This window comes from Camelus dromedarius, chromosome 2 (genome assembly GCF_036321535.1).
Source record: "Camelus dromedarius isolate mCamDro1 chromosome 2, mCamDro1.pat, whole genome shotgun sequence".
Taxonomy (NCBI): domain Eukaryota; kingdom Metazoa; phylum Chordata; class Mammalia; order Artiodactyla; family Camelidae; genus Camelus; species Camelus dromedarius.
In genome coordinates, this window is record NC_087437.1 from 65,839,768 (window position 1) to 65,983,946 (window position 144,179).

General features: G+C 41.4%; 2 protein-coding genes and 1 pseudogene across 3 annotated transcripts; 1 reads left to right on the plus strand and 2 right to left on the minus strand.

Annotated features, from left to right (window-relative positions):
* Window positions 1–1,886: 1,886 nt before the first annotated feature.
* On the plus strand, window positions 1,887–45,442 carry HGD (homogentisate 1,2-dioxygenase). Of its 2 annotated transcripts, XM_031455075.2 has the most exons (14): window positions 1,888–2,093; window positions 7,410–7,481; window positions 8,312–8,400; window positions 11,970–12,075; window positions 26,488–26,547; window positions 28,201–28,292; window positions 29,462–29,496; window positions 30,306–30,385; window positions 30,936–31,035; window positions 33,106–33,230; window positions 35,585–35,689; window positions 38,120–38,246; window positions 42,339–42,520; window positions 45,084–45,442. In XM_031455075.2, the coding sequence occupies exons 1-14, from the start codon at window positions 2,079–2,081 to the stop codon at window positions 45,231–45,233; spliced, it is 1,338 nt and encodes a 445-aa protein (XP_031310935.1). In that variant the 5' UTR covers window positions 1,888–2,078; the 3' UTR covers window positions 45,234–45,442. The 2 variants fall into 2 exon arrangements, with proteins under 2 accessions (XP_064350869.1, XP_031310935.1); XM_064494799.1 differs by lacking the exon at window positions 35,585–35,689 and having other exon boundaries at window positions 1,887–2,093.
* Window positions 45,443–58,143: 12,701 nt separating this feature from the next.
* Window positions 58,144–63,830, minus strand: NDUFB4 (NADH:ubiquinone oxidoreductase subunit B4). Its single transcript, XM_010981564.3, has 3 exons — window positions 63,593–63,830; window positions 59,435–59,581; window positions 58,144–58,262 (listed from the first exon to the last, which is right to left on the minus strand). The coding sequence occupies exons 1-3, from the start codon at window positions 63,770–63,772 to the stop codon at window positions 58,200–58,202; spliced, it is 390 nt and encodes a 129-aa protein (XP_010979866.1). The 5' UTR covers window positions 63,773–63,830; the 3' UTR covers window positions 58,144–58,199.
* A 71,968-nt stretch (window positions 63,831–135,798) lies between these two features.
* On the minus strand, window positions 135,799–136,332 carry LOC105090316 (ADP-ribosylation factor 1-like; annotated as a pseudogene).
* Between the last annotated feature and the right edge of the window lie 7,847 nt (window positions 136,333–144,179).

A 144,179-nucleotide genomic window follows, 5' to 3' on the forward strand; every position in this document is an offset into this window, starting at 1 on the left:
GAAACCAAATGCATACACAGAGACCTAAACCAGCTGAAGCTCTTTGTATTCCTCTTTTAAAAAAATAAATCAAGAACCCTTTTCTTCCCTCCCCTTTCTTCCTCTTTCTTTCCCTTAATTAAAAAAAAAAAAAGATCTAGCCCAATTTCTTTATTTTCTCCCTTATTAAAAAATAAAATAGAAGTAACCTATCACTGATGGTTTCAGGGTCAACCTTGAAAAATTAACAGCACTCAACTTCATTTCCTCTTGCTGTCAGGCTTGACTCCTGAATTACCGTTTTCTAAGAAAAAATAATTTTTAATAACCTAAGGTAAGTTTGTTGCACTTATTAATAGCAAAATAAAGTTGTTTGCCAAAATGAATGTTATTAGCCAGAGTTCTTCATAAAGAATCTTTTGGAGCATAATTTTTCCTAAGACTTCCTGAGACCTGCTCATAAAAATTAGTTTTGGCTAATAAAAATATATCTAAAGCAGAAGGTGTCAAACTGGCAACCCATAGTCATTTCATACCTGCATGCATGTTTTTTGACATAATTGTATCAGTTATCAATTGTTGCTTAACAAATACACCCCAAAACTTAGTGGCATAAAATAGGTCATTCTATTAGCTCACAATCCTTTGGGTCAGCAATTTGGCTGGTCGTTCTCCTGCTGGTCTCACATTGGGTCGCTTGCCCGTCTGCAGTCATCTGGCAGGCAGATTGCCTCATCACACATCTGGCAGCTAGTGCTGGGCTGTTGCGTGCCTGGATGTCTCTGTCCGTGTAGCATCTCATTTTCAAGGAGGCTAGCCTGACTTCTTTACATAGTGGTCTCAAGTAGCAAGAAATGGGCAAATCATAAGGCACAAACATTTTTTCAAACCTCTACTTGTGTTTGCTATTACCCAAAGTAAGATTCAAAGGTAAGTAAAAGACTCCATCTCATATTGAGAGGAACAGCCAAGTCACATTGTAAAGGGGTATGCATACAAGGATGAAACGAATTTGTGGGCATTTTTTGCAATTCGTTCATTCATTCACTTAAGTTGCCAATGTTTAGAAATTGGCGCTTTATATAGAAGTCTTATCTTAAAAAATCACCCAGCCTACTTTACCCATTTACATTTCATGCCCAGACTGCTGCACTTGAGTTTGTGATAATAAAGCCTAGTTTACAAGATTGTTTTTGTGAAATTAAATGAGGTAATGTCTGTGGGAAAACCTGGCACAAACAGGCACTCGATATATTGTTTCTTCCTTCCTGAATGCCATTAGCCATGAAGTTGATACCTGACCATGGCTAAGGAGAGTAGCCAGGATGAAGGACAAGGGAGTCATGGAAAAGGTGGCTGGAAAGTAATCCTTGCTTGGTCTGTTTTTAGAGGGATACAGGCATTAGGAAATAAGATTCTTAAAGAATTTATAAGAGCACTAAATAAGAAAGTAAGAGAAGCACTAATAGACATCTCAGTTTGCTTTAAGTGAAGTGCTTCAGGCTCTGAATGGTTCACCCAGCTCATCTCTTGGAGCACCTGTGGAGAGCTGTCTAGACCCCATCCCTGGTTCAGGCAGCTACGTGTAAACACCTGTGTCCGAGCGCAGATCATTTTCTCACCTCCACAGATAGTGAACAGTCTGCCTGTTCCTTCCCACCTGAGCCCGAACTGAGTGGAAAAGCCTTTGCCACACACAGCAGGTACTAACTACTACAGTTCCTTTCGTAGAGAGCTTTAAATCCCCTGCCTTTAGTAATAAGCCTGCTTATTTTAACTGAAACAAGGAATTGGTCAACCTTTACCTCAGGTGAAGAGACAGGCCCATGCAAACTCTGCCAGAAACAGACTGGGTTTAATAAAAACCAAAGGCAATTGTGTAAGCAGTTTGGAAATAAGCATGCTGGACTTTCTCCCTAGTGCAGCAGTTAGGAAATGTTTGTGAGTAGTTTGCTTGACCTGTTGACCAGTGAGCACAGTGAAGCAGTGGCGTAGTAACATCCAGAAGGTGGTTTGCAGAAGAAACAGGAGCATTTTTGGCTTCCTACCCTCTCTGGGCCTGGGTTTCCTGAAATTGTCACACCTGCAGCAGAAGGAAAATGGCCGAGCTGAAGGTAAGAAACTATCTGGCAAGTTTGCTGTGGCTTCTTCAGCCAGAACTCAAGGACGCGTCTGAGAATTCCAGAATGTCAGAGTTAGAAAGGACTTAGACCCTAGTCAAAGCTACTGTATTCAGAGGCTTCACCACAGTGTGTCGGTAGGCATGGCTGGGGCTAGGGGGTGATAAAGAAAAGAGATGATGCTCTAATTGTCCATCTCTTGCCTGGTTCATTTCAATTATTATCTTGGGAATCTGTAGACATCATAAGGGCTCCCCTCCACAGACACACTTGGACACATTTCTCACTGTGTCTGCTTGCCAGCCCCTACTCTCCAACACCTTCCTGTTGCTGCAGCTTCCTGACGGACTCCAGCTGACCAGTTAAACCTATTTAATCTATTCCGTTATTGAGGCTTACAATTAGCCCTTGGCCAGTAGAAGCCCTAGTACTTCCTCTAAGAAATCATTCCTTTTTATTATTTAATGTGCAATTGAAAAATACGTGTGGGTTATGTGCTATTAATGAATTAACTCATAATCTTTAAATCTGGGTTGTAGCCACTCTTGTTTCTATTTTACAATTAAGGAAAGTAAAGTTCAGAGAGATTAAGTGACTTGCCCAAGGCCACTGCTGATAGGTGATAGAGACTGGATTAGAAATTGGGTTTGTCTGAATCCATACCTAGGCTCCAAAAGGAGCCTTAGTGGCATCTACAAGGCTAAGTGCCTTAAGGCCAAAGAAAGGGAGGATGTCCCCAGTATCTGAAACCATGACTTGTGTCCACCCCAGGCTTGCATCAGCCCAACATACGCACTGAGTGAAACTGAGAACTGCCCAGAACCTTTACTCAAATGAAGTATGCCAGATTCCAACCTTTTTCCAGGGTTTGAGCACATCCTGAATGCCCTTCAACTGATGCTGAGTTTAAAAATCAAATATCTCCCTAATTAATAGGGATCCTAAAACCACTCAACGCTGAAGTAAAAGAGTTTGCTTCTTTAAGCCTGATGGAGAGTTAGAAGGACTGAGAAAGAATTCTCATTCTTTCATTCAGCAAATATTATGTGCTAGTACACAATGCCACAGATTAACATAGAAAAGGAACTGAGTCAAGAGAAACTTCCTGAAGGAGGCTGTTCCTAAACTGGGTCTTAAGAGAGAAGTGGAAATTGACTAAGTGAAAAGAGAAAGGGGCTAGGGGAAATGGCGAGTGCAAATCCCCAGTACACACAGAAAGCCCTGAATGCCCTGGGGTACAAGAGCAGTTCAGCTAAACTTGAGTTCCTTCAGGGACAGCCAAGAAGAGAATCCCAGAATGTGATCAGATGTATGGATCAGGATCTCAGGGGAGGGAAGGGCTAGGAGAATAGATCTGGAAAGTCATATCAACAGTGGTAGTTGAAGTCTTAAGAGGGGGAGTGCATAAAAACTTCATTTCCTGATGAAAATCCTATGGGGAAGCTCAACAGGGGTTGGAAACATCCTTACCATTTATAAATAAATTATCTCTAAAATCCTATCCTGCTGAAATTTTTAAGCAACTTATTATGCACAGCGCCAGCACACCAATGTAAATTGCATGCTGGTCTTTGTTCTCAGTTTCAAAGGCATTCTTCCCAGCCTGCTATCTTATCTCCACAAGGAAAGGTTAGCTCTAGAGATCAGAAATTCAAACACAGAAAGCCAGATTGCATCATTCTAATCAATACACATCATAAGTTAAAAAAATATTTTTCCTCTGCTTTTATTTCTTCATTTTAATGCATATGTCAACACAAAGCCTCAAATGAAATCACATTTACATAAAAGCAGCACAACCGGGGGAAGAAAATTCAAAAGATGACATAACAAAATTAAATTCTACATTCTTAGGTTGCTTCACTTCTGCAAGTCTTGATTTCCTTATTTCTAAAAGAACTGTTTAACAGGCAGGCTTTGAGCCCCATCACCAAATATTTTGATTTTGATTCACTAGGTCTGGGTCTGTATTTAACAAGTTTTAGCCATGATTCTAATGATTAGCCAGAGTTGGGACCCCTGGTCTGCATAATTATTGTATTAGTTTCCTGTTTCTGTTCTAACGAATTACCACAAATTTAGTGGCTTAAAACAACCAAATGTATTCGGCTTACAGTTCTAGAGGTCAGAAGTCTGAAATCAGTTTCACTGGGCTTAAAGGCAAGGTGTTGGCTGGTTCCTTTCGAAGATGCAAGGAGAGAATCTGTTTCCCTGCCCTTCCAGTTTCTAGAAGTTGCCTGCATTTCTTGACTTGAGGCCCCTTTCTCTGTCTTCAAAGTGCATCACTCTGATCTCTCCTTCCATCCTCACATCACCTTTTCCTCTTCTGTAGTCAAATCTTCCTCTACCTCCCTCTTTTAAGGATACTTATGAATATTTAGGGTACAACCCAAATAATCCAGGACATCTTCCAATCTCAAGATCCTTCACTTAATCACATCTATGAAGTCTCTTATAAGAGCTACCTATACAAAGTGATACAAATTCCAGGGATTAAGACATAGACATCTTTGACAGTCATTATTGAGCTGACAGCAATTCAGCCCACTCGCAGTAATCTGCAAGTTCCCCTAACAGTCTATATTCTGTGATCCCAACAAGGTTCACTAGAAATCCTGGACTCCTTCCACAGGGGGCAAAAAAAAGGTAGCTATAGTTCCATCTCTACTCTGACTTGTCTCTCTTTCCCTAATGCCCAGTAAAAGGAAGTGAGGTTCACCATCTGCTCATCCCATCAGGGTGTTACCCAGAATCAGTCAGGAGAAGGCACCTCATAAAACTACTCTGACAAATAAATCATGTCCTGGGGACCAGGTGAGAATTAGAAAGCTGTATATCAGGGAGCTGCCAAAGAACTGATGGTGCTGAAGTTACATGGAACTCAGTAACTTGCTCTGTCATTTAGAAAGGAGGCCCATAATTCTCTTGGAAGGAAACAAAATAATATTTTTTTTTTATGTTGGATCAAATTATTCTGAAATCTGGATTGAAGAAAACATAGAAACACACTTGCCTAATGTTAGATTTTATTTATTTTTTGGTATATGGTATATTTGTAGAGTCACTGAACCAGCTGGAGTGGAAAGCTTGGATTATCACAGCTAATAGAAGCAGAGTTCAGATATTGTCCTTGATCCCAAAGCCTTGGGAAAGCAGTACAGAATGCGGCTTCCTTGATTCTGATCCCTCCAGCAGTAAGGCATGTGATATTTGAAAGCTCTAATAAACTCATCTGTAATTTTTCTCTCAGGGGATTAGGAAAACCAACTTGTTTTGGGAGTGACTCAGCAGTTTCCACCCTCGTCTTCAGCCAATGCATGCAGCTAAGATTGTGAAACCGATTCAGAACTCACACCTCTCTCTGAGCTGGGTGGCTCCCTTCCAAACCACCAGCTGTTCTTTCGACTTTCTTTTCTATTTTTTAAAGCAGTCTGAAGCAAATGCTCTAAAGCTACATATAGGAAGTTTCTTTTCCTTGGCTCCCAACATACAAATAAACCTGGACTCTGTTCTAAGGTCAGCAGTTGCAAAGAACAGAGAAGGTTAATGAGTAAACCCACCCAGTCCTGCTAGAAAGCTCAGCCATCTTGCTCAGCACTCAGACCTTCCTGCCTCCCTTTGCAGAGAGAAACAATGCTGCAGTTGAGCAAAGAGAAGGCACTGTGATACTCAGTAGCTTCAGTCACAGATTGGTCTAAAATTCCATTCCACAGAACTGAAGATAATTTGGGGACATTACCATTTCTCAGCAGTTCAAATTTAGTCCTCTTGATGGTGAGCATGGGGTTCATTTAGAGGGAAGAAAATTGTATTCAGTGGAGAGTCAGAATGCTGGATAGTCTCTGCCATTTCCCCAAAGAAATCATTCCAAACTGCATGTCGCGGCTGTTAACCAATCTGTGTGGAATGTGACTCGCTGTTTTTAGTGCTGATGGATTTTCAAATATAAAAAAAATACTGTGTCTGGAGGCAAAAAGAGTAATTTCACTTCCATTGCTTTCTAGGTCATAACATTTCACATTTAATATTCCTTCCAAATATGGGCAGCTGTTGCCCCTGATCAGTGCTCACACATCCAGGTGTGTTCCATCAAGCTCATCCTTCTCCAGGCTGCCAAGAATGCTGGAGGGCTTATCCTCCACCCACTTATATCCTTCTTATAGCTCTTAAAGACATGTGCTCAGATGGTGGCATTTCACTCACTGAATGAGGTGGCAATTTCATTATCGTGGGCTAAAATTAAGTACATTTATTAAGAACAACTACAGGAAGAAAATGACCTTCTTGCGGGGATGTTTAAGTTAGAGAAAAGGGAGTTCGAACCCCACTTAGAGCAACATACATCCACTCATGTTAGAACAGACTCACTATAACTCAATAAAAAAAAAGTTTAAAAAAAAAAAAAAGAACAGACTCTAAGGGAAAAACTAATTCAAACAACAGGTATCTATTGATTACCTTTTACAAACCAGGCACCAGGCAAGTAGAGGTAAACAAAGTGCCATCGTTCCAGCCTTCATGGAGTTTATAAACTAGCAGAGAAGCCAGCCAGTGAAAAAGAATTCACAGGTGTGTTGACTGTTAAGTCAGAGTAAGTTTCAGGGGCTCTGCACACTTTGCTTTGTTAAGAAATCCCTTTTTCCTGATGTAAACAGATGGCAATCAGAATGCACTCCATTGTGCCACTGAGGACAGATGCTGGTTTGGCACTTCTCCAGAAAGCTACCCATATCTTCACAATTTGTTTCCATACATCCACACAGATGCAAATATATACACAAGTGCTCCAGGGAGAAGCTTTTGCCTGCAGTGAGGCTCGTTGAAGGGCTTTCTCTCAAGGGTTTTGCTGTCAGATTGGTTCCACACACCTCCTTACAGGTGCTTGTTTCAGAGTATGGAGGGGGAATGGAGCTCCAACCTCAGGGAGGTTGCAGTCTAGGCAAGCAGGACCCTGCTAACCTGGAATTGAGGTGATGCCTGAGCCATCTCCCCTCTCAGGAACTCCCTGATGGAACCAGAATTAAAGAACCTGTCCCTGGAGTGAGATAATTAAGAACAAGCCCATAAATTGACTAAGTACAGCTAAGGGTGGAGAGTCTATGCAATATCCAGCATTCTTCTCCCACTTAACTGAGGGTCTTTAAAATTCACACAGAGAATATTATCTTTCCTAAACGGTTCACATGCCAAGACATAGCAAAGGTACTACGTATAAAATGTGATATACAAACGCATGTTCATATAGAAATTCTTACCTTTGTAGACTGTCAAATCCTGTTGATAATGGTTCTGTGTCTTTGTCATATGCAGTATCTTTCTGGATTTGGGAATGAGTGTGCCTCGGAGGACCCTCGCTGCCCAGGTGCCCTGCCAGAAGGACAGGTATGAGTGAATAGAAAATTAGCTTAGAGAGCTCTGAATTGTAGGAATGAATGACTGGCCTTCAGGCCAAGTGCCTCTACTCACCATGGTTCTTATAATTTAGCCTGTGAACTGTCTAGGAGCCTCACAAATCATTAAGACAATTGGGATGCAAAACAATGACAATATGAAGGTTAGTTGGATGGTGGTTACCTATGGCCAAGCACCCAACCCTAAATAAGTAAGACTAACTGTAGGACTTTCAAGAGGATCCCCTAGGTCCAGGGTTAAGGGGACTTCCTTGTAGTTCCCTTGACCAGCATATGATATAACAATGATGAGAAAATAATCAGTCCTTTTTAAAGAAATGTATGTACAAAGATGTTCACACTGGTGTTCATTATAATAGTAAAAATATGGCAAACAAATTTTTTTCAAATGTTTTTGAAGAATACTTCATGGCATGAAAAAAGTGCTCATGATATAGTGCTTCCTTTTTTAAAAAAGGAAGAAGCCCTAATTATTAACAGGACTACACATATTACAGAATCCCCATTTAAGAATGAAAGGAAATATATCCGTATGTCAACATTGGGTTATTTCTGCATGGTGAGATAATGGGTTATAGTTCATAAATTTTCTACAATAAGCTTGAATTACTTTTTGCATCAGAGGGAAGAGTCACCTAAAATATTATTACAAGAAGTATATATGGGTTGGAGATAGTTGTGTGCACTGAGTGGCCCAGAGCATCTCCATCCAAGGCAGAGTTCCCCAACTGAGTTGCTTGGTGGGAAGGTGGGATGCTTTTCAGATTGGACTGGTGTCATTTATTGCCTCCTTTGTCTTAGAATAATCCTCAAGTTTGCCCCTACAACCTGTATGCTGAGCAGCTCTCAGGATCAGCTTTCACCTGTCCACGGAGCACCAATAAGAGAAGGTAAAAGGATTAGGGTAATTCTGACCTGAGGTCTATGGGTACATGACTAGTATTCAATGCTGCCTCCTATACCTGGACCACAGCCTCCCAGGCTGCCCAAGATCTTGCTGCTTACAGGCTGTGCTCTGGATCATAGTCAGGGGAGGATGGGCCTCATCTCCAGCTAGAATCAAGTGACTGGTGGAAGAAGGTGAGAGAGCAGCTGCACAGAGACTTGAAAACACACATCTAATTCCATTTATAAACCATGCTTGTACACAGAAGAAAATGTTCCTCATAGTCTGGCCTTACCCTAGGGTTACCAGTTGAGTTCTGAATTTTGGGTTACTCATTTTTTGTGTTTTTTTAAAATACTGATTAACTCAAAATTAGAGAAGATTCAGTGCAATATCCCCCTCAGCTGACTAGAAGTATTATGTTCTTTAGATGAAAATGTTGGATAATCCAAGCTTGGGTAGATGAAAGGTCATGTATTGTGGCCCCTGTGGTTTGAATTAACAAGGTTTTTACTCTTTGGAATTTGCCTTTGCTGGAAACCAGCACATTCATTAGCACCATGCATCATGCTCTGTGTTTGCTGTAATCCTACAAGCCAGGGCAGTGAACTCACTCCCTTGATTAACTCCCATGGGGCAGGTTGGACGCAGTAAGTGTTGTGGTCTGGGGAGGCAGCAAGTGCTGTGACTGAAACAAGCAGCGTCTAGTTGTAGGAATTTCAGACGAGGGCGTCTCTGAAGAGGGCTGCCACTTATATTGGAGATTTGGGGAGGAGGGCAGGTGGTATTGTACTGCTTAGTGGAAGGTGACTCAGTTTATTTCCACAGAGTCCACCTGAGATGCAAATGAGATAGTGAGTACAAAAGCAGAGTGGACCAATCAAATGATAGCTTGTTCCCCTTAGTGGTTAATCAGGCTCACTCCAGAGTCAGGCCCCCTGAGTTTAAATCCTGACTCCTTCTCTCTCCAGCTTTGTGACCTTGGGCAGGTCATCTACCCTCTCAGAGCCTCTGGGTTTTCATTTGTTAAAATGATAATAATAATACTTATTTCATAGTTGTGATGAGGATTAAAGGAAAAAATGTAAAGTGCTTAGCACAATGCCGGGTCCATGGTGATTACTCAATTAACATTAATTATTATAAGCATCATCATTGCCACCATAGCAGAGTGTCTCCCTCCAGTACAGGGTATCCCTAGGAGGCCACCAGAGAACTGAGTGGCAGGTGCCATGTTATCATGCCAATATCAGTATTGCTTCTCTCTGGATAGACATGTACATGGAGGGAGGAAGAGATAGTTTCCCATACTTGTCAAATCAGGGGCTAATTCTATTGCTATTTAATCATCTCTCTCTCTCCCTCTGTGGCCCAGATAGTCAAGGTAAGGTAAGCACACAGACGATTCCTGTCCATTCTAATTTATGACAGCCTGGCCTCCATGACTATGTTCTTGACTTTATGACCCACTCACTAACGGGACACCTGGACTCCGGATTCTGCTGCCTGCCTCCATTATTCAGCAATATCTTCAGCCAGCAGGAGCAGAGCTCTGTTCCAGGAGGCTGAAAAGGAGCTGTTGGCATTTCATTAAGAAGCTGGCACCATTCCCTGAATCAGAATTAAATCTCTGTCCAGGGCAATGTAGTGCTGCCTGGGGAGTTTTATAAACTCAGCTAAAAAACAAGGGACACAGGGCATGGCTCACCCATCTGCTTAGAACTCTTCAAAGGAATCCACAAGAATTTTGTGAAAATGCTCAAAATTCCCAGTGGGAAGATGGAGCCAGCTCCATCCATAGGTGAGAAAGCCTGGAATTCTTACATTTAGTCACTATTCATTTAAGCCACAGAGTGTAGGACCCCTCCCCCACCCCTGCAAAACTATCAGAGATTATATCTATCAGGAGCTGATTTTTACCAGATTAGTTAGCTGCTCCCTTAAGTCCTGAGAAGGGAGAGCCAGGACACAAAATGTGGAAAATCTGGACCACTACAAAAACCCAGATGATCAGGGGTAGACAGATAGACAGTTCAACACACATCTAATAAGTAAGCACCAACTGTATGCCAGGCATTCTGGGTACGTAAACTCTGAGACCTCACAACAATCCTGGGAGGTAAGGATGGGGAATGTAGGATCAAGAAAGTTTTGTAACTGGCCCAAGAAGACACAGTTGGTTCTAAGATACACACACGGGTTCTCAATTCCACTACTAGAAGCTGGAGAGGCTTAGTTACTGCATGGCCTGCAGTTCAGTGTCTGAGATCACATCATCTAGAACTGGAGGAATCAAATAAAAACCAAACAAATCTAGCCCCTTTATCTCCTAAATGGCTCAGTGTGGGGCCAGGTCAACTCCACCCTTTGAAGTAAACTGTCCTGGGGCTCAAAGGGCCAGAGCCTGTTCAAGCAGCTCTGGTCTTCCATTGCCCAGGTGATGTTCTTCTTCCTGCAGTCCTCTGACAGGGTAATGGCCTCTGAAAGGACTTAGGTCCCTTCTAGTGAGTTTCAGTGTCCTTCTCAACTTCTGGATGGTTCTCATCCTAGTGTCCTTCAGGGTTCCTTCATTAGAGTTTTCTCTTCCTGAAATAAAGCCATAAATGTACTGTAAGGAAATATAGATAGGTAGTCTTATTATTTTAGAGGACAGATGTGTTAATTCCCTGAACCTCTTACAAATTAATGTCAAAAAGACAACCCAGTAAGAAAATGATAAAGGACTTGTGCAAGTAATTCATAGAAAAATTACAAGAGGCCAATAAACATATAGATCCTCAGTCTTATGCATAATAAACATAGTGCAAAATAAAAATGAGATACTACTTTTTACCTCTAAGGCCAAAATTATTACTAATACTCCATGTTTGGGTTATCAGGCACGCTCACACATTACAGATGTGAGAATAAAGTGATACAACAACTTGGTGATTTTGCTTATCATGCATTGAAAATATCTGAGAATATACAAGAAAGTTGTTCAATTCTGATGCCTCTGAGGATTGGCCCTGAAAAAACTGGAGGTGAACACCATTTACCTTCTGAGACTTTCTGAATTACTTGAATTATTATTACCACTGGCATGAATTACCTTTATAATTTTGAAGAAGATAATTGATTTATATTTCAAAAATAACAAAGAAGCCATCCAAATTCTCTCAATCTATGTAGGCTTAACGTCCTCCCTTTCCAGAGCCAGAGCAAGGATTCGTATCCAATGATGTACATAAGCTAATGTTTGTCTGTGGATTTGCCTGAACAGATATCCTTCAAGGTACTCTTCCTTCCTTTATAGTTGTCATTGGGAAAGACAATTCTTTTTTTTTTGTCAGTATGGAAATAACCAAGATCTGGAGCCTCAATGTGAAGAGTGATGGGTGAAGTGAAAGCTGAGAAGTGGCCAGGGCTATGGACAGCAGTGGCTATTCAGAAGTGATGCTATGTCATTGCTTCCCACATTAAAGCCCACAGATCGTTGTTGACTTGAGCGTCCTCCTGATGGCACTTCCTAAGCCAGTCTGTGCATCACTCATACCATCACCCTGAGGTTTATGTGTCCTTGTTTCCCCCCAGCTGGCTGTATAGGATTCTACCTTCAGTTTCTCACAAGCCTTTTGAATCCATTGACCAAGGCCACGTCACTCACAACTGGGATGAAGTTGATCCTGATCCTAACCAGGTAACCTGGTCCTGTGAATTGGAACATAGCATGTATTCAAAGCATTGAGTATAAATATTTAAATCTAGCCCAGGTCTTTGAGAAATTAGACAGATTTTTTTTTAAATGTGTCTGTTCTTTTGCTCAAACTTGCATGGGAATTTTGGAATTGACTGATTGTGCCTGTGCACGTGCGTGTGTGTATGTGTGCGTTTGTGTATATAAGCTTTTGTTCTTCTAGCCTAATGGCTTCTAGGTGGGCACAGAAGTGGTTCAGACTCAGCCAGAGTGCCCAGGTGAGTTGGATGAAAGGGAATTATATAGACTGGTGAAAATGCATCTATATGCCCTAAGGCTGGTTTGTTTGTTTTAATCTAAACTCACTTATCACAGAATACTGAAAACACATCCAACACTTACATACTGGAAAAGAGGCCTCTGGTATAGAAACGAGAGGCTTGTTGTCTGAGCTGGATTCTGTCTCTTGTCACCTAGGAACTTCCATTCCTAAGAGTTTCCTTCTTTTGATCTGGTGACAAATGGACTTTCCTTCTGGATATCACTATTATTTACGTACTCTGCTTTCAGTAATGAGACAGATCCAATGCTATAATGGACTGAGATCTATTTTTTTTTTAACCTTCTGAGAACCTTAGTGTGTTCCCTTTGCTCCTGAGTTTAGGTCCATGTCACTGATAACAAGTACAAAATGCAGGGAGGAAAACAGACCTGAATTTGCATCCCTGACCCTCTACTTACCTGCTGTGTCTTTGAGTTAGTGTTTCACCTGTAAACTGGGGTGATCACGACATCTGCCATGCAGTGTTGTTGTGAAGATTACTTGACAGAACAGGTGTGAACGTGCTTCACACAGTGCCTGGAATACTGTAGGCAAGAACCATGACTCTGATACAGCCATTTTGATCTATTCACCTAAAGGCAATGGTAGAACATATAAATCTCAGAATTCATATTCAGGTACATTTTTTTCATTTTCTACTTTTAAATTCTGAAGTCTCCATCTGCCAGACTGGCAGAAAACAATTTCGCCTCAGCCTTCCCTGGGAATGTCTGGTCCTAAACGATGCCAGAGTAGGATGGGGGTCGAGTCTTGATGGTTGGTCCTCTCTCACTGGGTAGTGTTGACATGCCCACTGTTCTGCTACCGTTGTGCCAGGTTTGGGCACAAACTCATCTGCAAGACATTTCTGGTCCTGTTGTCCTGGATATGCCTGGGACAGCCATTTCTTCCTTGTGGGAGTTGCTAGGTCACAGGTTCATGGGTCGCCTCTGTATTCACAGTCCACACAAGTTAGTCAGTCTCCCTCTCTCCCTCCTCTCCCTTTTCCTCTGCTTTTCTCCCCTCCCCCAACTCCTTTCCACAGCCCAATTCTGTTTGGGCTATACCTACTAATCCTATACCTTCCCTTAAATGCTTAGACTCTTTGGAGAACAAATGGCACAATAATTTATAGTCACTTTTGATTTCTTGCCCTGCTCCATCTTTTCCCTAATTATAGAAATCTCAGAGAACTAAGTACCTGCTTGAATGATACTAACTCCTCTCCAACAGGGACAGGAAGAGAGGCCTTGAGAGTGGAAAAATATGTGGTTAACAACTTAAAATATTATCTACCTCACAGCCATTTTGAAACCAAGACATCCTGTCTAAATAACTGACCCTTAAACTTGTGTTAAGTTTAGTACATGAAACAGACATCCTCCCTAGTCTAGTTCTGGCCTATATATAGCCTTTAAGCCCGGGGAAAAAGGCAGTCCCTGCTCCAACCTCCAACTGCAGGCGCAGTCCTGTGCTGAGACACAAGGCCAGGCTTTCAGCTCTTGCCCCTTGCCCCTTGCCCCTTGGGCAGAGCAGGGCCCTGTGCGGGACAATTTCCACAGGCAACCTGTGGACCCCATATTCACCTGCCCCTGAGTCTCACCTGGGCTCCTAATTCAATCCCTATAGACTTCTCTCTCACACTCTGGAGTTAGAAACCCATCTGGCAGACCACAGTCATTTAATCACTTACCTCATTCATTGAACTATTTATTTCCACACTCATCTCATAAAGGGCCATAAATCATTCTATCTAAAGTAACTGTTCCTTCTCTGAGAACCTGCTTGACTCCTTAATGGGTTACATCTCAAATTCTCTAACTTCAACCCCAGAATGGGCGGAAGACCTAAACAGACATTTCTCCAATGAGGAAATACAGATGGCCAATAGGCACATGAAAAGATGTTCAATATCACTAATTATCAGAGAAATACAAACCAAAACTACAATGAGGTATCACCTCACAGTGGTCAGAATGGCCATCATTCAAAAGTCCATAAAGGATAAATGCTGGAGAGGGTGTGGAAAAAAGGAAACCCTCCTACACTGTTGGTGGGAATGTAATTGGTTGCAGCCATTATGGAAAGCGGTACAGAGATGCCTTAAAAAACTAAAAATAGAGTTACAATATGATCCAGCAATCCCATTCCTGGACATATATCCAGAGAAAACTCCAGTTCAAAAAGATACATGCACTTCAGTGTTCACAGCAGCATTATTTACAATAGCCAAGACATGGAAGCAACCTAAATGTGCATCAACAGATGATTGGATAAAGAAGTTGTGTATATATACACAATGGAATACTTCTCAGCCATAAAAAAGAATGAAATAATGCCATTTGCAGCAACATGGACGGACCTAAAAATTATCATACTCTAGTGAAGTGAAATAAGTCAGAGAAAAACAAATATTACATGACACCACTTATATGCACAATCTAAAAAAATGAGACAAGTGAACTTACTTACAAAACAGAAATAGACACACAGACATAGAAAACAAACTTATGGTTACCAAAGGAGAATAGGGGAAGGGATAAATTTGGAGTATGGGATTAGCAGATACAAATTAGATAAACAACAGAATCCTATGGTATAGCACAGGGAACTATATTCAATATCTTATAATAACCTATAATAAAAAGGAATCTGAAAAAGAATATGATTGAATCACTATGCTGTACACCAGAAACTAACAGAACATTGTAAATCAACTATACTTCAATGAAAAAAAATTCTCTAATTTCTCTCTGAGAATTACAATGGTCATACTCATCTGCTTTAGATTAATAAATAGACCTGACTGCTTAATAACAGGACTCTGTCTTTCATGAGAAAAAATAAAGGATGGATACCTATACTTCTATAGGATTCTTGTTCAGGCTAAAAATTAAGCATTTATTATATACTAGTTTTGGAAGGTTGAGAAGGTATTTGACCCAAAGTAAATTTTCTAATTCTTTTCTTCAGGTGGTATAGAGAATCCCCAATTAAATTTCTAACAGTTCTCTCAAGTAGAGTCAAATCTCATATTATACAAAGGAACAGGGTGGTTGTAAAATCAGCAAGTAAGACAAAAATTAAATACAGACAAAATTATCTCTGAAAAAGCCCTTAACTCACCCATAAAGTCTAGGATACATGGTTTTGTGTGTAGCTACCCTGTATGGTAATTCTTATGTACACCAAATTTGAGAACCATTGAGCTAGACTAAAAGAAGGGTTATAGGAAAAGTCCACAGGCAGATGTTTGGGAATTCAAAGCATGGGGCCTTTAAGATAACTGTCAAATAACCAGTGGTACATGGGGTGGAGAGGGGCGGTCCAGTGGCCCTGCCTGCTCATATCGTCCACATAGTTATTTAAGCCTCTGTAACCTTAATACATCGTCATGGATTTGTTCGTGGTGGTGTGGGCAGTTGTGGGTTCTGGCCAGCAGAAGTCCCACCAAGACGGAATGAATTACTCAAGACTCTGTGGAAAAGTTAAGAGAGCAAGAGGGAGTCGGGAGCCAACTCCACGAGCGGCTCAAATCTCCCATATTTATTGAGTACAGTCAAAGGAGGAATGCAGGAATTTAGGGAAGGACAGGGTGGGATCACAGTGAGTACAAAGGCTTTGTTTATTGTTGGTGTTTGGCTCAAGGTCAGAAGACCCTTTTTGGTGAATCATGTTCAAGTTGAGCCTTTCAGCTTATCAGGGTGGAACGTATGAGAATTAGCTGCTTAACAGCTTGGACTCAGGCGGCTGTGCCTGTCTTAGGTTGCCCCCCTCAGGGGATCTTACCCGTCATTGGCTAACCAGCCTTCTCACCTCTGAGTCTGCAGCTTTTTATAAGTTGTTTACCATTCCAGCCCAAGGCTGTTTTGGGGATAGAAGACTAACAGCAGGCACGCCCAGCGTTTATAGCAGGGGGCCTGGGTCATTGCTAAAACCTCAAGGCAGTTGCTAAGCACATCTTCAAGGAGATAAGCAGCTGAGATTGTTACAATTTGTTAACCCAGTCATGGGCTTCCACAGTGGGCAACAGTGGAGCCACACATTTTATATCACATTTTGTTTGTAGAGGGTGAGGGGTGAGGTTTTAAACCTAACCTTTAAGGAAAATGTGAGTGTGATGTGTAATAAGCTCAGTAATATCCTTTTATTATATAGTATTATTATTTCTATGACTATTGATACATTTTATTTAACATGAATAAGATCATCGGGTACAGGTGGCTTGCCCATGGAAGCTAACCTCGTTCTGATAGAATTTTTCTTGTTTTGTCTTATTATACATACCTATAAAAACTTAAGTGATACAGAAATTAACAAAGTAGAAAACGGAAGTCTCCCACCAGAAATGACAGTCAAGTGCATCGGTTGTGTGTGTTAATTCATTATTCATAAGTAGTTAACGTACATTTTGACAGGGAAGTTTGGGGAAACTGCATTTAAAAGCCTGGGTTAATATAAAGTCTTCAAAACAGCTGCATCAAAAGTTTCTGCTTGCCTTCTAGTAAATTCTGAAAACACATTTGTTTCCTCCTCCTCTTCCCCCTGTTTCCTTGCTCTGCACTTCTCCTTGAACTTGTTACTTCCCTCCTGTTCTGAATTCCTTCGAGCACTTTCCACATAGTGGCCACTGAAAGCGTTTCTTCTCCAGTATTTCCCCTGCTCATTTCCAGCCTTGTGCTCACGCATGTGGGGACAGAGGGGCCCCAAAACTCCACAGTGCCTCTTTGAACACCAGCTCCATCAAGGTAGTGGTTATCCTCCCCCTGCTCTGTAACCTGTATCACCTACCATTCTGCTTCCCTTGTCTTGATATACACACCCAGGCTGTTCTTGCAAAATCTATCCTTTTGTCTTTTCATTTACACCTTCTTGACAAGTTAATCTCTCTTTCCGATTTTATGCTTCATTAATTAACCACAGCAATCTGCATTCATCACTTTCCCCCACTTGTAACCTCTTCCAAATAAGTACTCCAGACTCTCACCGAGAAAGTCTGAGGAAATTATATTTAGGGACCCATCTGACAGTCCTCCAGCTGAAACTGTATGGTAGGTGTGTCTTCACTGTCACAGACCAGATCCGATGCTTCATCAGCTTCACTGACTCCCCACGTAAGTCATCTCTGGGAATTTGAAGACATGAAAATTACTTAATGTTTCCTCCAATAGAGGATTATGGGATATGCTATCATTACCATTGTGTTTGATACCCTGGAAGACAGGAAGACTATGTCCCAAAACCTTAATTTTCTTTTAGTGTACTTCATTAATAATCTAAGAATTAATGCAAACTCTTTTTGAGTGTATGCAGAGTCAGCTGTGAACATAACAAGCTCAATCCATTAACATCTCACATAATAATATATTGAATTTTGTTCATCATGCACCTTCCTCTAACTTCTGGAATCCCAGAATTTAACAAACAAATCTGCTTCCAGTTTGACTCAGCATTCCTGAATCAGCATTCTTTTGAAGGTCAGAGTCCTTTAAAGTTTACCTTTGTTATCACTATAGCCCTAATCACTTGACTGTTGGAAAGTCCAAATTTTAACCCAATTAATCCTCAGCTGAGGAAATTATCTTTTAGTTCTCAACCAGTATTATTTGGGCCAAGTGAGAAACACCTCAAAGATAACTAAAGATCACATCATAAAATTCCCTCTGCTGCAGGACATACAAATTATCAAAAATGTTTCAAAACAATACATCCTTACAAGGTGTCTGATGTCTAATTTGTGAAACTTTAAGTTTCACTATCCCCAAAGCCCCCACCCTCCAAAAATGTCTTGGACTTCCAGCCTCTTTAAGCTTTTGCCTAAGTCTCTCCAATACATAAACACTCCTTGAGAAAGTAATCTAAACCCACTGGATCACCTCATTCACTCCATAACACTTTGTAGTTCAACCAGCCTAGGCTATTATAAGTATTTAAACTTCTTTAAACAACAATGCACCCCCTACCATTAATACATGTTTTTATTCAAAACTTAAATAAAAGTGCCAATCCCTAATAATCCCACCAATGCAGAGTTAACCACTTCTAATGTTTTGGTTTCTTTCTTTCTAGTCTTTTTCTTTGCACATGTGTGTAAATAAATAAGGTCTGGGGGTCCAATGCAGCCAGAAGTCAAAAGTAATTGAAAATAATCCCAAACTTCATTTGCTTCTCCTGAAAACATTAAAGAACATGCAGTATATGACCCACAGCAACACTTTTGAAAGTCCCCTTTCCCCAGTTTTTCCTGGACTCCAACCCTCTCTCACCTCTTCGCCATGCTCTTGTCTTCCCCAAGCTCCTTGGGCCTAGACTGCTGGTTCATGGCTTGGCCTTGCCTCCCCCTACCTTTTGCCTCTAGAAAATGACACTTAGATGTAGGTCCTCACCCTCTTTTCCCAGGAGATGCACACACACCCACACACATGCGCACATGTGTAACATTGATCTACATGGTAAGACTGGAGTTCAAAGGGCTGAGGGAGGGGAAATGAGCAAAGCAGAATTTTCCATGGGGAGCAGTGAGGGGAAGGGGAAGAGGCTGTGAATACTCTTATATTAATGCTGTTTTTTTTTCTTAAGCAGTTACAAATATACTTACTGTAAGTAAACTCAAGCTCTAATTCAGTTTTAAATTCTGGTTTTTTTTTTAATTAAACGTATTTTGTGTCTTTTTCCATGTCTTTTTAAACTCCTTGAGTACAGATAATTTTTCATGTGGCATTATAATTCACTACATGTTTATAAGATGATTGCTCTATTGTCAGATACTTAGATTGTTTCCATTTTTACTATTATAAATCATCCATGGCTAACAACCCTTTTCTCCTCAACATCCCACAGCCTGAAACAGATGACTTCCCTTTTTTCCTTCCTAGATCTCTGTCCTTTCCTGTGTTCTATGACACTGTGTAAGCCTGCAAAATAGGAGATGCTCTTACCCCTCCTTGTCTCCATCACCCTCCTGGGAAAGAGGGAAGTACTTACTCTCTCCTGCCCCTCACTTCCTCTTCCTTATTGTCTTTCTTACCTTCTTTTTTTCTTGCCTTCCTTATTACCCCTATCTGCCTCCTCCCCTGGTATTAGTTTCCTAGGGCTGCCTTTACAAAGTACCACAGACTGGGTGGCTTAAACAACAAAGATTTATTTTCTCACCATTGTGGAAGCAAGATATCTGAGATCAAAGTGTTGGTGGCATTGGTTTCTTCTGAGGCTTCTTCATTGTCTTTGGATGGCTGTCTGATGCCAGTGTCTTCGTATCGTCTTTCCTCTATACATCTGTGTTCAAACTTCCTCTTCTTATAAGGACACATCTTATTGGATCAGGGCCCACCCAAATGACCTCATTTTAACTTAATTACTCCTGAAAGCCCTTATCTCCAAATACAGCCATTCCAAGGTACTAGGGGTTAGGACTCCAACACATGAATTATGGGGAGAAAACAATTTAGCCCGTAACACTCTCCCTCCACTTCCTTCACTTTTCTTCCAATTTTCAGTTACTGATTCCCACTTTAGTTGGACTGTCTTTGTCTCAGAGGTGAAGGGTTAGTTGCTATTGATAAGAAATACCCAGCTTGGGTGAACTAAGAGGAGGAATTCCTTGAGCGGCAGGGGATTTTTCTAGCCCACTTTACTTCCCGCCTCTGCCCAAACCCCCTACATACACACGTCTCAGCAGGCAGAATTACAGAGATCTAACTTCACCCCACATAATTCCAGCCCAAAGCTTGGTCTACCCTGATAGGCCACAATGCAGGAAGTCAGTCCCCTTACTCCAGTCTGGAAGCCATTCTGGGGTTGCCATCATTGCAGAACCTCATTTATACTCTGTCATCCACTTCATCTCCCGCTCGCCATCTTCCACATCTCCTGTATTTTATTTTTTAAAAATCTAACATCATTCGTTCCCATGACATTATTTATCACCTCTCTGCAACATATCTTACAAATCTCTCCGCCAACTTCAAGCACCACATGGGACATTGCCATATATATGTCCCAGCTCAACAGGATCCATACTGAAGACATCATAGTCCTATCCAATCCTTCCAAACCTTTTTCTCTCTCTAGCTTTTCTTGGTCTGTTAATGACACAACCATTCTTTCCCACACCACCTGCTCTGACCCCTCCCCTCACTGCCCAGTCAATCTTTAGAGTTATATTTGAGAACTTCTTTCTCCATTTACATTAAATTAGGTACAGTGTCCACAGAATGGGGATTGTCATTTACATAAAGGTTACCAGGGGGCTTGTTGAAAATGTAGAATCCCCAGACTCCCCAATTAGAGATTCTAATTTAGTAGGTCTGGGACAGTACCCAGGAATCTTTCCAGACGATTTGCATGCAGATTGGCTCTAGTCCACACTTGAAGAAATACTGCTGTAGAATTTGCTTCCAAGACATCTCTGACATCTGTAGTTTCCTTCCTTTTGATAACATCACCTGATTTGGACCTTATTTCCTCTTACCTGGACTGCTATAATGGCTCCTAACTGATTCCTGTGTCTTCTCACCATATCCTACACCTTGCTGCCAGACTCAACTTACTAAATTATCATCTCAAAAATCTTTAAATTCTGCCATTACCTCTCCCTTCCACTGCCCAGCCAATCAAGTGCAGACTCCCTAGACAGGTGATCAAAAGCCCTGATTCACCATCATATCTTTCAATCCCTTCACTCTCTTCCATGCCCTCTATCGACCAGCCACATTGGGACCTTTATTATTCCAGGACAACACTCTAAAATTTCCTGCCTAGGTGCTTCATGCTCTTTCATCTACTTAGAATTTTCTCTTCTTCCCTCACAAGTATTCACCCGTCCAAATCCCACCCATTATTTAAGACTCATCTTAAATACTACTTTCTTCATTGAACTTGTTCAATTTTTCTCAGAATATTTGAGAGTAGGATCTATGTCTCCATCACCTTCATATGACCTACAATGTCCAGCACATGCCTTCTTCCAAATAGTAGAATCACAAGTATTTGGTGAAGTAACTGACTCCCTGAAAGCTCAGATCCCATCGTCCTATAAATAGACTAGATTGCATTTCTCTAAATGCATTCACTGGCTTTTGCCAACACTGCAGTGCACATTGCCCTGTTCAACACTTTTGGACAGCTTGCTGGCTCTTTTTACAGTACATCTCCATCAACTTGCATTTCACTCTTTGGGAAGAGGTTGGCGCTGTCTGCAAACCAGATTATTTTATTGTGTGTGTCTCTTATTTTTCATGTATAAGAATGTTAAATATCCCCTGTACCAGGAATTATTCCTGTGGGAAACTTCCTGTTTATATTTCTCTTCCAAAGTCATTTCCAGTTATTCATTTCCTTGTTCTATTGGAAAGTGCCCACACTTCCAGGACCTTCTGTAATAGGTTCCCTGATGGCAGAGACTGTCATGTTCACCTCCGTACCTGGCATAAAACCTAGTACTCAGACAGGTATGGTAAATCATTTGAATGAATTAACATAAGAGGATTGGACAAGAATGCTGATCTTGAAGGACCTTAGCAGGATTTGGGTCCCAGGAGTTAGACTGGGCCAAGGCAACTCAGCCTTGGAGGAGCAGTAGATAAGGGCCCAGATTAGAAGGCCCAGTGCAAAACTTAAAAGGAAGCAAAGCCTATGTTCAGGAGCCAAGGAGCCATGAATGGTTTGGGAAGCAGATAATGACAGGCTGAGATTAAAGGGCTCAGGGGTGTAGGTTACTAAGGAAGGCTGAGAGAGTGTTGACATCATTTCTTAGTCAAGATAACTTAATTACTTTAAACCATAAGTGCTGTCACTTCTAAAATAGAGATAATAAATGTAGAAGCCTCAGGGTTGTTTTAAGAATTAAATGCCATCCAACAAATGTTTATTGAGTGACTACTTCATTTCATGCTCTATGCTGAGTGCTGAGTAATGGAGGTAAAGTCCTTAGCTTTCCACTCAAGGGCAAGGTCAAATGGGAAATCCAGGTTTCTATCCAAGTCATCCAAGTCCCATGATGGTTCAACTTTTTTTTTCTGTAGTCTTGTGAAAGACTTTTGTAATAAAGTACAGTGACTTGAATCCTCCTTAGCTGTGTTCTTGCCTATTACCTTCTCAGAACCCCAATGGGTCACTCAAAGCCTGATTTCTCATCACCTAAATCATGTTCCCATTTTCCTCCGATTGATAGATTTGCTGAAGAATTTAATGAGCCACTGTTTTATTTTATCTGCTCCCCCACCACCATCATCTTCTCTAATCTGGCTTGAAACTCACTGCAACTCTCCTAGACATAGCTGCTGCTAACAATTGCTTGCCCACTGTGATCATGACTACATCTACAAGTTACTTCCAAATTCTTGGATACATGGTACTGACTTCTAATGATATGTCTACCTCAAGCCAGCCATGTTGTTGAGAGTATCCAGCTCGTCCAATCTAGCTGAGTCCTAGGCAATTTTGGAGGGAATTTCAGTAAATCAAAGAAACAGTATTGAAGGTGATACTCGGATCATCCAGTACATCTCCCAATCTTCCGACTCTGGAAATACTGAGTTCAATTCTTGGGTTTCCTTTTCTTATCTGGGTATGAGTTTCAAATCTTGACCATTAAATGTTGCCACCAATTGTCTGTCTTTCTCCTTTGATAACCTTGAAGAATTTTTAATTCTAATTTTAGACTCTTTTGAAGATTTCAAATTATTTTCGACCATCTCATTTCTAAGAGGTAAAAGGTTATTTCCCAATAGAATTTGCAGAATATAGCTGCAAAATATGTGAAGCAATAATAGATCTGAAAGGAGAGATAGATTAAATCCACAATTGTAGCTGGAAACTTCAACACCTCTCTCTCAACAGTTAATAAAACAACTGGATAGAAAATCAGAAAGGATATGAAAGAACTGAGGGCTTTCCCATATATGAAGAACTGACTTACATTCTAGAAAAAATCTTAGGACTTTTAGAAACATTTGTCAATTTACTAGCTTTTGCTTGAATGTCATTTTGACGTCCAAAAGTCTCACATATTTGTTTTATTCTTGTCCTTTGAGATAGTAGCAATGTCCTCAATGTCTTATATTTATTAATTCATTCAATCATTCAACATAAATTTATTAATAACTACTACAATCAAGACATCACATTGGGTATTACAATTGACTTCATTGTTTCTGAAATGTTTAATAATTGAATTCTGTGTGGAGGGCTATTTAGCAATAATGTATAGTACAAATAAAATAAACTGTTTAAAAGTTACAGGATAAAATGAGTTCATAAGCATCAAGTGGCTTGCCTGAAGTCACAGAGTAAATAGGCACAGAGGCAGCAGCAGAACCCAGGTCTCAGGGCCCCCCCCAATGCACAGCCCCCTTGGGCTGGCCTTGGGTCAGAGGGCTACTCCTCCACAGCATGCAATTAAGCTGAACATCTGGCTTTAGCAGATGTTTCTACCCTCTAGTCCATGTCTCTTCCTGTCTATCCTCTCCCCAAATTTCCCTCCTCACTTTCAACATGATATCACACCAAAACTCTTGACCTAAATCTCTTACCTGAAGACCCCAAGCTGACTTCTTCTTGTGGGCACCAGGTTTATCAGAACCACCTGGGGTCCTTTATTATTGTTCGTGACATGCGGAACATGGGCCTGTACAATACTCTGCCGTAAGACCCAGAGATAAATTTCTCCTCTCCCTATACCATCTCCATCATCTGAAGGGCATCACTTTTTGCATTCTAGGAGGTTCTTCAAGGCCACTGCCTCTTCCAGTCTGTGGGCCCTACTGAAGGTATATTCCCTACATCATCATGTAGGTGCCCTTCCACCTTCCACCCCAGGCTCTCTCTCCTTATAACTTGAAGGCTGAAGTGCCACAGAAGACTTTGAAAAACTGGCCAGCAAAAACCTTACCAAACCAACCCTTCAGCCTCTCTGGTTCAGCCTTTCCCACTCACAGGATATCAACCTCTTCTCTAGGGCCCAGGACTTTATTTCTACCCACAACAGGCATTTTTAGTTTCAGGAAGATCTACAAAGCTGTTTCTCAGTGCAACAAACCAGGTAGTCCTTCCCCTATAACTAGGATTCTGTCTCACTCACTTGCTCCCTTTTATTCCCTTCTTTTTTTTTTTTTTTCCTTATTCTTTCTCATTCCTTGCTCTTCTTTTTTTCTTTGGTTTGGAAAGCCTTAGACTTTATATTTATTTAAACATCCTTGCTATTGGTAACTGGCCCCAGATACAATTTAGCTGATTAACTGATGGGTTGTTTAGTTGACTGACTGGACTTCTTGACCATGAACAATAATATAAAAATCACTGAATCTCCGGATTGGGTGTGCTGATTCTTAAACCATAGCTGCACATTAAAAGACCTTTTATAAAATAGAGATTTCATTAAATTCTGGTGCCTGGGTCCCACTATCTTAAAATTCTGATTAATTTGGTCTTGGGTCTCCAAGACTTTCCAGGAGATTCTCATGGCTTGCCAGAGTTTAGAATCTCTGGGTAGATCTAAAAGGTTGCCCAAGCATCTGCTACTTAAATCCCTTCCACTGAGAAATCTAGAATGATGAATTTTCTTGGAACCAAGATTCTAGGTAGTAGCATCTTCCAGACAATCTTTCTGGGTGTACAAACTCTGCAATAGAGGGAAGCAGCAAGTACTGGTGAGTGGCAGACCAAAAACTCCCCTCAAAAAGCCAGTAGTGCTCATTTGTGGCCCTTGCTGAGGTCAAGGGAATATCCTCCTAGTTCAACAGTGCTCAACCAGGGAAATTTTGTCCCCCTTCCCCCAGTGACATATGACAATGTCTGGAGACATTTTTGGCTGTTGTAACTTGGGGGAGTGCTACCAGCAACCAGTGAGTAGAGGTCAGGGATGCTGCTAAACATCCTACAATGCACAGGACAGCTCCCACAACAAAGAGTTATCCAGCACAAAATGTCAGTAGCGCCAGAGTTGAGAAATCCTTTCCTAGATCCTTGCTCTCAGCTTCCCCTACCTCCCACAGGAAATACCAACCTTGGTGGAATTTGTCCTAAACCTTTCCCTTCTTTCTGAAGCATGATTTCTACAACGGTTTTTCAAATCAATATTTTACATTCTTTTAAAGTAGTCCCAGAACGTGATACTCCCGTTTTGCTTTTAAGAAATAAAGGCTGCTGCCTGACGAGGTGAGAGAGGCAGAATAATCCCAGCGCCACCCTTTCCACTTGCTGCTTCCTTCCCCACCACTGGAGGCCCTGCCGAGCCTGCCTTGACCAGGCACCTCAGCCAGCGAAGCCAGCCCTCAGGGTGCAGGTCACTCTGTGAGATGTCCTGAGGCCACTGAGTTTATCAGCCTCCAGCCTGGCTAGGTCAGACCTGCTGCCAAGTTGATTAAAAGTGCTGGGGCTGACACTTCTAGTAGTGCTCAGACATGCTGATTTTTCTTCCCACTTGCTTAGATCATTTCATTATTAAATTTAAGATTATTGTGATTTAAACTGAACCATCAGGCAGCCTGGGGACAGGCGTGGAGTTTGGTGAAGAAATTGAACCTGGTGCTGCATTTACCAAATCCAATCTCAGCTGGGTGCTTTTTCTTTCTCTTAAAGAAATAATTCACAATTCCAACTGCTGGAAGTAAGAAGTAGAACCTTCCCCTGCAGTGTCAGGAGCCCACACAGAGAGGCTGGCACACCAGGAGAGGGAGCTCATTATAAATAGCATAAAAAGCAGCATCAGTCAAAACGCAGTGATGTGCCTGAGCAAAACTGCTAAAAGAAACAGCTTCTGAAATAACAAGCAATTTTTTTATTTTTGTAATTTAAAATACTAAAGAACAAAGACTGTATATATATATATATATATATAGGTTACGTATTTTACATATAGGTTAAAATTCACTCACACACACGGACACACCCTACATACATACACAGAACCCAACTGAGTCCTTTTAAGGGAATGATGGATAATTATTAAATTTAAAATAACAAAATCACAAGTAGTCAGATCCTCACAGAGGGAGCAGCTGTCCTTTTTCTGTGTAATCAATGCTATTTATTTAGAAAATCTTATGGTTTCCCCTTGTGAAATAATTTTCCTGTATGTGTATTTTTTTTTCCAGCTGAGATGGAAACCATTTGAGATTCCAAAAGCCTCTCAGAGGAAAGTGGACTTTGTGAGCGTAAGTCAATACCATCCACACCTGCCCACCACTCTCCTCTCTTCCGCAGTGGGTGATCCAGAGCATTTGCAGGCTGCGTGCCACACAGAAGCAGCCTTGGATGCAGCCAGCAGACCCAGCACCACCTGCCTCTGCTCTGGGGCTGGCCAAGCAATGTCTTACTTACAGGCACCATATGGCCCCTGACACCAAAGGGCACTCGGGGGCTATTGACAACATCTTCAAATGGCCAATGGAATTTGAGCATTTACCTACCTCAGGTTTTTTTGGTTTTGGCTAGAACTGGGGTTCTTAGCCTTTTTATTGCATGGACTCCTTTGATAATCTGGAAGCCTGTGTTTTAAAATGCATAAAATAAATTACATAAAATTCCAGAGAAGTCAACTATATTGAAATACAATGATAAAAATATTAAAATGATAAATTTGGTTTGGTTTATAGTAATATGTATGCTATCTTATTAATGCACTAAATCACAAGATCTATGAAAAGATATAATAACTATGGTCATTAAAAGTATGAGCATAAATGATATTTTGGGAGAACAGATATAATGTGATATAAAAATGTCTATGATTTCTATCAGTACAAGGTTACAGGCACTTCTAACACTGCAGTTTGTTGCTTACATTCACATTAATTGAAGGAAATGATCAATTTCAGTCAGAGATTGGCAAAATACGTATATAATTTTTTTCTCCCATCCAAGTCCATAAACTACCCAAAATGGTTCCCTGGGCTAGAATAGCATCAACTCAGGGTGGCAACTCTAGTTAGTACAATGCTGATTGGAAGTTCTGCTTGGTAGTTAGAGATGCTGGGAGTATTGAACGCCTGTGCCCAGAGCAAAACATGTGTAGGGGAGAGGCTGGGGGCTACAAGGAGGTGGGGCTCAAAAAACCCAGTGGAGGGTTCTACAGACCAACCTCAGGTCCTGGCTTACTTAGGGAGAGTCCATGTGCCCAGTCATAGGCCAAATTTTTTGGTTCCTGTTGAATTATTTATCCATATTAAGTGCTCCAATCTCTGTGTGGACTCATCTAAATAGACCCAGATTTGCAAGTCGAGTTAAAATACAAAAAGATATCCCTCACCATGGGCGAATTATGGTTATCTAGAGGAGCAGAGCTCCCTCCTTTTGGGAAGGGCCACGTGTTAAGGTTTCTTGCACTGTGGGTTATTAGCAGAGAGGGTTTCAGTTGGTCAGAATACCTTCCTCTCCCCTGTTTTGGAGAGCTGGCCCTATCAATAAGCAGAGGGCTGCCCACATGATGAAGTATATTTGAGGGCCATTAATTGGTCCCTAGTGCTGCAACCTTTCTCCCCTCAAGCCTCCTAGGTGCCTGATTTTACCTCCAAAGGAAACTCTCCTTCAGGTTGATCTTAAGCACCAAAATGATAAAATGCCAAGTAGTGAATTGATGCTCTGTAGGTTAATTCTGATGGAGCCATGAAGACAATCCAGATATAGAACCATGGCTGGCAATTAAGGTGAGCCACCATCTATAAAACATAAGGCAGTAAACTCGGGGCTCCCTAGAGGCAGCCTGGTTCCAAAGGGAAGACACTAGTAGAACTTGCCTCATGACTCTCAGGGACCAGGGGGAGGTCTTGGCCTCATTCACTTTTTCCTCTCCTGTGGGTCTCTCCCAGGGTCTGCACACCTTGTGTGGAGCTGGAGACATCAGGTCTAACAATGGGCTTGCAGTCCACATTTTCCTCTGCAACACCTCCATGGGGAACAGGTAAGTGTTTCAGAGCAGGAGCAGGAAATCCCCACTCCCCGAGTTGTTGGCCAGAGGATGAAGCCTGGGTTGTTGTGTTTGTTATTGCTTTTTTTTCCTCAAAGCAATTTTGATATGCATTGATTAATGGTGATAATAAATGAGCATTTCTATCTTGACTAACTCCTGTGACATAAACAAGAATGTCACATATTAATGGAAACAGAAAAGGGATAATGGGGCACTGAAAGCAGGAGTAGTCAAAGAAGCATTTTGACTTTAACCAGGTTTGAGTCAGAATATCCTTAACTTCTAAGGCTCCTTAGGGCTGTTCTTGAGTCCAAAGTCACATTACATGAGCAGCCATTAGGGCTACCTATTGGCGGTAGGTCAAGCTGACAGACTGTGTCTTCAGCTAATAACTCTGTGTAAGCTTAAAGTTCCTAAACAGAAGGACTTACATATTAGATTTTTTAAATCAGAAAACATAATTTCTGCCTTTTCTTTGGGAAGCAGAATATCATAACAGTTTTGCATACTACCTCTGGAACCAAACTGTCGAGTCCAAAGCCCAGTCCATTCTTCCTGGCTGAGTGAACTTGGACAAGTCATTTAACTTCTCTGAGCCGTGAATCAGGGCCAAGATCACAGCCCTATGACTAGGCACTGGAGACATCCCTTGGGGTCCAACGTCATACCAGGCAGCTCTTCCCTCTCCACTTGAGCTACCCCAGCCTTCACTCAGTTCTTTCAACCTATGTGCCCTCCTGCCTCAGAGCATGTGCATGTGCTGTTCCTTCTGCCTGGAATGGCCTCCCCACCCAAACCCATCCCCAAACCCTTGCCTAGATGATTTCTTTAGATCTCAGGTCAAACGTCCCTTCTTCGGGGAAGCTCTGGCTGCCTCCTCAGACAGATCAGGTTCCTTATCTTTTCATTCCCCTGAACTTGACTTGCCCAGTGCCACTACAGTTTTCGGTGATACAGTTCTGTAACTGCTGGATTGCTGTCTGACTTCCTCCTAGACTCTAAGCTCCATGAGGGCAGAGATGGGGTCATCTTGCTCATCATATTACACCCAGCACTAAGCCTGGCACACACTGGGTACTGAGCAATAATTTGAGCAGTGACTTAATTTGCCTGGACAATGTTAAAACTGGAAATCATAGGAATTATTCTGTATGTTTCAGATGCTTTTATAATTCAGATGGGGACTTCTTGATTGGTAAGTTATGAGGATTCCAGACTCCTTAACTGTTAATTGATCCCTAGTCACAAGCTGCTTTTTTAATTGAATACATATTATTTTCCTTCCAATCTGCCTTATTTAGTGCAATCTACAGACCTAGGTGTAAAGGCAACTGGTGGTCTGGAAAAAATTCCCGTGTACCTCAAGTGCCTACTCTATTTCCTGGTCTCCCTGTCTTTGCTTATTTCTGCGGGGCCTTTCTAATCAGGGGGATCTGGACAGCTGAAAAGAAATGGAGGGTAATACCAACATGTGATTAACTTGTTAAGATAACTGTTTGCCTTCTAATTCACTGAAGAAAGGGCCATCTGTCATTGACATCTGTAATATACATACAAATTTTCATGAGACCATCTAAAATGGAAAGTCTAGTAAGGAAAGTCTCTGGTCTTTCCATTCTTTTTGATGGTTTTAATACCAATATTTTGGAGTGAACATTTTGATGTAGACATTAGACATGCAAATGCCAGCCTCCTGCTGGAAAATAGGTCCTTTTCCACCCTATTTCTGCTGCTCTTTCTGGTCAATTCACAGAATTGTGCATATACAAGTTCCTTCCTTACCTAGCAACCAAAAAAAAAAAAGTTAATTTTTTTCATTCATGTTTTTCTAGATAGTAAAATAGCTAACCTAAGTTATCAGAATACATATTTCCCCCATAAGACTCAATAAAGCTCTTTTCACTTTGGATGAAAAATCAAATGCAGCCCTTAAGCCTTTTACTCTTCATGAAGTGGTTCTCACATGAAAAGAATTACTCACTGCTGTCCTGTCTTTTTTGTCAGTTCCCCAGCAAGGGAAACTTCTCATTTACACTGAGTTTGGCAAGATGCTTGTACAGCCCAACGAGATCTGCGTCATTCAGGTTGGTGATGTGTCCCCGTCTCCTCCCTGCTTCTCCCTAATTTGGGAGCAATCAGATGTTGCAGCTGCTGCTATTTCCAACTCTAAAATTTCTGTCATGTCTGAGCAACGGGGAGGGAGTTGGAGTTACACAGAAGGCTCCCTGAGCAGAAGAGTAAGCAGGCTTGGGTGTCTGCTTTGTTTTAAAATAGCACACAATCACAAAGCAAAGAGCTTTGTCAGTTCTCTTTCCTAAATATTTATACACCCGGTGGATAAGGCCCTGGATGGGAGTGAAGGGCAGTGAAGATGGATTTCTTCAAAATCTGGCTAAATCAGAGCACTGTTATCTCTGAGCCCAGTGAGGGAGTAGACTAGAATTGGTTTGGGTCACAGATGTGACTAGAAGTTAAATTTTTCTTTCTAACTCATCTTTGAGCTGGTCACCTCTCCAACATAGTTCAACAGACTGTAGCCTTACGCATGCGAGGCCAGCTATGGCTCTTGAGCAGCTCCTTTGTAACTACAGGTATGATTTGGGAGAGCACACCAATTTTCACTTCCTATTCCAGAGAGGAATGCGGTTCAGCATAGATGTCTTTGAGGAGACCAGAGGCTACATCCTGGAGGTCTACGGTGTCCACTTTGAGTTGCCTGACCTGGGACCAATTGGTAAATCTTCACTACAAGTTTCTAAGCCTGACTTGAAATAGAGGACACAAATAATCACATGAAAGTTAAACATCTTTCTCCCCTCTTTATCACACTCAAACGTTCAACTTTCCTCTCTAGACAACTTCTTCTCTAACCAAGTGTAGCTGGGAATTTCAGAACCTACTGGAGCTCCCTGAGCAATCACAGACTTCTTTTTCTGGACCTCTAAATTCAGGGGCTCCAGGTGGTATGGCTGACCCATCTGATGAGATGACAGCTTTGTTAATTAGCTGGTCAGTGTGTCAGTCCATCAGCTTGTCTTGGCTCCCATGCTGTGCTGAGGGCAATGACAGGAACCACATCAAGGGTAATGAAGGCCTCTTGCCATCACATACATGCATAACAGAATGATCCAAGCCAACCCATTATAAGTCTCTCTCTAGAATAGCGTTCAGACCACTGGGGAGCAAGACAATATGTAATACATTTCAGGTTATACAGAGTACACCCTAAAGGATGTAGAAGTCTGGGTTACTGTGGGCCAACTCTCCAGGAACAGCTTCATAGAAGAGATGAGATGTGACTAACCCTTGATGAAAAGTTGAGAGAAAATAAAGAGGAAAGGGAACGGCTTAAGATAAAGTATTCAGGTGAGAATGGGCTTTGTGGAAAGGAGGAAGATCATTTTCTTAGGCCAGTGGGTTGTGTGTAGACAATAGAGTAAGGAAAGACATAAAAACGGCGGGGGGCTATGTTGCTTTGGAAAGGGGAAACGGATTGAGAGAGACACAGTCTACAAACCTCACACTTCTACTGAGCACACGCCACAAAATCGACACCCTTGAGAGTCAGAAAGTGTACCTCACTCAGTGCTGTGAAGCAGCTAGAAACCACAGCCTCCACGAGGCAGATTCAAACTTTCCAAAGTGAACCAGCATCCTCCACACCCGATTCTTCTGGCAAGCCAGAGCCAGGATACCAGGAGAGAAGCGAAGGTGGAAGGAGGGCTTATTCTCAAAATGTCTCTGGGAGTGAAAAGAGTGGTTGGGAAAACTGGCCCTTTGTTTCATCTCTGGCATGTTTGCTGAAGGTGGCGGCCACACCTCCCAGCTCTTCCCTTTCCTTGTCAACAGATTTTTTAGAGCAAAACAGGGACAGGGCATCATGTGCCTTCCAGTCACTCCCCTGGGGGAATCCAAATAGTCAGAGGAAGGTGGGAGGCAGCAGAGAGACAGCTGGAGCCATGGCGGGCCGTCTGTCATCCTGCTCCCCACCCGCTCTTCCCACTCGGCTCCAGCCACCTGCTGCCCTACAGCCAGCCCAGCTTCCAGGTTCTATGGAACACAGACCCTCTGGAAAATATGTATAATTTACTAACCAGCTGGACGCTTTTTTTTTTTTAACCCCAGGAGCTGGCAATAATAAAACACTCCCCAGGTCTGTCCTCTCAGAGTTAAATTATGTTTTTGCGCTAGTGCTTTTCATTTTTGGTCTTTTGATTTATTTTCTTTCTCTGGAGGGAATACTCCCAACGTGAAGGTGAGCAGGCAAGTACCAGATACTTTCTCCCTCGGTGGCAGACAGATCTGCCAGGCTGCAGAGCAATTTAAAGACTTGGATTGATTCTGAGTTCTGTGTTAGGAGCAGAGGCACGCCTGGGGCTACAGTATGTAACCCTTTCTTTCTCCAGGACTGTAGATGAGTTCTAGGACCATCAGAATTTTCTTGGGAAAAAAAAAGTCTAGTATTCTATCATATCTTCCCTTTTCTAGTCTTTTCCTCTTCTTCCCTCCCCTCCCCTGTAGTGATGAGATAATGCATACAAAATGTTTATAAACACTATTCATTCTACAACTTTAGGAAGTAATGCTGGTGATGATATTTTCATGATTTTTTTTTCTGACCAAATTCCTTGGGTCCTCCTTAAAAGGTACCAGACTGGGATTCCAGTAGATCTTTGAACAATGAGAGCAAATTGTGGAGTATCTTTTGATGTGGAAGAAAGCCCTTTCTCTTTGTGCAACAGTGAGCATCTTTCCTATGTGATTTCAGAAGTGTCTAAAAGACTTTTGGGTCACTGTGTTCTAGGAGCCAATGGCTTGGCCAATCCTCGTGATTTCTTGATACCTGTTGCCTGGTATGAAGATCGCCAAGTGCCAAGTGGTTACACTGTGATTAATAAATACCAGGGCAAACTTTTTGCTGCCAAACAGGTAAAGTCAGCAGGTTGGTAGGCAGGGGAAGGAATAAATAGTTATTAAGCACCTTCTGATTGCCAAGTCTGGTGTTAAGTATTTACACATATTCTTTCATCTTTACCACATCACAGATCAAGAAAACGGGCCAGGTAGTGTTAAATAACTTAGCAAATGTCACAGTAAATGACAGAATCAGCATTCAAACCCGTATCTTTCTGACTCCAAAGGTCATGCTCTTTCTATTCATCAAGCAATAAAAAACCCAACAATATGTAGATCTCTATAAATGGTGGGGAAAACATAATATATAGGCAGGGTAATATGTTCTGAAAAGAGAAATGAGCTAATAGCAATTCATCTAAGACTTATATTCACCAATGGCCACCATATTTCAAATATAAGCACTGATGGATAGAAAATAAATAGAACTTAGTTAATTAGTTTGACTTGGTTTATATTGCCAGCCTGGTAAACTCAGGAGATAAGCAAAGGCATAGATAATACTAAAAATAATAATAATAAAATAAGATGCAATCTATAGTATAATACACTATTACTTAATATACTGGGTATATAATATAGTAGAATAAAATAATCATATAGTAAAAATAATACAAAGATCTCTTCTGTCCACTATTAATTGTTGCTTTATTTTTGCTCATTTAACTTACTGCTTATATTTCACAAGGTATGTTATTTTCTTTGACAGCATCTAGAAGGTATGTTAAGCAGCAGAGGCCAACTAGTTTGGCACATAAAATTAACCCCTGAGGGTTAATTGTCACTCTCATTGACACATAGTCACCCTCATATTCTCTGGATCAGGATTTCTCAAAATGTGGTTCAGAGACCCTTGGCATCAAAAATTCTCAGAGTGGCTTGTTTAAAATGCAGACACTCAGATACTACTCCAGCCTGGCAAAAATGATAACCTCTGGGATGCAGTGTGGAAATCACATTCATTTAAAGCATATACCAAAAAAACAAAAAATAAATTAAAGAAAAAAGCATATGCTGTGTATTATATTTGACATACATTTGACAGAGAAGCACCATAGTAGAGACAGACAGCCAATTTCTAAGTGGACCCTGTGCTGGTTAGTCTCTGTGTTAGCCCCGACTCATCCATTCTCCCTTCTCTGCCATGATCTGTGCCCTGGGAGGTTGACCTACATGGACTGTACCCTCCGGACTCCCTAGCCAGCTAGCTTTTGGTTGGGTTCAACCAGTGGGAGGTACTCACAGGAAATTGGAGGTCAGGTGCAAAGACATGTTGGGGTTTTTTCCCCCGGTGCTTGCTCCTATTTGGGACTGCCTCCCTCTGTGATCTCAGTTCCTGTTGGGTAGCCCCAGTGGCATGCTGGAGTCAGTTTATACTGGTTTGCAAAAGCTGATGTAAGCCTCTTCCCTACTTTGTGTTCAGTGACATTGGTAGCTCAAAAATGATCGTGGTGAGAGTTTATACCCCAGAAGCCAGCAAACACTATAAATCAGAGCTTTTCATTTTTTTCTGGAATCAATTGTTGAGTATTTATTTGCACAGCACCGAGCAGCCCCCTTCTTCATGGTTCTAGCTCTTGCTGGAGTCCTGTATCAATATTTCTAACCCCTATCCCACAGGCCTAAGAATGGCAATGCCTTCCCTCTATTGCTAGGCTCAGATACCTCACCATCTCTAGTCAGTTCACTTAACCTTAATCATGTCTCTGTGAGTAGTCCCTTTGGTAAAGTCTTTGGAACATTCTGCACTGGATTCTGTTTCCAGAATAGTCCCATAGCTACAGCAGGAATTGCCTTCCTAAAACATAACATTTATCCTCTCCTACCCCAGGGCAGGTCCAAGAAGAATCACCTTAGGATTGCTCTGAAATTTCAAGTCCTTTGGGCTGGAACCCTTACAGACTTTCTCCCTTCCTGCACTTACCAACCTAGGCACTGACTCTACCAGAAGACCCTCTGGGCAGCAGTTACCTGGAGAGCAGTCATAGCAAGTGCCCGCCCTCAGCACCAGGAAACCCAGACGGTGGCCCAGATTGTCACAGAACTGCTGGCATCCACAGATTCTAACAATTGTGTTAAAATTGTTGAAAAGCATGTGCTGTGCTTCTGCTGCACATGTGATCAGAGGCAGCTGCAGCTTATGAACTGGAAAAATCGGGTTAGTGGCTTAGCGAGGACAGTTTGAGAGTATGTGAAGAAACCACAAGATGATTCAGGGTTATACTTCTCCCAGACGATGGTATTACTAAATTATGAGAACAAAATCAAATCAAAAAACAAACAGAAATGCCAAGTGCAAACCAAGGAATCAAGGCTGCAAAAGCATTCGGTTCTAAAATCACCTTTCCTGCTTTTTTTTTTCCGATCAGGGTATCTCCCCATTCAATGTTGTGGCCTGGCATGGGAATTATACCCCCTACAAGTACAACTTGGAGAACTTCATGGTCATCAACTCGGTGGCCTTTGACCATGCAGTAAGTCTCCACCATGGAGGGGCTCTGGGGAGAGGGCACTCTTAGGTGGGAGGAGTCCACAGTAGACCCCTGACATTCACAGATTTAACACTTCCAGTGTCACCCTTGGAAGCAGGCGATTTAGTCATTGTCATTGTGCTAACAGGAATTGGAGGCATTTTCAGCAGATTTCAGTGAAGGAGTAAATAACCTAGCTAGTGGGAGGTCCAGGCCAGACGCTCCACACTCACCCTGCAACACAGCTCAGTTCTCTAGAGTATTCACAGTAACTCTCCTAGTTTCTTCCTGGACAATGTATCCCCAAAAGAACACCAACTGCTAATGTTAGTGATGGAGAGATGAGGAAGGAGCATTTTTGGATTTGGAAAGTTCTCTGTCCTGCTCATAAACACCAAGAGTCCCCTTGCTCTGGCTGCCCACTCCAGGGCCTCCACTCCTGGCTGTTTTTAGCAGTGATGGAGCAGACAGCCCTCTTCTAAAGTTACTCAATGTTCAGTGCTTGAATTTAAACCAAAGAAATTCTAGAGTATGGACTCGGTCATATTTTTTACTCAATCAGGGGGCTACAAATAGCTTACAGTGCAGGCCCCAAGTCCCCACATTCTTGATCAAGTGCTAGTTCTGAGATCCTGGGGGAAAATTCACTTTGCATAATAGATTAACTGAATCCACAAGCTGGAGAGATAATTAGAGCAGAAGCCAGAGAACCAGAGACAGAAACCTGAGCCAGTTCAGCTTACCTCAAGGGGCCCAAAACTACCTTTCTGAAGAGCAGAGACTCAGTAAAATCAAAAGGGAAAAGAAACTGAGGCATCACACCCGAAGCAGCAAAAGAAAGGATCCTGAGACACTGATAGAGCTTTATTTGAGCCTCACTACCTTTCCCTCAACAGTTTCAGATCATTTCTCATGACAGATGGAGAAGTGCTCATTCTCACAGCATTAAGGGTTTTTTGACTTGCGTTTCCACAAGTCCATTCTCCTCTGTACTGCTGCTATAGCTGTTTTCTCCAGATTCAGACCTGAGCGTTCTATCACTGCATTAGAAAACCTTTGCAGGCTCCCTGTGGCTTAGGATTAAGTCTGAGCTCTGAAGCGTGGTACCCGATGCTCTTCGCCATCTGGCCCTGGATTCATTTCCCGGTACCACCTCTTGCCTGTGTCCCTTCTGCTGGTGCACTCTGGGCTTTAGCTCTCTTGCCTCTTGACAAAACCTCTCTGCATTTTGATGTCTTTCCTGTTTTCTGTGCTTAAAATGCCTTTTTCTTCATTTCCTTTCCTTCCTTTTCCTTCTTCCTTCCCTCTGTCCCTCATTACTTCTTTTTCTTTCTTTCTCCTTTTATTCTTCAGGACCTACTTCAAATGTCATTTCCTCTTTGAAGCTTTCTCTAATCCTCTCAGGTAGAGACAGGCACTCTGTACCCCCTTGGATCTCTGTTTATAAAGCAAGATTGCCCTTGGCACCTTGCTGTGATTAGTATTCATGTACCTGTCTCATTGCTCCTTCAGCCCCTCATACACACCCACCTCCACCACTACCAGTAACACTAAAGGGCAAGGAACAGAGCTCAATCATTTTTTAATCCCAGACCCTCGCATGCATCTGAAAGCAAACATGATCATTGATTGCCATTTAAATTAAATCTCCATCTTTCCACTGAAGGATTCTAAACTTCTTTAAAAATTATAATTATTCCACATGAGGGGATGGGTCCTATTCTGGAAGCAGTTTCTGCAGAGCAGTTGTTGCCTAGCTGAGAACTTACCAAATCTATTATTTTTATTTTATTAATATTATTATTACTTACAACTAACAATTATTGACCTTTTCTTATGGCTCTAAGTTCTTGAAAAGCATTAACCCATTGAATCCTACTCCCCTCTCCACTACCTCCACCTGGACTAGTGACGTAAGTGGTGTGTTTTAAACCTGAGAATCAAGAAAGCAATGAGGATACCACCTGGAATCTGTGCAATTCCCCCAAAGAGAAGCACATCCTACATCTATACCAACACTTGGATATTATTTTATTTCTATTTCCACCTTACTCTGAGCATCCCTGTGCCAAGAGCTCCCTACAGCACAGCCCAGCTCTGGTCACTCTGACCTGAGGCTGGGAGGCAGGCACTGCTGGTTCTCAGACCCACAGGGTAGTATTTATGTGAAATGGGGGCTCAGCAGGGTGAAAAAGCTGCTCAGAATCCCCTCGGCTGGTGTTAATTCATTTTGCTTCAAGAACAGCCAGAGGGGAGAGTCAGATGTGTGATCATGCACCTCGGTGACAAGCCCAGACGTCTTAGCTTGGCCTGTGTGGTTTGATCAGAAATTAGTGTCACACGAAAACCCCTTCATGTGTGGGTGGTGTGTGTCGTTGTTCGGTCACCTCCCTTTCATCGTGTCTTCGACTCTCCTTGTGCTTTCCTTCACAGGACCCATCCATTTTCACAGTGCTGACTGCCAAGTCTGTCCGCCCGGGAGTGGCCATCGCTGATTTTGTCATCTTCCCACCACGATGGGGGGTTGCTGATAAGACCTTCAGGCCTCCTTATTACCATAGTAAGTCTTTCTTTTACCAAGTTCCATTTGGAAACCAAAGGGTCAGCAAAGTGGTAAGCATGACCCATGGGGAACACTGCCAGAAGTGTTTCGGGACGCCCTGCCCTGGCTGTGGTTCAGAACCCTGCCCCCTGAAGCCTAGTGCTGCTCCCCAGACTTTGAGCTGCTTAAACACCACAACCTCTGTGGGGGTGGCAGGGGCATGTTGACTCTGAGAAGGAAACACTGCAGTGCCTACAGCCCAGTTCCTCTGGCCCTGAAGAGAGGCAGAAAAGTGGGTAAAGCAGGAAGCAAAATGTTTCTTTGCATTTCAGATGTAAGGAGGGGAGGAACCATGGGATGGTGTTGGTTATTTTGTTGTTTTGAGAAAGTTCATTATCTAAGTCTGGTTCAAGAGCCAGTAAAATGTGCCTCCTCCCATTACTTTGGGTAAAAGTGGGGTAAGGCGGACTGTAGTCCACATGAGGGGATGGGTCCTATTCTGGAAGCAGTTTCTGCAGAGCAGTTGTTGCCTAGCTGAGAACTTACCAAATCTATTATTTTAATTTTATTAATATTATTATTACTTACAACTAACAATTATTGACCTTTTCTTATGGCTCTAAGTTCTTGAAAAGCATTAACCCATTGAATCCTCGTAACAGTTGCAAGAGATAGGTAGTATCATTATCCCCTTTTTTCCAAAAGATGAAACAGCTGGGAAGGATTAAATAACTTGCTCAAGGCAACCGATGGAGTCAGGTTTAACTGAAGGCATTCTGATGCCGGAGCAGGCAGTTATGAACACTAATGGATGTGCCTAGCACAGTACCCAGTGCATTATATGCATCTAATAAATATTCATTTAATAAGTGAATGCATCATCAAGAGTGAATAAGGTACCTCATGGCTGTACTTAATGAGGCTGGCCTTTTTAATTGTGCAGTAGCTGGCTGTAAATCCAACCTAAATGTCAATGCACAATTCTACTTGCTGGAGACTGCGTTTTTGTACATAGAGTTCTGGAACGGCTCCAAGGTGTATTTCAGCTGGAACATTCTAAAAAACAAACCCCTTTCTTTAGTCAACCTCAGCACCCCCTGTCTCTTATGACACACCTCGCTATGTGTACCCAGGTGTGAGGGCCTAACAGGATACAACAGTGACTAAATGAATAAACTAGGCATCTGGAGCAAGTGGAGAACAAAGGCCCTCAGAATGAAAGGTCACTTCATAGTCAAATTCCAGCATCACTTTTTTCAGGTGAAACCATTATGGTGGAGAAAAGGACGCAATTGGGTAACACTCCAAAGATATCAGATACTTTGTGAATAGAGATGTAATAAACTGTGTCCTTTCTGAAGTGTGTCAAACCCATCACATGTCCTAACTGTTCTCCTGGAAGTTAGTCCCCTAGAGGACTTGTGATCAAAGCGAGAGAATTGCTCTGGCTTACAGCCTGTACCTCACATGCAAGTCCTTGATACTTCACTATCTCACATAGTTCTTATATTGAGGGTGCTCTATGTGCCTGAGGTAGTGGTTTTCAAATTTTAGCGTGTGTCAGTGCCACCTAGAGGGCTTGTTAAAACTCAGATTCCTGGGCCCCACCCTCAGAATTTCTGCTTCGGGAGGTCCAGGGTAGGGCCTGAGAATTTGCATTTGTAATAATTTCCTGTGTGATACTGATGCAACTATTTCAGGACCCACACTTTGAGAGCATTAAGGAATATAAAAATCACTTAGAATGTCTTTTTTAATAAAAAGTTTCTCTCCAGAGTCCACTCTCAGAGAGTTTAATTAGTTGGTGTTGAGGTGGAACCTCAGATCTGCATTCTGAACTAGCAAGTCAAGGGATTCTGATGCAGGTCTACAAACACATGTTGAAAAACGCTGGCCTGGGGCTTGTCTCCCCACCCAGGTTTGCTACTGTGCTCTAGCTCTCAACCCACTCCTCAATTTTAGTTTGTAGTTCAAACTGCCTAAAACAAATGGCCTCATGATATGCTTCTTATAATTTTTCAAAAGACTCAAATAAGTTTGACCAGAAGATGTAGATCTCAGAAAAGTATGGTTGCCCTGAGTTAGTTGGAAAAACCACAGAACCCCAAGTTAGAAATTATTTTTACCAGAGATATTAAAAATAATGCTTTAGCAATAATCAAAACCTTTGCTACTTTGATGTGACTTTATAGGAGTGGAGACTTATTTCTGTAGAAATATTGCCTCCAGTCATCTTAATGCACCTTAGTCAGCTGGATTCAGCATTAATCAAAAAGGCAACATCTACCCTCCCACTCTCCTTTGAAATATAGAAAATGATGTAGAAATGTCATCATCAACTCATTGCTACCTAAATTCATATTCAGATCAAAGCTGAATTCTCTCTTGCTCTCTTCTTAAAATTAAGCCATGAAGGTGACCCTGAGAATACATACTAGAATCAAGGAGTGTGACAGCATATTTGTCAGGAGCAGAACTGCTTTTAAATAAAGATACTTTATGCTTACAGTTGCTTCTTTTCCTCTATTTCTGCTTCATGGAGAAACAAGCAGAGTTGTGATCTGGGTCTTACCTTTTCAGCAGGGGCCTGCAGCTGCGTTTTGTTTTCTGGGCAGGGTGGGTATGGCTCCTTAGCCCTTTACACAAGTATTTTGGCACTTGGCTGTACTTTACCTGTAAGCAAGAGAGGAGGGGCATTTATCATGTCTAACGTTTGGCTTTGCAAGGGTTGCCAATGCCACATCTCTCTACCCTGTCCACAGTTTGTACTCTCACGAGACAGACTACAAGTAACTTTGCAGAGGCTACTTCATACTCATCTCCATAACAGTACTTAGCACAGTGTCCAATTATATGCTGGCTGGCTGGCTGGATAGGCAGATGGATAGGGTGGGGAACGGACAGATGAATGGATGGATGGATATATGAGCAGATGGATGGAAAAGCACTTAAGTTTGCTCAGGTGTTATAATTTAATGCTTGCTCTAAATAAAGGGCTTTGTTCCTATAGAAACTTAAGATTGAAAGAGTGGGAACATGTGATTTTTGTCAAATTTTGTTGACTCCAGAAAGCACAACTAGGACAAACATACTTAACTTATATAAAAGCAAATTTCCATTTAACATGAGAGAATTTTCTAATACCCAGAGCTCTTCAGTAATATGATAGGTGGCTCTGTTGAGTAAGGGGCTTCCGTTCACAGGAAGCATGCAGACAGAGCCCAGGAGGTAAACTGTCAGGAATGATATACAAAATGCTTCCGTATTGAGGAGAAGTAGGGATGCCTTCCAATTTTAAGATTTTCAGGTTCTAAGAAGAGAATGTCAATGAAAATACAAACAAACAAAAAAAAAATCTAAGAAGCATTTTGGAGAATGAAAGAATCAGGTGATATTAGCTTCAGATATAGAAAATAACATTTGTTAGAATATGTAGCATTTATGGATTAGTTTTTACAGAGAATAAGATTTTTTCATACAGATTATTACATGATAATGGACACCAAGCCCAGGGTTCTTTCCCTTAAATCACCTTTCCATCAACACACACACACATACATACACACACCTCAGTTTTCTAGGCAGTAGAACTTAAGATTTCTGATAGACTCACAGACATAGAAAACAAATTTATGGTTGCCAGGGGGAATCGGGGTAGGAAGGGATAAATTACGAGTTTGAGATTTGCAAATATTAACTACTATATATAAAATAGACTAAAAAATAAACTTCTACTATATAGCACAGGGAACTATATTCCATATCTTGTAGTAACTTGTTATGAAAATAAATATATGTGTGTGTATGTATGATTGAAACATTATGCTGTACACCAGAAATTGACACAATGTAACTATACTTCAATTTTAAAAAAGATCTCTGATAATGATAATCCAATGGTCATGGAGTAGAGCTTTGCCTACCAAGAATTCCACACTAAAGAATGTTTTGTGGATGTTTTTCTGTCTATCCATATTCTTCATTAATTGTATAACATTTATCAGATTCTCCTATCTTCCTGACATTCTGGAGAAATAATATTTGAGAGGTCTTGGTGTCTTATGAGCCTTGCCTTGGATAACAAAAATAATACTGTTTCAACCTTCCCAGGGAACTGCATGAGTGAATTCATGGGACTCATCAAAGGTCACTATGAGGCAAAGGAAGGTGGGTTTCTGCCAGGGGGAGGCAGCCTGCACAGCCCAATGACCCCCCATGGACCTGATGCTGACTGCTTTGAGAAGGCCAGCAGAGCCAAGCTGGCACCTGAGAGGGTTGCGGATGGCACCATGGTAAGCAAGTTAGATGTGAGGCTCTGGTGGCCTCTGGGATCCCCAAACTTGTTGAAAGGAGTGGCAGTTTTTATTTCTCCAAAGTCACAGAGGAGGAGTCAGGAGAGGAGTGTGTCTGTGTGTATGTTCCCATGTGTGTAGGCACACACCCCAATGTGTACACTAGAGTAAACAGGGCTTTGCACTTAGAGTCAGACGTGAGTTCAAATTCTAGCTTTTAGTTCCTCTGTGACCTTGAACAAGTCACTTAACTTCTCTGCGCTTGATTTTCTCCATCTGTAGAATAGGTAGGGTATCCAACCCAGCAGGTGGCTGTGATTTAACCGTGCAGACTATCAAGCATTCTTCCAATGTAAGGGGGACTATTATTAATACTATATGAGGAGTCTTCCTTTATCTGTATGCAGCCATCTGTATATAGGTTGTGTCTTGGAGTCATCTGCTTTTTGAAGTAATCCTCTAAAACCACAGTAGCAGGGGATGAAGAATGTCACCTTTACTAGTTTCTCAAGCCCAGGAGGGTCAGGAAGTCTTTGCGTTGCTATAGTCAGAGCCTGTGAGTAGCAGTTCTCCGCTGTTTTCTCATTTTGTTTTGCTCTCCTTTGGCATGGGATGAAATTGATGGGATTTAAAACCTGTTTTGTATTCCTCCGGTGTCACTGTAAACACTGAGGCTGAACACAATTGCAGTTGGCTGTGGTACTTGACTTCATTTTATTTTTGCATTCTTGGACGTAGAGTTTATGAACCACAAAGAGTAATTTTATGTTAAATCATATGCAAATTTGCTTTACATTTTTAAACAAATGCTTTCAATGCTACCTGACTTTAAAATCAATAGCACAGACCTGCCTGACTCCATGCCCAGCTTGCAAACTACGGAAGGAGAGAACTTAATTGTCCCTCTGCCCAATGCAGTTTCCCTTCAGTTTCAGCTCGAGGACCAGAGTTGACAGAGCTGATCTGCAGGGGGGAGGGTTCAGCGAGTCCTGTCTGCTGGACCTCGGCTCTATCTCTTTGCAAGGACCTCTGCAGAGTTTCTGTAGAACCCTTCATCTCTGTGACAGAGCTCTATAAGATACTGACAATCTTAAACTTTTACCTCTGAAAGTTCCTGGAGGTACACAGGCTACCCCTTAGCTACCACTTAGTAACCTTTGGTGCCCAAATTGGCTTTGGATAGTGTTATCAGGGAGCAGTGCTCTGCAACAGGGAGGCACAGGGCACGGCTGATTTTATGAGGGGCAAGACTTTGGGAAATGTCTAGGGCTTGGAGCACTAGTGAGAAGGATCTCTCCTATGTAGGGGAGCCCAGACTACCTGGTAAGGGATGGTCCAACACCTTACCCAGGCCTAACTTCAGGCCTTCCTCACCAATTCCCATCACATAATTTGGATCTGGACTCATCCATACCCCTTATCTTTATACTACTTTGGAAAAGATTAACTTTACAATACTGTCTTCATAGCTCAGCTGGGATGGGCTTTTGTTACTCCAGTCAGACAGCAAGGCTCCTAAGAAGCAGTCAGTGAAGAGACAACAATAATTATGGCCATAATAATGACCTTTGTATGTGAATAGTGCTTTATAACGTGCACAGCACCTCCATATGATCTCATCTGGTCCTCACATCAAGCCTGTCATGGGAAGTCAGGCAGGGACAATCATCTCCATTGTTTTAGGTAAAAAGAAGTTAATGTATATTAGATACCAAACATTAATGTGGGTTCTCTGGGTTGTCAAGAGAATTTTTATCTTCCTTTCATCCATCTATTTTTTAAAATTTCCAACAATGTGAGCATATAAGAATTGTAGGCTATTTTTTTTAAGCCACAGAGGGTAGGAAAATTAGCAGGTGAAGCTAGAGTGTCTAGGATGCACAGAGCCCTTGCATGTTCTTTCTGTTGCAGACAAAACCCACCTGAACACAGTGGGACACCTGCCATCCATACCCTTCTGGGATAGGGCTTTTAAAAGTACTACAGCTTTTCCAGCTCCCTCCTTCCCTCCTCCTCCTCCTTCACTCTCCTCCAGCCCTCCTTTCTCTTCTCCCAGCCCATTTCTTGGTTAGAGTCCTGAAAAAGGAAAGTTCAAATCCCAGCTCTGTGACTTCTCACTACTGTCACCTTAAACAGTCATTTCCCAGCTCTGAACTTGAGTTTCCTCTTCTGCAAAATGGGAGATGTGTTCACCCTCACAAGGACATAACCACAGCGATAGCCCCTGAAAAGAATATTCCTAGGACTCTCCCACCTCTGCCCTTGGATCCAGCAAATTTAGTTCCATGATGCTACAGGGACAACACAATGCTTACATGCCAGATTCTATTTTATAGAATGAATCGTGGGGCTCAGAGAAGTTAAGGGTCTTGCACAAGCTATCACCCACTTACAAGTAGTAAGACCAAAGCCAGAACCCAAGGCTGGAGTTTTCTCACCATGCTAGCACACATGATTTGTTATTCAAAGATTCTACCTACCCATGTCTTCTCTCTTGACATCTAATCAAATGTGTTTTATTATCCATCTCACTTCTTTCTTGTCCCATCCTCATTTCCTATAGGCATTTATGTTTGAGTCTTCTCTAAGTATGGCTGTCACCAAGTGGGGGCTGAAGACCTCTAACTGTTTGGATGAGAACTACTACACGTGCTGGGAACCTCTCAAGAGCCACTTCACCCCAGACTCCAGGAACCCTGCAGGACCTGACTGAGACTGGAGCACTGATACCATTATTGAAAATAGATTTGTGTGATTTCCTTTAAAAATCTCACGCACACCCTGAGGCAGTATTGGGGGAGGGGGTTGGTTAAAATGAGGACTCACTTTTTCAAAGTCAAATGAATCAAACATTTATAGAAATGTATTTGGAAGTTTCTACCAGCTTAATAACTCAATAAATACTTGCTGGTTGTTGTGAAAGTGGCAATTGGTTATAATCAGGTCTTGACAAGGCTGATGGGGGGTGGCCAGGAAAGGGCATCCGTGAGCCTGGACCAGGTGGTTAGGTTCTCCTGCAGTGAGAGGACAGGCAAATCAGCACAGAAAGGAATAGGAAGTGGTATCTGTCACTACTTTAGTTCTGTAGTTTTAGCACATTTCCCCCATTTGTTGCCATGGCAGCAATTTTGATATGCTGCTAACAAATTTTTATCTAATAATCTGTAATAAGAGTCAGCTATATTAAGGTCTAGGCACTAAGGTTGCCATTTAAAATACAAGATGCCCAGTTACATGTGAATTTCAGATAAATCATGAATAATTTTTAGTATGTTCTGTGCAATATTTGGACATACTTATACTAAAAAATTACTTGTGGTTTATCTGAAATTCAAATTTAACTGAAAAGCCTGTATTCTTATTTGCTAAATCTGGCACTCCTATGGGCATATGGTGGTCAAGGAGATAGACATGGTCCTTGTTCTTACAGAACTTACATTCTAAACAGGGAGACAGATAAAATACACAAACAAAATAATTACAAATTGTAAAATATGCAAAAAACAAATAGGAACTGAGATTGGAATGACAGGTGGGATGGAGAGATTGTTCTTTAGAGAGGAAGGTCTTCAATGACCTTCCAAGTGACATTTAGCCAGACCTAAAGCACAGGAAGGAGCCAGTCATTGGAAGCCGGGGTGGGGTAGGGAAAAGGAACATTCTAAGAAAAAGGCTTGAGGGTTTAAGGAACTGAAAGAGGAGTGGATATGAGGAACCCAGCAGCAGGCCATTGCAATAGTCCTGGACTAATGAGGTGATAGCAGGGACAGAGTGGACAAATCCCTGAAAGCTTTGGAGTAGACCTGAAAGAATTTGTTAGTGGACTGGATGTAAGGGGTGCAGGAAACCAGAGTTGAGGGCAAGCCTGGGACAGCTGCTGGGTTTCTGGCAGTGGCATTTCATGGTCCCAAGCAATAAAGTGAAGTTATCTTTGAGGGTGACAGAGGCTGGTGTGCCTTCCCAATGCTCCCTAACATAAAGAAGTCTTTATTGAAAATTAAACACAGTTAACTAGTAAAGTAGTTAATACCTTTAAATAAATTTTAAAATTGACCACTATAGCAGAAGTTGCCAGTGGCTCACCTACATCACATCAGCAGTCACCATCCAGAGTTGACCAGCCGCTTCCAAATGCCAGCATCACACTGGCAACAATGCCTGAGGCCCAGATCAGAACAAAACTGCTGAAGATTGAATGGCCCTGGACATAGCCCTCAGCCAATGACAAATGGAAATTAGTGGATAAATACACCAGCTCTTTTGCCCCAAACCTCTGAGGCTCATGTTTGGCCCAGGTTCCCTGCAACTTCCAGAGGGAGTAAGCTCCACTGCCCATGGTGGCAACTTCTGATGATGCATCCAGTAGTAGCTTCTTCCTTCTCACCTCTCCACTCCCCTATGGTGCATCCTAGGCTCTTCTCCCAAATAGCCCCAAACTAAGGCAACTACTAAATACTTTATTCCCAAACTCCAGCGCTTCCTTAATGAGCTCATTCTAACCCACCTCTTTTACACAAACCTGGACTCTCATCCACTTTGGTTCACTCTATCATCAGCTTGGTGGCAAAGCCTTCCTAGGGCTAAGGAAATATTCTGGGTTTACATCCATTTAGCATCCAAGTCCATGTACTTTATCTCCCCACTGCTGGCAGCAACTTGCCGGCAGGAGACAATATTTCACCAGGCCAGGCTATTCACGCTAATTAAAAAAAGATTTAGTTTCCTTCTGTTGTGCTTCAGATCAGCTAGAAAGATCTGTAACATTTCCTTAATTCCCTATTCCTGAAGATACCCTCCTGTGCCACGCTCCTCAAGAAATAAACAATCTCTTTTCTTAGAAATAAAAGAAATATTTTTTAAAGGCAACCTGATTAGGTTTCCTCCAATGACAGGAGGGTTTTCTGCCAGATCCCTTCATCTTTATATAGTTTCACGTTAGAGAGAATGAAATAGAAGCCACTCTTCTCTTTACTTTTTGAGAGACTTCTTTCACAGACGGGGCTACCGGCAATGGCTCTAGACCAATTGTTTTCAATAGAGGTGATTTTATTCCCTTTGCCCAAGACATCTGACAAAGTCTAGAGGCATTTTTGGTTGTCACAACTAGGGAGGGTACTACTGGCATCTAGTAGGTAAAGGTTACGGATGCTGGCAAACATTTCTACAAAGCACAGGACAAAGAATTATCCAGAACTGAATGTCAATAGTGCTGAGGCTGAGAGACCCTGCTCTCGACCCAGTGGTTTTCAGCTTCAGCTGTACATTGGATCTCCTGGCACTTTCTAAAACTCCAAGTGCCCAGGGTGCATTTCAGATCAACTAAATTAGGACTACTGTACATAGAACCCAAATGAGAGGGTTTTTTTTTTTTTTTAACTCTTCAGGTAATTCTAATAATGCACAGGTAAGGCTGAGGACCACAGTTTTAAAGAAACTACCTAAATCTAAAGATTTAAAGAAAATTAGTATGCAAAACATTCTGTTTCCAACCCCAAATCCTGGTCCAAACTCTGGGCTTCCTAGGGTCTATAGAAAGGCGGGGGCGGGGGGGGGTGTAGCAGGGATCTCTCAACATGGAAGGATATGGGATGGGGTTGGGGGTGTAGTGAGGGATTACCCAGGAGGAAAAGCAGGCTACAAGGCAGTGGTGGGGAGGGCCACTGCCTCCCTCCAAAAAGCACAAGATTTGGTGCTCAGCTGGGGCACAGGGAGAGTGTGGGGAGGAAAGAGAAGGTATGAAACCTAAGGCCTAGATGTAAATTATTTATAAAAGTTAATATGCATTTTCTGTGTTGTAGTTTTCCAGAGTGATGAAAGAGTGATCACTCTTGGGTTTGAAGGAAGTTCTGGAAGGTCCTCTGGAAAGATATTTTACTGTTAAAAAGGAAAAAAATAAGAGGCTTGAGAGCTGACATTTAAATTTCTTTGTTATACTTAGTAATCAGCTTTCAATTTGATATAATCAGGTTTATATAATTGCATGACAAATCTGAGGTATGTCCAAAATGTATCCTTTTTGAGTCAATGTAGTACATAATTAAGAGGACAGACGCTGAAGCCAGATTGCTTGGTTTCAAATCCAGGCTCTATCACTTATTAGCTGTGTGACCCTGAGCAAGTTACTTAACCTCTCTGAGCCTCTGTTTCCTCAGCTGTAAAATGTGGCTAATAATAGTACCTACTTCATAAGGAACCCAGACTCCAGAATCCAGACTGTGCTTTCATAGCTGAATGAGTTTGAACAAGTGACTTAATCTCTCTGAGCTGCATTTTCCTCATTTGAAAGAAGAAAATAAATGATTTATTTCACAAGGATTTGGTGGGGGGCTAAATGAGACGACACATTGAGAGCACTGCTTTCAGCACATAGTGAGCATAGGCAAATTCAGTTATTATTATTGTTATTGTTTATTATTGCTGTTGTGACTCAGTGAATAAGTATTAGTTCCTGCCTCAGAGAGGCTATTGTGTTACCTACCGTAGGATACACTGGAATGAGTAAGCCAAGGTCCTTGTCCCTAAATAAACTAGGCTTTAGATGGGGAGGAAGGCATGTATCTTTCTAAAGCAATAAATAACAGAAGCCCAAAGTGTGGAAAATTTAGAAGTACATACTGCCTTCTTTTCATCATCTTTTAGCTCTTAAAACAAGAAAACCATACTGAAGTTCAATTTAAGATCTCAACAGTACATATTAATAGCTCAATTAAAGTGAAAATTAAGACAGAATCTAAAGTGGTTTTGATGTAAGTAGTTCGCATATGACTAACTACAGAGATTTTCCTGGTGGAATCTTGCCTAATCACATGGGCCTTTGGACTCTAATTAGCCTACTCTAGGTCTTTTAAATCTAAAATTATATCAGAAGTTTGGACACAACTCACTACAGCACTATTAACAGTGATACCTCGTAAAAAAACAAACAAACAAACAAACAAACAAAAAAACAACTAAGTGCATGCAACTCTATACAGTCCCTGGAAAAGAAATTTAACAAATGAGGCAGTTTTGCTCATTCATGAGCATTTACTGCCCTTATTTTGGATCCTTTAAAAAAATTAAAATCTGAAGGACAGGTATATGTTATGATACCACTTCTCTTAATAAAAGGATATGGTATCAATTGAGAGTGCATTCAATCATAACTGAAAAGCTACTGTTAGCTTAACAACGAGGACTTCAACTCATAAAAGAAGTCTGAGGCTGCAGGTCAGGATGACGACAATGATAACATGAAGTGATCCTGAAACCAAGTTCTTTCTGGTTTTCTGCTCTGCTATTCTCAGTATATTGTCTTTTCTTTATCTCATTTCTAGGCCTCACTTCCATGTGCTAGGACAGACACAAAGGGAGGAAAGCAAAAGTGAGGGGACAGAAGGATTCCTCCCTGGGAAATGTCTTATTCAGGCAAGGAAGTTCTCCCCAATACATTTTCCTTTTGTCTCATACACAGAACTGGGTCACATGTCCACCCTTAGACCAATCTCAGATTCATTCCCTGGGGCTGGGGTCATGTCCCTCCTCCCTGAGATAAAGGGAATTCCACCAGCCTCCTGAACAAATCGGGGTTCTATCAGAAGAAAAGAGAGGAGAGTGAGTGCTGGTGGTTCCCGCTAGTTCCCGCCATGAATACCTTTCTGCGGGAATTCGGCAAGAATAATATGAGAGGTATTGGCTTTGAATCAAGTATCTTCACTCTCACAGCCCCGAGAAGAGACAAATCTACTAATACTTGCTTTACACAGAAAATGCTCCAAACATCTGCCTGATTTTTCGCCAAATACATCCTTATTAAAATTGTTACCAACCTTCCCGGGTTGGCCCCAGCAAGCGTCCTTCTGCTCCATGTCCATCTTTTGAGCCAGTAGAACAATACCAAGTCTGCCTCAGAAGCAAAAGAAAGCTTTATTCTTTGATCAATGACTGGAGAGGTGGGAGCTTAGGCTCTAGAGCACATGGTCTCCCAAGACAGCCAGCCCGCGGGCTGCTTTACAGGGTTCTCTGAGGGGGGCGGGGCGGAGGGCTTGCGGGTCATGCGCAGCCGCGCTGCTCCCGACGCTTTAGACTGAAGCGCGGCCACAGCGTCTCCTCACGCAGCACGTCACCGCCATCTTGAACTGAGGTGCCCAGTCGGCGGTTCTGCGCTAGGAGCTCTGATACCACACGTTAGGTGCCAGACCTCTGCACTCGGCTCCATGTGGGCAGGTGAAACTAGACTGAGCGTGGAAGAGGTTAGACTTTATCACCTAGATTCCGTCTTACTTTTCCCCAGGACCCCAGTGAGCTTTGCCTGTGACAAAATGGCTTTTCAAGTCTTCTGTTTGTATAAGGTAAGGAGGTGGCTGGCAATTGTCTCAATTGTCCCAGCGGTCTCATTTCTATTCACAAACAGGTTACATGGACAATCTGTTCAAGCCTTTATCCTCATCTACTTGGACTTCTTGTTTAATTTTTGAGCTCGTGAGTTTAAGTTTTTTTAGTTCTTAATCAAAACCTAGAATCTTGATCTTCAAATTAGCAGAGTTGTTATTTTTTTTAATAGACTTTATTTTCTTAGAGCAGTTTTAGGTTCGCGGCAAAACTGAGGGGAAGGTACGGAGATTTCCCAAATACTCCCTGCCTTCAGTCATGCATCCTTCCCTGTTATCAACATCCCCCCCGGGTGGTAGACTTGTTACAGCTGATGAGACTACGTAGACACACCGTTATCACCAAAAGCCCATAGTTCACATTCGTGTTTACTCTTGGCACAGTACCTTCTGTGGGCTTGGACAAATGTATAATGACCTGTATCCACCATTGTAGTGTCCCACGGGGTAGTTTCACTGCCCTAAAAATCCTTCGTGCTCTGCCTACTCAGCCTTCCTTTGGTTGCTTCCAGGTTCTGGCCATTCTGAATTAAGCTGCTAGAAACATCCAAATCCAGGTTTCTGTGTGGACCTAAGTTTTCACCTCCTTTTGGTGACTGCCAAGGAGAATGGATGCTGTGTCATAATATAAAAGTGTGTTCAGTTTTGTAGGAAGCTGCCAAACTGTCTTCCAGAGTGACTCTACCATTCTGCATTCCCACCAGGGATGAATGAGAGTTCTTTAGCAGAGTTTCTTGAAGAATTGGCCAGGTTTCTCCTATCAACACTTTTCCCATAGAGTTAGGCTGTGAGACTAGAAGATCTTTAAAGATCCGTCCAACTCTAACATTCTATATACTTGTGAATGTGCTACAAAACCTAAAAGTGCACATGGGGGTTCCTGTTCTTGAAAGCGCTGTCTTTCAAACAACTCCAGGCCAGATTAGGTGTCCTTTTTCAGTATTGGGCTCCTCACAGCATCAGTTTTTATCCCTTTCAAACAATAGTTAAAGATATGCCCTCTGGAGTCAGGCTGCCCAAATTTAAGTTCTATCCCAGCCCTATTAGCTGGAGGACTCGAGCGAAATGATTTAACCTCTTGAAATCTCATCTGCGTAATGGTGATTTTTAAGGTATGTTGGGAGGTATGGAAAGCATTTATTTTAGCTTAGTGCCTGGAACAAGCAAAAGCTTAATAAATGTTGGCTGCTGTAATTGTTTTTCTCTCTTGTGAGTTCCTCCAAGAAGAAGCTTTATCTCCATATTGGTATCCTCAGTGCTTAGTAAATGACCGGGGCTCAGTAAGCATTTGATCAATGCAGAGAACTGATGGCCAGTGTCCTGTTAGAATTCAACAGGACACAGGCTCCTCTGTCCCAGTGGCTCTAGGAAACCAACCAACCCCAAACAAACCAACAGTAGCTCATTCTCCTTGTGGTCTGCAGTGATGTCTCTTCCCAAACTCCCTGATGGGACCAAATTTCTTCTGTGCCACTCCCCCTGCAGAACATGATTTTGGAGGAGAAGCTGCCCATCTAGCTTCTGTTAGATGATGTTGGGGTTACTGAAACCCTCCCTCTCCATCTACCTTCACTCATGCTACTCTATATAAAATAATAATAATGCTCTTTGATGCTTTCTCCATCTCATATACAGCAGGGATAAAACCCTCTTTAGAAAATTTTGTTTTTAATTGATGTGAAATATACAATGTAAGTAGAAAACAAAGTGCTTAACTGTATACGTGTAGTTTGAAGAGAAGTCCCCTCCCACCTTCTCCTCCTACTTACGACAATTTTATATCAGATTGCAGCCCCCAGGTCCCTCCTATATTGATTTTTGGAGCATCCTCAGCCAGTTGCTGCTTTCCCCTACTCTCAAGATTTTTCCAGAGCCTAATTATTAAATAAGGGATGAATGATTTAAATGTAACTGGTGTTAAGCAAAGAATTAACTTTAAGCTGATAAAGTGATACTCCTTGTGATTATGAGGGAAATGACCTTGAACTCTAGTTCAGGTTTGCTCCAAAAATCTCAGATTTTTTTTTTTTTATTAGCCATCAATCTCCAGGGACATTCAGAGGGCAGATGTCAGACTTTCAGTTTGACTTTAATCCTATAAATCCTGAAGCTTGGCTATGAAATCGATGCTCACTGTTCCTTCTTGGAGTGATGAAGAGTCTCTAGGTAGATGACAGTGATCAGTGTCTCTCCAGGCCACAGTGGGCATCAGCAGAAGGAATCTCTAGCTCAGCTAGAGAAATGTCAGCAAACAAGGCAGCCAGAGAGGAAACTATTGGAAGTATTACAATCATAGTTATAGGGTCCTATAATAGAAACATGATAAAATTCCATTTGTTCATAGAAAGGTAGAAAGTGGTAGTAGAAGCTTTGAAAATTTAAAATCTTTGAATGTACTTATATATAGCATTATATATTTTACTAATTTTAAAGTGCTGTTCATATTTTAAAATCATACATATTTGATCAAGAAAGTTTCTTGTTTGGGTCTCTAATCTCTTCAAATACCCCATTAATGATCCTGAAGAATGTAGAAATAATCAATACTCTGTATCTCCCCCAAAGTTATGAGAAGACTCTGTCAGGTGCCACCAGGAATGAGAAAGAATAAAACAGAAAATAAATCAGGGGCTAAACCCAGTGGGATTTTTTGATCAGAGCATGAATGTAATTTTTTTCTCCAGGCAGGCTCCATAATAAAGGGTAAAAAGACATAGTACTTAAACAAACCAGCCTGTTAGAGAAGCAATATTGTTCCAGAGAAGGGAAGGGATGTTGTACAAGGATAAGGAATTATTAAGAAGACTGGCGTCTCATACATGTGCATTAAGGGGAACTAATAGAGATAATACATTTAGACTTTCATAAAGCTTTCCACAAGTTCCCATCTAAATGAGCCATCCTTGGATTGGCAGGGGCTGCCTTGTTCTGCATCAAGAGCTGGCTCAAAAATTAAAAATAATTCTGGCCTGAAGTCTTACAACAGCCTGATTACTGGTCATCCTCCAGTCTCTCTTACCTTAAGATCTTCTTCCAGGATCCAGAATGATCTTCCAGGAATGAAAATTCAATCAGGTTACTCCTGCATAACATCTTCAGTGGCTCCCACTGCTATCAGGTTGCAGTCTAAACTTCTTACTTGTGATCAGGGCCTTATGATCTGGTTCCTGGTTACCTTCCTCAGTACACACCTGTCATTTTTGGGGTGCTCACATTTGAACCACTGTCTTATGTTTGGGAATTCCTTCCCTGCTTTAGAGCTGAATGTGCCACATGCTTGCTTTTGCAGTCTCCCTTGCAGCTAGAATTTAGGCACATAACCGGGACTCAGCTAATCATATGCTCTGGACTTGGGATCAAGTGACTGGAAGACACAGGGGCCTTAAGGAACTCTTTCCAGTGGCTGTAGTTGTAACAGACTTGAGTTCTTGGGTCAACAGAGGCAGCATACCAATGTGGGCATCTGTACTCTGTGCCCAGGGCTAGCAGCATCAGTCAGACACATGGCAGCACAGAGTGCTCAGATGAGATGACAGTTTGTGTTCTCATCAGACCACTCCTGAGTGTGATTTGGGGCACTGTTCCTGATTATTAAAAAAAAAAAATCTTAAAGAAAATTATTTCTTATATTTCAAGTTTCTCCCCCCTCCCCTTAACGAAAGTACTGGGGATTAAACACAGGACCTTGTGCGAGCTGAGAGTGTGCTCCACCACTGGGCTATACTCCTACCCCCTCAAAAAATCTTTTGAAATTGATTAAACTCTCAAGAACACATTATTCAATAATTGTCAATGTTAAAAAAGTGTTTAAAAAATTCTGCCTATGCCTCTCTGGGTACTGCCTTCTTTCAAAGTTTAGGCACAAAAGGTATACTGTAAAAGTCTTTCCTGTTACAGAGGTATATTAGAATAACTCTTCAGGAAAGAAAATTGGTAAAGTCAAGGATTAATATGTTTAATTTATCTTGTATAAGCCTTAAAATCATTAAGAAAAAAGACACTTTACATCATAAAAATTGGGCAGTGGATTTGAGCAAGCAAATAACAAAATAAATTTAAATTGACAAAAATAGATGAAAATTACACCTCAATAATAAATGAAATGCAAATTAAAACGTTTTCATTAATTAGGTATAAGGATAGTAATAGTAAACACTCACTGAAACCTTAATGTGTGCCACTGTTCTAAATATGTTATAGGTGATAACTCATTAAACAATGAGCTTAATAACAGTGTATTCTAGCTTATCCATTTTAAAGATAAAGAAACACAGAATTTAAAAATATTCCAGGTCATTTCATCAGTAAGTGGCAGAGTAGGGATACAAAGGTAAGGTGAGGGGGGTGGGACTGAAAGTTCCAACCCTCTAATCACATGGTTGGTTCTCTAGGCAGCCAGCCCCCACCCTAAGGTGTGGTCCTAAAGTCATCTCGTTAACATAACAAAGACACCCTTATCCATTTATCACCTAGGAAATATGGAGGGTTTTAGCTCTGTCCCAGAAACAAAGACCAAATATCTATTATAAATCACAGTAGCTCAGGATTTCACTTTAATCTGAAGCTATAACTATCTCCTGGCCATTTGGGGCTTCTTGTACCTGGGAAACAGGAGACAAAAAGAAAAAAAAAATTCCATACTGGCAACACTAAGTGACCTTGATTACAGGGAGCCAGGGTTGCTGCTACAAAATGGGGGCAGAGATATGCCTGGCACCCAGGGGATTCACTGTTGCATCTCGGTCCTTCCATGTCCGGTGATAACTGTAAACAAGCAGTTGTTGAGACAAAAGCCTGTTGATGCTGTTGCCCATAGATGAAACCGGTGTTCCAGGTTCTTGTCCCGTCCCAGAAAGAATTCAGAGACAAGATGTAGTGGTTAAAAAGGTAAAGTGAGGATTTATTAAAGAATGGATAGCACACTCTTAGGGGAGAGCGGGCAGGCTCAGGTGAGCGGCTGCCCTGAGTTTCTTTGGCAAGTTAGCTACATAGGGTGTAAAAATGAATGGGCGGAATATTCATTGGGAGGGAAGGATTTGGGGTGTCATATTCCCTGATTATCATCCCAACTCCATGTTCCCAAAGGGAGGAGGGATTTTTGTCTTTATTTAGTCTGGATTGGAAGTGTCATGGCGTCGGTGCAAGATGGGTACTTCTGATCTGCAAGGCAAATTTTATTGAAATGAGGGCATAATGAGCAAATGGTTACATTCGGACACTAGAAATTCCTGCCTTTTCTCACCTTTCTTTGTTCTTCTCCAGGCCACTTGTCATCCCAAAAAGCATGATCCCTTATCAGCCCCAAGGTTCCTGGTTTTCTTTCTCTGCCCAAGGATCCGTGCTGCTTACATGTGTGGTTTCCTGCATTTGGCCTGTGCCCCTCCTTTCTGCCCAATTCCTGCCATTTGGTCTGTGTCCCACTTTCTCTGCTCATATCTAGCTATCTGCCTGCTCTAACAATGCTAGAATAACGGAGGTTCTAGCCTTGGAAATTAAAGTCCTGGTGACTCAGGCAAGAAACGTATATCTGCTAAAGTGATGGCCAAGGGAAGGGAAATCTAGAGAGCATGATGGGGGGAAATGATTATCAGTTAGGGCCTTGGACCAGCCACAACTGTGTGGCCTGTAGCTTGTTCCACTAGCCCTCCTACCGTGAGACTGTACACAACCACCACCCTGAATGACACATTACAGATTAGATTCAGTATGTGCTCAACAGTACAGGGAGTGGTTGAGGAAATCATACACCTCTTCTGCCTCACTTTCTCTTGGCCCATCTTTTTACTCCAGTTGCTGCTGCAGCTCAGTGGCCTGCAGATGTGACCAGACAATACTTCACCTCAGCACCCGCTTTCTACCCTAAGCTTCCTTCCTCCTCCATAAGATGCCTGTAAGAACCCAGTCAGCATGTATGAGGCATGTCCACTCCTGGGAGAGCGAGGGAATTAACTGCATGAGACAACGCTTAACCAGCAGGGAGAGGGCTAGTAGGTATTTGTTTTTTCCATGTCTGGAGGGAAAACTGTCCATCCCACAGAGCTCCCCAGAAGGCTCCTATAGGAATTAAGCCCATTACCCTCAGTGGCAAAAGGCCAAGAGCACAGTTGATAGGCTTTCCCTTCATCCCTGTTTCACTCTTACCAGTCTCCCACTCCTTCTTAAACTACCTACATACAAGCTTTTCTCTCAGGCTCTGCATTTTGGGGGTACTCTAGGCTCATACAAGGATCAAATGAGAGAATAGTTGGGATATACTTTGAAAGTTAAAACCAATGTACTCATGTAAGCCAGCCCTACAGAGCGTGCTGTTCCCCCTACAGCACTTGTTTTTACTGTCTTTATCTATATAAAATTGCCGCCGTGGCAAAACTGAACTATAAAGCATGGGGTAGCTTTTACTGAGCAATACTCTGTTACTTCATTTTCATCTTTATGACCTTAATGAGGTAGCAGGCATTACTATCTCCATGCCGTAGATGAGGAAAGAGGCCTGGTATTCCAACTGCTAAGCTCAAGCTAGGATTCCAGCCCGTATCTGACCTCCAAAGTCCATGCTCTATACCATTTTACTTCTGTTCCTCAGCATGGCTTCCACTCTCCCTGTCTTCTCGCCACACAGTGGCCCCCATACTAGCCATACCCAACACTCTGCTCTTTTATGCTCCTGTTTTGCTGTCAGCCCCTGTGATCTTCAGAGCCTAGATCAAGTGTCATCTCCCTACACAGAACTGCTTCATCAGCTTGCCCGCATCACTCTCCTGAATCTCTTTATTTTTTTTTTATTTGGGGGAGGGGAGGTAATTTCATTTGTTTATTTACTTACTCATTTATTTAATGGAGGTACTGGGGACTGTACCCAGAACTGATGCATGTCAAGCATTCACTCCACCGCTGAGCTACACCCTCCCTCGCTCTTTTTTCTTTAACCACATGGTTGTAACTGTTCGGCTGCATTTACCACTGGGACTGGAGTCAAACAACAGCTTAGGTCTTAAGGGGTACCAGTAATAAGCACTCAAATCATTCAAATAATAACTGTTGAGTAAACAGTTGTCAGAGTGTGTCTTACTGACTGCTGTATTCTCACTATATAGCAAAATACCTGGCTCACAGCAGACATATTCATTGAATGATTGACTGAATGATGAACATGAATCTGTTTCTTCATTAAACTGTGAACTCTTACAAAGCAAGGATTATGCAATGTTCAGCAAGTGTTTGTTGAATCAAAGTAATATTAAGAAAGATAAACTATTTAATGATTAACAGATTTATTTAAACAACAGTATATATAATCATCATTGCCAGACTTAATATGAGATGTTAAATGTTCGATCCAATTTTCCTTCCTGGATAAGCTTCTTTTTCTTATCCTGTAGAGACAAAGAAAGAAAGTATATTAAAAACAATGCATTCTGGTACGACTCTGAAAAACAGAATGAAATACTCTAAACCTAATTCCAATCCCCCACTGCTAAAGCACACAGAGTAGGAGTGAGGAAGTAGTAATCTGAAGAAATAAAGGGACAATAAGAAAACACTCCTATTGAAAACTATCTTATCTATATTTTAGTAAGTAGAATTATATTACCCCACTAAATAGCATACACTGAAAGCAGAATGCAAATACCTTCTGGATAAGTGTGGCCTACCTTTCTGTTAAGTGATAATTTATCAGATAATCAAAATATATACAGGAGAGTGGGTTGGCCAGTTTAAGGCACAGCTGCATGGGTGGGCTCCAGTGCAGATGGTAACATGAGGCCTCGAGGAGGAGCTGGGGCTGGGGGTGTAGTGTCAAAGATAAGCTTGGCTTTTTGTGCAGTCACATACCCAGGCCTCTGGTGGCAGTGATTCCCACCACAGGCTGCTTTTGCTTTTCTGCTGTTACAGTATTAATACGTTTTAACATTAATTCACAAAGCGTGACCAACATAATCACGCAAACAGAGAACATACTAAGTGATATATGTATTCTGCTAATACTTAGCCCAATAAACATGTTTTTAAAACAATGAAATAAAAAAACAAAATATAAAAATTTGCAAAGATAACATCTAAAGGTTAATCAGAATAGAAAAGTTTAACTTCTGTACATCTAATGAGAAAAAAATTAACTTTTTAAGTTATTTCTGTATTCTCTTGCTTAATATACATAGTATAATTTCCTTACATCATGTAAAACACACTAAGAAAACTCTTTCATGAGCTAAGTTCAAGTCTTAGATATTTAAACTGATTAATTTATTACTTCAAATTCTAAAGCAGCCATTAAATTAAATTTGAAAGACCCAGAGACCATCATGGTTTTTAAGAAAGTTTATTTCTATACGAGTTGAAAAGATAAAACCATAAAATGAAACATATCATTTGAAACTGTCTGTTTTAACTCTGCTAGAAAGGAATCAAGATAAAAGAAGAGGAAGTGAGGAAAAGTCTAGAGCAAGATGGGAGTAGCAGCAGTAGAATCATCGGGAGAGAGAGCTGCAGCCAGCACAGGGGAAACGCATCACACAGGTACCGAATATCAGGTCCTAATACTTACTCTGTCAGTTTTGAAAACATAAAACCAGAAGAAGAGGGGCCCAATTCCAAATAGAGCTCCTAACAGTGAGGTCTTGGGAGTGGGTCTGAAATTGGGATAGATATTTGATGATCTTGCGTAGGTCCAGCGAATCAAGGCAGGATCTTCCTAAAATGAAAACAAGATACAGGAGATTAAGTTCTACACTGAGAAACAGTCTCATTAGCACTTTGAGGAGAAGCACAGGAGATGGCCTTTGTCCTCTTCCACAGTTAAGGGTATACCCTGAATATTCCTAAATACCTTCAGGGAAGATCCCTCATTTCTAGTATTTGTTGAATAATTCTCTGATGATCCTGTTCAGAATTTAAAAGACTCATATCCTCCTTCAGCTTTCTATTTATTTAAGATAAGAATCCCAATCATTTTAAGCTGTCAGAGAAGGCACTTTTTTTAAAATCATTTTTTCCTATTCTTTTCTGGATTGTTTTTGGCTTCATTGTCTTTCTTGAAATACGACCAACAGAACCACACAGTATTTCCAATGGAGACAAACAGATTTTGTATGCTCTATCATACTGTGTACTTTATTTCCAGAACCCTTTCTAATGCTACCCTACACTGATCTTTTCCAGGCTACAAATAAACTGCAGGAAGGGGAAGACTGTCGGCTAATTCTGAACTTTACTTTTTATGAGCTGACTTGGCTAGTATTTTAAGAGCAAAATTACTACATTTCACACTATTAAAATAGTTTTTTAAAAGGACAAGGTTGTTAAAGAAAAATAATCAGATTGTCTTGGTTAAGAAACAAAGTAATTATCAATTTTAATATATTTATACCAGAAATAATTATGTAAAAATAGCAAATCTACCCTAAACACAAAATTAAATCTAATTAGCTAAATCCCCTAATGATTTTAGAAAATTATTTGCTCCAATTAACTGACAGATAAAAATAAGCATATGAAATCAGCTTTAAAACTTCAATACTAAGCTGTAAAGAGAACATTCAAGGTCTTAACCAACAGCAAGAAGTCATAACTGACAGGACAAAAATAATTAAACTGGATCTTCCACAGTAACATTTTAAACCAGACTGTTTGCAGAGATAGTAAAGAAGGTGAAGACACAAGATACAGGTTCAAGGGGACGTTTGAACTCCACACCTGAAAGGATAAATTTTTCTATCTACTCTAGTATCCATCCCTTCCTGCTATTAACATATTTGAATGATTCTCCCATGCCAGAATTCTCAATCTACCAGTCACCTCTCTACACTTTAATACCTGCCAGGTCTGTCTTCTTGAAACAGACATTTCATTTCATAAAAATACTAAGATCCCCATGACCATAGGTCATTGAATGAGGTACTGTTGTTGAGAGAGGTTCCAAAGCGTGGCATGGGAGACAGTTCTCCTGTGACACCACTCCATGTCCAGAGGACTATGGGCAGCATCTGACATGGTGAACACTCCTTGAAATCATTTCTTCACTTCACTTCCAGGGCACACACCAACTTGGTTTTCCTACTAATTCTCAGGCCATTCCTTCTTAAGTCTTTTTTGCTCTCTTCCTCCTTATCTCCCAATCTCTTAATACTGGACCTCAGACCTTGTGGGTCTTTCCTATCTACATGCACTCCCTTGATGATCTCCTTTAGTCATATGGCTTTAAGTAGCCATCTAAAGGGTGATGACTCCCAAAGTTATGCCTCCAGCCCTAGATTTCCACCCTGAACTCCAGATGTACTTACTATCCCACTCCCTGCTCAATGTTGACATACTAACAAGCAAATGTGATGTATCCCAAATTGACTTCCCAATATGCCATTCTACCTCCATCCCTGATCCTTTCACATTCTTCCCTATCTCGGTAAAAGGCAATTTCATTCTTCACTTAGGTCAAAAACCTTGGACTCATTCTTGACTCCTCTCTTTCTCTTACACCACATATCCAATCTGCCAGCAAACCTGATTGGGTCTAATTTCAACCCATAACCAGAACTGACCACTTCTTACCAACTCCACTGCCATTACTTTTGTAGCCACTATCAACTAAGAGATTACTGTAAAGATTCCTAACTAGTCTTCTTGCTCCTGCTTTTGCCCCCTATAGTCTCTTTTAAACTAAGCAGCCAGAGATGTTGCTAAAATCTAAGTCTTGATTATGGAACTCCTGACTCAGAAAAGTCCTTACAGTGACCTACAAGGCCTGGCGTGATCTAGTCCCAGCTACCTTTCCCATCACATCTTTTCCTACTCTGTCCTCACTTTTCTCCACTTGAGTCACAATGGTCTCTTCAGTATTTGGGGGATTAACCAGGCACACTCCTGTCTAAGAATCCTTGTACCTGCTGTCCCCTCTGCCTAAAATGCTACTTTCTCAAAGAGCTGAATGGCTAGCTCCCTCACTTCACTTCTCTCAGATCTTTACTCCAATGTCACCTTCCAACCAAGGCCTTTCTTGAGCCTTTCTAAAACTGCAGATGCTCTCCCTCCTGACTACATACACACATTCCTAATCCCCTTCCTTGCTTTATTTTTCTTCTTATCACTTACCACTATCTAACATGCTAAATGATTCAATTTTTTTTAACTTATTACTTGTCTCCCACTGGAAAGAAAGCTTTCTGAGGACAGGAGCCTGCCTGTTTTGTTCTTCACTGTTACCACAGCCCCTAAAACAGGGCCTGGCATAAATAGACCCCAAGCAATTATTTATCACTGAACCAATCATTCATAAAGATTAGGTAAGGAATTTCCTTGTACTGCTCAATATATGATTATCTCAGGCACTCATTAACCTAACAAAAAACCTGAACAACCAATGAGGCAGCTGTAAAATGTGTTTTACATGGCAAAACTAAAACTGCTCTGGGTCACAGAAATGGAAAAGAGAAAACCTGGAGTTTAAACTTCAATTCTGACTCAGGGCCTCATTTTTTTTTTAACTACATCTTACCATCTGGCATATCAAACCCAATCATGTGAGTATGTACATAATGAATGTTTCATTCCACAACTTCTCCCAAGTAAACAAGGGTTCTGGCTGGAGACAATACAGCCAACTGGTTAAGAAATGCTTTGGGTTACACAGACTCGGTTCAAATTCTGCTCTATCACTTGCTAACGGAGTATCACTTTATGACATACTTGTCCCTCCCATGTTATCTTTCTCATCTGTAAAATGGGGACAGTAATAGAGCTTAACTCTTTAAATAGCTGTGGTATTTGAATATCATATATAAAGAGTTTCAGTAGTGCCCGGCACATTGTAAATTTCCTTCAGTCCTTACAATTTCCTAAAATTCCTACAGAATACCAAAACAACTGTTGGGGGAAAAAATTTTTTTTAAATCATATTTAAACAGCTCTTGTACAGAAACTTATCTAAAAGCACACTTCTTAAATAATAATAGCTATCAGTTTACTGGACATGTATTATGTGCTAGGAGTGAAGAATGTACTACCATTTCCATATGTGAAAATCAGAACACTAAGGTTCAGAAGGGTTCAGGATATTGCACAAGGTCATACAGTTCGCCTGTTGTAGTGCCTTGGCCTCTGACTCCAAAGCCCCAAGCTGTAGGGTGTTTAAGTCTTCAAAAAATATAAACTGAAGTTTATATCTATAGTCATTTATATCTACAGACTATTATCACTATAGTCCCATTAGGGGAGACCAGTATTGCTATGAACTGTTAATTGAAAAGTGGAAAACAGCTTTAAAAGAAATACACCCCCCCCCCCATTTTCTGAACATTCATTACCAACCAAGCACTGTGTTGGCCGGTCACGTGCCATATCTCCTTTGATCCTCATAAGATAGGCAGTATTATAGTAGTCCCATTTTCATGGTAGGAAAGTCGAGGCTAAGCATCAGAGTTGAATGACTTTTTCAAGATCACTCAGGCGGGAAGTGATTAAGCCGAGACTCAAACTCAGCCAGGTGTGAAACCAAAACCCGTCCTCTTGACCACCAAGCTGTCTGCCCAAGGTCAAAGGGCGAATGAATTGGTCTGCTCCTGGGCCTGGACAAGGACGCACGTCTAAAATACAATTCGGGAACGGTGGCCGCCCCGCAGTGCGGTCCCCCTTGGCGAGTCTGGGCCGCCAAGTCCGACGGGGCCGCCCAGACTCTGGCCCTAGGTTCCCACCCGGCCGGCCCCTCACTCACGATGACCCCTCGGCGGCTGGGGTCGTTGTACTGAAGTAGGTACTCTCGTTTAAGCCGGGATCTTATGGCCAACCGCTCGGCTTGTGCCTTCCGGGCTTCCGGAGATATGTCGTATTCAGCTGGGTCGAGGGTAGCGGGTTGGGTGGCTAGGCGGGACGGCTCGTACTTGGAGGACGACATCTTGGCAGCCTCGCGCACAACCGCGCCTGCGCGACTCCGAGGCCCGCCCGCTTCATTCTACCTGAGTCCTGAGGAAGTGCGCCTGCGCGTTAGCCAGAGGTTGAAGATGGAGTTTGGCAAGGAGTGCTGCTTTTTTCCTCAACCCTCCTCCCTGTCCTGGCCCTCTAGTGGCGATCTGCGCGTGCGCTAGGTACTTTCCTCGCCTTCCCCACCCCTCCCCCACCTCCTTCCCCTGTCAGCCTCCGGAATCTGTCGCTTGTTGTTCCTTCCTAGCAGCCTTATCTCTGTCGACATATAGAGCTTATTCTGTGAAGTTGAGCTGGCAGAGATGGGAAATGAGACTGACTGTGGAATTCTGTTTCAGTGTGGGTCCAGTTTTGTGACCTGGGACATGACACTTAACTTCTTGGAGTTTCCTGTTCCATATCCTGGAGATAATGACTCCTGTCCACCTAGCAAAGTTGTTGTGAGAATTAAGTAAAGTAATAAATAGATGCCAACATACTTTGCAAAACACAATTTCTTATCCAAGAAAAAGAAAATGATCTTTTCTCTACGTTACTACTTTAGATACATACAACATAAGCAGAATAGTGTTTTTCAAAGGCATTTTTAATAGGAGAATGATGTTAAAAGTGTTGCCTGCCTGATTATACTAGGTCAGGGGGAAAAATGTATTGAATAAACCATGCGAAGAAACAATATCTGAGTTAAAAATACTAAAACCTCTTAACGTAAAATTATTAGCGCTCTTCAGGTGCTAAGAAAAAAAGCATCTTTAGAGATATGAAAGTAAGCATAGAGGCATTGTGTCTTGCTGTGAAAGATGATTAGGGGTGGTGGGGGAAGGAGGGCAACCGAAAAGGAAACGTTCTCCATCCTTACTGTCCTTCTTTACCCACTATCACCAAAGAAAAAGGGCGACCTCAGGTTGCACAGCAGGGTTTTTGGGTAGCAGTCAGATACTCCTTAGGGGAAAACATGTTAGCAATATTTCCATAACTCAGGCAAGGAAAGCTGGATCAAAAGAGAGCTTCAGCCTGGATGAAATGTCTGGGGACATGTAGGTAGTTGGGAAATGGTTGCTAGGCAGAGAAGGGACCTAGAAAGTGTTGGAACTTGAAGTGGTAAGGAGCAGCGCTGCTGTCAAATTTATTCAACATTTTAATACTGTTTTAAAATATTTATTAAGCACTCACTACGTGAAGCATACTGCACACTAGTCATTCTTAGTCAATCTTCTGGGCTCAGTGGGGGAAAAACAGAAGAAATGAAGGACATGGTGTTTGTCTCCCAGGAGCTGACAGTCAGGCAGTACAGAAAGAATAGAATATGATAATATTTGCAAAGCAGTTGAATGTCCAAATGAATATACAGTAAAGTGGACTCAGGAGAATGCAGGCTGAGGGAATGTAGAAAAAAGAAATTTGAGACAGATTACTCACACTCAATTTTAAAGGAGCGGGGGAAAGAGAAAGTTCTGATTTGTCTAAGGTGTGTAAAAATATTAAGAAAATAAAACGAAATGAAAAGAGGACAGGTTGTATATTCTAAAGACTACATTAATAGTTTCAGAAACCTCTTGTTTATAGATTAGACACTGATCTAGGAAAAGGACATGTAAAAAAATAAAAGAAAAAAGAAAGGAATACAGTGAGTACAAGCCAACTGACAAAGGTAAAAAAAAAAAAGACTTTTAATGTTAAGAGAGAGGGAGAGAGACAAAGACAGAATAAACTTCATCATTTTGTTTTGGATGAGTTAAGGGAGTTATCTCCACATTTACTTTATTATCATAAAGATCCCTTCAAATGACTGTTAAAAATATGAAGTCCTAGGTTTTGTCCTACTCTTGGAGATTCAGAATTCATCTTGCAAGGGAACCCAAGAGTTTGTATTTTTTACATTTTCCTGAGGGGATTTGTACCATATTGCTTGTTTGAGAAACATAGAAATGACTACAAGAGGTCTTCCTTTTCCCAGAAAAGGCCCTCTTAGAGTGAATCTATTTAAGATGGAGACCTAGATTACACAGTGAAAGAAAAAGACTGGATTGGGACTTTATCTTGAAATAATACAGCCAAAAATTTATGAAAATGAATTTATCTTATATTTAACACATTTTAGGTTACAATTAATACTGTGTGCTAATTCTTATAAATCAAGTGTTAATTTGTGAGGACATTATTTTCATGTAGCTCATTATCCTTAACTGCATTTGATTTTTTGCAGCAGGGTCATATTTGCAAAAGTGTTGGAGGGCATTGTCCAGTTTTCCCAAGGCTCTCTCCCAAATCTATGAAACCAAATTATTTTCTTTCGATGCACTGATGTCATCCTCATTCTTATTGGTTTTCTCTTTTTCATTTGTTACCTTGTCCAACTCTAAGATCCTCCTGTATTAGTGACTTTGCATGTGGATCTAGCAGTTCACCAACATCACTTTAATCAATTTCATGAAATTCCACATCTTTTGCAAGATTTGCAATAGATTTCTATTACATTGGAGGACTGGATATTTCCAAATGGCTGGCTATCAGTGCCATTTTTGTAATGGTTGTTGGTTTGTTCAGGTTTTCTTTTGGAATCAATTTCAGTAATTTACATTTGCTAAATATCTTGCTTTGAACCTATTGCCATAGTTTCTCATCTTATGATCTTTTCAGTCTCCACTGTCTTTATGATTCTCTTTTGCTTCTATTACTGTTTATTTATTGCATCTTTTTTTCTTCATCAATACTGCTAGAGTTCTGTCTACCTTGTCTTTTCACAGAACCTATATTTTATTTTTTAATCATCTCTAATTAATAATTTTTCCTCTTATACTTACTTATTCTATTTTTCTTGAGATTACTCCAGTGTTCTTTTTCCAGCTTCTTAAGCAGAATGCTTATCCCATTTATTTTTGTTTATATATGTATTATAATTTTTATGCATGTAATTCTGTACATTTCATTTGAGCTACATCTCCACAAGTTTTTATTAGTATTTTTATTGTCATGTAACTCTGAGTAGCTTATAATTTCCATTATGTTTTTTCCCATAACCCATTAGTTATTTAGGAATGTAAAAGGTTTTTTTGGTCTATCTTTTTATTGTTAATTTCTAATTTAATAGCTGTATTGTTTGAGAACTTTGTATAATATTAGTCCTTTTAAATTTGCCGAGACTCTCTTTAGGACTTCATAGCGATCAGTTTTTTGTTCAGTTCGTTTTGTTTTGTTTTTAAAAAAACATTTTATTGAAATGTAACCTAATGTAAACATATAGAAAAATGCATAAATTATACATATGCTGTTCAGTGACTTATTACAAAGTGAGTACACCCTTGTAAGAATACATAGTTATTTTTATTGAAGTGTAGTTGCTGTACAATATTATGTAAGTTACAGGTGTACGATATAGTGACTCAGTTTTTAAAGGTTGTATTCCATTTATAGTTATCATAAAATATTGGTTATATTCTCCATGTATACATAGTTATTTTATAATAGTTCCATGTGAGCTTAAAAAGAATGTATATTCTATATTCACTGAATGCAAGGTTAAATCAAGCTTGTTAATTGTGTGGTTTGGATCTTTCATATCTTTATTCATCGTTGTCTACTTGATCTATTTTTAATATAGAGGTGTATTATAATCTTCCAATGCCATTGTGGTTTGTTAATTTCTCCTTGAGGGAAATTAGAATACACAGGGTGAACTGAAGGTGAGATGGAAACATTTTAATGTGCATGGATCTGTGAATTGTTTGTACCATAAAGACAAAGCAACTCATACATAATGGTTCGCTCACTCCATCCATTTATTGTGCTGTATACAAATCAACCAGGGGAAAAAAAAAGATTTCTGCTTAAAATATACATACAATACACTTAGAAACACATCTGTCATGTAGACATATCCAAAAGCTTATGAATATTACATTTTGTATTCCCCTTCTTCAGAGACAGTCTTTTCATCCTAGTCATATATCTGTTCTTATTACTAAAGTCACTTACATAAGCACATATTTGTACTTGAAAGGAACAATAAGTTCCCAACAAAGTGTAAGGTGACATTTTCTTGCAGGCTGTCAATTTAACATAAAAGAGGGTTAATCCTCTTAGCTGAGACTATGTCATGCTTTCTTCTTTGGGATAAAGTTCTGCCCTGTCATCATCTTTGCTTGGGAAAAGCAATAGCCTCCTAGTTGGTTTTCGTATATACGTGCACATCTGCCATACTTCGGTTTTTTTTCCATACGGCAGCCAGAGTGACCTTTTAAAATATATGTTATCCTGTCTCCCCTAATTAAATTCTTAAATGACTTCAAGACCCGCTGAGGTCTGCTCCCTAACTCTCCAGCTACACTTCGCTCTATGCTCCCCATCACTGAATGTGCTCTAGCCATACTGTAGTTCTTCCCTTCCACAGAGCCTTTGCACTTACTTTTCACCCTGTCTTAAACATTACACTCCATAGTCCTATTCATCCTTCAGAACTCACTCAATTCTATAGTCCCTTAACTAACCAACAAGGTCCAATTCTCCTATGAGCTATAGTACTATAGACCTCTCCTTCATAACACTAACTACAATCCTAATTTTACATTTTGTATTATTTAGTTCATCCCTGTCTCTCCCCTCCCCACCCTTCACATTAGAATGTAGGCTCTTTGAAGACCAGGACTGTTTCAGGCTTGGCTCACCCTGCATCCTAACACTAGCACAGTGCCTGGCACATCATAGCAGTGGTGAATGAATAAATGACCAGCTGCCTTTCTTCATGTCAAAGAGAATGTATTAGCCAAACATGCCTGCGCCCTTCTTACTGCCTCTGCTTTCATCCCATCTTACTTCCAGGCCATACTCCACATTCATCACCTCTTCCCCTTCTGCTCCCAACCCCAGATTAAAAATTCAAATCCAAAACCATTGTCCAGAAATGTAGATTTTTACTGCAGATTTTGTGTGATTACAGAGGAGGGGGTTCCTCACAAACAAAATGCCCTAACAGTGCCCTTTAAACATCTCTGCTTTTCCCCCTAGTTCTTACTTCTGCAGTTCAGAGCTGTCTCATCCCTCTTCGTTTGCCCCCTGCCAAGTTGGCTCTGGGAGCCCCTTGAGCCAAGCTGCCTCGCCCTTCACCTGCCCCCAACTCTATAGTCAGCAAAACAAAACACAGCCACCGGCCAAGCCACGACTCCTCGAGTTCTTAGTTTACAGGGCCTCTTGCATTTTTAAGAAATTTGGAACAGAAAGTGTTGCGCATTTTTTCCATTGCTTGATGATATTCTTCCCTCCATCATTAACGCCCTGTGCCCTCCCTGCTGTCTGTGGCCAACTGAAATCTTATGTCCATCAAGGTCCACTTTAAATGTCCAATTTTCTGGAAACTTTTCCATAAAACCTCCAAGTAAAGATGATTTTTCTCTCCCCTAAGTATGTGTGCTACTTCTTTTATTCTACTTGATGCTACAGGCAATGTTATAGTTGTTTTTCTCTCCCTCTCCTTTAAGAGCAAGTTCCGTTTCTTACTCAACATCCCCTGAAGAGCCTGCCTCAGGACCCAGTGCACAGGCTGCTCCAGTCCTGATTGGATTATAATGAAATCATTCATATTTCTTTTCTTAGGCTTTAGTAAAAGTGTCTTCAAGAAAGTGACTGAATTTCATGTTTCCAAATGACAGATAGCCTATTTCAGTTCCGGAGTCAGCTAGCAGAAACCACTCCCCTCTGGGAAGGAGCTCTGTAGATATTATGGGTGGGTGCAGAACAGCTTTTAATAGTCTCAGAGAGAACTTCTCTATTCAAGTAAAAGATACAGTTGACTTTTTTGCCTGGGTTGATTCTAGCTTTCTAAAATGCAGCACCAATATGGTCTCAACATGAAACCATAAATATGTTTATTCCTATAAGCATCTTCATTACCCTGGATTAAATAAGAATAAAAAGTAAAATGAAGGGGAGGTATATAGCTCAGTGGTAGAGTGCATACTTAGCATGCATGAGGTCCTGTGTTCAATTCCCCAGTACCTCCATTGAATAAATAAATAAACCTAATTACCTCCGCCCCCCCCAAATTTTTTTTTTTAAAGTAAAATGAAGTTCTCCAGTTTATTTCTTAACATTTTTCCATTCCAAAATTAGTACATTTCATTAGAGGAAAAATTTTAAATGGAATGAAAAATCAAAATACTTTTTAAAATCTGTATTTCTACAACCTAAGGACAATCACAGGATTTTTTGTCATGTTTTTCCAAACTTTTTTCCTTGTAGAAGATTTTTTAAAACATTGTAATCATGCTATAGATATACTGTATTCTGCTTTTTTACTTAAGATTTTAAGTAAGCATTTTTCTATACTCTTTATTATGTATAATGATATCCATAATATTATGGGTACATAAAATTCCAACAAGAGGAAATAATTATAATTTACTTAATTGTCTCCTGTATTTGAACTTAAAGTTGCTTAAAAAATGAAGAAGAAATATAAATAAGTACTTAAATAAATACCAATTCTCTAAACATTTTGCATTTACTCATAGAGTTATCTGCTTTTTAAAGTTCAGTTTATCTTTGCTTCTCATGTGCTATTGGCTCTTCCAGATGCTGTGCCCATGCCCACCTCCAGTTTTCCTGGCGTCCCCTGGCAATGCCATAGGCTCTTGCTTCCTTGACTCCCAACCTGGTCTATAAACACTTATTGCCTTACCATCCCTGCCCAAAAGGGCATGCTCTTAATTTCTTTTGGTTTAGGCTTGTCTTGAGCAGAAGCAGCCAGTCCCCAGAAAATCAATTCAGTGGGAACCAGTTTATGAGTGACTACTCTGAATGGCAAGCTGACCTAGGCCACCCATTGTGAGCAAGTCTGAAGTCTGTGGAACATAGCAAACTTTGGAGCTAGACACATGGAGCTTCAAACCTAGGCTCCTGTTCCAATGCCTTTGCAGTTTATCACCCTGTGATCTTTAGACAAAAGACCTAGCCTCTCTAGCCTCAGTTTCCTCATCTATGAAATGGATCCCTAGACAGAGTTTTGGAGATAAAATAAGATCATGCATTCAAAGCACCTGATGTAAGACCATTGTGGTGAGGCATGATGGAAAGTTGTTAGATGCTATCTTCCTCTCTGGAGAATGGTAGGAAGGATCAAACAGTTGGCAAAATGTATGCTGTCCTACATCTGAATCCTAGTTTCTTCTCTCTTTTAAAATCCAGCTCCTATAAACCTGTCTCTTTAAAAGATCAGCCTCCCTTTTCTTCTAAATATTCTAGAGATAAAAAATCCAGTCAAAGTTTTAAAATGCACTTTTGTGGTGGTTTTTCCACACGCGGTAAAGACAGTTGGGTATGATGTCCTCCCAGGAGCATTTTTAAAATATCAGGGTAACTTCTATTTTTTTTTTTATTATGGAAATCTTCAAATATACACAAAAGGAGAGGAAATGGTATAATGAACCAACACCATGTACTCATCCCTCAGCTTTTACAATTTTAAATATTTGCCTGTGTCATTTTATCTATCCCCCTACGTATTTCACTTTTGTTTTTGCTGTACTATTTTAAAGCAAACTCTGACGGTGTTTTATTTTACCCATAAATACTTCAGCATATATTTCTAACCTTTAAGAAGGTCTTTTTCCTACATAACCACAATGCTATTATCACACGTAACAAAATTATCAATAATCTCAGGAGCATTTTAAAAATAGGATTCTGGAAAAAGCAAGTCAAAGGAATGAGTAATACAGAATTTCAAGCACCAGGGTAAGCAGTTTGAAAAGATGCTTTTGGCAAAGTGGGTACTTTCACTCTTCTAAATGACATCACAGTGCCAGATGCCACTTTCTCCTACATATCCAAAATTGGATTTACTTTCTTACCCCAAAATGCATTCTCTAGTTCAGTTCAAGGCATCAGACTCCATCCAGGAGCTCAAGTTTGAGACCCAGAGTCCTTATGGAGCTTTCCCCACTCCCCTCTCTCTGGCACTGCATTTTACCAGTTTTGAAGTCCTAAATCTCAGGGTGAATATTGCTCACATCCATCCCCTCCTCTCCAGCTGCACCTCTGCCCCTTTTGGGCCCCCATTATCTATCTCTACACTGAGGTATAAAAAAGTCTTCCTTTGGGTTCCCTCAGAAACAGAGCTTGAAACAAGGATTTCAGTGTAAATAATTTATTCTAGAGGTACCTGGGAACTTCATAGCAGAATGAGACAGGAAAGTGAAAGAAGCCAGTACAGGGTGTGTTATCAAGCACTGCAGGACACTAGAGCTCCAATCCGCTGGGAAACCCTGCGGTGCATTACAGAACACACCTCAGAGTTATCCCAACTGGCAGGGAAGGGAGCTGGGGTATTTATCCACTAACTCCTTTCATCATCACATGATGGCTGCTCTCAGGAGCAAGAAGTCCCCGGCAGTTCCATCTGCACCATGTACAGGCTGAGCGTGCTGCCAGTCAGAACACAGAGGGTCACAGACTTTGGGGTACAGTGGTGAATATGGAGGACACGGCAGGGCACTAGCAGCACTCACTGTACTGCCTCCCTTCTTGCTCTCACCTCACAAAGAGGCCAGGGATAACTTTCCAAAGTGCAAATCTGATTCCAGCACTTCTGTATTCAATAAAAAGGGCATGTGGATGATGCTAAAGAACAACCTTGCTTATTTCCCCTGATGGAGGTGAGTGTCTTGAGTGGTACTGAACCACGTGATCCTGAGAACCTTTGACATCCCTTCTGCAAGTGGACAGACTTTGAATTGGACTTTGAGTCCAGTTGAGTTCAATTGTGAATTCAATGGAGAGATAGCTTTATTCATATGTTTCTCATTAAAACCTTGTTTATTTATAGAGCAGGTTTGGAGGGGAAGGGGCAAGTGATCCCTTCTGGTTTGGATTCTGCTAGTGCAGCCCTTTACCTCTCAGCAGTTTTGCATAATCCTTCCAAGCAGTGGAGTGCCTCTCTCCACCAGTGCCGCTGCGCCAAAGCTATTGTGGCAATCCTTTGTTCTTCTTTATGCAGTCACATTATCTGGGAATCTCAATGTGATTTACAAGCTTATATAACTTCCCATATGAGTCAGCATGCTCATCAAGAAGGCAGCATGGTGGAGGAGAAAGAACACAGCATTTGGTGCCAGACAGAGCAAGTTCAGTTCCTGCATCTGCCACTTCCTGTGTGTTAGACAAGTTATTCTACCTCTCTGAGCCTCAGTTTCTTCCTCTAATAAATGGGGATCATAGTACCTATCTAGGAGGGGTGTTATAAGGATTGAAAGAGGTAAAGAACACTCAGTGTGATACATAACAGGCCCTGAATCAGTGTTCACCTTCCCCATCCTGCGTCCTGACTTTACAGATCTGGCAGCAAGTTTTTGAACCTTACCAACCTGCAGTGAGTGAAAAATGCTGATTTATCTTTGTCTGCTTTTAGCACCTGGATTTTAGATGGAAGTTCAAATCAGTTCTTTGTAAAGGAAAATTGCTCCTGCTCCACTCTGGGTAAAGCAGCCACACTGTGTGTGAAATAAATCTGTACCAGAGAGGGCTGGGGTACTCTAGGAAGGACTAGGCTCTCACAGCCTGGCTCAGCCCCAGCTGCAGTGGCAGCCGCAGATCACTGGCGTTCAGAAGCCACTTGTGAGTGCACAGCGAGACAGCCAGCCAGAAAACCAGAATGTGCAGGAGAGGATGTGAGAGCCCATCTGCATAGCTGCTCACCGCAGTGGGGAGTGGTTGGGAACTGCATTGCAGAATGCCTGTGGCTAGAAGTGGCAGTGCACAAATGAGGGTGCTGCTGTGCCGACCAGGGCTGGGGACATTTCTGGAACTGTTTCTCCAAAGTGATTGGAACAAACACCTGCAAGTTAATAAATAAATAAAAATAAATAAAACCCCTGGTCAGAAATAAGCACTGCTGCAGATGCTCTTCCCGGCCAGTCACAACGCTATTAGGGCAGGATTACCAGACAAGCTCATTTCCAGCTCTTTACAGCCAGCATAATACCTAGTTAGCAGTTAGCTAGAGCAAGCAGAGAAAGTATTCGTAATTAAGGGGTGATCGGTGAGTGCAGTGTTTCCATAAGAGCAAAGAAACCTCTAAAAAGAATAATCAGGAGCCAATCTTTGAACTTAGAAACTATAAAACGTTAGAAGAGAGGTTCTTTAAGATCATTGAGCCATTCTGGTGATATTTAAATGCTAAAAAAAGCAACAGAACTGTTCCTTCAAATAAAATCTTATGCAGATTCTCCTTCTGTAAAGCAAATAAAAGGGATGCTGTTCTGAGTAGGGGAGGGAAGGGGGACGGGAGGGCAGTGTAGTCTGGACCCTTGGTCTGTGAACCTCACTCCTGGTCTCCTGGTGTGGCCCAGAAATATGTCTTGGAAATCCTGAGGCCCCACTGATCCTGCTGTGAAAATCTCTAGTCTAGTTCACCCTTCACATTGTACAAATTAGGAATTTGGGTTCAAAGCTGGGAAGTGATTAGTCTAAGGTCACCCAGCAGAATTGGGAGTAGAGCCCAAACCTCTTGATTTTTAAGTTCTTTGCTCTCTCCTAAAAACCATCTCCTCTTTAAAAAAGGGGGGGGGTGTGTCTTTAAAGATAAAGTTACCTCATGAAATAACTTGTTAAAGTAAATGAGAAAGCCAGAGGCATCCAAGTTTAAATACTGGCTTTGGAAAGGATCCAATTCTATCTTGTCTGCTGGACCCAAGTGCAATTTCTTGTTACATTTATTTTAAGACTATTAGTATGATAGTCACAAAATCCAAGGAGAATTGCTAAATTAGTGGTTTCTTAAGCTAGGATAAGTCTAATCAGTTTGTGCCTTTTAGAAAACTACAACTTAAAACAACTACACTAGCTTAGTATTTTAAATTATATGTATCTATATTGGCACAGTAAGAAGGTAGTCTGAAATGCATGGTAGGTGGAGATGGCCAAACCAAAGCCCTTACATAGTGGAGCACAAGGCACGCCGGCCTCCTGATCTACTCCTTGTTGTGAGACCTTGGACAAGTTACCACCTCTCTGACCTCAACATTTTTTCAACCTATAAAATAATTAAATCTTCAAAGTCACGAAAAGTCAGTATTCAACAGAACCCCAACACAGAACTTCCCAGTGCTCTGTGTCAGCCAGCGCTATGACTATTTCATGTGCAACAGACGTCTCCATCTTCAAGGCTGAGGACTTGGCAGTGTAATAACTGTAGAAGAGAGAGAAGCAACAACGTGGAGACCACCGTGGGATAGACAGAAAGAAGGAGGAGGGAAGCAGATGGAGAGAAAAACAAAGGCTCTCCTTTAATGTTCAGAGGACTGGATTTTGGTCCACATCTATCCTGTACATTTGTGTGACACCTATTACCCTGAAGTCCTCTTAGTGGCAAAATAAATGGCATATATGTAGATGAAGAAAATTCTGTAGGAACATAACCAAAATGCTAAGTGTTTTTTTCTGGATTGTATGATTATGAATGCCCTACATTTCTTCCTTCCTTCTTTTCTCCTTATATGTATTTCCTAAATTTTGAACCTTATCTATATGTTACTTGTGTCCTCCTCCCTCACCAGAAGGTAAGCCTGATAAGTGTGGGAATTTTTGTCTGTTTTGTTCACTGCTGTATTTCCAGTGCCTAGCACAGTGCCTGGTATTTCATAGGTGCTCAATAACTATTTGTTGAGTGAATGAATGAATGTGTAATTTAAAAATGATACAAAAACAGACACAGATCAATGGAACAAGATAGAGAGCCCAGAAATAAACCTATGCATATATGAACAATTAATTTATAACAAAAGAGCCAAGAATATATAATGGGGAAATGACATTCTCTCCAATAAATGGTGTTAGAAAAACTGGACAGCCACAAGCCAAAGAGTGAAAGTAGGCCACTGTCTTACACCATACACAAAAATCAGTTCAAATGGATTAAAGACTTAATGTAAGACCTGAAACCATAAAATTCCTAGAAGAAAACATAGATTGTAATTTCCTTGACATCAGTCTTAGTGGGTTTTTGTTTTTGTTTTTGTTTTAGATCTGACTCTAAAGGCAAGGGAAACAAAAGCAAAAATAAACAAATGGGACCATATCAAACTAAAAAGCTCCTACACGGTGAAGGAAACCATCAACAAAACAAAAAGGCAACCTAGTAAATGGGAGATGTTTTCAAATCAAATCATATATCTGATAAGGGGCTAATATTCAAAATATGTCAAGAACTCACACAACTCAACAACAAGAAACAAACAAACCAATTAAAAATGGGCAGAAGATCTGAATAGACATTTTTCCAAAGAAGACATACAGATGGCAACAGGCACATGAAAGGATGCTCAACATCACTAATCTTCAGGGAAATGCACATCAAAGCCACAATGAGATACCACCTCACCTGTTACAGTGGCTATTATTAAAAAGACAAGAAATAATAAGTATTGGAGAGGATGTGGAGAAAAGGGAACCCTTGTACACTGTTGGTGGAACTGTAAATTGGTGCAGCCACTATGAAAAACAGTATGGAGAGTCCTCAGAAAATTAAGAATAGAACTGTCATATGATCCAGCTATTCTTCTACTTCTGGGTATTTATCTAAAGACTATGAAAACACTAAGATGTGGGTGTGTGTGTATACATACAGCTTCTCTTCAGAAAAACATTTTGTCTTAGAACCTTGAGTAGAATCATTTAGCCAACTCCATCATTTTGTGTGTGTGTGTGTGTATGTGTGTACACACAATGGAATACTATGGAGCCATGACAAGAAGGAAATTTTGCTATTTCCAACAACATGGATGGACCTAGAGGGTATTATGCTAAGTGAAATAAGTCAGACAGAAGCAGACAGATACCATATGAGTTCACTTGTATGTGGAATCTTAAAAACAAAAACAAACTCATAAATACAGAGAACAGATTGGTGGTTGCCAGAGAGGAAGAGGATCAGAAGAGGGTGAAATGGATGGAGGGGTCAATTATATGGTGATGGATGGTGACTAGACTTATTTTGTATAAACAAATAATGATTTATAATGTTGTACGCCTAAAATTTATATAATGTTTTATACCAACTTTACCTCAATTTAAAAAAGAGAAAAATTGTGTGATTTTTAAAAAATTGCAGGCAACATAGATCACGTCTTAAAGCAGTAGCAGTAGCTTTCAGTTCTTCTGGACTGTAGCCCACAGTAAAAAACATATTTTTAATTGTGACATCACAATACATAAATCAACACACATACATGGCATGTAACAAAGATGCCACAAAATAATACTTTATTATTATTACCTGTGATACACTCTGGTGTTTCTCACTTAACGTCCTAACAGCTCCATGAGGATAGGGTCCTTAGCCCCACTTTACAGAGGAGGAAAGTGAAGCTTAGGTTAAATAACTTGTCCCAAATCAGCAAGTGTCAGAGTTGGTTTCTAACGAACATCTCCTTGACGCCAACCCCCATATTCCCAACTACAACATGAACTGTTTCCTAATGGTCTTGCTTTGGTTTCCAGTCAAAGCCCTGACCTATCTGGTCTCACTTAAAGCTAGGAATGTTCAAATAAAGATAGTAGTAGGATGTGGTAGCAAAGGATAAAGTGTATATAAGTGAATGGGTGTATATAAGAGGAAAAGAAACAATTTTTTATAAATGCAATATCCTAAGCATTTTGTTTATTTTTTTTTTTTAGATTTTTAAAATTGAAGTACAGTCAGTTTACAATGTGTCAATTTCTGGTGTAGAGCATAATGCTTCAGTTATACATGAACATACATATGTATTCATTTTCATATTCTTTTCACCAAAAGTTACTACAAGATATTGAATATAGTTCCCTGTGTTATACAGTGTGTTTATGCTATTCAATTTAATCCTTTCTATGACTTACAAATTAGGTATCTTCTCTCCGACCCCTCCATCTTACAGATTTGGATGCAGAGAGGTTTAGCAACTTTTTTACAATAAGTATTTATGTGGCTGTTGGACTGAAAGTTGTCCAAGGATAGAGACTGACTTTCTCATTTGTGCTTGTATCTTTAGTGCCTAACAGTATCTGGTACACATGTCCTAAAGGAATAATGGAAAGAAATGGCCAAGTGTTAAATCCAGATCTGCCCAACTCCTAAATCTAATTCTTTCTAGTTCTGAACTCATAATTTATTAAAAACAATTGGTATTTGGCCATTGGGTTTTAACCCCTCATTTACTGCACAATTGGAAGTGTTATAAGTCCTGGTTCCAAGGCCCATTGAAGCTCTTGGTACATTAATTAGTTAATGAGTCCCCATCTCTTGGCTGAATTTATAATTAAGCAGGTTTTGTAAGACATAGTTAGACATAGTCTCTGGTGCCCTAAAATGCGTTAACATTCACCCAGAGGACCAGACTTGGAGAAAAACACAGGACTGGAAAATATTTTTATCATTCTCCAGTATCACTGCTCTCCCTGGTCACCATAAGCAATTACAGAACAGGAAGGTACTTTTTAGTTTTTTTAATCAGTAAACAAATTTTAAAAGGCATACAGTCTCATAGAGGTTCTTCACAATTCTTCTTAGAAATGAAATTTTGACTCACTAGCACACAATGGTATTAACATATAACAGTTTCTGTCCAGGAGTTGGATGAAGGTAAAAAATGAAAGACAAGTCAAGAGTGCTGCTAGAAGGTCACGCTCAGGTGTGCCTGGGGCCTTGCCCTAACGCTTCTGGACTCAACAGGGCAGGGCCAGGGGTCTGTGAATCTACTTTATCCTCTGATAAAGAGTGGCTGAATAAAATCGTTCCTCCTTATCTGTTCTCACTCACTCCTGTGTTGACCAAGGCTGCACCTGGCCATGGCCCCAGGGCACTTCACTGGGCCTTTTCAGCGGTGCACTCATTTATTTCTTCATTTCCTCCGCTTTTCCCGAGTATTTACTAAGAGCTCTCATGGACTCCGTCACTGCAAGGTGCTTGGGGCTACAGGAGGAACAGAGTACAAGCTTCTAGACCCGGTGGGCATTGTTGATAATACACCTGGAACTCAGGTGTGACTGTGAGGCCCCCAGGTGACTTAACTATTATTGCCTTCCTTCCTTGCTGGCTCCGGAGAGCTTGGGAAGTCTTTCTTGTTACTGTGGCCTGAGGAGTGTGATTCTCCCTTATTTCCCTCTGCACAGGAGGTCACCATGACAATAACACAAAGATGGCCCTCTTGCCTTGAGTGAAATGGCACCCCTGTTACCAGGACAGCATGATCAGAGAGGTGTCGGCCCTTTACAAGGTAGTCAGAGAAGATGTAGGATCACTTCAGCTTGGTGGCTAATTCTCCTGGCTTCCTGCAGTGAGTTTGGCTACCTGTATTTCCAGTCTGCACTGTATCTACTGTTTTCATCCAAAATATTTTTTTAGCTTGGGATTGGGCTGGCTCTCCCAAGTTGACGTCAGATAGTCTCTTTATATTCTCCTTATGTTCTCCTCTGAGTTTCCCTCTGTAACATCTGCCTTGTTCAAAATCTTTTTTCAATAACAGTTTTATTAATATATAAGTCACCCTTTTAAAGTGTACAGTCCAGTAGTTTTCAGTTTACTTGCAAATTTGTGCATCACCACTATCTATTTTCAGAATATTTTATCACCTCCCCAAGAAATCACATACTCATTAACATTTGCTCCCCAGTTCTCCCTTTCCCCAGCCCCTGGCAACCACTAATCTATTTTCTGTTTCTATGGATTTGCCTATTCTGGACATTTCATATAAATGGACTCACATAATACGTGTTCCTTTGTGACTGGCTTCTCTCAATTAGCATGAAGTCTTCCAGGTTTATCCATGTTGTAACATGTATCAGTACTTCACCCCTTTTTGACTGATAATGAGTTGTATGGATATACCACATTTTGCTTATTCATCAGTCAGTGGACACTTGGGTTGTTTCTTTTTGGCTATGATGAACATTCCTGCACAAGTTTTTGTCTCACAACATATGTTTTCAAATCTCTTGGCTATATATCTAGAAGTGGAGTTTCTAGGCTGGCTCAAATCTTAAAGAAGCATTTCTAATCATCTTCATTCTTATCTCTGTTTCCCAGGGAACAGGGTTCTCTATGCTCATTAAAAAAAAAAGGGCAGCAGGAAACCAATAGCAGGAGCTTCTTCACCCAGTCCTGGACACAGCCCCTGCTTTTCCAAGTCAGATACAAAGCCCAGACATCTCCACTCTAAACAATGTGGGCTTTGACGGACTGTAGCAGGCCCAGTATGGGGACGAGTCACTGCAATGACTCAACTGATAGCAGCCTGCAGCACCCAGAGGAGTAATGCAGAACCAGCCTTTTCTGCCCAGGTTTTAATCTTAGAAACAAAGGAACATCTACAGTTATGTCATTCTCTGCTTAGACCTGATTCCTTGAAATCTGGTCTCTTGTATCCTGTCAAGAATCTTGGACTATGATCTCTGGGAGTATGTATAGCATGGAATAAACAATTTACAATCTTGGAATCCTAAATTGCCCTTTCCCCACCACCCACTCTGCAGGCTCCGTTTATAACTGAAGTCTGCCCTCTGCTGGTCTTAGGCAGCCCAGACCCACTCCACAGAGCCGCTGAGCAGATTTCTTCTAAAATCGTTTCTTCTCCAGGAGCATTTTGGAAATTGCTACAATTTATTCAGCTATAGCAATAAGGAGAAATGACATCTTCTGCAGAGTGTTCCACTTTTATTCCTTGATGTTTGTGGGTTTTTTCCTTTTATTCAACAGTAGCAGAACTGGGCCAATTTCAGTTATATTTATGAGCCACTTTCATTTGTGATAAATAACCATTATGTGTATTTATGCAGTGCCTGCCCAGGCCCTTTTGCTCCTATTGACTCATGAGTCACTAAAGTGCTTTCCTATGGTAGAGGTGGACAAGGGCTTCTCAAGGCAGGAAATATTACAATTAATGGGCTGTCAAATGTCTAGTAGTTTTCCAAAGGTGGTTTGTAGACTGAGTGGTGAGTAAAGAAAGATCCAGAGACCGATTTTCTTCAAGTTCTGTACCCATTTGCCCAGTTGGGAGGCTTCAGGGCAATAGGCATTTGGGAATTCCAAGCAGACATAGCAACTCTTTCTTCCTCTTCCTTCCACATGGGCACTCTGGCTCAGGAAACAGGTGCAGAAGGACACGAAAGGTGAGTGGGGAGGGAAGCCAGACCCCAAAGCAACCACAAGACGGGTGTGAGCAAAAGGCTGAACCAGTGATAAAAGGAAAGGAAGAAGATGGATAAGAAGAAGTAGTGGGTAATGGAAAAACAAGGGACTAAAGAGGTGACTTCATTTTTCTGAGGGCCATTACTGCTTTCTGCAATGCAGTTAACTGTAAAAATCTGTTTAGTTTTTAGTTAACAAAGGAAGGTAATTCTTTCTGATTTTCCAGAGTCCTTGAAAATAACCCTATGCCTCTGACCAAATGTTTTAGGAACATTTATACTTTCTGCCTTGAGAGAAACACAGCACTTTTATGAAAGAAAACTTAATTTTTAGAGAGATGGTTTTGGTTTCTAACTTCTGAGTAGCTGAGGGGTGGGGGAACAAGGATTCCTTATTGTGAGCATACATCCTAACCAGAGATCTAGAAAGCTGTCCCCTCCCCCAAGGTGATCCTCAAGTACAGCCAGAGTGGGGGCTCCACTGCCCACCGGGGTCACCCTCCTCCCAAGGGTCTACCTCTGGCAGTCTGCTTGGGGCGCAGAAGCGCGGGCTCAGGGTGTAACAGAGATCCCTGTGTCCTGTTCTTTCTCTTCCCCTCCATTTCCCTCTTGCCTCCTCCCTTACCTGCCCTAGTCCTCTGGACTGAAGTCCTCTCCTTCCACATTGCCCCTTTCTGGATTTTGTGACTCAGAACTAAAGCACTGTAGGAAAGACAGGGCTCAGTGTACGAGTGGGTGTTGCTGCCCCTTTAAAATTAACCTTCAACCGGGGGGGGGGGGGGGGGGAAGAAAGAGAGATAAGGGGGGAGAACCAGGTCTTCTGCCTTTCTTCCCAGAGATAAAGGTTATTCTTAGCAGTAAAATCATTTTGGCATTTAAGGAGACTTGTGTTTCTCTCCTTCTTGTCCCCGGAGCTTTGCACATTGCAACTCCTCTTCTTCATACAGGGAAGATGAACAGGAAGAAAAAGAAGGAAAAGCAAGAGGGAGGGGTGCCATCACTGTTGCCCTGGTAGGTTCTTCTCAGGACTTTGGAAGGCTGATCTAGTTGGTCAGAACTAGACAGGGGAATGCCCTCACCCCAACCACAGAATGCCACTTTAATTCTAGCAGTCACTTTTGAGGCGAGAAGACTAAAGGCCAAATGAGCTCCCTTCAGGCCCTTCCACAGGACTTTGTATGGGGCACGTGTTCAACAAATGTATGCTCAGCCGGCCTCCTGCTTTGCACCCTCATTAGGATGGGTCTCTCAGGACTGCCCTCACTGGGCGTTAGGACCGTGGCAATCAGTCAGGAAATTCAGGCCTCAGCACTAGAAATCAGGCTTCGGAAAACCAGGAACTTGAGAAATGCAAATTAAAAAAAAAAAAAAGGCAAAGAAAAAAATGGGTGGGCAAACCTTGAGAAGTCTTACGTAATCCGATTCCACTTTGGACCCAGATGGTGCGATTCTGCAGAGCGGCCAGCAGGGGGAGCTCAGGCAGTGTCGCAGAAAGCCAGCGCCGCGGTTGCCAGGAGCCGAAACCTACGGATAAACAAAACAATGAACCTTTGTGATTTTTCTTAGGTTCTTAATCCTGAGAGGCTTAATCCAAGACAGCCTGATTTTCATCCTAGGGGACCCAGCTAACATCTTGCAGAGCACTAGCTGGGTCCTGGATGTCTTTATAGGTCTCTCTCTCCTCTTTTTCTCTCTCCCGAAATACTTTGTCTGCCTCTAGTCTAACCCCTTTTCTCAAACTCTCTTCAGTATCTTTGTGTGTCTCTCCTTTCATAATTTCCGTTTTCTCTGAATCTGTGTTTCTGTGTATGCTTCTTATTTCTCTTTATCATCCTCGGCCCACTAGTAAGTGTTAATGAAAAATAAATGAGATGAACGCACTGTAGGCTGAGCTCCAAAAGATTTCAAGATCTGGCAAAAACTAACACTTTGAATAAAATTTAGAATATGCTGTACAGCAAAAGTGGCTAATTCTGCCACCACTTAGCTGTTCAGTCTTGTCTTCTGTGCACATTCTCCTGTCTCTGGCCTCCAGGCCAGCTGCTCTTGCCGTCCTGCAGTCCTCTCCTACCCATTGGTTGCTGCCCACCTTCCCCAAACCATTAACCTCCGGTGGTCATCTTCCCCCTGACCAGCGTGACAAGGTCTTTCAAGGCTTTTAGAGAAGATGCCCACACCAGAAGAGTTGTACCTCTAATGACACAGTTTTTCATTTCTTAAGTAAGACCCAGCCCAGAACACATTAGAACTTTTGGGATTGGGGGATGAGGGGCTCCAGGTGAGAAACTGGTGGAGGGACTCAGCCTTGCAGTCTACCTGAAACCTCTTGTCCTCCAGTATTCAGGTGCTCCAGCTGGATCTGGTCCACTCTGCCAGAGTATCTCCACTCACGGTGACTTTCTCTTGGGGATCTTCCTCATTGTCTTTCTGTCTCTCCAGACTGGCCCTTGGGGACCTCTAGCTTATCACACAGCCCATATATATCTGACCCCTTGTGGGGACAGAGTTTAAATTATTTTTCTGGGGTTTTGGGCCCTGGGGAATGCATGAAATGCAACTGAGTGTATGTTTTAAGGTTTCAGAATATCCCATGACAGTCAGGAAGCACCCATATCATCTTACAAAAGGATGCTTTGCCACAGGGTCCAAATGAGGGCCCTGAGCATGTGCAGTACACGGACGGCTTGAGGCAGTGCTGCTCAGCAGGCGCCGCCTCGGTCCCAGCCCCAGGACTGCAACCATGGTGGTTATAGTGGCGGCGAAGTAGCTGCCTCATTTCTCCAGTCCATGCCTGCACCTTCATTCAGATGAGTCTCCCAGGACCCATCCCGTGTCCAAATCGATCCTATTCTATCCTGTTCTAACTAACAGTGTGTGTCTCCGAGAGACAGATTCTAACACTGGATCTGGTAGGACATGAGACTCTTGGCACTTGAAGTTTCTTTACACCTCCTGCAGCCAAGGAAGGTAATGGGGGTATGATCTGATCCACCTGCTCCTGCCCTGTTCAGTACTTGGTAACCATCATCATTTCCTAGTTCCAGAACCTGCCTGGACCAAGTTTAAGACCAAAGCTGGGAGTAGGGGGCAGATAGGCAATGCAATCCAACATTTAAAGGCACTTGCCACTTACTTGCCTTCACTGGGCCCTGGCCACAGTGAGAGGCTGAATAAGACATGGGGCCTGTCCTCAGGGAGCAAATGCTTCAGTGGGGCTGACCCACTGTGTCTCTGAACCAGAATATAAATGAAGCTGCTGCAGAAAAACCCAGTGCTGCAAAGTGCTAACATCATCAGGCAGGTTGCCTCTGCAGTGCCATCCATAATCTCTGTGACTTCCAGAACCAAAAGAGTTGTTATGTGACTTTCTAAATTAAGCTTTTGCATTACTTTGGAAACTTACAAAGCATTCCTTCCCACAGACACTGTTCCCAAATTAAACTCTTTGTGCTTGTGCAGCTGTTCAAATGTTGGTGAATAGATGGAAAGGTTCTTAGGAAGGGAAGAGAGGTGGGTACCTAGAAGGGAGAGGGGAGCGCTGTGGGGAAGGTTTTTTTTGTGTGGGGGGGGTTGGGGTTGAAGAGCTGGGGGTCAGGTAGCAGGGATTATAGAAGAGTTGAAGAAGATTATAATCAAGTTAGTCAGTACATAGAATATTTTTTAAATTATTGGGTTTAGATAAGAGTAGGTTAAGAGGGCCTATTATGATCAAGTATTTAAAAGTAAGCTTTTAAGTGGAAAACTTGGTGAGTGGCTATTCCCCACTTCTAATCAGTAGGAGCCAGAGGAAACAAACATAAACTGCCAAGATGGTATCTTAAGGTCATGGTGAGGCCCACTTTTGAAGATTTAACAACAGTTAAACACTAGAGTGGGTCACAGAAATCGGCTGGGTGCTCTTCTCCAGAGGCGTTCGTTGAAAGAAGCAGCCTTTGTATCCTGCAGTGTTGCAGGTGACCTCCAGCCCAGACAGAGCCACGGCCCAGATGAGCTGGCTCGCCAGGTTTTCTTCTGGATTGGGAGAGAAAAGAACTCCTGCAACATAGAGTCCTTTGGCAGCAGCTGGAAAGAAATGGACAGATTAAAGGCCCACAGTTCCCACTGGCCCACCTCTCTCCAACATGCCAGGGCTCCTTCTTTCAAGCTACCCTGTGTCATTGGTTTCATACTTTGTGCCTAGAGCTTTGCCTACAAAAATGTGAGCCATCTGAGCTCACATTTTTTTTCAGAGAGCCCTTGCTCACAAAACTTATGTCTGCAGTATTTGAATTGGCTACCAGGCTGCTCACTTTTCCACACAAGCTTTCCCCAACTTATCTCTGGGTTTCTCCCAGAGAGCCAGCAATTATTTGGTGGTGATGTAACAGGAAACACAGATTCCTCTTGGAAACCATTTTCATAGGGGTCAGCTGAGTGGTAAGGGATGGAAACAGGGGTTGGAGCAGAGTAGAGTTAAGGAGGTAAATAAACCCACCTTTAGCAAGATAGTATCATCCATGTGGCTTGGGTGCTCCTCTGAGAGGGCAAGAGGCCCAGCCTGCAGCAACCAGGGCCCCAGGGATCACAGAGGCAGAGAGCTGTGCTGGACCCTGGCTGCCTGACGGCCCCTGCGGTTCCAGGGCAGAGCCCTGAGGAGGATTCCTCTGGTCTTGGCTGTGTGCCAGATTAGCTGTTTGTCCCTGGGCCACTTATCCTCTCTGGGTCTCGATCTCATTGTCTGCAAGAGGAAAATATTTGCACAAACATCTCTGAGTTTCCAGTAAACTCTATATTCTGTCATTCTGCACGGCCTTGTGTCTTGTTTTTAAATATTGATGCTGCCTTTTACCTGTATGGTGCTTTATGATTTATAAAGCACTTTCACACACTTGTCTCATTTGGTCCTCACAACCATGCTGTGGAATAGCTAGGACAGAAGTTATTCTCCCCATTTTAGAGATTAAGAAACTGAGGATCAAGGAAGTTAGATAATGTGTTATCACACAGATAGTAAGTGAAAAGCCAGGACTCCGGCCTAGGTCTTCCAAGTTGAGCTCAGTTCTTCATCCTTTGGTTGGAGGTTGGGGGCATGTCCAGTTGCCTTTGAAATCAGGTAATTATGGACTGTCAATCTAGAAAAATGAATTTGGGATTTTTAGATGCTTAACATCTAAACATGGACCTCAGATAAAATGCCCCTGCTCTCAGCCATCTTTATGAACTTTTGCAAATGTGTGAATGCCTAGCTTCTCTGACCAGATTGCAAGCTCCTTGGAGGTTCATGCCTTGTGTTTTCTCTTCCCTGCAACACTTCTCCAGCAAGTGTTCTAGCGCCAAGCACCTAGCAGGGGTAAGAATGTGAAATACGTAAGTGGAACAGATGTCCATTTCCACATTTGACCACTTGTCCTACAAGAACTGTTATCCTTGTACATGTTCTGCCCTAGACAGGCATCTGCCTGCCACACTACTCCCCAAATCCTAGAACACAGCACAGTTTCCCCTGACGGATGCAGCAATATCCTCCTCCTCCTTAGCATTATTTTTCAGGCACAAGATGGGCTCATAGGTACAAAGAGATGTGGCCTCAGTGATCTCATGCCCCAGGAGGCTAATGTAAGTAAAGAAGACAGATTGGCCGCCTTAGCTGTAGAGTAGTGGTGAATTAGTGGGAGGGGCTGCTCTGAGCTTATGTTGAAAGGGAAAGGTGGTGCTGAGGCGGGAGCAGTCAGGAGTATCTGAGGAAAGCTGCCAAGAACATCTGGATGATTGCAAGGAGAGAGTGCCTCCTGCCAGTGGGAGGGATGAATGAGTCTGGGGAATGAACCGACAGGGCTGAGTGCAAGGCCTGTGTGGGCTTTCTGATCATTTGTGCACACTTGGCACCAAACCTGAGTGCAGTCTTGCTCCACGTCCCTAGACCTCTACCCTCATCAGCAACTGTGACTTCAGTCCTTTTGTCAGGACTGCAAGGAGAGAAGACTCGGTGATAATCCAGGGATGGCCCCAATTTAAAACTTTGCCCCATTATTACCCTGCCATTATCTTATATCCCAAGTCCTTACTTTCCCAGATTTGGTGGAGAAGGAGAAGGATTCCAAGACTGTTGTAAGCAGGACCACTCCCAATAAATGAAACCATCTCATACCTAGGGACTGACTCAGTTGAGCTCCATTGGCCAGAAGAATCTGAGTTCCAGCCAAAGGTGGTTTTGGTCTCTTCCCTTGTAGCTACCAATGACTCCACCATGAGAAGACTCTGAGGGTGATAGGGTATCAGAGACAGCAGGCACCCTGGGGTTACATATTCATCCAACACCCTCACCGACAGATGAGTATGGTGATGATGTAAGTGTCCAAAGCCACCCAGCAGTTTGTGAAAGAATCTGGACTAGAACCCGAAAGTGCTGACCCAGCACCATGCTAGCTCTCCTCCTACCTTAACTGAGCCTGGTCCTTTCAGATGCCGAAAGTCTCCACCCAGGGGCAACTCTGAGCAACCAAGCAAGGAAGGTCTGAATTTGCAAAACTTCTTTGTGGAAGCAACTGCTCTTTAGGAGACCTCTTTATGTTATAGCCAGTGCAGGAACTCTGCCGCCCCCCAAATTGTGGTTCTAAAAGCTTTTCTGGCTGCCAAGCCTGTCCCCTGTGGCCAGACACAGTGCCTGACCTCATCCTAGTGCTCTCATCCACTAATCAGACAACCTGGTGCCTCCTGGTGACACCCTCATCCTGGTCTCATCCTAGTGGTCTCATCCACTAATCAGACAGCCTTGGTACCTCCCGGTTGGGAGTTGGGGGGGTGGTGACACCCTGTCAGGTGCAAGGTGGAAGCAGAGTGCCTTGCACAGACACTTCATAATGTTCTACAAGTAAATGACAAGTTTCTAACTCTTATGCACTCCCTTAACTCACCACTTCGAAAAGCAACCAGCAAACTTGCATTCAACCTGCAGAGCAAATCAACTCAAATAAACAGATTTTTATTGAGCTACAGTTGGAAAGGCAGTGTACCAGATGCTGAGCTCTATACAAAAACCGGCCCAAGTGCCTGCTTTCAGAGGACTCACAGTCCAACTGGGGGAGAACAGGTGAAATTATACTTGAATTATGTCACAAGGCAGCCATACAAGAAGTGCCATGAAGCAACAAATGACCATTTGCAAAATTATTGGAATAGATCATTTGTGTATTGGTGCACAGAAGAAGAGAACACTGTGAACTAAACAGGCTGGGGAAGTTTGTGGAAAAGGGAAAATCTGATCAGGACTTTAAAGGACGGGAAGAATTTAGAATGGAGAGAAGTTCCAGAAATTGGTAACTGTGAGAAAAGCTACAAAAATAGAAAAATGCAAGCGTGCTGAGGGTAGTGAGTAATAATAGTCATAATAGTAGATGGTGCTTATCATGTATCAGACCCTAATTTAAGCAGCTAACATTTATTAATTCTCTTGATTCTCATGCAATTTAAATTATTTCTATTATTATGCCACTTTTACAGTTGAAGAAACTGAGCCATAGAGAGGTTTCAGTAATTCACCTGAGGACACAAACTAAAAGTGCCTGAGCTGGGGTTTGAGCCCAGAGGCTATACATCCAGCCACTGCTTTATACCGCTGCTCTCACCATGGCTAGAGGAGTTGATTTGTTGAAAAGGTGTATTGAGGGCAAATCACGGAGGATCTCGACTTGATTTTGTGGACACTAGGGAACCATTAAATGTTTCTGAGCAGGAAAGTAGATCTAGGACTTAGGTTTTCACGTTGAGATACACACAGGAAGAAAAGCCTGAGGACACATTCATACAAAAAAAGCCCAGAGAAATACATCAGCACATACATACAGATGTCCTTCCTTTTCACAGAGTTACTTCTGGTGGCCTCTCAGATCTTAAACTACCAGATGATCAAATCCTTGGTCAGTGGCACTGAGGGAACAACAAAAAGTTAAGCAGCCCTCAAATCTACCTAGGCACATGCTCAAAGGCTAGGGACAGAGATGGGCGTGGAGGAAATAGGAGGCTCAGGGGAGAGTGGGAAAGAGTGGAGGGACACAAGATGTCAGAGAGCAAGAGAGAGGTCAGCAAAATAAGTTGGGACCTCAGGTGTGTAATTCAGCAATATCTTCAGCATGATTGAATCAAGGCTTTTGGAAGAAGAAAGCATATTGTCAGCTATCTCCTTGAATATTTTATAACGGCAGATAATTTCTTTAGTCTCTTCCCTCATATTTACAGGCTGAAATGGAAAATATTTTCATGCACAGAATGTTTTTATTTCTCTCTCTCTTTTTAAGACTCAGTTTTGCTAATACATTCCATCAAGGATTATAAAGCTGAACTTGTTCTCATGACCATCTACTATAATGCACGTGGGACAGATGAAGTAATAGGACCTCTGTAAGGGTGGTAATTGAAATAAGAGCATCTTTTTTCTTTTTTTCTAGGAACAGTATGCACAAAGGAGCCTGCTCAATCCAATGAAGTCAAAACATGAGGTAATTTGAGTCCTGAGCAGAGATTAGATAATGGTCTTGGGTCGGACTTTGGGAACAGTCACAGGAGATGAGGCATCATCCTGTCGAGTTGGTCTTTGGGGGAATATCTGGTTTGTGTGAGTGTTGTTCGGCTCCTGAGTCACAAAGCACGGGTTGTAGGGCTGGCCTTAGTCTGGGCTCCAGGCAAAATTATGTACTCACCCTTGTAAATTGTGGTATTCAGTACAAGCATTGTAGCGGTTTATGGCCAGGCCTTCGTGACCCCACTTTTGGAAACAGAGTGCAAATCTGAGTTCCAAGCAGCTGTTTTATATCCACCCACAGGAAAGCAGCAGATAGATGATGTGGGGGTGGGGTGAGGAATGGTGTGTGAATGTCCAAATCTTGTTCTCTTAAACATGTATTTTTGTTTGAAGAATGAGTTGATTCACTTGTACTTAAATGAAAGCAAAAAAATATATAAGAAAGTCAAACGTTGTGCAGACTTACCCTCCTCAGTCCCGTGTGGCATTGGTAAACAGGGGCTGTTCTCTCCTCCTGCCTTTGCTTTCTTCTCGGCTGCAGCTATTTGAGAAGACTTAAGCCCACGCCTGATGTTGAGTCATTTCTGGTGAGGGCTGTGTGTAAGGGGTTTGGAAATGTCACATTCCCAGACCCTCATTCTAGGAACCGAGTCACTACTTTCAGGCTCCTGAGTTGACCTAAATTCTTCCCTTTCAGCCAGATCTGGGACATCTGGCTCCAAGAACAAACCTGGGTGGCCCCAGAGCCACAGTTCTTCCTATGTTGGCCCTTCCTGGTTTGATGGCCCAAGTCCCAGAGGTGAACTGTTACCCTGGTTTCACCTCCTAAGTTCTGACTTATTGTCTTGCCTGGTACTAGGTACTCGCTAGCACTAGGTACTCTCCCCAGCTCTCATCCATCCTTGTCCCTTCTTTCTACCAGCTGGGGTTTTCTATGATGTCAGGTCATGGAATGACTGTCCCATGGGACCCTCACATTAGTTTCTGTTCACTTAGGTGAGTGTCTCTCAACAGGAGTGGTACTAGAAACTCCAATAGGGCATTTTTGACTGTCACAGTTCTTAGTAGGGGTACTAGTGGCCTTTAGTGAGAGGGAACCAAGGATGCTAGCTATCTGATCGTACGCAGCACAGGCGCCACACCAAGAGGTGCCGTGTGTCCTTTGTAAATTTCAAAAGTCACACTGGACATATGTGTGGGAAAATCTGCTTATAATTATCTGGCTGTGGAACTCCATCCCATTTTACTTGGAAATACAAGTTAATTTTGCATATTTTAATATACACTGATTCTCCTGTAAATACCCCTTAAACATTTTTAAAGGAAGAGAAGATTGTACTGCGTTTGTTCAGAACTTTACCAACAGTAGTCACAATTTCAGAAAAGTACTTCACTGCCAGTAACTTCGCTGTCATTAGTTGAATTGTCAGCACATGTGTCTCCATCTACATTTGTCTCTGTCACGTTCACTCTGATCTCAAAGCAACTGTTCATTCTACCTTCTAGTTAGTCACCCCTAAACATTAATATACTCCAATACGTATGATTTAGTTATAAATTATTCCTCTACTACCAGTAATTTTTCTTTATTTTTTAAGTTAGGACACTATATTGACTTTTAGAAATATTTATGTAGGAGGTTTATTATTTGTGAATTTCTTTTCAGAATAGTGAATGAGACCTAACAAAACATTCATTTAAGAATAGATCATTGAGTCAAAACATTATCTAACATAAATCACAGCAATGTTTTCCTAGGTCAGTCTACCAAGGCAATAGAAATAAAGGCAAAAAATAAATGGGACCTAATTTAACTTATAAGCTGTTGCACAGAAAAGAAAACCATAAACAAAACGAAAAGACAATATACAGAATGGGAGAAAATATTTGCAAATGACACAAGGGACAAGCGCTTAATTTCCAGACTATACAGACAGCTCATACAACTCAATAACAAAAAACAACCCAATCAAAAATGGGCAGAAGACATAAATACACATTTCTCTAATGAAGAGATACAGACGGCCAAGAGACATGAAAAAATGCTCAATGTCACTAATTATCAGAGAAATGCAAATCAAAGCTACAATGAAGTATTACCTCATACTGATCAGAATGGCCATCATTACAAAGCCCACAAATGATAAATATGGAGAAGGTGTGGAGAAAAGGGAACCCTTCTACACTGTTGGTGGGAATGTAATTTGGTGCAGCTACTATGGAAAACAGTACAGAGGTGCCTTAAAAAACTAAAATTGAGTTATCATATGATACAGTAATCTCAGTCCTGGGCGTATATCCAGAGAAAACTCTAATTTGAGAAGATACACTTACATGTGGAATCTAAAAAAAAAAAAATGACACAAATGAACTTATTTGCAAAACATAAGCAGACTCACAGACACAGAAAACAAACTTATGGTTACCGGGGAGGGAAGGAGGAGGAGGGATAAATTAGGAGTTTGGGATTTGCAGATACAAACTACTCTGTATAAAATAGATAAACAGCAAGGTCCTTCTGTAGCACAGGGAACTATATTCAGTATCTTGTAATAGGACCTATAATGAAAAAGAATGTGTGTGTGTGTGTGTGTGTGTGTGTACAACTGAATCACTATGCTATATTCCAGAAACTAATACAACATTGTAAATCAACAATACTTCAGTTTTAAAAAATACATAAAGAAGCAACAACAACAACAAAAAGAATAGGTCACTGGATCTGATGGGGCTAAGAATCCTTGACCTAAATGGATATTGTGGTACTGCCTATGGAAGGCAGAAAAGGACTGAAGATGAGGTTGGTACATTCCTTGGAGAAGGTAGTAGCTGCCTACCAGGAGGTCTCATGGGTGGTATCTCCTTGAGCAACTGACTGCTTTCCAAATTCCAGTATTTATCCTCATCAGGTTCTCAGAAGTTTTCAGAATCCAGGGTCACGTGAATCACTCAGATCCATGAGGCTACTCATGGTCAGTGTACAAATTTACAGTGGGAGGCATTTCTCCCCAGGGACCACAAAGCTTATGTCCACTGTCCAAAGCAGCCATTCCCAGGATCAGAATGAACACAGATGCTGAGCAAAGGCACACATGGTGCTGAAGAGACATCAGAAGGGGCACTCCTGCCCCACAGCAATTGCAAAAGGCAGGGTCCGTCCTCTGCACAGGGCTTGGGTATGTACTGCCAGGTTAAGATGCCTTCGGTTTCCTGTAGCCCAAGGTGACCACTTCCCCTTCTGCCCAGACCCTCACTCACCTTCACACAGTCTACCCCCAGGCAATATTCATTTCAAATCAATTGAGTAAATATCTTCTGCAAAATGACATTCACATTCTGGGCTTGCCTTCCTCTGATTACACCCGAATTGCTTACCTTGATTTGAGTTTTGCGAGGTCCGCACATTTCAGGCAGTCTCTTGCTTTACTCCCACAGGTGACTAATCACATCCATTGTCTGTGAATTTTACTAGTTCAACTTAGAATGTGACCTTATGTCCCTGATCTTCAAATTCATAGAGAGGGAGACTTCCCACTGTTGCTTCCATATCCTGCCAAAACTTATGTCAAAAATGAAGACTAAGACTGTCTCAGCCTCTTTCCCTGCTCTGCCCTAGTCCCTATAGCTAGAACAATTTGCCTGATTCTTATCTTAATTTGATAAAGAATATTCCTGCCTCACTCCAGCTCCCCATTGACTCCCCTCCACCCACCCTGGGTGGCAAAAGTTTCAGCACAGATCAAGCTAGAGATTACCTCAATTGTGACAATAACTGATTATGGTTCAGAAGAGATAACAGGGGCATCAGGGTATTTGGTTTTTGGGGGTTTTGTTTGTTGTTTATTATTTTTGAATATACAGTGACTTCCACTCACATAGATTGGTTAGAGATGGAGTGATTAACTGATAATCTAGTTAATTAAGAGAGAGTATATATAACATAAGTGGACAATGATTTTTCAAAGAATTATTCATGAAATACAGTAAATTCAAAATGTATATTAATTATAGTTGAGTTGTTTTTTTCATGGTTCAGAAGAGAAGAGTTCAGGGAAGTATGCTTGACCCCTGGCACCTTTCATTATTACATTATAGGCTGAAATAATGTTTCCTCAAGCTTTTCATCTCAATCACTCAAAGCCTCTCAGTCCTCATCAGTGTTCACTGTGCTCTTTGACTTCCCAGAATTGAAACTTTCACTATTATTTCTGCATCAGTAAGAAGCAGTCACTTTAACCTCCTTGTAGCTTCAGCTCACTCTTGTATCACTTCCATTAGCTTTTCTGATTGAGTATGAAAAAGCTTCCCTCACCAAATTAAGAAATCATGTTAGTATATTTCTGTAAGGCTTTATTTTGTGTGCTGGGGGTAGGGGTGGGATTAGGTTGATTTATATATTTATTTAATGCAGATACTGGGAATTAAACCCAGAACCTCATGCATGCTAAGCACTCACTCCACCACTGAGCTATAACCTTCCCCTGTAATGCTTTAATTTAATGCCATCCATTCTTCTTCATTAGAAGAAGATATAGTAAATATAGCACAAGTTCATAGCTTTCTCCAAGAACATTTAAATATTGAATGAACACTAAAGTGAAATTTAAGTGTGATATTTTAAATTGTACATCATTTACTCATTTATTTAATTATTCAGTACATGAACATTTATTAAACATCCATCATGTGGCAGACACTGGCTTTGGAGATACTAAGATAGCAAGTCATGGTCCCAGTTCTCAAGGAGCTCATAGTTTAAAAGAGGAGAGACATATATAAAAATACAACTTCACCTCAGTGTAATGGGTACTACTGTGGAGGTTTGCTGATGCTCACTTGTGGCACAAAGGAACTAAATGATCAACTCTGCCTAAAGAAGAGGGCTACCGATGGTTCACAGAGGAAGATGCTTATAATGAATTTTGAAGGAGAGGTAGAAATTTCCCCACCAGATACAACAAACAGGGACATTTCAGAGAGATGGAAGAGGATGTGCTAATGTAAAGGGGCAAGTAACAGTAATTGCTACTTTTTCCCAATAGCTGGGAACTAGAAGCAGTTTGATGGTACTGATGCCTAAGATAAGACCTTACAGGAGATGGGGCTGGAAGGGCTAAATCCGAAATGGTACTGAATTCCTTGATAAAGGGTTTGGATTTCATTCAGTTGGAAGTGGGCAATAATTGGGTGCTAAATGGGGAAGTGACATGATCATATCTGTAGGAAAGACCATGATAGATTCCATGTGGATGAATATTTGGTAAGACCAGAGGTAAGGAGTGAAGTAGAAATAGTTGGCTGACCACTGAAGATTCTTGATGCTGGAAAGCATTTGCTCCATGAGGGTCAACATTTCCTAGATCTCTCCAAGTGGAGCCATGTGACTAGTTCTGACTAAACCAATGTGAGTAAAAGTGTGTTGGGCATTCTGAGCTTAGGTGGTTAAGTAGACCTACCTCATGCTGCCTTCCCTTCCATAGCAGCTCTGGAGGCCTCATGTTGAAGATGGTTGTGTCACAAGATGGAAGGAACCTGGATTCCTGAGTCAGAGAATAGGTTCCCAGGAGAGCCAAGAACACCTATATTGAACTTTGCATAAGTAAAATAATAATTTGTGTGTGTGTTAGGCCTTAGAGATCTAAATATTGTTAAAACTGTTAGATTACCCTGACAAATGCAGGAGGAGTGTTAGGAGATGTTTACAATATTTGAGATAAGACAGAGGCTTTCTATATTACATCCTGAGATATAGGAGCCCTCGAAGAAGATAAGTGTAAGATGGAAGAAAGAGGGATAATTATTTATGGATAGTATTGAGAAGTCAGAAGGAGATGGGATCCAGAGCATAGGAAACATTAGCTCCCTCAACAGAAGGAGGAAAGAAGGGATGTCTCTTTATTTAAAACAGAAGGGAAGACACATCTATAGGTGAGTAGTAAGAAGCTACCTAGTAGCTACATTTTCTCTTAGACATAGGAGGTGAAGACATCTGCTGAGTGAGAGGACAGCAGTAAAGGTCCAAGTCAAATGTTTATTAATATTCATTTCTGTGAAGAACAGGAGAGAACTATGCAGAGATATTTAACAAGTGAAAGGCTGCCAGCACATGGTAGCATATAGTTGGATGAGTTTTCTCCAGCCCAGCTCATTCTGGGAATAGATAGCGGAAAGATGGATTTTAGGATTGATCTAAGATTAAAGGATTGAAGAGTAGGTGCAGTGGAAGAACAAAAGAATGGTGGAATTGGCTCAATAAGTTACAATAGGCTTAACTACTGTAATCAGGGACCCAACAATAATTCAGTGGCTCTGACAAGACAGAATTTTTTCAATTCTGGTACTGTGGAATATTCCACACATTCTACAATGAATGCAGCTAAAAACCTGGACAGAATGTCTGGAGCAGCTTTTTGAGGACTCTGAAAGTTAAATAGTAGTTGGTGATTGGTGAAGAGGACTAAAATTTGAAGTACCATCAAACTTGTGGTGAGTTTGTCATCTTTTTCCTCCAATAAGGAGCACAAAACCTGAATGTGGGCATCTGCACAGAGGGAGCTCCAGAAGAAGTCCTATAGCTCTGGCTCAAAGAGCAGGAAGGATCTCCCAATGCTGAAAGAGTAGAGGAACACTCCCCATTTTTTTTTTCTTTTCTCCATTCTCTCACACCCTAACTCCTAAGAAATCCCATGATGGCAGTGGGATGGGCATCAACTGTAGTGACAGTTGGGGCTGCAGGATGCTAAAATGCTAAGGAAGAGGAACTTTTCTCTCTGATCAGAGGAGCTGTGTTTAGCTGTGTGGGACAGACTCTTGTTGCTTTTTGTCTTCTCTCTGTCTTCCCGCTGGTTGGTCCTGGACATCAATATAATTGCAAAATGTACACAACATAGTGAATAAACATAGCTCCAACATTCTGGTTGTAACCAGAAAGTACTGAAGAGATTACCACAGAAAGGAGATTGGGAAAGCAGCCCTGTAAACTTGCTTATGAATTCCTGGGCCCACTTCCAAGTGTCCATGCCCATGCCCATGCCCATGCTGACCCTAAACAGCATGCAAGTTTAAGAACTGAACTACAGGATAGATCACTGCCAAGGTTCCAAACTAAGCACTGGTTGGTGCACATGCAAGACAGATCTGAATAGCACTGAGAGGGTTTTGAAATCAGCCATCACACTGAAACCACAGAAAACTGGCTTGGAATTTGTACCTGAACCTAACTGGGTCAATTATATGTTAATATAAAACAAATACCCAGAATCCCATAATATCATATTCAAAGTGCCCAGGATAAAATATAAAAGTAATCAGTATGTGAAGAACCAGGAAAATCTCAACTTTGCATGGTAAAAAGACAATTAATAGGTGGCAATGCCAAGATGACATGCATGTGAGGAATTATCTGGTAAAGATTACAAGTAGCTATTATAGAAGTGCTCAAAAAAGTAAGGGCATGCACTCTTGAAATATAAAAAGCTAGAAAGTCTCAGCAAAGAAATTGAAGATATAAAGAATAAACAAAAGGAAATTTTAGAATTAATAAAACACAAAACTGAAAGAAAAAACTTATTGAATTGGCTCAACAGCAGAATAGAGATGGCAGAGGACAGTGTAAGTGAACTTGAAGACAAATCAAAAGGATTTACCCAAAGTGAACAACAGAGAGAAGAAATATTTTTTAAAATTATTTATTCATTTATTATTTTTTAATAATAGAGTTTCAGAGACCTGTGGAATGATACCAAAAGATGTAGCATTGATGTCATCAGAGTCCCAGAGAGGATAAAAATGCATTGTAGAAAACGTATTTGAAGAAATGATGACTAAAAAATTCCTAAATTTTGTGAGACATAAATCTACAGACTCAAGAAGCTCAGCAAACCTCAACAGGGTAAACTCAAATAAATCCATGCCCAGACACAGGTTAAGCAAATTTATGAATTAATGACAAAGAAAACCACTTGAAAGTGACCAGAGGAAAATGACACATTATTTGTAGGTGAACAACAATTCAAATGATTGTGGAATTCTTATTGGATACTATAGAGGACAGAAGGAAGAGGAACAATGTTCCTAAAGTGCAGAAAGTAAAAACACTGTCAAGCCAGAATTCTAGATCTAGAAAAAAAAAAAAAATCCTTCAGGAAGGAAGGTGAAATAAAGGCATTCTCAATAAAGGAAAACTATGAGCCAGCAGACCTGTCCTAAAATAATTGCTAAAGAAAGCCTTTTGAGGAAAAATGATACCGGAAGAAGGAAACTTAGAATATCAGAAATGAAGAGAGAGCAACAAAAATAAGAAATATATAGGTAAGTATAAGAGTATTCTTCTCCTCTTGAAGTCTTTAAAATACTTTTCTGAAGCATAAATTAGAAAATATCTAGAAGTGAACAAAAATGAAAATACAACACACCCAAATTTGTGGATGCAATTAAAGAACTGCTTAGAGAGAGGGATTTATAGGATTAAATACTTATATTTTGCAAAGAAGAACATCCTCAAATCAATAATCTAAACTTCCACCTTGGGAAACTTTAAAAAAGATGAGCAAAATCAAACCCAAACAGAAGGAGGAAAAAAATAAAGACAAAAATCAATGAAATTGAAAACAGAAAACTATCACTGAAACAAAAACTCAATAAAACTGATAAATCTTTAGCCAGAGAGAAAAAGAGAAAGGGAGAAAGGGAGAGAAGGGGAAGTGAGGGTGGCAAGTAAGGATTGCTAATATCAGGAATGGAAGAGAGATATGACTCAGATCCTAGACACTAAAAGAATATTAAGGGAATACAATGGAAATATTAAGAATATTAAAGGAATAATATGAAGAACAACTCTACACACAGAAATTCAGCAACTTTGATTAAATGGACTAATTTCTTGAAAATTACAAACTATGAAATGTACCAAAGATTAAATAGATAATAAAGAGACTGAATTCATAGTATGCCTCATTTGTCATAGATTAATTTTGACCATAAGTTAATGGGTTTATTTCTGGACTTTCTATCCTGTTCCATTGATCTGTGTGTCTGTTTGGGGGCCAGTACCATGCTGTTTTGATTACTGTAGCTTTGTAGTATAGTTTGAAGTCAGGTAGCATGATTCCCTCAGCTCCATTCTTCTTTCTCAAGATTGTTTTGGCTATTTGGAGTCTTTTCTGTTTCCATACAAATTTTAATATTTTTTTGTTCCAATTCTGTGAAAAACGTCATTGGCAATTTGATAGGGATTGCATTGAATCTGTATATTGCCTTGGGTAGTATGCCATTTTAATAATATTGAGTCTTCCAATTCAAGAACATCATACATCTTTCCATCTGTTTGTGTCATCTTCAGTTTCTTTCATCAGTTTCTTATAATTTTCAGAGTACGGGTCCTTTGCCTCCTTAGGTAGGTTTATTCCTAGGTAGGCTGATGTGATGGTAAATGAGATTATTTCCTTAATTTATTTTTCTATTTAGTTTTAGTGTATAGAAATGCAACTGATTTCTGTATATTAATTCTGTATCTTGCAACTATACCGAATTCATTGATGAGCTCTAGTAGTTTTCTGGTAGCATCTTTAGGATTCTCTATGTATAGTATCATCTCATCTGCAAACAGTGACAGTTTTACTTCTTCTTTTCTAATTTGAATTCCTATTATTGTTTTTTCTTTTCTGATTGCTGTGGCTAGGACTTCTAAAACTACGTTGAATAAAAGTGGCAAGTGTGGGCATCCTTGTCTTGTTCCTGATCTTAGAGGAGATGCTTTCAACTTTTCCCTGTTAAGTATGATGTCAACTGTGGGTTTGTCTTATATGGCCTTTATTATGTTGAGGTATGTTCCATCTATGCCCAATTTCTGGAGTTTTTATCATAAATGGATGTTGGCTTTTATCAAAAGCTAATTTCCAAAGTATACAAACAAGATAATACAGCTTAATATCAAGAAAATAACCCAATCCAAAAATTGACAGATCTAAATAGATGTCGTCCAAAGAAGACATCAAGATGGCCAATGGGCACATGAAAAGATGCTCAGTAGCACTAATTATTAGAGAAATCCAAATCAAAACTCCAGTTAGGTATCACCTTACACCAGTCAGAATGGCCATCATCAAAAAGTCTACAAATAATAAATGCTGGTGAGGGGGTGGAGAAAAAGGAAGCCTCATACACTGTTGCTGGGAATATAAATTGGTGCAGCCACTATGGAGGACAGTTTGGAGGTTCCTTAAAAAACTAAAAATAGACTTACCATATACTCCAGCAATCCCACTCCTGGGCATATATCCAGAGAAAATTATAATTCAAAAAGACACATGCACCCCAATGATCATAGCAGCATTATTTAGAATAGACGAGACATGGAAACAACCCAAACGTCCATCAACAGATGACTGGATAAAGAAGATGTGGTGTATGTATATATATACAATTGAATGCTACTAAACCATAGAAAAGAATGAATTAATTGCATTTGCCACAACATGGATGGAACTAGAGATGATCCCATTAAATGAAGTAAGTCAGACAGAGAAAGACAAATATCATATGATATCACTTACATGTAAAATCTAAAAAAAAAATACAAATTCTATTTACAAACCAAAAACAGACTCACAGACATAGAAAACAAACTATGGTTACCAAAGGGGAAAGGGTAGGAGGGATAACCTAGAGGTTGGGGATTAACAGACACACATTACTATATACAAAATAGATAAACAACACTAGGTCCTATTCAGTTTCTTGTAATAACATATAATAGAAAAGAACTGGAAAAGAAAAAACATATATGCATGATCTGCGTAACAATCACTTTGCTGTACACCTGAAACTAACATTGTAAATCAACTATTCCTCAATAAAAAAAATTTTTTTAAATGTTACCCATTTCTGTCTTCCTTTCTTTTGTTAAGTGCTATAATTATCTAATAATAGAATAACTATATTCGGGTAGGATGATGATTCCAAAATGCCATGTCATCTCAAGCACAAAAATATGATGAAACCAATTTTTAAAAAATTATTGCCCATCCATGCATGACTTTAGACTTTTAAGAGCGATACCTTTGAAAATGTTAGGACTATTACATTTGCTGATCACCAAAGGTTTTATTTGTGCCTGTAGCGTTAATGTGCAAAAATACTCATTGCATCTGTCTTGTTTAATAGTCTGCTTCTCTTTCCCCTTTGTTCTCCTGAAGTCATGGGTAATGAATTCAGTCAGAAAACAGGAGTAAGTTAGCAAAGCCAAAGCAGACCAGCTTCATTAGCTCAATGAAAATAGTTCAGGGGCAAGAACTTCATCAGCTATTATGTGTCTTGATCAGAGTTCTGTCATTGCTAGTCTTAAAAAAAATAACTTTACTGTAGCTTCACATTCAGCTTTTTTTTTTCTGGACATGTATCGGGCTTCTAATATATCCTTAAATAGCAAGTAATGAATGTAAAGCTATAGAACTTTGTATAAATACCAGGTTCTGTTGTTATTTTTCACCAAATTCTGAATATCACCATTCAGAAACCATATATGGTTCAGTGAGGTGCTTCTGCTTATAAAAATTCTAGTTTTTCTTAGGGAGCTGTAGCCAGAGGTAGAGACACTCTCTAAACATTGAACCAGGAGCTATTCAGCTAGAACACTGTGTAGGATATGCAGCATGTGTCTATCATTCAACAACTTCATTTGAATCAGAACCAACAACAAAACAACAACAATAGCCTTGATGTCTTATAAGCTGATGGAGCTAAAATGTGCTGTACCTGTATGGCACACTGGAACTGGGAGATTAAAGAAGGTGTGACCAGGGTGTAGGGCCCTCAAAGAAGGGAGTGATTATCAAAACCCAGAGGAAGCATCCTGTGTGGAGAGGAGCTAAGACTTTTGGTCAATGGAGCAGGAGAGAGCTAAGAAGCGGAGCATATAAACCTTGCCCCTACTCTCCTTCCTCTTTCTCATCTCCTAACATTACTCCCTATTGACCAAACACAAGTGGAAACCAGCAAGCAAATTGGTGCAGCCTCTGTAGCAGAGTAAGATGGAGAAGTGTATAGAGGGGATCTGCAGGGGCACAGGGAAGCTGTCGGGCACAGGGGGCTGCTTCAACTGTCTAAGTAAGAGACCACCTACTGAATTTGAATCTCAGCTATGCCCCGAACTTTGTGCTGTGTGACTTTTTGGAAGATGCTTAACTGCTCTGAGCCACAGTGTCCTGTTCTGTTAAAGTGAGAGGGAATATACTTACCTCACAGAGTTATTGTGAAGATAAGGTTAATGTGTGTAACATGAAGTGCAGCGCCTGGCACATAGTAAGTGCTAGATCAATGATGTTACTTTCCCTTCTCCACTGAATTTATTCTCTGCTTGCCTCTTTTAAGCCAAGCCTAGAGATCTACTTTGTTTTTAACATTTGCGTGCTTTAGAAAAATCCTATTTGAAAAGGCCCTGGGGAAGTGTCAGGATCATTGCTATGTCAGATATATTACCATAATAATTGCCTTGGGTCAGAATATTGTTTAAGCAGAAAAACATTTATTTTTAATTCTTCAGAAGTGCTGTGCACACTACAAGGGACTAATTTGGCCCTTAGCAAATAATCCAACATGAATTACCACCTGTTTACCAGAAGCAGCAGTTTATTTCCTAGGATTGCTAGACACTGACATCAGCTGTACCCTATTTGTTTGTGTCAAGTAATGAGATGCTTTGCATGCAGAACACTTTCATTGCATCACCTTTGGGGGAAGCTCAGAAGATTTGCTGTAAGCCAGTTTGCTCATTTCAAGGATTAGAAGAGCATTTTTTATTGTAAATTAAACACAAATTTGCCAGGTCATTTCCAAGTTCTGATGGAAAGTCTATAATGTATTCCTATAATCATCTAATGTTTTTAATCCATGATCCCTCAGGCTGGAATATTTCTGCTATTCCATTTACCCAGAGTAACTCCAAAACAATGATGGTTGCCCTGCTGGCTAGGCTTCCAGAGGAGTCTGGACCATGCCCAGGCTGCAGGCTTTCCCGGTGGGGTGCTCTGATTACGGGGGAAAAAAACTGAGGGTATTGAATGCAGTATTGAGAAAGCCCCACAAAATGATTATAATGCTGACATGTGTATCCACTTCCCACTTTACTAAGCAACTTCACAGCCATTATGCCAATCGAGGTGAGTAGAATAATTACCTCCTTACTCTTTACATATGAGAAAACTGACTCTCAGGGATGATAAGTAGCTTCCCCAAGATCTTCCAATAATTTGGGTTGGCCCGAGGATTAGAATATAGAGCTTCCGATTCTAAAGCACTTGTTCAGGGATGAAAAAAGACTCTCAGGGATGTTAAGTAGCTTCCCCAAGATCTTCCAATAATTTGGGTTGGCCCGAGGATTAGAATATAGAGCTTCCGATTCTAAAGCACTTGTTCAGGGATGAAAAAAGTTACATCCCAGAGTCACTTGCCTGCTCTCTGTAAAAGAATAAAAGACCACCAGAGCTTCAACAGTAAAAAAGAAAGCAGAATAGAGTTTATTTCTTTGCCTGACAAGAAAACACTCATCATTTAAAAAAAAAAAAACCAGTGACTAGTTTGCTGAGAGGGGAAAGTTAGAATTTTCTAAGTGCTGTAGAAAGGTAGAAGAGATTCAAGGTGGTTATGCTAAGTAAACATTGAAAACTAATTCTCTGGAAAGAATGGAGCCAGACTCTAGGTCTTACATGATTGATTATAACAAGCCCCAGAAGTTGATATCCCTTTTTCAGCTTCAACTGATTACAGTAGTTAAGTACAATATCCAGTTTTGACATCTTCTCAAACTCAAAATTCTCAAATATTCATCAGAATTACACAAAGAGCTTGCTGACACACAGATTGCTGGGCCTAACCTGACCCTAGATGGCATAACACCTGTGTTTCTAACCAGTTCCCGAATGATGTTTTGTGGCTGGTCCAGGATCCATGCTTTGAGAACCACTATCCCTGACACATGATGCTATAAAGGGGGAGTTCTAATTTTGTACCTCTTTGATATCAACTGCCTCTTTAGGATTCAACTACGGGATGACATCCTCACACCCAGGAGGGACAGAAGTATCACCTGATAATAACCTTCATATTCCACTTAGGGAAGACCTGCATTTTTTTCCATCAGTAGTTTTCAGAGAAGGGAACTATTTTTATGGGGGACGAGGGAATAAAGACACTGCTCGTGGAATCTGAAGTCAACACAACTTCATACTGAAGATTTTCTGCTCACTCACCTTCCTGGTGGGGAATCAGTACTGAATTATTTGATTTGCCTTTTATAAAGATAGCATTACATGCATTGATTCAACCTCATTACATTTAGGGCTTGCTTTTATTACCTTACCCTCCCTGATCAATAATCACATTTTCCATCCTCATAACCTTTTCCCATCCAATTTTTGGTCACTGTACAATCTGATTTATTTCTGCTGTGACTCAGCTTTACAGTTCTCCAAGCTTACAATTCTCTGTTTACACCTTCATTGTTCCTTTGTCAGGCACGTATCCTAAGTAAATGGTATTTGTGTGCCTGTTTCTCTTCCAGTGGACTGGTGTCTGTGGAGAGAAGGAGCTTAGCAGGAGGCTTTGTTTTCCTCATACCACCAGTCCAAGCTCTACATGTAATAGATGCTCAATAAATTTTGGTTTGAATTTGTTGGCAGTTTTAAATCAGGTATGCTTTAGCTGATTTTTTTTTATTCACATAAGTAAAATTTTATACCTTTTGGCATATAGTTCTGAGTCAAAACAAACAAAAAGCCGTGTAACCAACACCACAATTAAAATAGAGAACAGTTCTATCACCCTAAAAACTCCCTCATACATGCTGGCCCTTTGTAGTCAAAAACTCCCCTTTCCTATAGTCCCTGGCGACTCCTGGTCAGTCCCCTGTCCCTACCGTTTTGCCCCTTCCTGATGGTCATATGAAGGGAATCGTGCAGTACCTAGCCTTTGAATATGGCTTGTGTCACTTAGGAAAGTGCATCTGAGAGTCATCCATCTTGGCGAGACTGTATCACTAGTTCAGTCTTTGCTGCTGAGTAGTGTTCCACTCTGTGGATGTTCCACAGTTTGTTTACCCATTCACTAGCTCAAGGACTTTGGGTTGTTTCCAGTCTTTGGCAATTATGAATAAAGCTGTTGTAAATATTTGCACACAGGTTTTAGGGAGGAACATAAATTTTCATTTCTCTTGGATAAATACCTGAGTGGAATTGTGGGGTAATGTGATAGATCTATGTTTAACTTTATAAGAAACTGCCAGAGCTTCTTATAAAGTAGCTTTATCACTTTGTATTCCCATCAGCAATATGTCACCCTGTTGCTCTGCATCCTCAGTGGCTCTAGGACTTGTCTGTTTTTTTTTAAGCATGCTAATAGATATATAGTATTTTTTCAGCATGGTATCAATCTGCATTTCTCTAACAAATAATGATATTGAGCATTTTTCCATGTGCTTGTTTGCCATCCATGTATTATCTTTAATGAAATATTTGTTCAAATCTTCTGCCCATTTTTGAGTTGTTTGCTTCCTTACTGTTGAGTTTTGAGAGATCCTTATATATTTTGGATAAAAATCCTTTGTCGGATATGGGATGTGCAAGTATCTCACCCAGTCTATAACATATCTTCATTCTCTTAACAGTCTGTGTAAAGTTAAATTTTTATCAAGGTCTATTTACTAATTTTTTTCCTTTAGGAATCATGTTTTTGCAAGTCTAAGAACTCTTTGCCTGAGTTAATCCCATAAAGATTTTCTCCTGTTTTCTTTTAAAAATGTTAATAGTTTTACATTTTATATTTAGGCCCATGACCCATTTTAAGTTAATTTTTGTATGAAGTTTGGAGTATGCTTTGAGGGTCACTTTCATGCATGTGGGCATCCATTTTTCCTGCACCTTTTGTTGAAAAGACTGTCCTTCCATTGACTTGTATTTGCATTTTTGTCAAAACCCAATTGACCATATTTGTGTGGGTCTATTTCTAGATTCTCGATTCTGTTTCACTAATCTATATACCTATCTTTTTACTAGTACCACACAGTTTTGATTACTGTACCTTTTTAGGAAGTCTTGAAACCAGGTAGTCTGACTCTTTCAACCTTGTCCTTTCCCCAAATTGTTTTTGTTGCCAAGTCAGGCCCCATTAAGGGTCCTTCTGCACAGTGTTGCTCATGCCAATAGAACAAGACTGAGTTCATTTCAGAAGCAAAGAAAAGCTTTATTCCTTGATCAGAGAATGGAGAGGTGGAGTCTCATGCTCTACAGCCCACGCTCTCGGGGAAAGGCCAGCCGTGGTCGAGGCTGCTGGGTAGGAATCGCGTCAGTGTGGAGGGGGCGGAGCTCTCGCGGGTCCAGCACAGCCGTGCCGCTCACGCCCCAGATCGCAGTGCCGGGCGCAGCGTCACCGCACACGGTCCGCCGCCGCCATCTTGAACTGCAGTGCCGCGGGCACACAGCCGGAGCTGAGGTGTCTGCGCAGCCATTTTGTAGAGTGAACCCCAGTCTGAAGCACTGGGTGCGAGGCTTCTGTATGCAGCGTCCTGCGAGCAGGTGGAACTAGACTGAGCACAAAGGAAAAGAAAAAGGTTAGACTTGACTTTATTACCCAGATTCTATTTTTATTCCCAGGGAATTGTTAATGGGCTTTTCCGGTGACAGATCCCTCCTCTGTCTGTTGTCCTGTTCTTCATTCCTGAGGGGTGCTGAGAGGTGCAAGTCCGTCTTCTATAACTGCTTTCTGCTGCGTCTGGGCATTGTCACAACCTCAGGTGGAGGAGCAAGACTTCTCCCCAGCTGCCTTTAGACAGGTTTGATGGTCACCAGGCCTCAGCCCAGACTGTTTGTATCTATGAGCCACCGCCGTTTGTCTAACATTTTGGAGACAGAAGATATCAGGCAATTTAAAACAGGCCGAATATTAGCAAGAAGATAATGATCACGTGTTAAATTTTTCCTAAAAATGCAGTTCTTTTGCCTGTAGACAGAAGCATGCCCTGATGTTGAGGCTCACTGGTGGCCTGAATGTCCCTGGTCACATTTTATTGTTTTTTGGAAGAGAAGCTTCAGGTCAGGGAGAGGTTCACATGAGTTGTCAAGGGGGTCCATTGCCCCAGGTTGTCTCTCTGGAGTTTCAAGCTTGGGGACCTCTACACTCAAGTGTGATGTACCCACAGAGTGATCCCTGCAACTTCAGGGCAGGTGGTTAGGATTACCAAGTGGGGTCAGTTCCCCTTAGGAGTGAGTTGGTCTTATGGGCTGCCAGTTTTCTGGGTTTTAGGTTCACCCAGTCTCCTGACAGGAAGGGATGCAGGGCCAGATCAGTGCACTGGTTACCATATTCTGTGACAGCCTTCGTGGTTTCTTCTACCTGGAGGGCACTTGAGTTGTTCCATTCAAGGGGGCTAAGGTGTCCCTTCTCTTGGGTTTAGGAACGAGTCTACCATACATGAGTTCAAATGCACTTAACTCTAACTTATCTCTTGGGGCTAACCACATTTGGAGCAGGGCAATCAGAAGCAACTTAATCCAATTTTCTTGGGTTTCCTGACATAGCTTGGCTAAGGCTTATTTCAAGATCTGATTGGATCTTTCTACTTTCCCTGATGATTGGGGTCTCCAGACTGGGTGCAAGGTCTGTTTTATGTCAGGGCACTTGTTCTCCCCTTCATCACTTGAGACACAAATGCTGGACTAGAATCACTTTGTTAGGAATCCTGGGAGCCCCAAACCAGGGGGTTATTTCTGTTAGTAGCCTTAGCCACTTCAGCTGCCATTTCAGTTCCAGTGGAGAAAACTTCTCCTCATCCTGCAAAACGTGTCCACTAGCACCAAGAGATACCTGAAGTTATCCGATGCTCCCGGCATGATGATGAGATCAGTCTGCCAGTCTTCCCCAGGATATGTTGCTCTGCTCTGAATGGGCCTAATCTGGAGGCCTCTGGAGAGTTTGGTGTTGGGGCTGTTCATTGTGCAGATGGGGCATGTCTCAACTATCCCACTGATTGTACTTTTCATGCCAGGAGTTGCCATGACCTCAGCTAACCAATTACATAGTGCTTCCCTCCTGTGGTGAGTCTCTTGATGAGCCTCCCTGATGGCTTGACAAGGTGCAATTTGGGGAGAGAAGTATTGCCCATGTTCAGTAACTAGCCACCCATGGCCTCTTAGATCTCTACTGAAGCCCCATTTTCAGGCTTTGTCTAATTCTTCCTTTGTGTAGATTGGGGAATAGTTGGATGGATCTGCCCTTTGAGATATGAGGGGTAGTTGCCAAGTTGCTGGTTCCAGGGCCGCCCTTTTGGCAGTTGCGTCCCCCTTGTTGTTTCCTTTTTATTACTTCTGCACCTCCCTTTTTGGTGACCCCTACAATGAATCACTGCCATCTTTTTTGGAAGCTGTACAGCTTCTAAGAGCTTCAGTATGCATAAGCCATTGTGTGTGTAGGGTGCCATACTCATACTAGGAATCTGCATAAACATTTAAGATCTTCCCTGTCCTGAGGTCTAAGGCTTGGGTGAGGGCTATCAGCTCAGCCTTTGGTGCTGAAGTCCCTGGGGGTACGCTTCATGCCTCTGTGACTTGGGTCTGAGAGGTCACTGTGTATCCTGAATCCCACTAACCTTTTCCCCTCCCTTATAAAACTGCTTCCATTTGTGAATCATTCCTCTTTGGTGTTTGGGAGAGGCTCACTTCCTAGGTCGAAGTGACTGGAATAGATCATGTCTATGGTTTCTATACAGTCATGCTCCAAGAGCTCTGTTTCTGAGGGTAGCAGTGTGGCAGGATTTAGCAAGTGACAGATTTTTATGGTAACCACTGGGTTGTCTAAAAGCATAGCCTGGACTTGAATCGACCTTCCAGGGGAATAGGCATTCAGTTCCCTTGGAACTTACTAAAGCTGGAACCTGGAGTGGAGTCAATATAGTGACTAGCTGACCAAACGTTAACTTTTCAGCCTCCTTTGGAGGGTTGTGGTAGCTGCTACTGCTTATAAGCAAGGAAGATGTCCCTTGGTGGTTTGATCTAAATGTTTAGAGAAATAAGCAAGCACTGGAGTAAGAGGTCCCAGTTTCTGAGCTAATACTCCAAGGGCAATTCCCCTTCTCTCATGAATGGAAAGGTCAGAGGGTTTAGCTAAATCTGGGAGGGCTGGGGCAGGGGCTTGAAGTAATTGCTTTTTCAGTTCTTGAAACACCCCTTCACATTCTGAATTCCATTCAAAAGGATCATCATCTTTTCCTTTTGACGTTTCATATAGAGGCCTAACTATAAGACCATAGTTAGGGATCCAGATATGGCAAATTCCAGCCACGCCTAGGAAGCCCCTAAGTTGTCTTCAAGTTTTAGGGGGAGCAAGGCTGCAAATGGCTTCTTTCCTTTCCTGGGGTAGGCTTTTCTGGCCTTCTGTGAGAATGAAGCCTAGGTAGGTCACCCTAGTTTGTGACCCATTGATGGGCCAACTTTCCCCAACCCCCAGCCCATATTGGGGCCAGGCTGTATTACATAGATGATTAAATATTTCTGCAGAATGCACCCTAACAGGCCAGTCTTCTGTATGGTGAATGTTTGGTTCCCCTACCTTAGATGTTCTGTTTTGGATTTGTTTCCAACTACCAAAGGGGGCATTTGGAGTGATTTGTTGGCATACACATGACCCAAGATTTGACCCAAATAAGATTTCTGGTTCAGGAAATTTGGAACCAGTACCAAACTGATAATGGAGTCCTCAAAAGACCAAAATAGGAGGTGTCCGAATGGTGTGGACTCTGATATAACTGGGGGGTCTCCCTTAAATTCGTAATGGCCTGTGCTTGAGATAGTTAAGTCCCTTCTCAGTCAGAATGTCCCACAGGAGGTTAGATGGGACAGCCTCCAAGCCAGAGCAGCTTAGCCAAGTTAGTTCTTGCCCTACTTGGTCCATTAGGAAATGGCACAGCTGTCTGAGGTGGGGGTCTTCTCTTTCCTCCTTTTGGATGAAAAGGAGGAGTTTTAGGAGTTTTAGGACTTCTTGCTGGGTGAGAGCTAAAAGTAAGAGGGATTCCCACGGGGTACTCACCAGATCTCTAGGGAAGGGAGCCCAGGGAACCTCAGCCAATAAAGAATCACCCAAGATTTGCTTCACAAGCAAAAGTGGGGCAGAGGTCAGGCTGTGGGTGTTTCCTGGTCTTGCAAGAGACTTACAGGGCTCCTCAGCCCATTTCAGAGAAACTAGTGTTGACTGGAAGGGTCAAGTCACCAGTCACATACCTACCTTGGGAACCTTTCTCACTTGGGCATTCCTGGTGCCTTTCCCTGAACTCGAATGGAGCAGTCGTCATTCCGTTTTGTCACGTGGTCCTTATTACCTGGGTCTTTTCCTGGCCTGGCCTCTTGGCTCACAGGCTGGCTACTTTTCTTTACCAAATGAAAGTGGCTATGGAGAATGCTACTGTTGACCTCCAACAAGAAGGGCAAAAAGCCCCGTGTAGCAATGTGCAGACACGCGTGCATTTCAGTCTCTGATCCCCAGTGATGCCACAGAATGATCCCCTCAAGGGGGCACAGATGACGAGGGGCTACACAGAGCTCACCATTCCTGGGTATCAGGTTGCTGGGCAGAGGTGCTCTGAATTTGGCCAAAGGCTGCCACTGTTCTGCCCTGCTAGAGTGAACTCAAAGAACAGAGGTGCTCATCCTCACACAAACCTACCAAAGCCTCCGCCATTCTCCCGTTGGAGCCAGGGTGAGCCTGGAGCCTAGTGGATAGGTGCAGGCAAAAAGGCCGCAGCCGTACCACCAGGGGTGCCGAAATTTGTCACGGACCCTTTTGAGTCAGACCCCAGCAAGTGTCCTCCTGCCCGTGTCCCTGGAACCAATAGGCAGCCTGCCACCGCCATCTTGAATTATGGCCTTTCCTTACATGGCCCACCAAGTTGAGGTGTCAGCGCAGCCATTTCACACTGGGAACGCTGGTCTGAAATGCTAGGTGTGAGGCCTCTGAATGCAGCACCTTATGAGCAAGTAAAACTACGGTAAGCACAAAGGAAAAAAAGGTTAGACTTATTTTATCTTATTACTGAGATTTGGTTTTGATTTCCCAGGAATTGTTAAAGGGCTTTGCTGGTGACATTTTTACTATTTTAATTCCTTTGCTTTTCCACATAAATTTTAGAACCAGATTGTGAATAACCACAAAAATGTCTACCCTCAGTTGATTCTAAACTTACACTATTTACTGTGGCTAGCCTATAGATCTCAAACTCCGGTGTGCTTAAGAATTATAAAATGCACATGCCTGGGCCCAACTCTGAATATTCTCATTCAGCAGTTGTGCCTTTTTTAACACTGTTCCTAAGGTGATCTAACGTAAGTGGTCATGGACCATGATTTGAGACACATGATCCGAGCTTCCCTGGAACCTAGGAAATGCTCCACAGGCTTCGAAGAATCTTATAAATATTATATCCACAAACTTGGTGAAAGGACAGGACATTGGGTTCTTAGTTAAACCTAGCATCTGATAACATATATTATACAGTAATATGGCCAATCAATATTGCCCAGTCAGTGCTGGAACACAAACCAGCACCTCATAGATTTCTAACTGCCCTGCTTTAGAAGGTGAGAAAAATGATGTGGATTTCCTCACCCAGTGAGTAGCTCCTCTGTGATATTTATCCCATGGACCAAGTCCATTAACATTTTCTTATACTCAGGGAAGAATTCTTAAACTATTCTCAAACAAGGCAAAATTGGACTGGAGAGACTTACAAGGTATGTGAGAGACATAGGGAGAAACATTAATAAAGTGAATAGATTCTCTAAAGAAAAATTAACGATCATAAGTATTAATTTCGTTTTACATTAAAATATGAATTGACCAGCTTGCTCAGAGAATTGGACACTCTTGTTCATTTATGTTTCTGGGTAATGGGAGATGAAAGGTGTCAGCTGAGGGAGGCTGATGTGGGGTTCTAGGAGGTGAGCGGCCCAAACGAAAAAATGCACGAGGAGTTGCCATACTGCTGGACAGACTTCAGCCGGAGACACCATGGGGTTAACAACACTTTATTGCCACAGGGAGGTGCCTCTATGATGCACTTGTCCTACTTTTATCTGTTTTCTGTCAGCACATGCGCGGTCTGAGTTTCTTTGTTCATCAGGCTTACAGAATATCTCTAGCACATGCGTACTTCTATTTTCTTTGTTCTAAACCTTATATAATTGACGCATGCGTGGAGCAATTATTTACTGCATACTACAAACATGCTCTGATCGTGGCCTTGGGTCCCACGGCCTTAACTCATCTCAACACCAGCTCACAAAAGGTTAACTGGAAAAACCTTCCAGTAGAAAAGTCTTTCTAAAATGAGTTAGTGTTCTTTCCACATTCATGTATTACTAAGCATTCACTGCTTTGCTTGTTTCTTAAGGGTAAGGAACAACAATTTACAAAAGACCAAAGTGAATGTGAGAGGCTTCTCACAGGTCCCTTAACCGAGAGACTCACTGGCAAACAGGTGGGAAGAGTTCTGGCAAACAGGTGGGAAGAAATAAATTATTGTAGAATGTCACTGGGGAAGGGAAATCTTTTCCAGGTGTTAATTGCTTTACTAATAGGCCAAGGCTGCTTAGAAAGGGAGAGGGGAAAGTAACAACTTAGAGGAAAACCAAACTTCAGATTTAAAAGAGCATTCTCAGAAGCTGCAAATCCCTAGCCCTTGTGAAGAGGCCTAGCATATAGCAATATTCGTTCCCACTGGGAGAAACAATTTGGAGATCCCACCCAGCACAGGACCCTTCTTTGTCTTAAATTGTATGAAGTAACCACCTATTCTTGAGTCTTCCTATAAGCTTTCTTGGGGCACCAGAGGGAGGCTTGATGACTCTTTTACTGGGCAGTGTAGTCTAGGGGTTCCTAGGTGGGCTTGGACCAGACTGTTTTGATCTACACCCTGGCTTCACCACTTGCTGGCTATATGACCTTGGAAAAGTCACTGTACTTCTCTTTCTCTGTTTCACTATCTGCAAAACGGTACCTATCCCCCATTACTAGGGGGAAAACACTACCTACCTCATAGAGTTTATTGTTGTAAAGCAAATGGGTTCATGTATAATTATAAGATGATCAGAATAGTCCCTGGATAGTAATCACTACTTAAGTGTTAGCCACTACTATGAAGAAAATTATTTTATTTATGAGGAAGGATTTAAGACGGAGAAAGCATGCTTTCTGAGGAGGAGGTTGTAGGACTTGGAGTGTGGGTGCTGTTTCTCTTTTTGCCTGAATTGCTAGCCATATCTTTGTTGTGTATATACAAGGTGGTCATTGTCTTAGATGTATTTAGATCTGCAGCTCAGCTGTGCTCTGCAACTCCCTGCCCAGTTATGCTTCTTCCTTACATTCATGTCACAGGTATCAGATCTACTTCACAGTCTGAAATCTCTCCCTGCCCTAGCCTGCTTCCACTCTCTTATCCTGACTCTTGAACTCTTGACTCTATCCCATCATGCTTCCCAGAGGACCCAAACTGACACACAGGGCTCATTGGCCCCCAAGAACACCTCTGAGGACAGAGTCTACTGGGCCTTCCCTCGAGAGGCAGGCCCTCACATTGAATCCCCTCAGCAAGAGACACTCAGACAGTGGACCTTGAGCTGCTGGTTAGGAAGGGTTACAGGCAGAGGGACTCCAGGCACCAGCACTATCTTAGCTCTTCCACTTGAAAATTGTGCCTTTGGAGGATTAAGATTACTGGAAATGAAAAATTATCTCGGAAGATGGTGTCAATATTTTTCTTCTTAACTCTGATTTATAATACCAAGATGACAGATTCCTGGCAAAGCAAGGAATGCACGTTAGAAAGATTAGGAAAATGTTTCAGAGACAAAGCTTACTAACCAAAGGGCTCCATATGAAGTTTGAAAAAGGCTCGGAAGAAACTTCCAAATCACGTAAATGGAAGTTAATATGAATGGCAGCGAAAGGAGATTCACAGTGGGAGAAAGAGAAGCCCAGTGATTCTAAGAAAATAACAGAGAACCAGACTGGGGATAATATTTAAGCTCAATTGTCCATGTATCAGTGCATAAAATAATACAGTATAACTGAAACTTTAAGACAAGCAATTTGCCCAGGTTGCATTTCTCAGGAAACAGACCATGAGATGGAGATTAGCTTTCACGAAGTTTACTGGGGCATGCTCCCAGGATCAATACCTGTGAACTGGAAGGGAAGAAGCAGAACTGAGCAGAGGGAGAAGTGGAGTCTCAGTGCTGTCTCAAAGGAATGTCCCGGCCAACCATGCTGAGGATGACCCTGCAGAGCTGTGCTGAACTGAAGCAAGAGGGCCCGGCCTTTTATCCCCACATCATTGGATGCAGGCCACCCTGGAACGGGCATGTCCTTGGGAGATAAGGCAGCTCTCTTCAGCTGAGACAGTCCCCCGAAGAGACTGATAGGTGAAGACCAGCTTCAGTGTCATTTCTAGTAGCTTGAGTAATAATTCTTTTATTCCTGAAGGGGAATGGGTGGTACACAGATAAATAATAACTTACTAAGTCTTCCTCAGACTTGGGGAAATGAAACTGGCTTAAGCAATGAAATGGTATATGTTTTTCAATGTAAACATCTGATAAAAATGGATATATAGTACCACCGTGTGTCAAAACTGCAAAACATGGAATCCACTAGTACAGCATATGGCATACGGAGAGGATTAAATAAGAGGGAGAGAGTACTGTTATCTGTGGGAGAATGCTAAGAATGCCAGGCTAAATGGGAGAGCTGTAGGATGCTTTCCTAAATCAAATGGTAAAAATGTCACAGAGGCAAGATGTAACATTGATGTGTTACTTCAACTACTTAGCCATCTGTTCAAAATCTCTACAACAGTCTTAGAATTTAATACATTCTTGACTTGCCTCCCTGATCATTTCATCTTTCAAAACATACAAGGAGGGATAAAGGGAACTGCTATACTAGACTCACTCTGACCAGCAAGGAGGGATTCGTTGGTGATGTTTATATGATAGAAATCTTTCAGCAAACATGTGAAATAAAACACAGTCCTTGTCTTCCTGGAGAAGAAAGGAATCAATCATGTCATTCTAGAATGTGTAATAGAAAAAAAAACCTTTTGTCATAATAGATATGCAATTGAGGTTTTAAGAAAGCAAACTTCAGCAAGTTCACAGAAATATAAATATACCAAAAGGCCAGAGGCAATAAAAAGGTATACACTTTTTTATTATGAAACTCAGAAAAAAATAGCTTTGAACTATAATAATTGCCTGCAGAAGCCAATGTGACCCAACATGGAGTTCTCTGGTGAGTCTATATGTTGAAATGATACATACAAAAAAATGAGAGAAAGGTCACAAACCAAGATGAATAAGAAAGTTACAAAAATTCTGTAAGGAAGTGACAGAAGGCAAAAATCCAGAGTTAGCTGAGGAGTGCTAAATGGTGAGGACCACAGAAAGGGCTTTAAAAACACGCATGCAGTTAGAAGCAAGATGAAGAGATGGATATGCTGACTTAGAGAAGATTCTGTTAAATGATAACAGAGAAAAGGCAGAGCTACTCAATTGCTCCTTTCTTATCCAATAAGGAACATGATCTTCAAACTGAGAAAGGTATAGCAGATATCACAGAGAATAAATTGAAGCCCAGTCTAAATGAGGAGAGAGTCAGAGAGATCTGGTACACAGGCTTTGCAGTCTGAACAAAAGACTGTAGGTCTCAGACCTAGTGCCTCTCGTCTCGGGGAAATAGAAAATAGGACAGGTGCCAGAAACCTAAGCCAGGCAAAAATACAGATCTTCTAAAAGGAGAAAAAAAAATGGATTATGGAATCTATAGCATGAGTGAGCTTAGCATTGCTTTCTGCAGTATTCTAGAATGCATATTACATAAACATTTGTGAGCTAACCAGTAAGACAGACTGAGCTAATCTCATATTATTTTCTGGTAGGGCTAAAAGATAGATAGAATGTAAGAATACCAGGCACAATTAATCTTTTTTTTTTCAGCACGATATTTTGCAAAGATGCTCATAATATTCATTTGAATAAGATAGAGGGATGTTGCCCAGTTGGTACTCTGGTTAGAGGGATCCACTGCTGACCAGACAGTTGCATTCGCAACTGTTAGTGGATCCGTACCCATTGCAGAGGAAGGGCTCTAAGGCTGTAACATGTAGCTCTGTTCATGTTCTTGTCATATTCAACACTTTTTTTTGAGGTGCATATGAAGACACTGTAAGACAGAATAGAGAGAATATTATGAAAAGAATAAGAATAAGCAAATAATAAAAAAGATGTTCAAACTCATTAGTAATTGGAGCAATTCAGATAAGTAAAACCTAAAACAATTAGTACTAATCAGTATTTTTGGAAGTGTGGGGAAATGCTCCCCTTGTACACATTGGCAGGGATATATACACTGGTAGGCCTTTTTGCAAATTTTGGCATTTGTTGTCAAGAATTTAGAAGCATACACCTTTTCAGTTCCACTTCCAGGCGTCTAGCCTAGAGAGATTCCCACACATGTACCCAAAGAGTCACGTACAAGATACTTATTAAAGTAATTTTTTTAGTAACAAAACTGAAAAATAATGTCTGTCGCAGCGGGAAAGTTAAATAAGGTACACTTGTCCCTACAATGGAACATTGTGCATCAGATAAAAAGATGAGTAGTATATGCAAATGCTGGCATAGAAAGGGCTCTAAAATATATTATAAAGTGAAAAGGGCAAATGTCAGAGAAACAAGTACAAAATGATACCCCCCAAATAAACTATTTCCAGGAGTAAAGAAGTACATGGGGAAAAGTCTTGAAGAAAACATCCCAAGCCAAAATGGGTGAATACCTCTGGCGAGGGACATGGGGTTAGAGGAAGAAGGGCCAAGGGGGATGTTGACTTAGTCTAAGATGTTTGGTTTTGTGCAATGTTAATGTTACTTAATGTGCTGCCTGTAAAATTAAACAATAAATGAAAAACGACTCCTTTTAAAAATATATTCTAAAGATAGAAAAGGCAGCAAGACATGTATCCTTGTCATAGCTCTGCAGTTGCTAGTAAGTCACCTTGCTGCTCTGAGCTTCAGTGGCCCCTGTAAGAAAGGGAGTGAGCACTGCACTGAGACGTTGATGATAAAGTGAGATATAAACAACAAGTTTTCACAAACTGCACAGTGCACTGATATTTCTGATAATTAAGATATATCCAAGTTGAAGTTTCAGGTGCAGGGTTGGGAAGGAAAACTAAAATATTAACTGATTGAAATAGGATCTAAATTATTTTAATAAACTGGAACAATGGGCCTCAAACAACCAGAATAATGGAATAGGGATGACTATAAATTTTTATTTTTAAGTTCAAAACATGAATTGCAGACATACAGGGTAAGAAACCTGGTGTTAGAATCATTATTGTGGAACCATTGTAGAAGCAGTTGTATGATGTAGATGCTAAAAATAATTTTAAGTCATATTAGGAGAAGCCTGGGGAAGAGAGATGTGGTCACAGTTGCCACCTAGGTCATCCACCAAGATTGACTGGTCTAAGCTTGATGACCAATTAGAAACACTGAAATAGGTATCATACGGGAACATACTAGATTTCTCTGAACTTCTCTCCATCAAATGCCATACCATTTAGCATTCAGTATGATTTCAATAATTTTCACTGTTGTTTCCATTATATTGTAAGCTCTTTAAGGGTAAACTCCATAGATTTTCCATTCCCCACAAAACTTGGAGGAAAGTTGAGCATATAAAAGACATCTAGTAAATATTGAACATGATAAAAATTTTTTAAAGACTGAGGATAGTGCAGTTCGTGCATCCATCATTCTGAAGATCACACACGTGGTTCTAAGAGTGGACGCAGGGGAGTGCCTGAACTTACACTGCCAGTTGATTCTTTTGTTACCTTCATGTGACCTTGTTTTCTTGGGATGTTCTGTTTTTTTAAGCAGAGTATAGTGGAAATTTTGGTGGCTTCATTACTGTATCTTATTACTAAAGGTTTTATGTGCAGAGGATTTTATGTTACAGGTGACAGAAATGGCTAAGACATCTGTTAGAATGTGGGAGCAAGTTAGCCATCAACCAGAAACAACCGGGGAAAACAGCTATTTAAGCAAGGAAGCCCTTTGTAGAGTTTTATGAGAATTCAGACATGTACAGTTTTTCTCTCTATTAAAAAAAAATCCACTCAGGGTACTAATTTTAGCTTTCTCAGGGTTGTGATACTCTTGAAGGAGGAAATATGTCCACTGGAATATGTGTAAAGGTGGGAGCAGTATTTATCACTTTGTGTTGTTTCAGTGAATCCTTCTGTCCTAACATCTATCTGCAGTTTGCCTCAGAATAAGCTGATGCACTTTTTAAAAAGATATATATGACCTGGTCTCCCTCCTCCTGGTCTGAAATGGAGCCCCAAATTCATGATTTCTAGTGTTTTTATGATGCATGGCCAGGAGTGAAAAAAAACTTGGCTATAGCTATAGAAAATAAATTTTGAAAATCTTAGTGATATGTTTCTCCTACTGTCGTGTTTTAAAATATTGTCTTTATCTAATTCAATTAATCAGTGATTTGGGTTTGAGAAAAAAAACAAAAGGAAACAAACACTCAGTAATTTTATTGGTGAGATGAGAAAATAAGGTGAGGCCTGTGTCGCAGTGGGGATGGATGCATTTGTTATTTGGGATCCTGGCAGGGAACTGATAGAACATGCAAATAGGATAATTGGGGAGAGTTTGAAGAAGGTATTTACAAGATGTGGAAAGGGGTAAGGGAAGTCACAAGGGATGGGTAAGTGCCCCAGCCAGCAGTGATGGGAGCCACTGGGCCTGGAGGGGCAGGAGAAAGGAGTGGTGGCCAGAACTCCAGTTGTAGGAGAGAGTCACCCAACAGGGACCTTCAGGAGTGAAACAGGGGCCTTCTGGCCACAACCCAGCCAGAAGAGAACTGGCGTACGAAATGCCCAAACCTTGCCCTTCTGCTACTGTCCCATCTTCTGCCAACTCCTCTCACTAGCCAAACCCAACTGGAGACAGAGGGCAAGGAAGCTGGTTGACACAGTCCATATAAGTCAGCCTCCAGCGGCATAGTGCAGGGTAGAGAAGTATGGAAAGTGGATTTAGAGGGGTAAATGGAGAATAACTAGCACAATGGATGGTCCCCATGCATCTCCGTGGGCACTTCAGCTTCTTTGTTTGCCAATTTTAATTTATTAAATGTAGAAAACATTGGCAACCTTTCTAGTTGCTTGGTACCTGAACACTGTTGCTATATTTGGGGAAGTTTCCACATTCAAAGCCCTGGATCTCCAAGATAGAAAACAGAAAACTTGCATCCCCAGCCCCTCACTTACAGCTAGCAGGTAAGAGCCAGAATACATCAGGTATACATTTCCAAAGCACAGCAGATGCCTGCTTGAAGAAAGAAGCTTTGCACAGAATCCATTTTGCTGCTAAAGACTGGTGAGCTGGGTGATTGGCTGTCAGGATCAGGAGGGTTGTAACTGAGCTCCCGTGACTGGATCAGTACCAACACACCGCACAATTCCAGCAGGTGTCATTCACAGCGGGTGTGTTCTGGACACAGACAGCTTTGGTGCTGGTGGCAACTGTAGTTTCAGTAGAGCCAAGTTCCTGTAAGCATCTAGTCCGCTATGGCATCCAGGGCTTGGTATTTGCAACTGTAGTGGTTTTCTCAGCCGACTCATCCTAAAATTTGGGGCATTGTTTCTGAAAGCTTATCCTCAGGCCTGATTCTAGCCTTCCCGACACTTTAGTGAGCTACACAAACTCTTGTAAATTACTTTTCTGCTTAATCAACCAGAGTCAGGTTCTGACGCTTATAACTGCGAGCCTTAAGATATATAATACTTCTATTATCATTTCTATTCTTATTTTTTATTCTTTTATATTTTTCTAAATTGGGTACTAATAGGACCATGTGTGAGAGAGAATAAGGAGCATCCCAGCTAAGTTTGCTTTCTATGTGGAGCAAGAAATGCTAGTATAAACATATTTGCATTTCAGAAACACAGTCGATTGAAACTGAGACCTGAAGAAACCTGGATGTGATTTGTTCTGTGAAATGCCTCCACTTTGTCAATAATTAAGCATCGCGGTAAAACTCATTTATCAAATATGCTAGTTGTATCACTTCTGATATGTGCTACGGACAACATTGTTGGAGAAATATAAACCTAGGAGAACCCAACTATTCAAGCTCTAGCTTTGCTACCAGAATACCATGTAACCTTGAACAAAAGCTTTCTCTAAGTCTCCTTTTCCAGGTCCAGAAGTGAGAGGTCTACAATATATAATCTTTGGTGTTCCTTTGATCTCTAAAATCCTATGATTAAATATCTTTCTTAAGATCTTAAGGGAATATACTTAACTTTTTCTGGATTTTAGATCCTGAGGGACCACAGAATTTACAAATCAGTTCAGGTACTGAGCTCTTGATCTAGTAAGAATAGTTTAATCCTTGACAGAAAATCTTGCCCTATTATTTTTAGAATCAGCAAGTCATTCTAACTTTGCTAAATTCCCATTCATTCCTTAAACATTACAAGCCATGCCTATGAACTAATTAATCGTCACTTTGTCACAGAAAAGTGAAAGCATGGCAAGGGAGATTTTTAAAAACAGCTGCTGGACTTCTGATAAGTAGAGAGAGACCAAAGGGAAAGGGCTAATGGCGTGGGCACACTTCTCTACTCATCAGAAGTCCAGCAGCTGTTTTTAAAAATCTGGGTCAGGGACAGGAAGTTCACGCTTTGACCTTGTTGGTCTTCCCCCAAATAACATGGCAAAGGTAAACTATAAAAAAGAAAATAAAAATTATATTTCAGAGTTCAAAGGGAGAGAAAAAAAAGATTGATCTCTCCATGGATGAGAAAAAACAACAAATGCCGAAGAGTGAGTTGGTAAAGCCATGAACCTGCCGGTCTCCACATCCAAAATTAGGTGGAGATGGCTGTGTAACTAACTGGAAGTCTACTCCACTTGAGACAAGGGACCTGGATTAGGATCATTGCCTTAGTCAGAATCTGCCTAAGCTAAGAGTTAGGAGCGTCTGTGTAGCTAGGGAGATAAGAGGACACAGATCCAGTCTTGAAAGCAGGAAAAGAACCAAGCCACATACTGGCCTGGTGACCTGAGGTATCTCTGACATCACTGTGGCCAAGAGCCCTGAACTGCCTTTAGAGCATCTGGTTCTGAAATGGAATTCCAGGGGGTCATGTAAAGAGACAATCATAAAACCAGTGATTTAAAGAAGTAGACACAGGGAAGGAAGAGAGGAAAGAAGCAGACTGAAAACAAATAACAACAAAAGCATTTCAACTCAAAATAAGCTTGCAAATCAAAGTTCCAAGATCTGAGAAAACTAACCCTTAAAAAAATAGTCAATAAAATGTGAAATCAGAACATAAATTCATCCAGAAAGAAATTAGTTGTGATGAATAGTGTAACAAATTGGTTAAAACAAAGAAGCTCAAAGAGATAAATAAGAGAATGACAGTTATAAAAAGAACCAGCCATTATGGAACAAAAACAGGCATAAATGAAGCAAAAACAGATAGCTATGCAAAATAACCAAATAGAACTACTCTTCAAATAGCCCTTGAAATTTTATAATTATTTAATAGAATGAGCTCTAGACTCAATAAAGTACTGGTCACTGAAAGCTCAAATTGAGGAATTCACCCCAAATTTAACAGAGACAAAGAATTTAAATGTATAAAAGAGTGGTTACATGAATATAGTATGAGTCCCAGAAAAAAAGAATGAACAGAATGACAGAGAAGCAACATAATTTACTTCACATAAAAGTAATAGCTGAGAGGACAAAAGAAATAGTTAGAGATGTGTTTTGTGTTGCTTTGATCCCATTTGTGGGATCCAAAGCCACTTCTTAGAGGATATATAAACATGTTAAAAAAATTTTTAAAAAGTAATGGCTGAGAATTCTCCAGAGCAAAAAAAAAGACATAAATCCTCAGATTAAAAGTTCACTCTTAGTAACAAAAGGATAAATAAAAATAAATCCCCACCTAGGAATGTTGTCATGAAACTTAGAACATAAAGAATTAAAGGAAATCATAAATGTGCCAGAAAGAAAACATAGATTATTAAAAAAAAAAACCCACAGATTATCAGACTTCTCAGCAGCAACATTAAATGCTACAAAACAATAGAAAAAGCAGTCTTCAAAATGCTGAATGAACAAAACTTTCAATTTAGACTGTTACATCCAGCCAAACCACAATTTGAGTGATGAAGAAAATAAAGATATTTTCAGACACACAAAACTAAAACTATTTATAATCCATAGACCTCCACTGAAAGAACCTTTGCTTTGCCAGTCAGGCTTCCTGCCCGCAGCTTCCTCAGCCATTCTCCACTCCCAGACCACTCCTACCTCGCTCTGCTCCCTGCCTCTTCTATGCTTGATGCCCTGATGGTGCCCACGCCATTAACCCTTTCCCTCTGGTCTCCCTCTACTCTCCCTCCCTTCACTCTCCCCATCCTTTGACCTGGTTCTCCTTATCCCCACGCTTCAGGCACCAACCAACTGCCTTCTCCTACATCTCACCTTCGTAAGCCCACTAGCCACACGTCTGTTGCCTGGCTTTTCTGCTGTCTCCTTCTCTAGAGCATACAACCCGGGCAACCTAAGACTAGAAGCATAAGAAAGGCTGCCCCATTATCCCTTTATGCAGCTGGGTTAGTGCAGGAGGTAGGTTGGCGGTAAGAAATATGAGTGCCAGGGAGGAAAGGAAGAGGTCCAAATGATGAGAAGAAACATGTAACAGGAAGGAACACTGAGAATGCCAACCATTACTGTAAGCCACTATCCTAAAATATCTTTCCACTGTTTGTGTGTGTGTGTGTGTGTGTGTGTGTGTGAGAGAGAGAGAGAGAGAGAGAGAGAGAGAAAGAGAGAGAGAGACAGAGACAGAGACAGAGACAGAGGCAGAAGGAGACGTGACTGAGATTATGTAGTTTTTAAATACATGTCTCAAATCAGGAGCAGCTAATCCAATAGCACTTTAGTTTCTTGACCGTCTTGGATAATAGGGTTTGATGGAGTTTCCCATCTTAACATGAGTCATTATCATTTGTGCTGTGAAACTGCCAGGACAGTGATCCTCCCACACAGGAGTGTATTGACCTAAGGCCTGATCTTTCCCCAGTGCAGTCTTACTGGTCAAAGCCTCAGTTCTCCATCTTCAAACAAGCAGCTTGATCTGTGCTCAGCACGTAGGAACACTCTGGCTGAGCATGTACGCCTTCTTTTTAGTTTCTGGGGTTTGCATGTTGCTTTGAGGGTAGAGTTTGTCCATGGAGGTTTCTGCAGTAATAAAGAACTGTTTTATTTCAGGCCTGGTGGCCTCTTGACCAATTTAATGGCCTATTAACACCACCTAACATCTTTTAAAGAGACTTCACAGAAACAAAATTATGACCATTTCTGTTGACTTTGGCACGAATTTAATTTCCCCAAAGCATTGCATAAATAAAGAGCAGAAAACTTCCAAATATGATAAGAAGTGACAAGTATTATTTTTAATTGATGAGAAATATAAGAAGTAGATGTGCCTCTAAAAAGACAAGTAATTTGGGAGTTCTAGTTTAAAGATGAGATTAACATATGTACCATATCTCAGCAGATTTTGCAAATGAAATATCTTTTTATGGTGTTTATTTCTCTTTTATTACAAAGAAAATATAGAAAAGGCCAAAGGAAAAAAAAAAATCAGGTTTTTCTGGCATTTCCCTAGAGAGGGCCATGATTCCATGATTAACTTTTGGAATCTTATTTTTTAATCTGCTTTTTTTTCTCTCAATACATATAATAATTAGCTTAATATATCATAAAATTTTCTTATGAAATTTAATACTACTACAACATAACATTATTTTATGATTATATAGTATTTCACTGTGTGAATGTATCATAATTAGTTTAAAGGAGGATTCTCTTTTTGGCTATTTGGCTGTTTCCAATTTCTCACAATGATAAATAATGTTGCAACAAACCTTCTACAAAAAATTTTTTTGCACCACTTGGATTATCTTTTTTCCTTCCTGAAGGCTGGAGTAAATAGCTTGACAACTTTTAAGTGCCAATTTTCTTCAAGCTCAGGCTCTCTCAAGAGTGTTGATGCTCTGCTGTCAATTACTAGACAGCTTGATTTTCGTAGGAAGATGGTCCATCATTCTTAATGGGCAGCATCATGATTAGTAAACTCTTCATTTCTATCATGAAACCTTAGATTTGTTTTTGCCAATTAAAAAAAAAAATCAAACCAATTAAAAAAATCCTGGACTGACTTGAATGCCAACTTTCTGAAGCAGCTGAAATTAATTTTGATGTGTTTAATATGAGTCTGGGAACTGTTCTCCAAGAATTGTTATTTTTAGAGTTTTAGTAGCTGTTCTTGTGCCTTCTCAATGCCAGTTCATTGTTAAGTGTATCAGATCTGTAATGTACATTTTAATTAACTCCATGATTGAACCAAATAGAATTCTGCAGAACTTAATTGAAATTTTGGAGATGCTCGATGGGCATCTTAACACATAGTTCAGTCCTATTTAACGTGAGTCAGAAAAAAAGGCGTCTTTGGCTCACCAATCTGCCGCCCTTACGTTAGCAGTCTCTCTTAAATCCCAGCAGGCAGAGAGTGAAGTCGCTTTGGATGAAAGCCTAAGAACACACTGACTTCAGAACACAAAATCTTCACCTAGCTTCACTTGGGGAGGAGTTAGCAATAGTCATCCTAACAAGAAGCAGAATTTAAGCTCCATGGACATTAGTAAAACTGTTTATGTTCAAATAGCCAAAAAGGTAGGGGAGAGTGGAGAGGGGGTAGAATTTTCTCCTATTTACCTGTTTCATTTGATTATTTCTCTTTTATTAGTGCTTTTTGATAACACAATATCTAAATACATAATCATGGGGTACAATAGTTCTCATAATTTTATCACCATTAAAAAAGAGGAAGAAAATGCAGATTTATCCCAGCTGACCTGATTACTGTAAAGTAAGCTTGATTGATTAAAATAGAATCTTTCTTTTCTGTGTATAAATAATATTCTGAGCATCTTGAGATCCCAAGTCACAGCAGCTAAAAATTAAGTTCATGGCTTATGGCAAAAGCAACATATCTTAAGATATGTCAGATTTTCTGGCTGAAAACAAATAACTAGGGAAAATGGGCATAATGAAAGCATAGAATTTCCAAGTTAATTCCTAATGTTCTTAGCAGTCCTGACCCTGGAAGAATTATACTCAAGTTTTAATAAAGGCCAATTCAGAAGCAGCAGTGTAGAACTCAGTGTTCATGGCAATCATCAAGGTGATTATAGAAACCAAGAAGGCTTGTTTTCTCATAAACCTCTATCATTCAATTTATAAAAATCAGATAGCACTGCCTGGCTCATTAATAGTTTACGTGAGTTCAGACTGTAACGATGCCAGAGAAAGAAAGAGAAGCCTTCAGAAGAGCTGAAAGAGGAACCCAGGGGAGAAACAGAGCATGTGCTGAGAGCTCAGGGGAACACAGGGCACAATTTTAACCACACCCTCCACCCCTACACCTGAGCCAGAGGAACATGTGGGGAGCACAGAGTGACTGCAAGAATAAAAGCTCCTTCATGTTCTCTCTTTATGATCAAAACAAAGGAAATGACGTGATCTTCCATCATCCTGTTGTGACTCAAGGTAGATTAGAGTTGGGAAATTAACAAAAATGCCTAGGGTCAATGTGCTGTGACTATGGGGAGGAAGAGCAGAATCAGGAACTAATAAGATGAGTCTAGGCTTATTGCCAAGCTGGCCAGGCTAGAAGGATGGGATTGGGTTCTCCCTGAGGAATATGAGCATGTAAGTCACCAGATGACAGGGTCTCATTCCCAGATTCAGTTCATAGGAAATAGGAACCACTGAGGAAGCTTCCATGGGGCCTTACATACCAACAAGAGTAAACAGCCCCAGCACTCTAGAGTTTACAAAGCACTTTCGTCTTCTTCTTCTCATTTCTATTCCATGGACTCCTCATATTTCCAACCACAGGTAAACTCTTAGGAGAAATGTTGCCTGAAATACTTTGTAATTCCCACATTATGAGGGAAAGATTCAGTAAAGTCTTATAAATGAAATCTTGAGAGAGCCAGGTTCTGAGGAGTAGCTAGCACACAGCAGTGTGTAGCACTCTGGACTTGCTGCCCTGGTGGGCTCACTCAACAGGCTCAGTTTTGTTCTGCTCCCCCAGGGTGTTCCGAGAGAGAATGTCCCACTACTTGAAGAGAACATGTGCAGGCTAGTCCTGCCCAGACTGTGGTAAAGAGATACCGGACGGGACTGGGAAGACTTTGCTGTCTGCAATCCTTCACTCCCTTCCTAAGTGGACACATGACATTTCCAGAGGCAGAGAACACTATTCATCCACTTTCCAATCAAGTGAGGCTGGCATCCCCAAACGGGTGAGGCAATCACCAAGACTGAACTCTTTCCTGCACTTCAGATTCCCAGTGCGTGATTTGGCCCTGGGAAAGAGGTTCCACATTGATTCAATAAATTTTACAAGCAGCCTCCACCTTCCAATATCTAGTCTTGCTTTCAATATCATAGCTCTGTGTATTGCTAACACAAATCTACACTATGGGGCACTAAATCCTGGAGAGCCATCTCAGCCAAAGCCAAAAGCTCTTCCATGTTACCATTCATGGCAAGGCTCTAGCATTTTACAGCCAGCTTTGGCCTTGCTCCCATTATGAAAGCCTGACCCCAAAGGGTCCTGGACCATGCATCCAGCAGTCCAGCTATGGGTCTGGCAGTCTGAGCTATTTCAAGCATTAATGCATTCATGGAGGCGTAGGGGAGTTCTTAACTTTAGAGGATGAAAGAAGCAGTCAGTGAAGGTATTTCACATCTCTTCCTGCTCAGGTTTAAGTAAGTCCCACAGCCCTGGGGGTAAATGGCTTCCCCATTTACCTAGCCAACTCCAGATGGCTCTGGAGTTCCCTAGGCCTTGGAGTTAGGTCTGCAAGTGAATCAGCAGAATGCTAACCTGAGTGTTTGTGGTAAGGGAGCAACAACCCCTGAAGGCCTGTGAAGCCACATGGGTGTTAAGCAGGGCTCAGAAGTCTCCCTCCTAGGTCCTCCTAAGCAGCTGGGTTATAGGTTGGAACTTCTCTGGGCTTTTCGCTGTTCTAGCTGCCACGTCAGTCATCCATGAGCATTCACAAAAGGAAGACCGAGTGAGGGTAATTCAGAGAGAAGCAGTGACAGAGAAGAAATAAGGCAAAGAGAGAGTTGGAGAATGAGCAGTTTAAGGGAATGCAGGAAAGAACAGGAGAAGGATTGAGGAAGAGCAGTCACTGTGGCTGCACCCACTCAGTGGCACTCAGCGTCTGGTACTATTTACATCCTACACTTTGACCGAACCTCTTAAAGACTTTTGCTTTAGCAGGTAGTTGTCCTTATTTGTGTTTCATAGATGGAGACATGAAGGGTGAGGACTGGAGTGTTCTTGCCCAAGAACACACAGTGAAGCGGTCAGAGATTTTCCCAGCTCCTCATTTGTCCTCTGGCCTCTGGAGACTAAAATGCCTGTTGATTAAGCCTTAACTACTTTATGTCCTTTGAAACTTCTCCCTTCATTGGGTTCCAAGACTGCCATAGCTGTTCTGTATACTTTTTAATTAGAGAGTATTGTATCATTGTTTTTCCAGAATTGTACCAAAGATCAGAATAATGAAAATCAATTACAGCCTCTGAGAGATGCAAGCAGCTCTTGAGATCACCGAGTTGTCTCCTCACTTTCTAGATTAGGAGCCTGCATACAGTCCGGAGAGGTGAAGAGGTTCACCAAAATCACCTGGCCTCACAAGGAGAGCTGGAGCTGCAATCTGGATATCTTAATTTCTAGGAAGCTCTTACCAGACATAGATTAGTTTCTTATTTTATACCAAAGTATTTAGCATTCCAAATGGGTGAATGATAGCAGAGAACTCAGTGTGATCCAAAGCTCTGATTTCTGGTGTTTCTTCAAGGGTGTTTCTGGCTTTCAATCTGTTAACCATAAGGAATATTGAATTTAGCAAAGTACATCGAAGTTTTCTGTGCAACATGTTAAGAACAGCTGAAACCAATTAAATGCTAATCAATTTTACTCTGTCTGATGCAGAATGGAAAAAATGTTCCAGAGGTCTCTCCACCCAGAGATGTTCTTGGCAATGGGTTTCTGTGCCGTGGGCCCCCTCCCATCTCTCTTAGTCATATACACTCAGAAAGAGGAGACCTGGCCAACTCCCTTCAGAGCTGAGAGGAGAGCAGAACCCAGCTCAGGCTTTTCCCTTGAAATGAAAGTTCATCCTGGGAATAGAAGGCTGCAAACCTGGGACGATGCACATCACAACTATGAGAACAGAAGGGACTGAGGAAGGCAATGAAGTCCAACCACAATTTATCAATTCTCTGTGGCCACCTCCTGGAGTTTACCGAGGTCTCTCTTACCTAATCTCCTGACGCTATTTCCCCCCGGGCACCACCCTCCTCTTCTATGAGAGATAGGGAGCAAATGAAAGATGTCCATATCTGACCAATTGGGGTTTGAATTTGGGATCTGCAGTTATTAGATATAAGGCAAGTTATTTAACCTCCTCAGGCCTTAGTTATTTACTTATTGGTTAAAACAGAGTACTAATACCAACCTTTAAAAATTAAATGAGATAATGTTTAGAGTATCTGATACATAGTGGATGATCAACATGCCTTCTAATTAATTATTCACATACTCTTCTTCTCTATTCAAGCCATTTCAGTCACTTTTCTATTAGCCTAGTTCAGTGTGTCACAGTGTGTGTGTGTCTATCTGGTTATCTGTCTGACTGTCCTGCTCTATCTGTATACATGAGATGAGATGAGAATATGTATATTAGGAAGCCACTAGCCCAAGGGCCCTGATCCATTGCTTGTGTGAATAGGGAACATATTTCTCTTAACTCTGCCCAGAAGTCTGTGTCCAAGGTAACTATCAGCTTCTATCCCCACGGCCTGAAACTCATGGCCTCTGGAAGATGCCCACCGCTCTCCAATTCACATCAGTCTGAATGTATGTATTTTTGAATCTGTTAACTTTCATGTACTATGTGCATAAAAGTATCTACATGGGTAGATAGACAAATGTATCAAATTATATCTTTATTAACTTTTTATTTAGATAACCTCACATCTTGATTAATTAATTATATTTATATTATTAATTTAAAATACTTTACTAACTTGGTGCTTTTACTCTTTTGTATTTGTGTAAAGGGTGGGAGTGGGAATGGAGAAAATGATATTCCTGAATCAAATCACCAAGTGTTTATTAAGACTTGAAAGAGACGTAGTGACTTCTGCTTCCAGAAAGGTGAGGAAATGTGCTCTTACCTATTGCTCCCACTAAGCACAAGTGAAAACTCTGGGCATAAAATATAAAACAAACATAAGAAGCCTCTGAAAGGTGGAGAAAAGACAGGATTTTAGGATCCAAGGAATCGAATGGTGATGAATTCCCTGGGTTTTCTCTTTGCCTCACACATCCCAAATGTGGAGGTGAAGAACATGCAACTCAGAAACACCAACAGAGGCAGACAAAAGAAACCCTCAACAAAAACCTGATCTCTCTAGCCAAAGGACCAGAAAATGAGCATTGTAAAAAGACAGAAAACTTTTAGACAAAACCCACTCTACTCCAGTGAAGCACCAAAGGAGAAACCATGCTTCGACCTCTCCCACACCAGCAAAGTCCTAGTGAGGATCTTAGACATCCACTCGTGGGAGGCTGTAATGAGGCACCCCACACCCTCTGCTGGGGTGGTGCAAGAGTGTCAGTGGAGACCGCACGGGGAGCCTGGAGTTCTATCCCCATCAGCAGTGATGAGCCGTCCTTCAGCCTCCTTGCTGGGATGACATCAGAGGAAGCCTAGTGAAGAGTTAGAACTTCCACCAGCACCCTGTGGAAATCAGGCCACCTCTACCACAGTTCCAGTGCAGACCACTTAGAGAATCAGAATTCCCAACCCTCTCCCACAGTAATGAGAGGCTCTTCACCTTGGGTATCAATGGAAGCTGAGTGAGGAGCCTGGACTTCTACCTCCACTTGGCAGTAGCAAGGTGAATGTCTCCTTCTCCTGCCAGAGCAGTGTCCAAAAAAAGCCAGCTGAAATGAAAAGTTTAAATAAGACCTAGAGTCTCATAACCTAATATGAAAATGTCCAGATATCAATCAGAAACCACTCATCGTAACAAGAGCTAGGAATATCTCAAATTGAATGAAAAAAGACAATCAGCAGACGCCAACACTGAAATAACAGAGATGTTAGAATTATCTGACAATGATTTTAAAGCAGCCATGATTAAAAAAAAAAAAAAAAAGCCTCAACAAGCAATTAGAAACATGTTTGTAACAAATGAAAACCAGAAAGACTCTGCAAAGAAATAGATGACATAAAGAAGAATCAAATAGAATCCTGAGAACTAAAAATACAAAAACCAAAATAAAAATATCAGTAGATGGGCTCAACAGCAGAACAGAGGGGACAAAGAAAAGAAATAGTGAAGCAGAAGATAGAACAATGAAAATTACCCAAACTGCAGCACCTGTAGGGGTCAGCCTCAGGCAGTGACTGCTGATGGGTGGTGATACTTCCCCACCTAGTTAGTTGTTTGGCCTGTGGCATTCCAGCTCTGGAGCCTAAAGGCTGTTGGGTGGGGCCAAGTCTCAGTGCTAATGTCCAAAATGTCAGCCTCCTAGAAGGAGAATTCATTCAGATGAACACCCCTGAATGTCCACCACTGTGTCCACGCCCCCAGGCTGAGCCACAGCCACTCCACGCCTCCCCAGGAGACTCCCAAGCCCAGCAGGTAGGTCCGGTCCAGGCTCTTACGAAATTACTGCTTTTGTCCTTGGTTTCAGTGCGTGTGAGATCTTCTGTGTGACCCTTAAGCATGCAGTCTCTGATTCCCTCAGTCCCCTGGAACTCCAGTAATCAAGCCCCATTGGCTTTCAAAACCAACATTCTGGGTTCTCCTCTTCCCAGGGCCAGACTCCCGGGCTGGGGAGCCTGATATGGGACTCAGAACTTTCACTCCCGTGGGAGAATCTCTACAATATAATTATTCTCCAGTTTGTGGGTTGCCCACCAGGCATGTTTGGGACCTGATTATAACAAGAGTCTGTCCCTCCTACCAGTCTCGTTGTGGTTTCTTCTTCAAGTTTTTAGCTACAGATACTTTCTGGTAGTTTCGAGTCTTTTTTATCACTAGTTGTTCTGCAGTGAGTCATGGTATTGGTGTGTCTGTGAGAGGAGGTGAACTCCAGCTGCTCCTACTCTGCCTCTTCAAAGGCAGTCCCTGATGCGGTTCTAAATGTAGATACTTAAGACAATTATATTATAAATGGGGGAGGGTAAAGATACATAAAGTGGGGTAAGGCCTCTCCAACATTACTCAAACTGATAAAATGACGACACCAAAAGACGGATAACTTAAGTAGTATCATGTAATACTTAGAGCAACTACTAAAAAAGCTATTCAAAGACATACATTCAAAACACTACAGGTAAATCAAAATGGAATTATTAAAAATGTTAAGGTAACCCATAGGAAGGCAAAAAACAAACAAAACAGAAAACAGAAAACAAAAAATAAAATGGAAATAATAAAAAATGCTCAGGAGCTCACAAGTGCACAGGCCAGCACACAAATGCCAGGGTTGCTAAGCCGCCACTGCCACCCGCCTGTGGGCCCAGGCTTGCCACTGCCACACTCACAGGCCTGCTCCTGGCTGCAACCAAGCGCCATCCACCACTGGTGGGGTAGGGGAGGCATATTCTCCAAACTAAACTTGACTTCACAGGCCCATGGTCTCGCTCAACAAGGCTGGAAGCGTCCACTCACCTTTTACCTTCATGGCAATGTCCTTATAGGACCACCACCTGTTGAGTGACTGCAGGCCACCATCCCTAGACTACACCCAGGGAGCTGAGAACAGCCCAGTACCTCAGCAAATATGCAGAGCTGCTGACCATCACTACAGTTGGGAAAAGTGATCAGACCACCTACACTGAGGTATCATCCACACTAAAGGACTGGTTAGGGAGTGCTTGGCTGACACAGAACACAGTGCCAGACCCTAGCTACCATGTTAGTTTTGAAAGGTTTTTCCTTTTTTTTTTTTTTTTTTTTAACAAGAAGTTACAATTGTCTCTTCTGTTCAGATGAAACATGTTTTCAAAATGGTAATGGTTTGGATTTTCCTCCCCTTTCCCTCTCATGGCTTACTAGGCTCTGAACCTATAGAAAAGATTTTACAGTTGGTTAGAATTTGCATTTTAAGTAGTTAGGAACTATTCAGGGTTTTTATTTTAAAGCATTGATTAAAAAGGTGCACATAAAAGTATCTACTCTTGTAGCAAACTATAGTTTGCCTCCAAGATACCAGTGTCCCACTTTAATCTTCTCTGTTGAATACATTTATGTAACCCAAATTGTTCCTTATTCTTTCTCATAAGCCAACACAACTCTAAGGATTTTGTTTTTAATGAATACTAACAGCCCACTTCATGTTTTTAAATTTTTATTTTACTGACAGCTATACAATACAGATTCTACATAATATAACTTTTATTTTGCTTAAGCATTTGCATGACTATTACTGTTTTGAAGTCAGTTTAAAAAACTCACAAGCTATAAATACAGAAAAAAGAGCACTCAACCCAATAACAATTTTCATACTAAGACTGCAGATTTTGGTTTTGTCTTTACTGTAAGTTGATCAAAACGTCCGGAAAAAAAGACTAAAACTGTATTCATCTTTGTGTGTATTTATTATTTGATGTAATAAAGCTTATTTTCATTAACAAAAAATTAAATGGAAGATTAAGGCCCTAACATATTAATAATTACATTAAATGCAAATGGTCTAAATACACCAATCAGAAGACAGAGATTGGCAGGTTAGATTTAAAAACATGACCCAATTTATATGCTGTCTATAAGAGACTCATTGCAAATATGATGATATAGGCCAGTTGAAAGTAAAGGTATGGAGAAAGATATACCATGCAAACATTAATCAAAGGAAATCAGGAATATTAGGAACAAATAAAGTAGACATCAGAGCAAAGAAACTTGCCAGAGACAGACACATTACAGAATAATAGCCAATTCATCAATCTTAAATATGTTTCCACCAAACAACAGCACTGCAAAAACCAACAGAACTGAAAGGAGAAATAGAGGAATTCTGGAAACCAAAGGAAAACAGTAAAAATGGACTTTGCACAGATGGGCCAGGCTGGGTCCAGTGAGAGACAGAGTCAGCTAGGTATGATGGGGCCTGAGGAGTCTGGAAGAGTTTGGTATGCAAGATGATTTCAAGAGGCATACCACTGAACTTTTTTTTTTTCGCTTTATACTTAAGAATTTAATGTTATTAGGGGGGAAAAAATACACTGGGCACAGCAGGTAGAAACACAGTTACACAGACCACCTAGATTAACAGACTTTGCCATGAATTTTCCAGACCTTTGAGTACTAAACATTTCACCATGACATTTAGCAAGAATGACTGATCTTATTGTCTCTCCCACAGTGGTCTTGGTAGGCTATCGTTCCCACACTGAGATTGCCTCCAGATTGGGGGTGGGATGTCAAGGCATCCCAACCATATCACACCACGCACTCTGAACCCAGGAAGCATCTAAGCTTAGTGGCAACATGTCACCAAGTGGCCAGTCTTGAACCTGGACCACAGAGTATTTTCACATATTTAAATTAAGCAGCTCTTTTCTGAATGCATTTGAATTATATTTACTATTTGATTGTGATTGTTTTTTAACTTCATTTTTTTTAAGTGTAATTTTTGTTTTCACAGTGTGTATGTCAGTAGCGTGTTGAACAAGTATGACTGTGACACAAAGTCCAGCTTGATATTTTGTTTCCCAGGTCTCCTTTAAACTTGATCCAGTGGGAAAGCTTCTTTTTTTTTTTTTTTTTAACTAACACTGGATAATATTTCAGCAGGCTCAATGTCTTTTTTTCACTAACTCTTAGGAAAAAGACAGCCTTACAGTCTTTTATGTTCTAACTCAGTCTTAATTTGGTAATTTGAATGTCAAGTCCTGGATATTAGCCAACCAACCTCCTCTCCCTCCCCTGGGCAAGGCTTTTACTTGACAGCTGCCTGCCTTCCAGGAAGGGAGTGTGGTTGGCGTCTGCTCCCTCCACTCACTTCCCCCTTCACTTGTTAGCTGCTGTTTTACTTCTTCCCAAATTAGAAAAGAGGAGGTCAGGGAGAGGAGAGGTAAAGGAGATATGACAGTATTTTCTGGCTAGTGGCTAAGCGCTCTGTTGGCTAAGTAGGTCACACCTGAGTTCTCGCCTGTGCACTTCCACAAAGATTTCTATCACTCCCTCTGGCAGGGCACTTAACTCAAGTATTTCTAGTCCTTTCACAGCCCCTAAAACGCCAGCATTTCACTCCAACTTCTTCTTGCCGGAGTTCCTCCAGGTCACTTAATTGCAAGGACCCTAGGTAACCCAACTTCTCTTTCTCCCAAGTTGGCCACATCTGGTCCATGGGAAACAGTCACACTTTCCTTGTCCCCAAAACACTAAGAATGCAGCCCACTCCTAACATAACCACTTCTGCCTTTTCTTAGGTGGGATTTGGTTGCAATTGCTCTATATCCCCTAACTGCAGGGAACGCACTCCGTAGCACTCTGTGTGGTCCCAGGGAAGCTCGTCACTCTGGGTCTGAAGAGAAGGAAGTACTCCCTTCCCTGGGTCTCTGATATAGCACCAGATCCCTCCTAAGAGTTCCTTCACAAATCCTCCTCTCCCTCCACACTCTGATTCATTTGAAATATCATTTATTTGGCTGAAGGGTACAAAAATTATGGAACCAATTATCCACAATTTCCTGGGTAAACTTGCATATGAGGTGGCACTCCCCACCAAAAAAACCTTTGCATTTGAGGAGTCCATCTTACACTAACTTTCTAATGCATTATATATTGTATATGGCATTGGAACCTCAGTCAAAAACTGTGGTTAGAAACCAATTCTAACATCCTGCTATATTTATTTGTATGATTATTTTCTACTTAAGGAAAGTGAGAGTTTGGTAGAGTATGGTAGAGAGAATTTATTTTTTTTAATAGTCAATAGATTTTATTCTAATAGCTCTAATTACAGTGCTTGTTTGTCAAAATGAAAACTGAAAACAAACATACAAAACAATTGATTACTAATCATGTATTGAAAGCAGTAAGAGGTTCCATGACACCAAATAAACCAGTTCTGAGGTTTTCCCACAAGATAAAATTTAACAGCTCCAGCTTTTTCAGTGTTTATCAAAATACAAAAGAAAAAAGTAGAGGTTCTCATTTTCAATGGCAAATCTGAAGGCTGAGGGAGTGAAAGCACATGTAGACGGGGCTCCGAGGGGCTGGGGCTCTAGGATGACCATCCATGCTCCTGCTGGTGAGACCCCAGAGTGCCCAGAGCAGGCTAGCAAAGGGGGCTGCAGGGCTCCCGCTCCAGCCAGAGTGCCCGTGCTGACCCAAGAGAAGGCTGAGAGAGCGGGGGCTGCAGCCTCCAGCCCATCTCCTGGGCAGCTGTGTGAACACAAACACAGGCACAAATGCTACGGGGGTGTGGGGTGGCCTGAGACAGAGCAGATCACAGGGACCCTATTGTGACCATGCACAATGGATCATGGCTGGTTCTGCCCCGTTTCACGTACCCAATGGGAAATAGACCACTAGTGGGCTGGGCTCAGGCCATTAGTGCTGAACCTACACTAGGCACATTTCTCTCTTCTGTGTGTTCAAGTGCTCTCTTTATCTTGTATCTGTAACTATTTTTTAAAAATGCCCTGAGTTTGGGTTAAAAACCAACCACCAAAATGGATCTCAACACAGATCTAAAGACCAGAGGCTGAGCATCAGGCCTGTCTGAAACAGCAACTCCTGGATGACCCAAGTGCCTAAAATCCCTTCTCAGTACTGAACAGTGGGTTCATTTTCTTTTTACAATAAAAAAAAGCTGAGTAATATTGTATAGGAGTACCAGAAACTGCCCCAGAAACAAAAACTATTTACATTAAAAACCCAGTTGCAGGCTGGGTCTGCACATCTACAGCATGGTGAAGCACACTGTGACCAACCATGGAGACAGCTTCTGGCCCTCACACCACAGGGGCATGTTTGCCAAGTGAGAGTAAAGCCAAGGTAGAAGGAGGGAGTGAGAGGGGAGGAGAGAGGAGTATAGTTCACTTCTGGTTCCAGAGCTGATTGGACAGCCAGTCTAGTCCCTCATAGAGCCCGTCCCCACTGGAGGCACAGGTGGCCTGAATGTGGCACAGAGAATGTAGGCCCAGCTTGTCCGTGATCTCGGCTGCATTCAAGGCCATTGGGGAGGTCCTATTTGTTAGCAAACACAAGCAGAATGGCAACCCTGAGCTCATCTTCTGCCAGCACCCTCATGAGCTCCTTGCAGGCCTCGTTCACACATTCTCTGTCATTGCTGTCAAGCACAAAGCTGAGACCTGTGTGTTCTGAAAGTAGTGGAGCCACAGAGGCCAGATCTTGTCCTGGCCGCCCACGTGCCACACGGTGAAGCTGATGTTCCTGTATTCCACGGTCTTCATGTTGAAATCTATTGTGGGAATGGTGGTCACAATTTCACCCCGCTTCAGTTTGTACAGGATGGTGATCTTTCCTGCAGCATCTAGGCCTGCCATGAGAATGCACATTTCTTTCTTGCCAAAAAGGCCCCTGAAGAGGTTCATGAAGATATTGCCCATTGCTGTAGGTCGGTGGGAGCAACAATGTCCAGAGAAGCCCTCGGCGGCCACGGCACTGCTGCTGCTCAGAGGCAGGCATTGGTTTCGCTCCCTGAGAGTTTATTTTTTTAAATTAATGTGTTACAGAGTGAGTTGATTTTTTTAAAATATTAAGTAATAAAAATACAGGAGGTAACATAGATAAGGCTAAAACACAGAGACAGCATATGTGTAATAGTCATCAGATTATAAGTCTAAGATATTTTATAGAGATTAATATGGTAGAAGTGAGAAGAATACATTGGAGGAAGGAGAAAATGTAGTTTTCCCATGAGTGAATGTATGAATGAATGAATGTAGTTTTCCCCTACACAGTCATGAAGAAGATTTAATAGCTGGTATGGGGCACATTTGGAAATAGAATGCCTTCTGAGAGTTAAAGTATAGCATAGACTGTAGTGGACTGTTGTGCCCTTTGTTTGCCGTATTCTGCGACTTCTGAGGAAACTGCACTATTCCTCCCAAATGAGTATAAAATAAAAGCACTGCGTTCAAAGGGACCTCATTCCCTAGCCACAGCTGATTGTTCCACGACAGGAAATTGACTTGATTGGCTATAATTGGCTAATTATACTCCTTCCTTAGGAATTTGGAATTAGGACCAAGAGATTACAACTCAGTTTGACTGTCCTTCAGAAATGGATTAACCATTAGTATGCTGACATATTATATTTCCGAGCTTGTAAAATGGGCAGCTCTCATCTCAGAGCCTGATGATATGTGTTACCCAAACTCATGGAAACTAATGAGCAAAAAACCAGAACTCTGACTTTTACATTTACATTGAGAAATATAATGATCCAATAAACTAGATATTTCGGTGTACAGATCAGCATATTCTGTCACTGTAGGTTAATCTACATAAGCAGCCAAATTATCAGAAAGATCCTTGAAATCAGAACAAGGGATGCTAGCTGAGTGAGCATAGTGGCTTGTGAAAATCTAGACCAAAATAACACAAGGCATCATCTCCTCCAAGGGGATATGCAACCTTGGGTCACATCCTGTGTTCTTTGTGGTAGGATGCCTTTTCCACCCGGCGCTGAAAAACACTCTTTGTCATTCCATTGCCAGCTAACATCATTTTTAATCGGCATTTTCTTTTTTAAATATCCCAAATATGGTAAGCTATATAATGGTCCCCTGAAAAACATCCACATCCTAATCCCTGAAATCTGTAAATGTTACCTTATATGGCAAAAGGGGTCTTTGCAGATGTGATTACATTAAATATCTTTAGGTGAAGAGTGTCTCGGATTTTCTGGCTGGGCCTAAATGCAATCAGGGTGTCTCTATAAAAGTAGGGAGATTTGATGCACAGACAAAAAATGGGAAGGCAACACGACCCCAGAGGCAGAGATTGAAGTGACTGATGTGGCCACAAGTCAAGGAACTGACAGCCACTAGAAGCTGGAAGATGTAGGACACAGATTCTCTCCTAGAGTGTCTGGAAGGAGTACAGCCCAGGAGTGAGCCTGGCCCTACTGACACCTTGATTTTAGTCCAGTGTTACTGATTTTGGACTTTTGACCTCCTGAACTGTAGGAAAATTAATTTCTGATTTTTAAACCAAGTTTGTGGTAACTTTTTGCAGCAGCCACAAGAATCTAACAAACCAGTGCTTACAGCTTCAGCTTGAGAGTCACCCTTGCTCCTACAAATGACTTTACATGACTAAATTCTGATTCATTATGTGTGTGAAGTAACAGAACTGACTTTAGCAACCTCAAGCAGAAAAGAGAATTTGTAATTAGGGTCCAGAGGAGTCTCATGGAGCCTGAAGGCAGAAGTGCAGCTGGACCTCAAGAACAGATGGAACCAGGCTACCTGAAACCCGCTTTTACAGTCTCTCATCTCTGCTCCTTTCTGAGCATCTCTCTCCTTCGTGGCCTCTCTTGCGGCAGTCAGGCTTTCTCTGTTACTCAGCCCACATCACAGTAATGGCTTCTTCCTCCAAAAGCTCTCAGCCGTAAATGTTGTTTCCTCAGCTGTTAAATGAAAAAGTTGGATAATATGCTTTGGAAGCTCCCTCTGGCTCTGAAATCTGATGGAATTCTATTAAGAGTCCCGCGTGGTGGGTGGAAGGGATCTTAGGAGTGGGAAGCTAACAGCAGTGGGTGTGAGGGAGCAGAAGTGCCACAGGGAAGGTAGCTGCAGGGTGAGGCTCAGAGGGCAGAGCTAGGATCTCTTAAGGCCCAGTGAAGTCATGGGCTTGGCCAGCTGGAGAAGAGAGTTTGACAAGTGGCACGGAGTGGGGGTTCACTGTGACACTGTAAGCAGGCACTATCCGCTTCATTCCTGACGGCTGACAGATTCTCTAGCTAGGTTGTTGCTGACCTCTAATCAGCATCAATTACTTATGGATTCCTTCCCCTCTTTTGGCAGGAAGACACTTTCTTTTTTTAACAGAAATGGGTCATACTGCCACATCCTATACATGTATTAACTCAGCACACTTCCTTCTGGCTCTGGAGGAATGTTCCGACTGGCCTTGGAATCACAGTGTGACAACTAGACACGTGTATGCCCATATCCTTCACCTGGATAATCCCACCTGTCACATGATACCTCCTCTGGGACCCTTTCCCGAAGTGTCATGTGGAGCACCCTTATGTGTACCCACAGCACCCCTTACTTGTCATTAAGCTTATCACCCTGGCTTAGTCATTGATTTTCTTGTCTCCCTCCACCAACCTATGGTTCCAAACTGTGTCTCTTTCACCTACAGCTCCTGTGCCTAGCACAGAGCATTGAACATGGTAGAGACCCCACAAATGTTGAATGTTGAGAGGGTCAAGTGTCCATTTACCTGCCTTCATGATGCTGCTCTTCTGACAGAAACCGCTGGCCCCTTCCATGTTTCCTGCTTCCAAATTGTGATCCCTTTCATGTTAAAATGAAGCATAATTTCATCATGAGCATAGTGAAAATGAGATGCTTACTACCCTAAACAGAGAAGAGTCGATGATTTCTTAAACTAGTTTGATTTTTTTTTTTTTGTCTACCAAAATCTAAATGAGATTTTTTTTTTTTTTAAACATGGCAAATGTCCTGGGAAATATAGGAAGGGAGGATAGAGAGGAAAACCAGCCCTTCCTGCTGCCAGCCTAGACCCTGAAGGGAAGCCCTCCAGGCATCCTCCCAGCATTGTAATGGCATGGCGTACACTCACCCACTCCGAGTTCCCCTGTGGCTTTATTTCTCACGTTCCTATAGTTTGGAAAGCAGAGTGAATTCATTTTGAGACTTCAGCTTATGTGCAGCATTCTAATGATTAAATCCATCTAGAGAAACAGCACTCACTGCCTGACTGAGGTTACTGTTGTGTGGTTAGCTCAGCATATATTTTCCAAGTGTAAAAGGAAAGGGTTGATGTGTGGAACCTCAGAAGAAATATCTTACTTGGCACCTGCTCCAACTACTTCCTCAGAATCACCCCACCCCAGGCCATCTATCTTCTCTCAAGGGTTTCATTTCCTATCCAGGGCCCCAGAAGTTTAGAGGAGCTGTGAATCACCTCAGGGAGGGGCTCCCACTCAGGAAGGAGACACTTTTCTCACATGGAATTTGGCAAGGGAAAGAGACTCAGCTTTACAGAACTGAGAGTATGACTCTCTCCCACTTTTTTTTTTTTTAATTAAGCAGCATAGACATAATTACTTCTGTCAAGGCCACATTGCTACTTCTAAAACCAAACTGAGTGTCTGGGTTGCAGGAAGAGGATGGAGGGTAGATGAGGTCATGAGGCCATGAGGAAGAACCCCTCACTACACTTCACAGAGGCAAGCCTTTGCTGATGTGCACACATTACATGCTGCCCTTCCAATGTTTCTTGTTACTCTAAACCAGTGGTTCTCAACTGGGAATAATTTTGCTCTCTAGGCAACGTCTGACAAAGTCTGGGGACATTTTTAAAGGTTGTCACAACTTGGGAGGTGCTACTGGCATCAAGTGAGTAGAGTTTAGAGAAGCTGCTAAATCCCCTACAATGCACCAGGGCAGCCCCTGCAACAAAGAATTAACCAGCAACAAAGAATTAACCAGCCACAAAAGTTGACAATGCCCCTCTCTAGAAACTTTGACTTCATGACCTCATTCCTGTCCATGGCATCAGCCACCTTCCCTAACTATAGCCCTGAACAACCTCCTGAGCTTCCTACCTTACACAGCCACAAAGATTACCTTAGCAGGTATCTTTACCTGGAGGTCCCAAAGTCTCCTCAAACTCCACATGCCAAAACTCGTCTTTATTCTCATTCAACAAACATGAATACACTTGCTACATGATAGGCACTATACTCATGATGAAAACATGGGGCAAAGAAGATAGACTCTCTGCCACCTTAAAAATTCTGGTTTGTTGGAAATGTCTAAGCAGCCAAATAGGCAATTGTAATGATTGAGTGAGAAGTGATCATAAATCCAACAGAAGACTGGGTTTTAGAATTGGTGAGAGCTGACATCCAAATATAGATTGTATGCAAATTTCACTCTACTGTTGTAGGCTCAACTGTCAGCAAAAGGATAAGAGACACCAACTAGAGATGCTTAATAAGCACAAGTTCTTGGATCTCCTCCAGTCTTTCCTGACACACGTTTTCTGTTGGTGACAATGGCCAATCTAGGATGGCAGTTTGGAGGTGGGCCCCTGTCAGGATATAGGAACTCAGGCCTTTGGGCATGTTACCCTGAAACTGTAGTTTAATTACCTGCATCAGTTGTAATTTCTGTTTTGTTTTGTTTATTCTTTCCCCTTAACATCAAGATTCAATGTATAATTTCTCACTCTGCCACAAATGCCATGTTTTTGCCCATCCAGAGGCTATATAATAATAAATAGACTCTACTCATGGGCTGTGGCACTGTTTTTACATCAGTCACATTTAGCCTGAGGACATGGAGTATTGTTTAACTACCACAACATAGGCCTAGAAGGATTACGTGTGGCAGACTATTAAACGGTACTTTAAAAGGGAGAATCTAACTCAGGCTTGGAGGTTAAAGAAGGATTCCTGAAGAAGTATCTTTAAGATACGACCTGAAATACCAGGGAAAGTTATACAGATGAAAGTTATGGTGGTGCATGGGTTCCTAGAGACTTTCCCTTGTTTTCTTGGTATGACCTTAGCCAGGTGTGTGAATTCCCCCAGTTTCTCTGGATGCTGTGACTGAGATACCTACCCTTACTTTCATCCCTGGCCCTCAGTAGTCCCAGCTTTCTTCTGTTTGGGGCAGTCATCATTTTCCAATCTGTCAGTTTTCAATTATCTGGAGGTTCTGAGAGCCTAGAAGATGTTACATTGTAACAGAACTTCAGTTTCCAATAAAATGAGAAAGTTGATTTAGACCCACACGGTGGGTGGTGGTGGTAGTAGTGGTAATTTCGCCCCTCAGGAGATATTTGACAATATCTGGAGACATTTTTAGTTGTCACAACTGGTGGGGGCAGAGGGGTGAGAGAGTATGCCAACGGCATCTATCAGGCAAACCAAACATCTTACAATGCAAAGCATAGTCTCCTAAAGCAAGTAATTATCTCAGCCCAGCATTGCAGCAGTGCCAAGGATGAGAAACACTGAATTAGACCATTCCCACTCAGAGTGTGTTCTGTAGACCAGCAGCCTTGATGTGACCTAGAAGCTCTTTAAAAATGCGGAATCTCAAGTACGAGGCTGAGAATCTGCATTTTAATAGGATTCCCAGGTGATTCCTGCACATATTAAAGTTTAAGAAACACTGCAAAAATTCTTTCCAGCCTAAATTAGTCCATGTTCTCCAGAAAAACAGAACCAAATAGGATGTGTACATATATATAGAAAGAGATTTATTGTAAGGAATTGGTTCACATGATTATGGGAGCTGACAAGTCCCAAGATCTGCAGGGCAAGTCCAAAAGCTGGAGACCTGGACAGCCAATGGTGCAGCTCCAGTCTGAAGACCAGCAGCTCAAAACCCAGGAAGAAGATGTGTTAGTTCATGTCTGAATGCAGGAGAAAGCTGATGCCCCTGTTTGAAGGCTGTCAGGCAGCAGGAATTCTCTTATGCAAGGGAAGGTCAGCCTCTTTGGTCTATTCAAGCCTTCAACTAATTGGATGAGGCCCACCTACATTAGGGAGGGCAGTCTTCTTTAATCAGTCTACAGACTCAATTCCTAATCTCACCCAAAAACATCCTCACAGAAACACCCAGAATAATGCTTGACCAAATATTTGGGTACCCATGGCCCAGTCAAGTTGATAGATAAAATTTACCATCATACCACTCTAAAAATTCCCTTTGTTTTCAAAATACTATATAGTCAGTCTTCACTAAGTCCTCTCACTCTATCCCTCCATGGAAGAAACTATTCAAAATCTTGTTTAAACAATGCTCTTCTGTTTCAAACTACTGCATTTTGCATGACTATATTTAGCTGTGCTGCTCATAGGTAAGCATTACATTTTAAGCAACTCACAGCTTGTTAGTTTCCAGGAACAAGGATTTCTAAACAAAGTAGTGTGTGGAAAAGCACTTTCGCACTAGAGGCAGGGGTGTGGTTAGCTGCCAGAAACTTGGCTAAAACTTGTTTGGGAAACTGGGGTCTTTAATAGAGACACACCCAGATCACACCAAAGGGAGAAGAGAAATGAGTTACAGAGCAAAGGAAGGCTGGGAGGCGGCACTGGTGACAGACAAGTTAGATTGAAAGACTGCAGAGAGCTGTTGGTGGAGGTATGAATTTTCAGTGGTCAGTACGGCCCATCAGTCAAGGCTCCAAGTTGGTTGCAAGCAACCAAACTTCATCTTTCCATCTAAACAGGATAAGGATAATGGAGTGAGCAGGGGGGAAGGGGAGCAATATGTTTATCTTCTCCTAGAAAATATAAGGAAGAGAGAAGAATTGGGATTTCTTTATATTATCTAATTTTACCTCTGAAGTAGGAATTACTATATCCGGTTTGTAGAAGATAAAAATTGAGGCTTTGAGATTAAGCTACTTTTCCAGGGACATGGAGCTAAAAGTGGGCTAACGAAAACTTACAACATAGTTTTCTCTAATTGCTGTTCATTACACTGAAGGCAACTGTTATGGGTTGAATTCTGTCCATCTCCCTCACCCCATATGTTGAAGTCCTAACTTCCAGTACCTCAAAATGTAACCTTATTTGGAGATAGGGTCTTTACAGAGGTAACCAAGTTAAAATGAGGTCATTAGGGTGGGCTCTAATCCAGTATGACTGGTGTCCTTGTAAGAAGGGGAAATTTGGAAACAGATGCAAATAGAGGGAAGATTGTGTGAAGAGACAGGGAGAAGATGGCCATTTAAAGCCGAGGATAGAGGCATGGAACAGATTCTTCCCTTACGGCCCTCAGAAGGAACCAACGCCGCCAACATCTTGACTTCAGACTTCCAGGTTCCAGATCTGTGTGGCAAAAAAATGTCTGTTGTTGAAACCACCCAGTTCTTGGTGGTTAACAACAGCAACCCTAGCAAACTAATATGATGACTCTATAGTAAGGATTTAATCAAGAACACAAAAACCACTCAGTTATATTTTACTGAAAGAATTTTTTAAAAACTGATTAAGCAGGTACTGGAGACTGAAAGGCAGGGGAGGAGCACTGAGGTAACAGAGAATTCAGAAAGCAGCCACCATCCCTAGGACAAGGGAAAAGAGAAGAGGTCAGGGTTGTCAGAATCTAGACTCTTGGAGGAGTGGCCCTGCTGAGCTGGGGCCCAGATGTGCGGGCTGCCTGTCAGTGCTGGTGCCTCTGGAGCTCAGAGAAGGGACCCACTAAGTCAGAACTCATCTCTGAAGAAGTGGAGC

What these genes read in the sequence shown, in the direction of transcription:
- HGD (XM_031455075.2), top strand. An exon ending in AGATGGGGACTTCTTGATTG is followed by an intron (nt 29,497 to 30,305) that starts GTAAGTTATGAG and finishes CTTTTTTGTCAG; the next exon opens with TTCCCCAGCAAGGGAAACTT. An exon ending in AACTTTTTGCTGCCAAACAG is followed by an intron (nt 33,231 to 35,584) that starts GTAAAGTCAGCA and finishes TTTTCCGATCAG; the next exon opens with GGTATCTCCCCATTCAATGT.
- NDUFB4 (XM_010981564.3), bottom strand. Translation starts at nt 63,772, where the DNA reads ATGTCGTCCTCCAAGTACGAGCCGTCCCGCCTAGCCACCCAACCCGCT. An exon ending in CCAGCCGCCGAGGGGTCATC is followed by an intron (nt 59,582 to 63,592) that starts GTGAGTGAGGGG and finishes TTTTCATTTTAG; the next exon opens with GAAGATCCTGCCTTGATTCG. An exon ending in ATGTTTTCAAAACTGACAGA is followed by an intron (nt 58,263 to 59,434) that starts GTAAGTATTAGG and finishes TTGTCTCTACAG; the next exon opens with GATAAGAAAAAGAAGCTTAT.